Source organism: Somniosus microcephalus, chromosome 3, assembly GCF_052327205.1.
Source record: "Somniosus microcephalus isolate GS21.2 chromosome 3, FLI_Smic_1.0, whole genome shotgun sequence".
Taxonomy (NCBI): Eukaryota; Metazoa; Chordata; class Chondrichthyes; order Squaliformes; family Somniosidae; genus Somniosus; species Somniosus microcephalus.
In genome coordinates, this window is record NC_140989.1 from 369,031,081 (window position 1) to 369,175,259 (window position 144,179).

At 50.8% G+C, this 144,179-nt stretch overlaps 1 protein-coding gene across 1 annotated transcript; it reads left to right on the forward strand.

The window, feature by feature from the left end:
- Positions 1-5,284: 5,284 nt before the first annotated feature.
- On the forward strand, positions 5,285-119,371 carry erich3 (glutamate-rich 3). The gene is made up of 12 exons (XM_085978364.1): positions 5,285-5,373; positions 17,873-17,966; positions 20,139-20,264; positions 49,628-49,699; positions 50,836-50,964; positions 64,270-64,458; positions 66,205-66,402; positions 80,972-81,152; positions 88,483-88,669; positions 90,163-90,452; positions 101,569-101,775; positions 116,779-119,371. The coding sequence occupies exons 1-12, from the start codon at positions 5,285-5,287 to the stop codon at positions 117,345-117,347; spliced, it is 2,331 nt and encodes a 776-aa protein (XP_085834490.1). The 3' UTR covers positions 117,348-119,371.
- Positions 119,372-144,179: the final 24,808 nt, after the last annotated feature.

Here is a 144,179-nt window from a genome sequence, read left to right on the forward strand (position 1 = left end):
TAAGGGCTGGGGAGCAGTCACCTTTATACTAGGACCTGTGGGAGGAGTCAGCCGAGGCATGTACACAGTGGAATACAAACAGGACAAACAGGAATACAAACAGTGGTTTACCACAGACGGGTAAGGGTTAATTTATGGGAACAGGTTGCACAGACTAGTCTTGTATTCCCTTGAATATAGAGGATTAAGAGGTGATCTGATCGAAGTGTTTAAGATGATTAAAGGAGTTGATCGGGTCGATAGAAAGAATCTATTTCCTCTGGTGGGGGGAGTCCAGAACAAGGGGGCAGAACCTTAAAATTAGAGCCAGGCCGTTCAGGGGTGATGTCAGGAAGCACTTCTTCACACAAAGGGCAGTGGGAATCTGGAACTCTCTCCCTCAGAGAGCTGTTGAGTCTGGGGGGTCAATTGAAATAGTCAAAACTGAGATTGATAGATTTTCGTTCGGTAAGGGTATCGAGGGTTACGGAATCAAGGCGGGACGCTGGAGTTAAGATGCAGATGAGCCACGGTTTAACTGAATGGTAGAACAGGCTCGAGGGGCTGAATGGCCTCCTCCTGTTCCTATGTTCCTAACATTTTAATCTGAGAGTGTGAAGAGGTATATTATCAGTGCTGTGTGTCATAACCCTTGCAGCTTACTTGCTGGACTTAAAAAATCAGGCAAGATATTGGTGGAAATGATTTTGAAACAAATGATTTTACCATCGGCTTGTCGAGTTATTATTAACGCTTTGATACAAGTTGCGAATTGAAACTGCAGTGTTATACCCTTACATAATTGGCCTGTTTTCCTGGCAACAAGATAATGTACCGGGCGAGCTGATTGGTTATCAATTCTCACTGACTCATCAAATGTAAGTGTGTCACCGGCTGCATTCTATACCTGGGCAGCGAATCTGCTCAGATCTCTCTATACTGAGCCCGCGCTGCAGTTTGTTCAAGGCATTGACGTCCACGCGCCTGGCAAATGCCTGTGCAAAGTGCCAGACAGCAACATCGACAGCAACTTGCATTTCTATAGTGCCTTCAACGTAGGAAAAACCACCCCACGGCGCTTCACAGGAGCGATTATCAAAAACAAAATTTTAACACTGAGCCGCAGAATACTAGGACAGGTGACCAAAAGCTTGGTCAAAGGGGTTGGTTTTAAGGAGCCTCCTGAAGGAGGAGAAAGAGAGGCGGAGAGGTTTAGGGAGGGAATTCCAGAGCTGGGGGCCCGGGCGGCTGAAGGCACGGCCGCCAATGGTGGGGCGATTAAAATCGGGGATGCACAAGAGGCCAGAATTGGAGGAATGCAGAGATCACGGAGGTTGTGGGACTGGAGGAGGTCACAGAGATAGGGAGGGGCGAGGCCATGGAGGGATTTGAACACCACGATGAGAATTTTAAAATCGAGGTGTTATCTGCTGCATTCGTGTCTGCTTTAGGCTCAGCAGTCACATTGATGGCGTGTCGTGAGTTTCACTCTATCTATGGCCAGCAAGCTCATTACAGAGACTCTGATCTTAAGGATGAGATGCCAAATAACAGTTATCTCAGTTAAGGAAAGAAAGGGTTTGTTCTTCTATAGTGCCATTTAATGACCTCAGGATGTCTCGAATTGTTTCACAGCCAAGGAAGTACTTCTTTTGAAGTGTAGTCACTGTTGTAATGTAAGAAATGCAAAAGCCAATTTCTGCATAGCAAGCTCCCACAGACAGTAATGTGATAATGACCAGATCATCTGTTTTAGTGATGTTGATTGAGGGATAAATATTGGCCCAGGGCACTGGGAGAACTCCCCCAGCTCTTCTTCAAATAGTGCCATGGGATCTTTTACACCCACCTGAGAGGCCAGACGGGCCCTCGGGTTAAAGTCTTATCCAAAAGACAGGACCTCCGACAGTGCAGCACTCCCTCAGTACCGCCCCTCCGACAGTGCAGCGCTCCCTCAGTACCGCCCCTCCAACAGTGCAGCACTCCCTCAGTACCGCCTCTCCGACAGTGCAGCGCTCCCTCAGTACTGCCCCTCCGACAGTGCAGCGCTCCCTCAGTACTGCCCCTCCGATAGTGCAGCACTCCCTCAGTACCGCCCCTCCGACAGTGCGGCGCTCCCTCAGTACTGCTCCTCTGGCAGTGCAGCGCTCCCTCAGTACTGCCCCTCCGACAGTGCAGCACTCCCTCAGTACCGCCTCTCCGACAGTGCGGCGCTCCCTCAGTACTGCCCCTCCGACAGTGCGGCGCTCCCTCAGTACTGCCCCTCCGACAGTGCGGCGCTCCCTCAGTACTGCCCCTCCGACAGTGCGGCGCTCCCTCAGTACTGCTCCTCCGGCAGTGCAGCGCTCCCTCAGTACTGCCCCTCCGATAGTGCGGCACTCCCTCAGTACTGCCCCTCCGACAGTGCGGCGCTCCCTCAGTACTGCCCCTCCGACAGTGCGGCGCTCCCTCAGTACCGCCTCTCTGACAGTGCAGCACTCCCTCAGTACTGCCCCTCCGACAGTGCGGCGCTCCCTCAGTACTGCCCCTCCGACAGTGCGGCGCTCCCTCAGTACCGCCTCTCTGACAGTGCAGCACTCCCTCAGTACTGCCCCTCCGACAGTGCGGCGCTCCCTCAGTACAGCAGCTGCTCATAAGCAGTGTCACAGTCCTGGTGACCCCCCACCAGCCCTTGCAAATACTGACAGGATCCTCGGGACTCCCTGCAAATACCAAACACTCACAGGGACCACTGATAAGTATTGATACACATTCCGGGATCCATTATCAGTATCCATACAGCACTGAGGAGCCCTGCAAATCTCAACACACTCCCTGGGGACCCCTGTAAATATTGACATACACCCGAGTGCCTCTATAAATAGTGACATACTCCCGAGGAAGAATCTTTCAAGACTGAGATTGATAGATTTTTGTTGGGTAAGGGGTATCCAGTGATATAGAACAAAGGTGGGTAAGTGCAGTTGAAGTACAGATCAGCCATGATCTAACTGAATGACTGAACAATCTCGAGGGGCTGAATGACCTCCTCCACACCCATTCAGCCCCTCGAGCCTGCTCCACCATTCAATGAGATCATGGCTGATCTGCGACCTAACCCCATATACCCGCCTTTGGCCCATATCCCTTAATACCTTTAGTTAACAAAAATCTATCAATCTCCGATTTTAAAATTAACAATTGATCTAGCATCAATTGCTGTTTGCGGAAGAGAGTTCCAAACTTCTCCCACCCTTTGTGTGTCGAAGTGTTTCCTAATTTCACTCCTGAATAGCCTGGCTCTAATTTTTAGACGATGCCCCCTTAGTCCTAGAATCCCCAACCAGCGGAAATAGTTTCTCTCTCTCTACCCTGTCTGTTCTCCTTAATATCCTGAAAACTTCGATCAGATCACCCCTTAACCTTCTAAATTCTAGGGAATACAACCCTAGTCTGTGTAATCTCTCCTCGTAACTTAACCCTTGAAGTCCGGGTGTTCTGGTAAACCTACGCTGCACTCCCTCCAAGGTCGGTATATCCTTCCTAAGGTGTGGTGCCCAGAACTGCTCACAGTGCTCCAGGTGTGGTCTAACCAGGGTTTTGTACAGCTGCAGCATAACCTCTAACCCCTTGTATTCTAGTCCTCTAGATATAAAGGCCAGCATTCCATTAGTCTTTTTGATTATTTTCTGTACCTGTTCATGACATTTTAATGATCGATGTACCCGGACCCCCAAGTCTCTTTGGACCTCCACTGTTTTCAGCTTTTCACCATTTAGAAAGTACCCTGTTCTACCCTTTTTAGGTCCAAAGTGGATGACCTCACATTTGCTTACACTGAAATCCATTTGCCACAGTTTTGCCCATTCACTTAATCCATCAATGGGCCAGAAATTCGGGTCGGGGGCTTCCCACGGGTGCAAGCCCCCGACCTGCACTTACCTAGCGCGTCGGCCGTTGAGCTGTGGGCCCGCGTGGGATTCCGATCCTGGGCCTCCTCCAGCTGCCGGCGCGCAGTGCTTGCGTATCCCAGGGGCGCAGTTAGTTCGCAGCATCCCCTGGGATCACGTGGGCCATGGAGAGCCAATCGGAGCAGGGAATCTGTATTCATAGGTTTGACAGGAAGTCAAACTTCAAATAAAACTTCAAATAAATCAAATTTTTAAAATGACTATAAATTACATAAATTAACTTAAACAAAAATTAAAATTTTTGAAAAAATTAATTAAAGTTTTTAACGGGGCTAAAAATAAACTTACGTTTCTTTAAAGTATTTAAAAATGATAAACCTGTTGAAAAATGTTTTAATTTTACTTAATTAACCTCTTGCCTTGTTAAAAGCAGGCCTTGCGACTGCTTTTTTTCATGCGTAGCTCCTGCAGACTTGCCCTCCCGGAGAAACCTGCAAAAAAATCGGAAGTTCCAGGCGAACGCGCTGCCTCTCCGGCGCACGCGTTCGACCTGTGAACCCCTTCCTTCAAGGGAACGGAAGTTCCAGTTTCCAGCGCATGCGCAGTGCATGCACGAAACCGGCACTTTCGTTGGGCCTATGCGTGAGTACCCAGCGCGTACTCACCCGTGGAGACCCGAAGTTCTGGCCCCATAACCCCTCATAATTTGATGCTTTCATCACAGAAAGTCTACGCTTAACCATTATCAAATAATTCCCTTTGTGGGCAATCAACAAATCAATGTGCGGGAGTCTTGGTTACAATATTATGATGACAAATATTTGTTGGATAATCTTTGTACCCATCATGAAAGAGTCCCTTACACAGTTAGAATGGAAACATCCTCCATGACTGTGTTTTGATGGAGACAGTCAGCTTTTTCACATATTTCCTCCTCTGGCCCAGAAGGGATTTTTAGGCTGATTTCACATTTTGATGTTGCTACGTGGTTAAATTCGTGCCACAAAGGGTTAACTCCCAGAAAAACACAAGCTATCCGTGGATGAAGTCCATTAACTTGTATTTCTGTCGCCCCTTTCGCAATCTCCGGACGCCCCAGAGCGCCTTGCAGCAAGGGAAGTGCTTTTTTTTTTTTGAAGTGTAGTCACTGTTGTAATGTCGGAAACGCGGCAGCCAAATCTGCGCACAGCAAGATCCCACAACAGTGGCGGCATTTCAGAAAGCACTTCACTGGCGGTGAGGCCGTGGAAGGCGCCGGGTGCATGCAATTACTTTCTTTATTTTCTTTCATATCCGTCCATGTAAATTGCCCAGTGGAAAATGCATTTAAGTGCGCAGTCCCCTGTGCAGAAGTGAGTGTGTCCTCGTGAGCCATTGTGTTGTTGTGTAAATAAGGAATGGGTACAGCTTAGAGAATGAATTACCTGTGCCAGCACAGGCGCACTCGACCTGACGCTATGGGTTATGTACGGGCTGTCAAATGCAAAGCTGCAAAAGTGGTCAGGTACCTCATTTAAAAAGCCAGTCAGTGGTTTGTGAAGCATTAGGTCATTAGGAGTGTGAGGTTCCAATGGGATTGTTGCCCAATCAGGTAGTTAATTGAAATAAACAAACCACTAATTAAAATACTGAACCAAATTGTTATCCTTCTCGGTGTTTTTATGGAATTACCGTTCAGTGGGAGTCCACAGAAAGCAGGAGAAATCCAATCCGGCCAATTACCGCCCCATCAGTCTACTCTCAATCATCAGCAAAGTGATGGAAGGTGTCGTCAACAGTGCTATCAAGCGGCACTTACTCACCAATAGTCTGCTCACTGATGCTCAGTTTGGGTTCCGCCAAGACCACTCAGCTCCCGACCTCATTACAGCCTCTGTCCAAACATGGACAAAAGAGCTGAACTCAAGAGGTGAGGTGAGAGTGACTGCCCTTGACATCAAGGCAGCATTTGACCGAGTGTGGCATCAAGGAGCCCTAGTAAAACTGAAGTCATTGGGAATCAGGGGGAAAATGCTCCACTGGCTGGAGTCATACCTAGCACAAAGGAAGATGGTTGTGGTGGTTGAAGGTCAATCATCACCACCCCAGACATCGCTGCAGGAGTTCTTCAGGGCAGTGTCCTAGGCCCAACCATCTTCAGCTGCTTCATCAATGACCTTCCCTCCATCATAATCTTCAGCACCATTCACAACTCCTCAAATAATGAAGCAGTCCATGCCCGCATGCGACAAGACCTGGACGACGTTCAGGCTTGGACTGATAAGTGGCGGGTAACATTGGTGCCACAGAAGTTCCAGGCAAAGACTATCTCCAACAAGCCAGAGTCTAACCACCTCCCCTTGACATTCAACGACATTACCATTGGCGAATCCCCACCATCAACATCCTGGGGGTCACCATTGACGAGAAAATTACTGGACCAGCCACATAAATACTGTGGCTACAAGAGCAGGCCAGAGGCTAGGTATTCTGTGACGAGTGTCTCACCTCCTGACTCCCCAAAGCCTTTCCACCATCTACAAGGCACAAGTAAGGAGTGTGATGGAATACTCTCCACCTCCCTGGATGAGTGCAGCTCCAACAACACTCAAGAAGCTCGACACCATCCAGGACAAAGCAACCCGCTTGATTGGCACCCCATCCACCACCTCAAACATTCACTCCCTCCACCACCGGCGCACCGTGGCTGCAGTGTGTACCATCTACAAGATGCACTGCAGCAACTCGCCATCCCAGAAACGAATATAAAAAAACATTCTTGTCCTCATAGGGACAGGAGGAGACCATTCAACCCCTCGAGCCTATTCCGCCATTCAATTAGATTATGGCTGATTTGTATTTTAATTCCATCTACCCGCCTTGGTTCCGTAATCCTTAATACCCTTACCCAACAAAAACCTTTCAAACTCAGTTTTGAAATTTTCAGTTGACCCTCAGCCTCGACAGCTTTTTGGGGGAGAGAGTTCCAGATTTCCACTACCCTTTGTGTGAAGAAGCTTCCTGACATCACCCCTGAACGGCCTGGCTCTAATTTTAAGGTTATGTCCCCTTGTTATGGAGGTTTTAGGTTTGAACTGTCGGAGGGGCAGTACTGAAGGAGCGCCGCACTGTCGGAGGGTCAGTACTGAGGGAGTGCTGCACTGTCGGAGGGGCAGTACTGAGGGTGCGCTGCACTGTCGGAGGGGCAGTACTGAGGGAGTGCTGCACTGTCGGAGGGGCAGTACTGAGGGAGTGCTGCACTGTCGGAGGGGCAGTACTGAGGGAGTGCTGCACTGTCGGAGGGGCAGTACTGAGGGAGCGCCGCACTGTCGGAGGGGCAGTACTGAGGGAGCGCTGCATTGTCGGGGAGCAGTACTGAGGGAGCGCTGCATTGTCGGAGGGGCAGTACTGAGGGAGCGCTGCACTGTCGGAGAGGCAGTACTGAGGGAGCGCTGCACTGTCGGAGGGGCAGTACTGAGGGAGCGCTGCACTGTCGGAGGGGCAGTACTGAGGGAGCGCTGCACTGTCGGAGGGGCAGTACTGAGGGAGCGCTGCACTGTCGGAGGGGCAGTACTGAGGGAGCGCTGCACTGTCGGAGGGGCAGTACTGAGGGAGTGCTGCACTGTCGGAGGGGCAGTACTGAGGGAGCGCTGCACTGTCGGAGGGGCAGTACTGAGGGAGTGCTGCACTGTCGGAGGGGCAGTACTGAGGGAGCGCTGCACTGTCGGAGGGGCAGTACTGAGGGAGCGCCGCACTGTCGGAGAGGCAGTGCTGAGGGAGCGCTGCACTGTCGGAGAGGCAGTACTGAGGGAGTGCTGCACTGTCGGAGGGGCAGTACTGAGGGAGCGCTGCACTGTCGGAGGGGCAGTACTGAGGGAGCGCCGCACTGTCGGAGAGGCAGTACTGAGGGAGTGCTGCACTGTCGGAGGGGCAGTACTGAGGGAGCGCTGCACTGTCGGAGGGGCAGTTTTTCAAAAGTAACTCATTGGTTGTAAAGCGCTTTGGGTCCTGAGGTGATAACTTGATCTTTCATTCTTGTCATTTCTCACATGACCAGACGTAACATTAACGACATCTCAACTGTAATTAATTGTCTGCGACGGGCTTTGAAGAAAGGAGCTTTATCAAAATTCAATTTGTTCTTTTTGCAACTAACTTTCTTCTTGAATCCTTTGTGATTTTAAGCTGCTCAGTTACATACCTCCTTAGCCCCAGCTGTACCATTACGCTCTGGTATTTTGGGATAATGAGGGCCAAGAGGCTGAAAGGCACATTTCACCTGAACTGAGCTTGCAATCTAAAATTGCATCTTGACATAGAATCGACAACAACCTGCATTTATAGAGCGCCTTTAACATAGTAAAACCTCCCAAGGTGCTTCAGAGGAACGTAAATCAGACAAACTGACACCGAGACACATGAGATATTAGGGCAGGTGACTAAAGGCTGGGTCAAAGAGGGCGGTTTTAAGGAGCGTCTTAAAGGAGGAGAGAGAGAGGCGGAGAGGTTTAGGGAGGGAATTCCAGAGCTTAGGGCCCAGGCAGCTGAAGGCACGGCCGCCAATGGTGGAGCGATTATAATCAGGGATGCGCAAGAAACCAGAATTCGAGGAGTGCGGAGATCTCGGGGGGTTGTAGGGCTGGTGGTGGTTACAGAGATAGGGAGGGGCAAGGCCATGGAGGGATTTGAACACGGATAAGAATTTTTAAATTAAGACGTTGCCGGACCGGGAGCCAATCTAGGTCAGCGAGCACAGGGGGTGATGGGTGAACGGGACTGGGTGTGAGTTAGGACGCGGGGCAGTGAGTACAGGGGTGAGGGGTGAAAGGGACTCGGCGCGAGTTAGGACGCGGGGCAGTGAGCACAGGGGGTGATGGGTGAACGGGACTCGGCGCGAGTTAGGACACGGGGCAGTGAGCACAGGGGGTGATGGGTGAACGGGACTGGGTGTGAGTTAGGACACGGGGCAGTGAGCACGGGGTGATGGGTGAACGGGACTGGGTGTGAGTTAGGACACGGGGCAGTGAGCACAGGGGGTGATGGGTGAACGGGACTGGGTGTGAGTTAGGACACGGGGCAGTGAGCACAGGGGGTGATGGGTGAAAGGGACTCGGCGCGAGTTAGGACGCGGGGCAGCAGAGTTTTGGATGAGCTGAAGTTTACAGAGAATCTATGGCACTGACGGAGGCCATTCAGCCCATCATGCCTGTGCTGGCTCTCTGAAGGGAGTTAGGTTAATCAGAGCGCTCCATTAATGGGCAGTGTTTGCCAACACTCCAAGGAGGTTGGTGGTATTATCTAGGTATCTTGGCTGCCAGTAATGTAGGTCAGATTATACATGTAGCAACTTGTACAGAATGTAGTGTAATAAATCACCAACTGAGACTATTGCCAATGCCCTTGTGTTGTGCATATTATGCAGCACTCTACTTCTCTTCCTCTTGTTCTGCCTCAGCTCCACAAATGATATCCTACATCTTGGCACTCTCGCCTCTGAGTTAGGAGGTCGAGTGTACAAGTCCCACTCCAGAGACTTGAGCACAAAATCTAAACTGACACTCCCAGCGCAGTACTGAGGGAGCCCCGCACTGTCGGAGGGGCGGTACTGAGGGAGCCCCGCACTGTCGGAGGGGCAGTACTGAGGGAGCCCCGCACTGTCGGAGGGGCAGTACTGAGGGATCGCTGCACTGTCGGAGGGGCAGTACTGAGGGAGCGCTGCACTGTCGGAGGGGCAGTACTGAGGGAGTGCTGCACGGTCGGAGGGACAGTACTGAGGGAGCCCCGCACTGTCGGAGGGGCAGTACTGAGGGAGTGCTGCACTGTCGGCGTTGCCGTCTTTCAGATGAGATGTTAAACCGAGGCCCCCGTCTGCTCACTCAGGTGAATATAAGAGATCCCATGGCGCTATTTTCAAGAAAAGCAGGGGAGTTCTCCCTGGTTTCCTGACCAATATCTATCATTAAAACAGATGATCTGGTCATTATCACATTGCTGTTTGTGGGAGCTTGCTGTGCGCAAATTGGCTGTCGCGTTTCCTACATTCCAACAGTGACTACACTTCAATAAGTACTTCATTGGCTGGGACGTCGTAAGGTGGTGAAAGGTGCTGTGTAAATGCAAGGCTTTCTTTCTTCACCAGAGTTGACTGCGTTTATTAGAACACAGAATGTACCTGGTATTATTTAAAACAGATTGTTTTCAAATCCCTCCGTGGCCTCGCCCCTCTCTATCTCTATAATCTCCTCCAGCTCTACAACCCTCTGAGATCTCTGTGTTCCACCAATTCAGGCCTCTTGAGCATCCCCGTTTTTAATCGCTCCACCATTGGCGGCCGTGCCTTCAGTTGCCTGGGCCCCAAGCTCTGGAATTCCCTCCCTAAACCTCTCCGCCTCTCTCTCCTCCTTTAAGATGCTCCTTTAAACCTACATCTTTGACCAAGCTTTGCAGTTACCCCTTCTAAGAACATAAGAAATAAGAGGAGTCGGCCATTCGGCCCCTCGAGCCTGCTCCGCCATTCAGTGTGATCATGGCTGAACTTTTACATCAACTCCACTTTCCCGCACTCTCCTCCTATCCCTTGATTCCCTTCGAGCCCAAAAATCTATTGATCTCAGCCTTGAATATAGAATCATAGAATGGTTACAGCACAGAAGGAGGCCATTCGGCCCGTCGAGCACGTGCTGGCTCTCTGCAAGAGCACTTCAGCTAGTCCCACTCCGCCGCCCTTTCCTCGTAGCCCTGCAATTGTATTTCCCCTTAAGGTATTTATCCAATTCCCTTTTGGAAGCCTTGATTGAATCTGCCTCCACCACTCTTTCAGGCAGTGCATTCCAGATCATAACCACTCGTTGTGTAAAAAAGTTTTTCCTCATGTCACCTTGAAGGGATAATTACTAGTCCTAGCCCTTTTCGGGCTACCCCAGATCAGGCGTATTCCCCAGACGTTCACCGTCAACTAAAGTTAGAGATAGCCGAATTCTATAAGAGGGTTAATTGGGTCTAAAGGTCCTGGCTATCACTCTCTAAAGGAAAGGAATGACTTGAATATGTTACCCTCTTCTAGATAGCACTTTTAATAAGTTTAACCAGACTGTAACCTTCCAAATATTATGAGGGTCCGGAAACCACCCCCCCCCCCCAAAAAAAAATTCTGCAACTCCTCACAAAATGAATGTAGAGAAATTGAGTTTGCGAGTTTGATACAGAAATACTATTTGAGACAATTCTAAAAATATATAGATTTATTTAAGAGCCGACATACAGTTAACAGCTTGTGAGTCAATCGCAACTTTAACAGTTCAAAATACAAATAGCTTACATTTCTTATTCTCAGAGATCCTTATTCTCAAATCTTAACTTCGTACATTTTTACATTTCTTATTATTTATAATCCATAATATCCACCAAAATCAAATAAGAGTACCTCTTGATCCCCGAGACTCAGAGTTTAAAAACTTACAGAGACTGCCTCTGAAGTTGCGAATCGCTTGCCCTTTCCAGTGACTTCTGACTATCCATCTGAAAAGCTCTATTTTTATACCTTTTTTTAGTGGTTTATTCTTTGAAGTTTTCTGCTGATGTAAGCTAATTATCTCTAGTCATTCTTTGTTGAATTCTTTTCTATTCTTACTGTCATTTCAGCTGCCAACTCTCAGAATCCTGTCTGTTGTTTAGGTGTTCAAAACGTATCATAAAAAACAGTTATAACTTATGTATCTATTTGATGCCATTTTCATTGAAGGCCTTCCATTCAATTCTAAAATCACCTAGCTGTTTGGAAGCAGACGTCGTGACTCCTATGTGTTCCAAGTTCAACACAAACACAATGTGATTGCTTGGTGTCATCTATTGATGTAATATTTTCAAAGTCTTCTGTAGGTACTTTTTACAATATGTAAATCAAAAACACTTCAACGAGGGTGTTTGTTTTCGTAGCCATCTTAGTTGGTTATATTACAGACTTATGTTTCCTGTCTTTCATTTGATGTTACTTTTATCAAAGGCACATGGTTTTTTAATATTCTGTGTTACTGTTCGAAGTGTAGTTTTTAAAGAAATGGGCATTGCTATTGTGTTGGTTCCGAACTGCAGACTCCTCGGAAGCAAGCCTTTGCTTCTTCAATAGGGCCTTTGTCTCAGTATTAACAATCAATTCCCATTTCAAAAGCTTGTGTGGTGTTTACAACTTTTGTGTTAACACTTCATCTTATCTCAGAAGCCTGTATTTCTGTTTACAGCTTGTGTCGTTGAAGCTTTTAGATTTTTAAACCCAGTTTTCATGAAGTCAAAATTCCTTTCATAGGATGGTGTATCTCTTGGAATATGGCTATTTCCTTTACAGCCTTTGGTTCTTTTGCCAATAACGTTAAATCTGTGTCCTCTGGTTCTCAACCCTTCCGCCAATGGGAACAGTTTCTCTCTATCTACTCTGTCCAGACCCCTCATGATTTTGAACACCTCTATCAAATCTCCACTCAACCTTCTCTGCCCTAAGGAGAACAACCCCAGCTTCTCCAGTCTATCCACATAATAGAAGTCCCTCATCTCTGGAATCATTCTCGTAAATCTTTTCTGCACCCTCCCTAAGGCATTCCCATCCTTCCTATTCTCAACGATTGAGCCTCCACAGCCCTCTGGGGTAGAGAATTCCAAAGATTCACCAGCCTCTGAGTGAAGAAATTTCTCCTCATCTCAGTTCTAAATGGCCGACCCCTTATTCTGAGACTGTGACCCCTGGTTCTAGACTCCCCAGCCAGGGGAAACATCATCCAGCATCTACCCTGCCATGCCCTGTAAGAATTTTACACGTTTCAATGAGATCACCTCTCATTCTTCTAAACTCCGGAGAGTATCGGCCCATTCTACTTAATCTCGCCTCATATGACAGCCCTCTCATCCCAGGAACCAGTCTGGTGAACTTTTGTTTCACCGCCTCTAAGGATACCAAGGGTAAGGAAACCAAAACTGCGCACAATGCTCCAGGTGTGGTCTCACCAAGGCCCTGTACAATTGTAGCAAGACTTCCTTACTCTTATACTCCAACCCCCTTGCAATAAAGGCCAACATACCATTTGCCTTCCTAATTGCTTGCTGTTAACTTTCTGTGAACCATGTACAAGGACACCCAAATCTCTCTGAATACCAACATTTACTAGTCTCTCACTGTATAAAAAATATTCTGCTTTTCCATTCTTGCTACCAAAGTGGATGTCTCCTCCTTTGCCTCGACCTCTGGCTTCTGTCTACGCTAAACATAAGAACATAAGAAATAGGAGCAGGAGTAGGCCAATCGGCCCCTCGAGCCTGCTCCGCCATTCAATAAGATCATGGCTGATCTGATCCTAACCGCCAATCCACTATCACAGAACCACCTCCTGAATCTAACAGAATTAGACACACGAAATAGGAGCAGGATCAGGCTACACGGCCCCTGGGCCCACTCCGCTACCCACAGGGCCATGACCGATCCGAACCTAGACTCCTGTCCAAATTCCTGCCCGCTCCCCGTAACCCTTAATTCCCTTTACTTCTAGGAAACTGTCTATTTCTGTTTTAAATTTATGTAATGATGTAGCTTCTACAGCTTTTTGGGGCTGCATATTCCATGGACCTACCACCCTCTGAGTGAAGTAGTTCCTCCTCATCTCAGTTTTGAAAGAGCAGCCCCTTATTCTAAGACTATGCCCCCTAGTTCTAGTTTCACCCATCATCGGGAACATCTTCCCCGCATCCACCCGATCCAACCCCTTCACAATCTTATATGTTTCAATAAGATCGCCTCTCATTCTTCTGAACTCCAATGAGTAGAGTCCCAATCTACTCAACCTCTCCTCATATGTCCATCCCCGGGATTAACCGAGTGAACCTTCTTTGTACTGACTCGAGAGCAAGTATGTCCTTTCTTAAGTATGGGCACCAAAACTGTACGCAGTATTCCAGGTGCGGTCTCACCAATACCTTGTACAACTGAAGCAATACCTCCCTATTTTTATATTCTATCCCCCTAGCAATGAAAGCCAACATTCCATTGGCCTTCTTAATCACTTGCTGCACCTGCATACTAACCTTTTGAGTTTCGTGCACCAGGACCCCCAGATCCCTTTGTACTTCAGTACTTTCCAGTTTCTTGCCATTAAGATAATAACTTGCTCTACTATTTTTCCTGCCAAAGTGCATAACCTCACACTTTCCAGTATTGTATTCCATCTGCCAAATCTCTGCCCACTTACTTAGCCTGTCTATGTCCCCTTGCAGGTTTTTTATGTCCTCCTCACTCACTACTTTCTCTCCCATCTTAGTATCATCTGCAAACTTTGATATGTTACACTCGGTCCCCTCCTCCAAATCGTTAATATAGATTGTAAAGAGTTGGGGACCCAGCACTGACCCCTGCGGAACACCACTAGTTACTGATTGCCAGTCTGAGAATGAACCATTTATCCCAACTCTCTGCTTCTGTTAGATAGCCAATCCTCTATCCATGCCAGAATATTACCCCCAATCCCGTGATTTTTTATCTTAAGCAATAATCTTTTGTGTGGCACCTTGTCAAATGCCTTTTGGAAGTCTAAATACACTACGTCCACTGGTTCCCCTTTATCCACCCTATATGTTACTTCCTCAAAGAACTCCAGCAAATTTGTCAAACATGACTTCCCCTTCATAAAACCATGCTGAATTTGTCCTATTAAATTATGATTATGCAAATGTCCTGTTACTGTCTCCTTAATAATGGACTCCAAAATTTTACCTACCACAGATGTTAGGCTAACCGGTCTATAGTTTCCAGCCTTCTGTCTACTGCCCTTTTTAAATAAGGGTGTTACATTAGCAGTTTTCCAGTCTGCCGGGACCTTTGCCGAGTCCAGGGAGTTTTGGAAAATTATTACCAATGCATCCACAATCCCTACCGCCACTTCCCTCAAGACCCTAGGATGTAAGCCATCAGGTCCAGGTGATTTATCCGCCTTGAGTCCCATTATTTTACCGAGTACCACTTCCTTAGTGATTTTGATCGTGTTTAGCTCCCCCCCCCCTGTTTGTCCAGTGTTGGGATATTCTTAGTGTCTTCTACTGTAAAGACTGATATAAAATATTCATTCAGTGTTTTTGCCATCTCCATATTTCCCACCATTAATTTCCCGGTCTCATCCTCTAAGGGACCAACATTTACTTTAGCCACCCTTTTTCTTTTTATATAACTATAAAAACTCTTACTATCTGTTTTTATATTTTTTGCTAATTTACTTTCATAATCTATCTTCCCTTTCTTAATCAATCTTTTTGTTATTTTTTGCTGTCTTTTAAAGTTTTCCCAATCTTCTATCCTCCCACTAGATTTGGCTACCTTATATGCCCTTGTTTTTAGTCGAATACTATCCTTAATTTCTTTACTTAGCCACGGATGGCTGTCTTTTCTTTTACACCCTTTTCTTCTCAGTGGAATATATATTTTTTGGAAGTTGTAAAATAACTCCTTAAATGTGCACCACTGATCATGTATCGTCTTACCCTTTAATCTATTTTCCCAATCCACTCTACTCAATTCCGCTCTCATACATTCATAGTCTCCTTTATTCAAGCTTAGCATGCTTGTTTGAGATCCAACCTTCTCACCCTCTAATTGAATATGGAATTCAACCATGTTATGGTCACTCATTCCAAGGGGATCCTTTACTAGGACATTTTTAATTAATCCCGTCTCGTTACACAGGACGAGATCTAAGGTTGCTTGCCCCCTGGTCGGTTCAGTTACATACTGCTCAAGAAACCCATCCCTAATACACTCAATGAACTCATCCTCAAGGCAGCCCTGCCCAATTTGATTTGTCCAATTAATATGATAGTTAAAATCCCCCATAATTATAGATGTTCCCTTATTACAAGCCTCAACTATTTCCTGATTGATACTCCGTCCAACAGAGTTGCCACTGTTCGGAGGCCTATAGACTACGCCCACTAGTGTTTTTTTCCCCTTATTATTCCTTACCTCCACCCAAACTGTTTCATTATCCTGATCTTTTGACCCAATATCATTTCTCTGTATTACAGTGATTCCTTCCTTTATTAACATAGCCACCCCACCTCCCCTTCCTTCCTGCCTGTCCTTCCTGATCGTTAAATAACCTGGTATGTTTAATTCCCAGGCATTGTCACCCTGCAGCCATGGTTCTGTAATGGCCACAAGATCATACCCATATGTAGTTATTTGTGCCATTAACTTGTCTATTTTGTTACAAATGCTACGTGCATTCAGATAGAGAGCTTTCAAATATGTTTTGTGACACTTAGTTCCTGCTTTTGCCCTTTTTTTATTACTTTACCTTTTACTCCATACCTTCTGCCCCTTCCTGACACGCTCTGGTTTTTAATTTCCCCACTGCTACCTAAGTCTATGACCTTCTCTGTTGTCATTTTTATTATTTGCTCTCTAGGAACCTCCCCCCCCACTAGTTAGTTTAAAGCCCTCTCTACAGCCCTAGTTATATGATCTGCCAGGACTCTAGTCCCAGCACTGGCCAAGTGAAGCCCGTCCCAACAGAACAGCTCCCTCCTGCCCCAGTACTGGTGCCAGTGTCCCAGGAAGCAAAACCCATTTCTCCCACACCAGTCTTTGAGCCACGCATTTAACTCTCTAATTTTATTTGTCCTAGCCAAATTCACTCGTGGCTCAGGTAATAATCCATTATTACCCTTGTGGTTCTGCTTTTTAATTTGGCCCCTAGCTGCTCAAACTCCCTCAGCAGAACCTCCTTCCTTGTCCTATCTATGTCGTTGGTACCAACATGGACCACGACAACTGGATCCTCCCCCTCCCACTCCAAGTTTCTCTCCAGTCCAGAGGAGATGTCCTTAACCCTGGCACCGGGCAGGCAACACAGCCTTCGGGACTCTTGCTCTCGGCTGCAAAGAACTCTATCTATCCCCCTAACGATACTATCCCCTGCCACTACAACATTTCTTTTAACTCCCCCCACTTGAATGGCCCCCCGCTCCATGGTGCTGTGGCCAATTTGCTCATCCTCCCCGCAGTCTCTGTTCCCATCCTCACAGGGAGTAAGAGCCTCGAACCTGTTGGACAAGTGCAAGGGCTGCGGCTCCTCCAACACTACCTCCTGGATCCCCGTACCTGCCTCACTTCTAGTCGCACCATCCTGACCCTGGCCACGGACTACATCTGAATTAATTAATCTAATTGGTGTGAATACCTCGTGATACACAGAGTCCAGGTAACTCTCCCCCTCCCTGATGTGTCTCAGTGTTTGAAGCTCGGACTCCAGCTCTTCAACACGGAGCCGGAGTTCCTCGAGCAGCCAACACTTACTGCAAATGTGATCACCGTGAGCATCAATGGTGTCCACCAGCTCCCACATATTGCAGCAGCAACACATCACCTGATCTCCCATTCTATGTAATTAATTAAATTTATTAATATTACTCTTAAATACCCTCTGCCCCGATTCTAGATGGTGAATATCACACCTTAGAAACTATAAACCAAAGAGATTGTAAAGTTGTTTATTTTGTACCTTTTTGTTCAAATAAAATTTAAATATGATTAAACGGGACTTGGTGCGAGTTCGGATACGGGCAGCAGAGTTTTGGATGAGCTAACTTTATGGAGGATAGAAATCATAAAAATTTATGGCACAGAAGGAGGCCGTTCGGCCCACTATGTCTGTCGGCTGAGCTTTAGAGCAGTCAGGTCTATAACTACAACAATGGAACAGTGAAGTTAATGTTGGGTGATATTAGTGGATGGGCACTGAAGGTGTTCATTCAACTTCCTTCCCTCTACCGCCTTAACCCCGGGCGCTAACCCGCCTTAACCCCGGGCGCTAACCCGCCTTAACCCCGGGCGCTAACCCGCCTTAACCCCGGGCATTAACCTGTTTAAAGTAAATGGATGAACTCCTCCCTTGTGAAGCGGTAGAGAGGGCAGTTGGACGAGCCGTTTGCTGTAGTCCGAACGGGATACTGACTGGTTTCAAAGGCCTGACGCTCCAATACATTGTGTCTTACAGACCACTCGCCACCTACAACAGCCTGACAGACAAGCACTTGACAGGATATTTCAACAATACCAGGATCCGGAGGCACCTGCAGCGAGCAGGATTGGTAGGTGCACAAGACTGTCGCAGTCCACCGATTGGTTCACGATCCTCGCTGCACTGCATGGTCCGAGATTATCAACAATAGGATCGTAGTGATTGCCAGACGGACAAAGACTAAGGCTCATCTCAGTCAGGCAGCATCTGTGGAGAGAGAGAAACAGAGTTAACATTCCGAGTCGATGACCAGTTCTGATGAAGGGTCATCGACCTGAAACATTAACTCTGTTTCTCTCTTCACAGATGCTGCCTGACCCGCTGAGTATCTCCAGCATTTTCTGTTTTTATTTCAGATTTCCAGCATCCGCAGTATTTTGCTTTTATGCCAGTTTCCATCGAGTTCACCCTCGACCATCCTGGTAGTCACATGATACAACGTTAATTGAGTTATTGACCAATCGCAGCGATCAATCCCGATCAATGAGTCTACAACAGACCCAGACATGAGGTGAGCTAAACCCCAGTGGGGGAGAGCTTTGGGAAGCAGAGGTCCAAACTCACCTGTTCCTCCCGAGCTCGCTACACTCACCACACCTCATATCTCCAATTACTCAGATACTGAAGCACAAAATGTTATTTTCTGGGGGAAATCGATCTATTTCACCTTTGGATGGATCAACGCTAACTGCTTCCACCGTCCCCTCGGGAGCCTGTTCCATAGATTGACCACTCGCTCACTGAAATATTGTTTCCACAGAGGAGTTTTGAACTTGCCCTTCAAGCGCAGGCCGTGTCCTCTGGTTCTGCTGTTCTGGACAGGGTGAGACCGCTGGTCACGGTGGACATTATCCAGTCCCTTTAGAATGCTAAAAACAGCAGCAATCCTATCGCCGCTCAACCTTCTCTCTTTTCCAGTGAGAAGCAGGGTGGGAGGAGGCTGGCGTGGAGCGTAAACACCGGCATGGACCAGTTGGGCCGAATGGCCTCTTTCTGTGCTGTGACACGCCCAATGCATTTTGACCAAGAGATGTTTGGTGAATAATGCTGGTAAACACTCGCTCATTATTGATAGGTTTCTAAGTAGTTAACACATCCTGAAGTTAGACTTACCTTTCCATTAACGAAATGGCGATTCCAGCGGTAGCTCGACATCACGCGGGTCAGGCCGTATGGGTGAGCAAGCATGAATGCAACCGCCACCTTGTAGAGCCTGCGGAGAGTCGCAATGAGAGCGGAACGGAGCGGTTAGAACTCTCGGGAAAGGCCGAACAGGCTGGGGCTCTTTTGTCTAGCAATGAGAAGGCTGAGGGCTGACCTGATGGAGGCCTTTTAAAATGATGAAGGGGTTCGATAGGGTTAGAGGTAGAGAGGCATGTGCCCACAGGGAAAAGTTTCCCCATAATCGGCACTCTCAATCGAGGGGTGCGGGCTGGTTCGTGTGGAGAACATTAAAAAAAAATGGCAGTGGAGGATGGGCTTGGGATAAAGGGAAGGGAATGATGTACATAAGAACATAAGGAATAGGAGCAGGAGTCGGCCATTCGGCCCCTCGAGCCTGCTCCGCCATTTAAGGAGATCATGGCTGATCCGATTTTGGCCTCAACTCCACTTTCCTGCCCGCTCCCCGTAACCCTTGACTCCTCTGTCGCTCAAAAATCTGTCTATCTTAACCTTGAATATATTCAATGACTCAGTTTCCACAGCTCTCCGGGGTAAAGAATTCCAAAGATTCACCACCCTCTGAGTGAAGAAATTCCTCCTCATCTCCTTGACGCTGATTCTGGCCGTTCAAAATGGAAAACCGCCCAGTCTCCGAGCTTTAGCCTCCCTCACTGTGATGAGGATCTGTGAGTGCAACAGAAAGGTCTTCTTTACCCAGAGAGTGGTGAGAATGTGGGACTCGCTCCCACAGCGAGTGGTTGAGGTGAATAGCACAGATACACTTCAGGGGAAACTAGATAAACACATGAGGGAGAAAGGAATAGAAGGATATGTTGATGGGGTGAGAAGAAGAGGGGTGGGAGGAGGCTGGTGTGGAGCATAAACACCGGCACGGACAAGCTGGGCCCAATGGCCTCTTTCTGTGCTGCACATTCTGTGTAAGTCTTAATAGATTTAATATTATCGCTCCAGAACTCAACACAACTCCGATCACGTAAACCGCTTCTAAAGCCATCGATTGGAATCGAATGGTTCAACATACGATGGGGGTTTTTTTAATCAATGTTTTCCTGTCTAGGTCACAAGGAATGGAAGGATTGTGTCCGAGAAAGAATATCGCCTCAACACAGTTCGAAAGGATCACCAGAAGTATGTGCGGGAGAGCCTGGCGCAGGCAATATTCCACAAGGTCCTCGATATCGAGGTACAATATAACCAGACTGGTGATAGTGCTCAGTACACTGTCCCCCTCACCCATCACTCCTGTGTTCAGGAAACACTCCCCTCACCCATCACTCCTGTGTTCAGTATACACTCCCCTCACCCATCACTCCTGTGTTCAGTATACACTCCCCTCACCCATCACTCCTGTGTTCAGTATACACTCCCCTGGCCCATCACTCCTGTGTTCAGTATACACTCCCCTCACCCATCACTCCTGTGTTCAGTATACTGTCCCCCTCACCCATCACTCCTGTGTTCAGAAAACACTGTCCCCCTCACCCATCACTCCAGTGCTCAGTACAGTCCCCCTCACCCATCACTCCTGTGTTCAGCATACACTCCCCTCACCCATCACTCCTGTGTTCAGTATACTGTCCCCTCGCCCATCACTCCCGTGTTCAGTATACACTCCCCTCACCCATCACTCCTGTGTTCAGTATACACTCCCCTCGCCCATCACTCCCGTGTTCAGTATACACTCCCCTCACCCATCACTCCAGTGTTCAGTATACACTCCCCTCACCCATCACTCCCGTGTTCAGTATACACTCCCCTCACCCATCACTCCTGTGTTCAGTATACACTCCCCTCGCCCATCACTCCCGTGTTCAGTATACACTCCCCTCACCCATCACTCCAGTGTTCAGTATACATTCCCCTCACCCATCACTCCCGTGTTCAGTATACACTCCCCTCACCCATCACTCCCGTGTTCAGCATACACTCCCCTCACCCATCACTCCCGTGTTCAGTATACACTCCCCTCACCCATCACTCCCGTGTTCAGTATACACTCCCCTCACCCATCACTCCTGTGTTCAGTATACACTCCCCTCACCCATCACTCCTGTGTTCAGTATACACTCCCCTGGCCCATCACTCCTGTGTTCAGTATACACTCCCCTCATCCATCACTCCTGTGTTCAGTATACACTCCCCTCGCCCATCACTCCTGTGTTCAGTATACACTCCCCTGGCCCATCACTCCTGTGTTCAGTATACACTCCCCTCACCCATCACTCCTGTGTTCAGTATACTGTCCCCCTCACCCATCACTCCTGTGTTCAGAAAACACTCCCCCTCACCCATCACTCCAGTGCTCAGTACAGTCCCCCTCACCCATCACTCCTGTGTTCAGTATACTGTCCCCTCGCCCATCACTCCTGTGTTCAGTATACTGTCCCCCTCACCCATCACTCCTGTGTTCAGTATACATTCCCCTCACCCATCACTCCTGTGTTCAGTATACTGTCCCCTCACCCATCACTCCTGTGTTCAGTATACTGTCCCCTCACCCATCACTCCTGTGTTCAGTATACACTCCCCTCACCCATCACTCCAGTGTTCAGTATACACTCCCCCCGCCCATCACTCCAGTGTTCAGTATACACTCCCCTCACCCATCACTCCAGTGTTCAGTATACTGTCCCCTCACCCATCACTCCTGTGTTCAGTATACTGTCCCCTCACCCATCACTCCAGTGTTCAGTATACACTCCCCTCACCCATCACTCCAGTGTTCAGTATACACTCCCCCCGCCCATCACTCCAGTGTTCAGTATACACTCCCCTCGCCCATCACTCCAGTGTTCAGTATACACTCCCCTCACCCATCACTCCAGTGTTCAGTATACACTCCCCTCACCCATCACTCCAGTGTTCAGTACACTGTGCCCTCGCCCGTCACTCCTGTGTTCAGTATACACTCCCCTCACCCATCACTCCCGTGTTCAGTATACACTCCCCTTGCCCATCACTCCTGTGTTCAGTATACACTCCCCTCACCCATCACTCCTGTGTTCAGTATACACTCCCCTCACCCCTCACTCCTGTGTTCAGTACACTGTCCCCCTCACCCCTCACTCCTGTGTTCAGTACACTGTCCCCCTCACCCATCACTCCAGTGTTCAGTATACACTCCCCTCACCCATCACTCCTGTGTTCAGTATACACTCCCCTCACCCCTCACTCCTGTGTTCAGTACACTGTCCCCCTCACCCCTCACTCCTGTGTTCAGTACACTGTCCCCCTCACCCATCACTCCTGTGTTCAGTACACACTCCCCTCACCCATCACTCCCGTGTTCAGTATACACTCCCCTCACCACTCACTCCTGTGTTCAGTATACACTCCCCTCACCCATCACTCCAGTGTTCAGAAAACACTCCCCTCACCCATCACTCCTGTGTTCAGTATACACTCCCCTCGCCCATCACTCCTGTGTTCAGTATACACTCCCCTCACCCATCACTCCAGTGTTCAGTATACACTCCCCTCACCCATCACTCCTGTGTTCAGTATACACTCCCCTCACCCATCACTCCCGTGTTCAGTATACACTCCCCTCACCCATCACTCCTGTGTTCAATATACACTCCCCTCACCCATCACTCCAGTGTTCAGTATACACTCCCCTCGCCCATCACTCCTGTGTTCAGTATACACTCCCCTCACCCATCACTCCTGTGTTCAGTATACACTCCCCTCGCCCCTCACTCCTGTGTTCAGTATACACGCCCCCCACCCATCACTCCTGTGTTCAGTATACTGTCCCCTCACCCATCACTCCAGTGTTCAGTATACACTCCCCCCTCACCCATCACTCCTGTGTTCAGTATACACTCCCCTCACCCATCACTCGTGTTCAGTATACTGTCCCCTCGCCCATCACTCCTGTGTTCAGTATACACTCCCCTCACCCATCACTCCCGTGTTCAGTATACACTCCCCTCACCCATCACTCCTGTGTTCAGTATACACTCCCCTCACCCATCACTCCAGTGTTCAGTATACACTCCCCTCACCCATCACTCCAGTGTTCAGTATACACTCCCCTCACCCATCACTCCAGTGTTCAGTATACACTCCCCTCACCCATCACTCCAGTGTTCAGTATACACTCCCCTCACCCATCACTCCTGTGTTCAGTATACATTCCCCTCACCCATCACTCCAGTGTTCAGTATACACTCCCCTCACCCATCACTCCAGTGTTCAGTATACTGTCCCCTCGCCCATCACTCCTGTGTTCAGTATACACTCCCCCCTCACCCATCACTCCTGTGTTCAGTATACACTCCCCCCACCCATCACTCCTGCGTTCAGTATACTGTCCCCTCACCCATCACTCCTGTGTTCAGTATACACTCCCCTCACCCATCACTCCTGTGTTCAGTGTACACTCCCCTCACCCATCACTCCAGTGTTCAGTATACACTCCCCCCTCACCCATCACTCCTGTGTTCAGTATACACTCCCCTCACCCATCACTCCTGTGTTCAGTATACTGTGCCCTCACCCATCACTCCTGTGTTCAGTATACTGTCCCCTCACCCATCACTCCAGTGTTCAGTATACACTCCCCTCGCGCATCACTCCTGTGTTCAGTATACACTCCCCTCACCCATCACTCCAGTGTTCAGTATACACTCCCCTCACCCATCACTCCACTGTTCAGTATACACTCCCCTTGCCCATCACTCCTGTGTTCAGTATACACTCCCCTCACCCATCACTCCTGTGTTCAGTATACATTCCCCTCACCCATCACTCCAGTGTTCAGTATACACTCCCCTCACCCATCACTCCCGTGTTCAGTATACACTCCCCTCGCCCATCACTCCTGTGTTCAGTATACACTCCCCCCTCACCCATCACTCCTGTGTTCAGTATACACTCCCCTCACCCATCACTCCAGTGTTCAGTATACACTCCCCCCCCCCTTGCCCATCACTCCTGTGTTCAGTATACACTCCCCTCACCCATCACTCCTGTGTTCAGTATACACTCCCCCCTTGCCCATCACTCCTGTGTTCAGTATACACTCCTCACCCATCACTCCTGTGTTCAGTATACACTCCCCTCGCCCATCACTCCAGTGTTCAGTATACACTCCCCTCACCCATCACTCCTGTGTTCAGTATACACTCCCCTCGCCCATCACTCCTGTGTTCAGTATACACTCCCCTCACCCATCACTCCAGTGTTCAGTATACACTCCCCTCGCCCATCACTCCTGTGTTCAGTATACACTCCCCTCGCCCATCACTCCTGTGTTCAGTATACACTCCCCTCGCCCATCACTCCTGTGTTCAGTATACACTCCCCTCACCCATCACTCCTGTGTTCAGTATACACTCCCCCCTTGCCCATCACTCGTGTTCAGTATACACTCCCCTCGCCCATCACTCCTGTGTTCAGTATACACTCCCCTCACCCCTCACTCCTGTGTTCAGTATACACTCCCCTCACCCATCACTCCAGTGTTCAGTATACACTCCCCTCACCCATCACTCCTGTGTTCAGTATACACTCCCCTCACCCATCACTCCTGTGTTCAGTATACACTCCCCTCACCCGTCACTCCAGTGTTCAGTATACACTCCCCTCACCCATCACTCCAGTGTTCAGTATACACTCCCCTCACCCATCACTCCTGTGTTCAGTATACACTCCCCTCGCCCATCACTCCCGTGTTCAGTATACACTGTCCCCTCACCCATCATTCCTGTGTTCAGTATACACTGTCCCCTCACCCATCACTCCTGTGTTCAGTATACACTCCCCTCACCCCTCACTCCTGTGTTCAGTATACACTCCCCTCACCCCTCACTCCTGTGTTCAGTATACACTCCCCTCACCCATCACTCCTGTGTTCAGTATACACTCCCCTCGCCCATCACTCCTGTGTTCAGTATACACTCCCCTCACCCATCACTCCTGTGTTCAGTATACACTCCCCTCACCCATCACTCCTGTGTTCAGTATACACTCCCCCCTTGCCCATCACTCCTGTGTTCAGTATACACTCCCCCCGCCCATCACTCCAGTGTTCAGTATACACTCCACTCGCCCATCACTCCTGTGTTCAGTATACACTCCCCCCTTGCCCATCACTCCTGTGTTCAGTATACACTCCCCTCGCCCATCACTCCTGTGTTCAGTATACACTCCCCCCTTGCCTATCACTCGTGTTCAGTATACACTCCCCTCACCCATCACTCCTGTGTTCAGCATACACTCCCCTCGCCCATCACTCCTGTGTTCAGTATACACTCCCCTCACCCATCACTCCTGTGTTCAGTATACACTCCCCTCACCCATCACTCCAGTGTTCAGTATACACTCCCCCCTTGCCCATCACTCCAGTGTTCAGCATACACTCCCCTCGCCCATCACTCCTGTGTTCAGTATACACTCCCCTCGCCCATCACTCCTGTGTTCAGTATACACTCCCCTCACCCATCACTCCTGTGTTCAGTATACACTCCCCTCACCCATCACTCCAGTGTTCAGTGTACACTCCCCTCGCCCATCACTCCTGTGTTCAGTATACACTGTCCCCCTCACCCATCACTCCTGTGTTTAGTATACACTCCCCTCACCCATCACTCCTGTGTTCAGTATACACTCCCTCGCCCATCACTCCAGTGTTCAGTATACACTCCCCTCACCCATCACTCCAGTGTTCAGTATACACTCCCCTCACCCCTCACTCCTGTGTTCAGTATACACTCCCCTCACCCATCACTCCCGTGTTCAGTATACACTCCCCTCGCCCATCACTCCAGTGTTCAGTATACACTCCCCTCACCCCTCACTCCTGTGTTCAGTATACACTCCCCTCACCCATCACTCCAGTGTTCAGTATACACTCCCCTCACCCCTCACTCCAGTGTTCAGTATACACTCCCCTCACACCTCACTCCTGTGTTCAGTATACACTCCCCTCGCCCATCACTCCAGTGTTCAGTATACACTCCCCTCACCCCTCACTCCTGTGTTCAGTATACACTCCCCTCACCCATCACTCCTGTGTTCAGTATACACTCCCCTCGCCCATCACTCCTGTGTTCAGTATACACTCCCCTCACCCATCGCTCCAGTGTTCAGTATACACTCCCCTCACCCCTGTGTTCAGTATACACTCCCCTCACCCATCACTCCTGTGTTCAGTATACACTCCCCTCACCCCTCACTCCTGTGTTCAGTATACACTCCCCTCGCCCATCACTCCTGTGTTCAGTATACACTCCCCCCACCCCTCACTCCTGTGTTCAGTATACACTCCCCTCGCCCATCACTCCAGTGTTCAGTATACACTCCCCTCACCCATCACTCCAGTGTTCAGTATACACTCCCCTCACCCATCACTCCAGTGTTCAGTATACACTCCCCCCGCCCATCACTCCAGTGTTCAGTATACACTCCCCTCACCCATCACTCCTGTGTTCAGTATACACTCCCCCCTTGCCCATCACTCCTATGTTCAGTATACACTCCCCCCTTGCCCATCACTCCTGTGTTCAGTATACACTCCCCTCGCCCATCACTCCTGTGTTCAGTATACACTCCCCTCACCCATCACTCCAGTGTTCAGTATACACTCCCCTCACCCATCACTCCAGTGTTCAGTATACACTCCCCTCACCCCTCACTCCAGTGTTCAGTATACACTCCCCTCACCCATCACTCCAGTGTTCAGTATACACTCCCCTCACCCATCACTCCCGTGTTCAGTATACACTCCCCTCGCCCATCACTCCAGTGTTCAGTATACACTCCCCTCACCCCTCCTGTGTTCAGTATACACTCCCCTCACCCATCACTCCTGTGTTCAGGATACACTCCCCTCACCCATCGCTCCAGTGTTCAGTATACACTCCCCTCACCCCTGTGTTCAGTATACACTCCCCTCACCCATCACTCCTGTGTTCAGTATACACTCCCCTCACCCATCACTCCTGTGTTCAGTAGACACTCCCCTCACCCCTCACTCCTGTGTTCAGTATACACTCCCCTCACCACTCACTCCTGTGTTCAGTATACACTCCCCTCGCCCATCACTCCAGTGTTCAGTATACACTCCCCTCACCCATCATTCCTGTGTTCAGTATACTGTCCCCTCACCCCTCACTCCTGTGTTCAGTATACACTCCCCTCGCCCATCACTCCTGTGTTCAGTATACACTCCCCCCACCCCTCACTCCTGTGTTCAGTATACACTCCCCTCGCCCATCACTCCAGTGTTCAGTATACACTCCCCTCGCCCATCACTCCAGTGTTCAGTATACACTCCCCTCACCCATCACTCCAGTGTTCAGTATACACTCCCCCCGCCCATCAGTCCAGTGTTCAGTATACACTCCCCTCACCCCTCACTCCCGTGTTCAGTATACACTCCCCTCGCCCATCACTCCCGTGTTCAGTATACACTCCCCTCGCCCATCACTCCAGTGTTCAGTATACACTCCCCTCACCCCTCACTTCCGTGTTCAGTATACACTCCCCTCGCCCATCACTCCAGTGTTCAGTATACACTCCCCTCACCCATCACTCCAGTGTTCAGTATACACTCCCCTCGCCCATCACTCCAGTGTTCAGTGTACACTCCCCTCACCCATCACTCCTGTGTTCAGTATACACTCCCCTCGCCCATCACTCCTGTGTTCAGTATACACTCCCCTCACCCCTCACTCCTGTGTTCAGTATACACTCCCCTCACGCATCACTCCTGTGTTCAGTATACACTCCCCTCGCCCATCACTCCTGTGTTCAGTATACACTCCCCCCTTGCCCATCACTCCTGTGTTCAGTATACACTCCCCTCGCCCATCACTCCTGTGTTCAGTGTACACTCCCCCCTTGCTCATCACTCCAGTGTTCAGCATACACTCCCCTCGCCCATCACTCCTGTGTTCAGTATACACTCCCCTCGCCCATCACTCCTGTGTTCAGTATACACTCCTCTCACCCATCACTCCTGTGTTCAGTATACACTCCCCTCACCCATCACTCCAGTGTTCAGTGTACACTCCCCTCGCCCATCACTCCTGTGTTCAGTATACACTGTCCCCCTCACCCATCACTCCTGTGTTTAGTATACACTCCCCTCACCCATCACTCATGTGTTCAGTATACACTCCCCTCGCCCATCACTCCAGTGTTCAGTATACACTCCCCTCACCCATCACTCCAGTGTTCAGTATACACTCCCCTCACCCCTCACTCCTGTGTTCAGTATACACTCCCCTCACCCATCACTCCCGTGTTCAGTATACACTCCCCTCGCCCATCACTCCAGTGTTCAGTATACACTCCCCTCACCCCTCACTCCTGTGTTCAGTATACACTCCCCTCACCCATCACTCCTGTGTTCAGTATACACTCCCCTCACCCATCACTCCAGTGTTCAGTATACACTCCCCTCACCCCTCACTCCAGTGTTCAGTATACACTCCCCTCACCCCTCACTCCTGTGTTCAGTATACACTCCCCTCGCCCATCACTCCCGTGTTCAGTATACACTCCCCTCACCCATCACTCCAGTGTTCAGTCTACACTCCCCTCACCCCTCACTCCTGTGTTCAGTATACACTCCCCTCACCCATCACTCCTGTGTTCAGTATACACTCCCCTCACCCATCACTCCTGTGTTCAGTATACACTCCCCTCACCCATCACTCCTGTGTTCAGTATACACTCCCCTCACTCCTGTGTTCAGTATACACTCCCCTCACCACTCACTCCAGTGTTCAGGATACACTCCCCTCACCCCTCACTCCAGTGTTCAGTATACACTCCCCTCACCCGTCACTCCTGTGTTCAGTATACACTCCCCTCACCCATCACTCCTGTGTTCAGTATACACTCCCCTCACCCATCGCTCCAGTGTTCAGTATACACTCCCCTCACCCCTGTGTTCAGTATACACTCCCCTCACCCATCACTCCTGTGTTCAGTATACACTCCCCTCACCCATCACTCCTGTGTTCAGTATACACTGTCCCCCTCACCCATCACTCCAGTGTTCAGTATACACTCCCCTCACCCATCACTCCTGTGTTCAGTATACACTCCCCTCACCCATCACTCCTGTGTTCAGTATACACTCCCCTCACCCCTCACTCCTGTGTTCAGTATACACTCCCCTCACCACTCACTCCTGTGTTCAGTATACACTCCCCTCGCCCATCACTCCAGTGTTCAGTATACACTCCCCTCACCCATCATTCCTGTGTTCAGTATACTGTCCCCTCACCCCTCACTCCTGTGTTCAGTATACACTTCCCTCGCCCATCACTCCTGTGTTCATTATACACTCCCCCCACCCCTCCTGTGTTCAGTATACACTCCCCTCGCCCATCACTCCAGTGTTCAGTATACACTCCCCTCACCCATCACTCCAGTGTTCAGTATACACTCCCCCCGCCCATCACTCCAGTGTTCAGTATACTGTCCCCTCACCCCTCACTCCTGTGTTCAGTTTCCACTCCCCCCTTGCCCATCACTCCAGTGTTCAGTATACACTCCCCTCACCCATCACTCCTGTGTTCAGTATACACTGTCCCCCTCATCCATCATTCCTGTGTTCAGTGTACACTCCCCTCGCCCATCACTCCCGTGTTCAGTATACACTGTCCCCTCACCCATCACTCCTGTGTTCAGCATACACTCCCCTCGCCCATCACTCCTGTGTTCAGTATACACTCCCCTCACCCCTCACTCCTGTGTTCAGTATACACTCCCCTCACCCATCACTCCTGTGTTCAGTATACACTCCCCTCGCCCATCACTCCTGTGTTCAGTATACACTCCCCTCACCCATCACTCCTGTGTTCAGTATACACTCCCCTCACCCATCACTCCTGTGTTCAGTATACACTCCCCTCACCCATCACTCCTGTGTTCTGTATACACTCCCCTCACCCATCACTCCAGTGTTCAGTATACACTCCCCCTGCCCATCACTCCAGTGTTCAGTATACACTCCCCTCACCCATCACTCCTGTGTTCAGTATACACTCCCCCCTTGCCCATCACTCCTATGTTCAGTATACACTCCCCCCTTGCCCATCACTCCTGTGTTCAGTATACACTCCCCCCTTGCCCATCACTCCTGTGTTCAGTATACACTCCCCTCGCCCATCACTCCTGTGTTCAGTATACACTCCCCCCGCCCATCACTCAGTGTTCAGTATGCACTCCCCTCACCCATCACTCCCGTGTTCAGTATACACTCCCCTCGCCCATCACTCCTGTGTTCAGTATACACTCCCCTCGCCCATCACTCCAGTGTTCAGTATACACTCCCTCACCCCTGTGTTCAGTATACACTCCCCTCACCATCACTCCTGTGTTCAGTATACACTCCCCTCACCCATCACTCCTGTGTTCAGTATACACTCCCCTCACTCCTGTGTTCAGTATACACTCCCTCACCACTCACTCCAGTGTTCAGTATACACTCCCCTCACCCCTCACTCCAGTGTTCAGTATACACTCCCCTCACCCGTCACTCCTGTGTTCAGTATACACTCCCCCCACCCCTCACCCTCACTCCTGTGTTCAGTATACACTCCCCCTCGCCCATCACTCCAGTGTTCAGTATACACTCCCCTCGCCCATCACTCCAGTGTTCAGTATACACTCCCCTCACCCATCACTCCAGTGTTCAGTATACACTCCCCCCGCCCATCAGTCCAGTGTTCAGTATACACTCCCCTCACCCCTCACTCCCGTGTTCAGTATACACTCCCCTCGCCCATCACTCCCGTGTTCAGTATACACTCCCCTCGCCCATCACTCCAGTGTTCAGTATACACTCCCCTCACCCCTCACTTCCGTGTTCAGTATACACTCCCCTCGCCCATCACTCCAGTGTTCAGTATACACTCCCCTCACCCATCACTCCAGTGTTCAGTATACACTCCCCTCGCCCATCACTCCAGTGTTCAGTGTACACTCCCCCTCACCCATCACTCCTGTGTTCAGTATACACTCCCCTCGCCCATCACTCCTGTGTTCAGTATACACTCCCCTCACCCCTCACTCCTGTGTTCAGTATACACTCCCCTCACGCATCACTCCTGTGTTCAGTATACACTCCCCCTCGCCCATCACTCCTGTGTTCAGTATACACTCCCCCCTTGCCCATCACTCCTGTGTTCAGTATACACTCCCCTCGCCCATCACTCCTGTGTTCAGTGTACACTCCCCCCCTTGCTCATCACTCCAGTGTTCAGCATACACTCCCTCGCCCATCACTCCTGTGTTCAGTATACACTCCCCCTCGCCCATCACTCCTGTGTTCAGTATACACTCCTCTCACCCATCACTCCTGTGTTCAGTATACACTCCCCTCACCCATCACTCCAGTGTTCAGTGTACACTCCCCTCGCCCATCACTCCTGTGTTCAGTATACACTGTCCCCCTCACCCATCACTCCTGTGTTTAGTATACACTCCCTCACCCATCACTCATGTGTTCAGTATACACTCCCCTCGCCCATCACTCCAGTGTTCAGTATACACTCCCCCTCACCCATCACTCCAGTGTTCAGTATACACTCCCCCTCACCCCTCACTCCTGTGTTCAGTATACACTCCCCTCACCCATCACTCCCGTGTTCAGTATACACTCCCCTCGCCCATCACTCCAGTGTTCAGTATACACTCCCCTCACCCCTCACTCCTGTGTTCAGTATACACTCCCCTCACCCATCACTCCAGTGTTCAGTATACACTCCCCTCACCCCTTCACTCCAGTGTTCAGTATACACTCCCCTCACCCCTCACTCCTGTGTTCAGTATACACTCCCCTCGCCCATCACTCCCGTGTTCAGTATACACTCCCCTCACCCATCACTCCAGTGTTCAGTATACACTCCCCTCACCCCTCACTCCTGTGTTCAGTATACACTCCCCTCACCCATCACTCCTGTGTTCAGTATACACTCCCCTCACCCATCGCTCCAGTGTTCAGTATACACTCCCCTCACCCCTGTGTTCAGTATACACTCCCCTCACCCATCACTCCTGTGTTCAGTATACACTCCCCTCACCCATCACTCCTGTGTTCAGTATACACTCCCCTCACTCCTGTGTTCAGTATACACTCCCCTCACCACTCACTCCAGTGTTCAGTATACACTCCCCTCACCCCTCACTCCAGTGTTCAGTATACACTCCCTCACCCGTCACTCCTGTGTTCAGTATACACTCCCCTCACCCATCACTCCTGTGTTCAGTATACACTCCCCCTCACCCATCGCTCCAGTGTTCAGTATACACTCCCCTCACCCCTGTGTTCAGTATACACTCCCCTCACCCATCACTCCTGTGTTCAGTATACACTCCCCTCACCACTCACTCCTGTGTTCAGTATACACTCCCCTCGCCCATCACTCCAGTGTTCAGTATACACTCCCCTCACCCATCATTCCTGTGTTCAGTATACTGTCCCCTCACCCCTCACTCCTGTGTTCAGTATACACTTCCCTCGCCCATCACTCCTGTGTTCATTATACACTCCCCCCACCCCTCCTGTGTTCAGTATACACTCCCCTCGCCCATCACTCCAGTGTTCAGTATACACTCCCCTCACCCATCACTCCAGTGTTCAGTATACACTCCCCCCGCCCATCACTCCAGTGTTCAGTATACACTCCCCTCACCCCTCACTCCTGTGTTCAGTTTCCACTCCCCCCTTGCCCATCACTCCAGTGTTCAGTATACACTCCCCTCACCCATCACTCCAGTGTTCAGTATACTGTCCCCTCACCCCTCACTCCTGTGTTCAGTATACACTCCCTTCACCCATCACTCCAGTGTTCAGTATGCACTCCCCTCACCCCTCACTCCTGTGTTCAGTATACACTGTCCCCCTCATCCATCATTCCTGTGTTCAGTGTACACTCCCCTCGCCCATCACTCCCGTGTTCAGTATACACTGTCCCCTCACCCATCACTCCTGTGTTCAGTATACACTCCCCTCGCCCATCACTCCTGTGTTCAGTATACACTCCCCTCACCCCTCACTCCTGTGTTCAGTATACACTCCCCTCACCCATCACTCCTGTGTTCAGTATACACTCCCCTCGCCCATCACTCCTGTGTTCAGTATACACTCCCCTCACCCATCACTCCTGTGTTCAGTATACACTCCCCTCACCCATCACTCCTGTGTTCAGTATACACTCCCCTCACCCATCACTCCTGTGTTCTGTATACACTCCCCTCACCCATCACTCCAGTGTTCAGTATACACTCCCCCTGCCCATCACTCCAGTGTTCAGTATACACTCCCCTCACCCATCACTCCTGTGTTCAGTATACACTCCCCCCTTGCCCATCACTCCTATGTTCAGTATACACTCCCCCCTTGCCCATCACTCCTGTGTTCAGTATACACTCCCCCCTTGCCCATCACTCCTGTGTTCAGTATACACTCCCCTCGCCCATCACTCCTGTGTTCAGTATACACTCCCCCCCTGCCCATCACTCCAGTGTTCAGTATGCACTCCCCTCACCCATCACTCCCGTGTTCAGTATACACTCCCCTCGCCCATCACTCCTGTGTTCAGTATACACTCCCCTCGCCCATCACTCCTGTGTTCAGTATACACTCCCCTCACCCATCACTCCAGTGTTCAGTATACACTCCCCTCGCCCATCACTCCTGTGTTCAGTATACACTGTCTCCCTCACCCATCACTCCTGTGTTTAGTATACACTCCCCTCACCCATCACTCCTGTGTTCAGTATACACTCCCCTCGCCCATCACTCCAGTGTTCAGTATACACTCCCCTCACCCATCACTCCAGTGTTCAGTATACACTCCCCTCACTCCTGTGTTCAGTATACACTCCCCTCACCCATCACTCCTGTGTTCAGTATACACTCCCCTCACCCATCACTCCAGTGTTCAGTGTACACTCCCCTCGCCCATCACTCCTGTGTTCAGTATACACTGTCCCCCTCACCCATCACTCCTGTGTTTAGTATACACTCCCCTCACCCATCACTCCTGTGTTCAGTATACACTCCCCTCGCCCATCACTCGTGTTCAGTATACACTCCCCTCACCCATCACTCCAGTGTTCAGTATACACTCCCCTCACCCCTCACTCCTGTGTTCAGTATACACTCCCCTCACCCATCACTCCCGTGTTCAGTATACACTCCCCTCGCCCATCACTCCAGTGTTCAGTATACACTCCCCTCACCCCTCACTCCTGTGTTCAGTATACACTCCCCTCACCCATCACTCCTGTGTTCAGTATACACTCCCCTCACCCATCACTCCAGTGTTCAGTATACACTCCCCTCACCCCTCACTCCAGTGTTCAGTATACACTCCCCTCACCCCTCACTCCTGTGTTCAGTATACACTCCCCTCGCCCATCACTCCCGTGTTCAGCATACACTCCCCTCACCCATCACTCCAGTGTTCAGTATACACTCCCCTCACCCCTCACTCCTGTGTTCAGTATACACTCCCCTCACCCATCACTCCTGTGTTCAGTATACACTCCCCTCGCCCATCACTCCAGTGTTCAGTATACACTCCCCCCGCCCATCACTCCTGTGTTCAGTATACACTCCCCTCACCCATCACTCCTGTGTTCAGTATACACTCCCCTCACCCATCGCTCCAGTGTTCAGTATACACTCCCCTCACCCCTGTGTTCAGTATACACTCCCCTCACCACTCACTCCAGTGTTCAGTATACACTCCCCTCACCCCTCACTCCAGTGTTCAGTATACACTCCCCTCACCCCTCACTCCTGTGTTCAGTATACACTCCCCTCACCCATCACTCCTGTGTTCAGTATACACTCCCCTCACCCATCGCTCCAGTGTTCAGTATACACTCCCCTCACCCATCACTCCTGTGTTCAGTATACACTCCCCTCACCCATCACTCCTGTGTTCAGTATACACTCCCCTCACCCCTCACTCCTGTGTTCAGTATACACTCCCCTCACCACTCACTCCTGTGTTCAGTATACACTCCCCTCGCCCATCACTCCAGTGTTCAGTATACACTCCCCTCACCCATCATTCCTGTGTTCAGTATACTGTCCCCTCACCCATCACTCCTGTGTTCAGTATACACTCCCCTCACCCATCACTCCTGTGTTCAGTATACACTCCCCTCACCCCTCACTCCTGTGTTCAGTATACACTCCCCTCACCACTCACTCCTGTGTTCAGTATACACTCCCCTCGCCCATCACTCGTGTTCAGTATACACTCCCCTCACCCATCACTCCAGTGTTCAGTATACACTCCCCTCACCCCTCACTCCTGTGTTCAGTATACACTCCCCTCACCCATCACTCCCGTGTTCAGTATACACTCCCCTCGCCCATCACTCCAGTGTTCAGTATACACTCCCCTCACCCCTCACTCCTGTGTTCAGTATACACTCCCCTCACCCATCACTCCTGTGTTCAGTATACACTCCCCTCACCCATCACTCCAGTGTTCAGTATACACTCCCCTCACCCCTCACTCCAGTGTTCAGTATACACTCCCCTCACCCCTCACTCCTGTGTTCAGTATACACTCCCCTCGCCCATCACTCCCGTGTTCAGCATACACTCCCCTCACCCATCACTCCAGTGTTCAGTATACACTCCCCTCACCCCTCACTCCTGTGTTCAGTATACACTCCCCTCACCCATCACTCCTGTGTTCAGTATACACTCCCCTCGCCCATCACTCCAGTGTTCAGTATACACTCCCCCCGCCCATCACTCCTGTGTTCAGTATACACTCCCCTCACCCATCACTCCTGTGTTCAGTATACACTCCCCTCACCCATCGCTCCAGTGTTCAGTATACACTCCCCTCACCCCTGTGTTCAGTATACACTCCCCTCACCACTCACTCCAGTGTTCAGTATACACTCCCCTCACCCCTCACTCCAGTGTTCAGTATACACTCCCCTCACCCCTCACTCCTGTGTTCAGTATACACTCCCCTCACCCATCACTCCTGTGTTCAGTATACACTCCCCTCACCCATCGCTCCAGTGTTCAGTATACACTCCCCTCACCCATCACTCCTGTGTTCAGTATACACTCCCCTCACCCATCACTCCTGTGTTCAGTATACACTCCCCTCACCCCTCACTCCTGTGTTCAGTATACACTCCCCTCACCACTCACTCCTGTGTTCAGTATACACTCCCCTCGCCCATCACTCCAGTGTTCAGTATACACTCCCCTCACCCATCATTCCTGTGTTCAGTATACTGTCCCCTCACCCCTCACTCCTGTGTTCAGTATACACTCCCCTCGCCCATCACTCCTGTGTTCAGTATACACTCCCCCCACCCCTCCTGTGTTCAGTATACTCTCCCCTCGCCCATCACTCCAGTGTTCAGTATACACTCCCCTCACCCATCACTCCAGTGTTCAGTATACACTCCCCCCGCCCATCACTCCAGTGTTCAGTATACACTCCCCTCACCCCTCACTCCTGTGTTCAGTATACACTCCCCTCACGCATCACTCCTGTGTTCAGTATACACTCCCCTCGCCCATCACTCCTGTGTTCAGTATACACTCCCCTCACCCCTCACTCCTGTGTTCAGTATACACTCCCCTCACGCATCACTCCTGTGTTCAGTATACACTCCCCTCGCCCATCACTCCTGTGTTCAGTATACACTCCCCTCGCCCATCACTCCTGTGTTCAGTATACACTCCCCTCGCCCATCACTCCTGTGTTCAGTATACACTCCCCTCACCCATCACTCCTGTGTTCAGTTTCCACTCCCCCCTTGCCCATCACTCGTGTTCAGTATACACTCCCCTCGCCCATCACTCCTGTGTTCAGTATACACTCCCCTCACCCATCACTCCTGTGTTCAGTACACACTCCCCTCACCCGTCACTCCAGTGTTCAGTATACACTCCCCTCACCCATCACTCCAGTGTTCAGTATACACTCCCCTCACCCATCACTCCAGTGTTCAGTATACTGTCCCCTCACCCCTCACTCCTGTGTTCAGTATACACTCCCTTCACCCATCACTCCAGTGTTCAGTATGCACTCCCCTCACCCCTCACTCCTGTGTTCAGTATACACTGTCCCCCTCATCCATCATTCCTGTGTTCAGTATACACTCCCCTCACCCATCACTCCTGTGTTCAGTATACACTCCCCTCACCCATCACTCCTGTGTTCAGTATACACTCCCCTCACCCCTCACTCCTGTGTTCAGTATACACTCCCCTCACCACTCACTCCTGTGTTCAGTATACACTCCCCTCGCCCATCACTCCAGTGTTCAGTATACACTCCCCTCACCCATCATTCCTGTGTTCAGTATACTGTCCCCTCACCCCTCACTCCTGTGTTCAGTATACACTTCCCTCGCCCATCACTCCTGTGTTCATTATACACTCCCCCCACCCCTCCTGTGTTCAGTATACACTCCCCTCGCCCATCACTCCAGTGTTCAGTATACACTCCCCTCACCCATCACTCCAGTGTTCAGTATACACTCCCCCCGCCCATCACTCCAGTGTTCAGTATACACTCCCCTCACCCCTCACTCCTGTGTTCAGTTTCCACTCCCCCCTTGCCCATCACTCCAGTGTTCAGTATACACTCCCCTCACCCATCACTCCAGTGTTCAGTATACTGTCCCCTCACCCCTCACTCCTGTGTTCAGTATACACTCCCTTCACCCATCACTCCAGTGTTCAGTATGCACTCCCCTCACCCCTCACTCCTGTGTTCAGTATACACTGTCCCCCTCATCCATCATTCCTGTGTTCAGTGTACACTCCCCTCGCCCATCACTCCCGTGTTCAGTATACACTGTCCCCTCACCCATCACTCCTGTGTTCAGTATACACTCCCCTCGCCCATCACTCCTGTGTTCAGTATACACTCCCCTCACCCCTCACTCCTGTGTTCAGTATACACTCCCCTCACCCATCACTCCTGTGTTCAGTATACACTCCCCTCGCCCATCACTCCTGTGTTCAGTATACACTCCCCTCACCCATCACTCCTGTGTTCAGTATACACTCCCCTCACCCATCACTCCTGTGTTCAGTATACACTCCCCTCACCCATCACTCCTGTGTTCTGTATACACTCCCCTCACCCATCACTCCAGTGTTCAGTATACACTCCCCCTGCCCATCACTCCAGTGTTCAGTATACACTCCCCTCACCCATCACTCCTGTGTTCAGTATACACTCCCCCCTTGCCCATCACTCCTATGTTCAGTATACACTCCCCCCTTGCCCATCACTCCTGTGTTCAGTATACACTCCCCCCTTGCCCATCACTCCTGTGTTCAGTATACACTCCCCTCGCCCATCACTCCTGTGTTCAGTATACACTCCCCCCCTGCCCATCACTCCAGTGTTCAGTATGCACTCCCCTCACCCATCACTCCCGTGTTCAGTATACACTCCCCTCGCCCATCACTCCTGTGTTCAGTATACACTCCCCTCGCCCATCACTCCAGTGTTCAGTATACACTCCCCTCACCCCTGTGTTCAGTATACACTCCCCTCACCCATCACTCCTGTGTTCAGTATACACTCCCCTCACCCATCACTCCTGTGTTCAGTATACACTCCCCTCACTCCTGTGTTCAGTATACACTCCCCTCACCACTCACTCCAGTGTTCAGTATACACTCCCCTCACCCCTCACTCCAGTGTTCAGTATACACTCCCCTCACCCGTCACTCCTGTGTTCAGTATACACTCCCCTCACCCATCACTCCTGTGTTCAGTATACACTCCCCTCACCCATCGCTCCAGTGTTCAGTATACACTCCCCTCACCCCTGTGTTCAGTATACACTCCCCTCACCCATCACTCCTGTGTTCAGTATACACTCCCCTCACCCATCACTCCTGTGTTCAGTATACACTCCCCTCACCCCTCACTCCTGTGTTCAGTATACACTCCCCTCACCACTCACTCCTGTGTTCAGTATACACTCCCCTCGCCCATCACTCCAGTGTTCAGTATACACTCCCCTCACCCATCATTCCTGTGTTCAGTATACTGTCCCCTCACCCCTCACTCCTGTGTTCAGTATACACTTCCCTCGCCCATCACTCCTGTGTTCATTATACACTCCCCCCACCCCTCCTGTGTTCAGTATACACTCCCCTCGCCCATCACTCCAGTGTTCAGTATACACTCCCCTCACCCATCACTCCAGTGTTCAGTATACACTCCCCCCGCCCATCACTCCAGTGTTCAGTATACACTCCCCTCACCCCTCACTCCTGTGTTCAGTTTCCACTCCCCCCTTGCCCATCACTCCAGTGTTCAGTATACACTCCCCTCACCCATCACTCCAGTGTTCAGTATACTGTCCCCTCACCCCTCACTCCTGTGTTCAGTATACACTCCCTTCACCCATCACTCCAGTGTTCAGTATGCACTCCCCTCACCCCTCACTCCTGTGTTCAGTATACACTGTCCCCCTCATCCATCATTCCTGTGTTCAGTGTACACTCCCCTCGCCCATCACTCCCGTGTTCAGTATACACTGTCCCCTCACCCATCACTCCTGTGTTCAGTATACACTCCCCTCGCCCATCACTCCTGTGTTCAGTATACACTCCCCTCACCCCTCACTCCTGTGTTCAGTATACACTCCCCTCACCCATCACTCCTGTGTTCAGTATACACTCCCCTCGCCCATCACTCCTGTGTTCAGTATACACTCCCCTCACCCATCACTCCTGTGTTCAGTATACACTCCCCTCACCCATCACTCCTGTGTTCAGTATACACTCCCCTCACCCATCACTCCTGTGTTCTGTATACACTCCCCTCACCCATCACTCCAGTGTTCAGTATACACTCCCCCTGCCCATCACTCCAGTGTTCAGTATACACTCCCCTCACCCATCACTCCTGTGTTCAGTATACACTCCCCCCTTGCCCATCACTCCTATGTTCAGTATACACTCCCCCCTTGCCCATCACTCCTGTGTTCAGTATACACTCCCCCCTTGCCCATCACTCCTGTGTTCAGTATACACTCCCCTCGCCCATCACTCCTGTGTTCAGTATACACTCCCCCCCTGCCCATCACTCCAGTGTTCAGTATGCACTCCCCTCACCCATCACTCCCGTGTTCAGTATACACTCCCCTCGCCCATCACTCCTGTGTTCAGTATACACTCCCCTCGCCCATCACTCCTGTGTTCAGTATACACTCCCCTCACCCATCACTCCAGTGTTCAGTATACACTCCCCTCGCCCATCACTCCTGTGTTCAGTATACACTGTCTCCCTCATCCATCACTCCTGTGTTTAGTATACACTCCCCTCACCCATCACTCCTGTGTTCAGTATACACTCCCCTCGCCCATCACTCCAGTGTTCAGTATACACTCCCCTCACCCATCACTCCAGTGTTCAGTATACACTCCCCTCACTCCTGTGTTCAGTATACACTCCCCTCACCCATCACTCCTGTGTTCAGTATACACTCCCCTCACCCATCACTCCAGTGTTCAGTGTACACTCCCCTCGCCCATCACTCCTGTGTTCAGTATACACTGTCCCCCTCACCCATCACTCCTGTGTTTAGTATACACTCCCCTCACCCATCACTCCTGTGTTCAGTATACACTCCCCTCGCCCATCACTCGTGTTCAGTATACACTCCCCTCACCCATCACTCCAGTGTTCAGTATACACTCCCCTCACCCCTCACTCCTGTGTTCAGTATACACTCCCCTCACCCATCACTCCCGTGTTCAGTATACACTCCCCTCGCCCATCACTCCAGTGTTCAGTATACACTCCCCTCACCCCTCACTCCTGTGTTCAGTATACACTCCCCTCACCCATCACTCCTGTGTTCAGTATACACTCCCCTCACCCATCACTCCAGTGTTCAGTATACACTCCCCTCACCCCTCACTCCAGTGTTCAGTATACACTCCCCTCACCCCTCACTCCTGTGTTCAGTATACACTCCCCTCGCCCATCACTCCCGTGTTCAGCATACACTCCCCTCACCCATCACTCCAGTGTTCAGTATACACTCCCCTCACCCCTCACTCCTGTGTTCAGTATACACTCCCCTCACCCATCACTCCTGTGTTCAGTATACACTCCCCTCACCCATCGCTCCAGTGTTCAGTATACACTCCCCTCACCCCTGTGTTCAGTATACACTCCCCTCACCACTCACTCCAGTGTTCAGTATACACTCCCCTCACCCCTCACTCCAGTGTTCAGTATACACTCCCCTCACCCCTCACTCCTGTGTTCAGTATACACTCCCCTCACCCATCACTCCTGTGTTCAGTATACACTCCCCTCACCCATCGCTCCAGTGTTCAGTATACACTCCCCTCACCCATCACTCCTGTGTTCAGTATACACTCCCCTCACCCATCACTCCTGTGTTCAGTATACACTCCCCTCACCCCTCACTCCTGTGTTCAGTATACACTCCCCTCACCACTCACTCCTGTGTTCAGTATACACTCCCCTCGCCCATCACTCCAGTGTTCAGTATACACTCCCCTCACCCATCATTCCTGTGTTCAGTATACTGTCCCCTCACCCCTCACTCCTGTGTTCAGTATACACTCCCCTCGCCCATCACTCCTGTGTTCAGTATACACTCCCCCCACCCCTCCTGTGTTCAGTATACACTCCCCTCGCCCATCACTCCAGTGTTCAGTATACACTCCCCTCACCCATCACTCCAGTGTTCAGTATACACTCCCCCCGCCCATCACTCCAGTGTTCAGTATACACTCCCCTCACCCCTCACTCCTGTGTTCAGTATACACTCCCCTCACGCATCACTCCTGTGTTCAGTATACACTCCCCTCGCCCATCACTCCTGTGTTCAGTATACACTCCCCTCACCCCTCACTCCTGTGTTCAGTATACACTCCCCTCACGCATCACTCCTGTGTTCAGTATACACTCCCCTCGCCCATCACTCCTGTGTTCAGTATACACTCCCCTCGCCCATCACTCCTGTGTTCAGTATACACTCCCCTCGCCCATCACTCCTGTGTTCAGTATACACTCCCCTCACCCATCACTCCTGTGTTCAGTTTCCACTCCCCCCTTGCCCATCACTCGTGTTCAGTATACACTCCCCTCGCCCATCACTCCTGTGTTCAGTATACACTCCCCTCACCCATCACTCCTGTGTTCAGTACACACTCCCCTCACCCGTCACTCCAGTGTTCAGTATACACTCCCCTCACCCATCACTCCAGTGTTCAGTATACACTCCCCTCACCCATCACTCCAGTGTTCAGTATACTGTCCCCTCACCCCTCACTCCTGTGTTCAGTATACACTCCCTTCACCCATCACTCCAGTGTTCAGTATGCACTCCCCTCACCCCTCACTCCTGTGTTCAGTATACACTGTCCCCCTCATCCATCATTCCTGTGTTCAGTATACACTCCCCTCACCCATCACTCCTGTGTTCAGTATACACTCCCCTCACCCCTCACTCCTGTGTTCAGTATACACTCCCCTCACCCATCACTCCTGTGTTCAGTATACACTCCCCTCGCCCATCACTCCTGTGTTCAGTATACACTCCCCTCGCCCATCACTCCCGTGTTCAGTATACACTGTCCCCTCACCCATCACTCCTGTGTTCAGTATACACTCCCCTCGCCCATCACTCCTGTGTTCAGTATACACTCCCCTCACCCCTCACTCCTGTGTTCAGTATACACTCCCCTCACCCATCACTCCTGTGTTCAGTATACACTCCCCTCGCCCATCACTCCTGTGTTCAGTGTACACTCCCCTCACCCATCACTCCTGTGTTCAGTATACACTCCCCTCACCCATCACTCCTGTGTTCAGTATACACTCCCCTCACCCATCACTCCTGTGTTCTGTATACACTCCCCTCACCCATCACTCCAGTGTTCAGTATACACTCCCCCCGCCCATCACTCCAGTGTTCAGTATACACTCCCCTCACCCATCACTCCTGTGTTCAGTATACACTCCCCCCTTGCCCATCACTCCTATGTTCAGTATACACTCCCCCCTTGCCCATCACTCCTGTGTTCAGTATACACTCCCCCCTTGCCCATCACTCCTGTGTTCAGTATACACTCCCCTCGCCCATCACTCCTGTGTTCAGTATACACTCCCCCCTTGCCCATCACTCCTGTGTTCAGTATACACTCCCCCCTTGCCCATCACTCCTGTGTTCAGTATACACTCCCCTCGCCCATCACTCCAGTGTTCAGTATACACTCCCCTCACCCATCACTCCCGTGTTCAGTATACACTCCCCTCGCCCATCACTCCTGTGTTCAGTATACACTCCCCTCGCCCATCACTCCTGTGTTCAGTATACACTGTCCCCCTCACCCATCACTCCTGTGTTTAGTATACACTCCCCTCACCCATCACTCCTGTGTTCAGTATGCACTCCCCTCGCCCATCACTCCAGTGTTCAGTATACACTCCCCTCACCCATCACTCCAGTGTTCAGTATACACTCCCCTCACTCCTGTGTTCAGTATACACTCCCCTCACCCATCACTCCCGTGTTCAGTATACACTCCCCTCGCCCATCACTCCAGTGTTCAGTATACACTCCCCTCACCCCTGTGTTCAGTATACACTCCCCTCACCCATCACTCCTGTGTTCAGTATACACTCCCCTCACCCATCACTCCCGTGTTCAGTATACACTCCCCTCGCCCATCACTCCAGTGTTCAGTATACACTCCCCTCACTCCTGTGTTCAGTATACACTCCCCTCACCCATCACTCCTGTGTTCAGTATACACTCCCCTCACCCATCACTCCAGTGTTCAGTATACACTCCCCTCACCCATCACTCCTGTGTTCAGTATACACTCCCCTCACCCATCGCTCCAGTGTTCAGTATACACTCCCCTCACCCCTGTGTTCAGTATACACTCCCCTCACCCATCACTCCTGTGTTCAGTATACACTCCCCTCACCCATCACTCCTGTGTTCAGTATACACTCCCCTCACCCCTCACTCCTGTGTTCAGTATACACTCCCCTCGCCCATCACTCCAGTGTTCAGTATACACTCCCCTCACCCATCATTCCTGTGTTCAGTATACTGTCCCCTCACCCCTCACTCCTGTGTTCAGTATACACTCCCCTCACCCCTCACTCCTGTGTTCAGTATACACTCACCTCGCCCATCACTCCAGTGTTCAGCATACACTCCCCTCACCCATCACTCCAGTGTTCAGTATACACTCCCCCCGCCCATCACTCCAGTGTTCAGTATACACTCCCCTCACCCCTCACTCCTGTGTTCAGTATACACTCCCCTCGCCCATCACTCCCGTGTTCAGTATACACTCCCCTCGCCCATCACTCCAGTGTTCAGTATACACTCCCCTCACCCCTCACTCCTGTGTTCAGTATACACTCCCCTCGCCCATCACTCGTGTTCAGTATACACTCCCCTCACCCATCACTCCAGTGTTCAGTATACACTCCCCTCGCCCATCACTCCAGTGTTCAGTGTACACTCCCCTCACCCATCACTCCAGTGTTCAGTATACACTCCCCTCGCCCATCACTCCTGTGTTCAGTATACACTCCTCTCACCCATCACTCCTGTGTTCAGTATACACTCCCCTCACGCATCACTCCTGTGTTCAGTATACACTCCCCCCGCCCATCACTCCTGTGTTCAGTATACACTCCCCTCGCCCATCACTCCTGTGTTCAGTATACACTCCTCTCACCCATCACTCCTGTGTTCAGTATACACTCCCCTCGCCCATCACTCCTGTGTTCAGTATACACTCCCCTCACCCCTCACTCCTGTGTTCAGTATACACTCCCCTCACGCATCACTCCTGTGTTCAGTATACACTCCCCTCACCCCTCACTCCTGTGTTCAGTATACACTGTCCCCCTCACCCATCACTCCTGTGTTCAGTATACACTCCCCTCACTCCTGTGTTCAGTATACACTCCCCTCACCCATCACTCCAGTGTTCAGTATACACTCCCGTCGCCCGTCACTCCCGTGTTCAGTATACACTCCCCTCACCCATCACTCCTGTGTTCAGTATACACTCCCCTCGCCCATCACTCCAGTGTTCAGTATACACTCCCCTCACCCATCACTCCTGTGTTCAGTATACTGTCCCCTCGCCCATCACTCCTGTGTTCAGTATACACTCCCCTCACCCATCACTCCTGCTACTGGCCCAACGAGGAAGGAGGCATTGCTTGATCTGGTTCTGGGGAATGAGGTAGATCAAGTGGAGCAAGTGTCAGTAGGTGAACATTTACAGAACAGTGATCATAGTATCATAAGGTTTAGATTAGCTATGGAAAAGGACAGGGAGCGATCTAGAGTAAAAATGTTTCACTGGGGGAAGGCCAATTTCAGTGGGATGAGAATGGATCTGGCCCGGGTAAACTGGAATCAAAGATTGGCCGGCAAAACTGGAATGGAACAATGGGCTGCCTTTAACGAGGAGATAGTTGAGGTTCAGTTCAGATACATTCCCACTCGGGGGAAAGGCAGGGCAACTATAGTCAGAGCTCCCTGGATGGTGAAAGAGATAGAGAGGAAGATGAAGCAGAAAAAGAGCGTGTGACATGTCAGGTTGCAAATACATCTGAGAATCAGGCTATATACAGAAAGGTCAGAGGAGGTGAAAAAAGAAAATAAGAGGGGCAAAGAGAGGGTATGAGAATAGAATGGTTGCCAACATAAAAGGTAATCCAAAAGTCTTCTAATGGCATATAAATAATAAACGGGTAGTAAGAGGAGGGAAGGGGCCGATTATGGACCAACTAGGAGACCTACACATGGAGGCAGAAGGCATGGCTGAGGTACTAAACGAATAGTTTGCATCAGTCTTCACCAAGGAAGAGGATGCTGCCATTGACATAGTGAAGGAGGAGTTAGAGGAGATATTGGATGGGATAAGAATTGATAAAGAGGAGGTATTAGAAAGGCTGACTGTACTTTTAAGTAGATAAGTCACCAGGAGCGAATGGGATGCATCCTAGGATGCTGAGGGAATTGAAGGAGGAAATCGCGGAGGTACTGGCCATAATATTCCAATCCTCCTTAGATACGGGGTGGTGCCAGAGGACTGGAGAATTGCAAATGTTACACCCTTGTTCAAAAAAGGGTGTAAAGATAAACCCAGCAACTACAGGCCAGTCAGTTTAACTTCGGTAGTGGGGAAGCTTTTAGAAACAGTAATCAGGGACAAAATTAACAGTCACTTGGACAAGTGTGGATTAATTAAGGGAAGCCAGCACGGATTTGCTAAAGGCAAATTGTGTTTAACTAACTTGATCGAGTTTTTTGATGAGGTAACAGAGAGGGTTGATGAGGGCAATGCGGTTGACGTGGTGTACATGGATTTCCAGAAGGCGTTTGACAAAGTGCCACGTAATAGGCTTCCAGCAAAGTTGAAGCCCATGGATACGGACTTGGCTCAGTGACAGGAAACAGAGAGCAGTGGTGAACGGTTGTTTATTGGACTGGAGGAAGGTTTACAGTGGTGTTCCCCAGGGGTCGGTTCTAGGACCACTGCTTTTCTTGATATATATTAATGACGTATTAATTTTAATGGCACATTTTCAAAATTTGCAGATGACACATAACTTGGAAGTATAGTGAACAGTGAGGAGGAGAGTGATAGACTTCAGGAAGACATAGACAGGCTGGTGAAACATAGAAACATAGAAGATAGGAGCAGGAGTCGGCCATTCGGCCCCTCGAGCCTGCTCCGCCATTCAATGAGATCATGGCTGATCATCCAAATTCAGTACCCTGTCCCTGCCTTCTCCCCATATCCCTTGATCCCTTTAGCCTTAAGAAATATATCTAACTCCTTCTTGAATATATTTAATGAATTGGCCTCTACTGCCTTCTGTGGTAGAGAATTCCACAGGTTCACCACTCTCTGGGTGAAGAAATTCCTCCTCATCTCTCTCCTAAATGGCTTACCCCTTATCCTTAGGCTGTGACCCCTGGTTCTGGACTCCCTGACCATCGGGAACATCCTTCCTGCATCTAGTTTGTCCAGTCCTGTCAGAATTTTATAAGTTTCAATGAGATCCCCTCTCATTCTTCTAGACTCCAGCAAGTATAAGCCCAATCGACCCAATCTCTCCTCATACATCATTCCTGCCATCCCAGGCATCAGCCTGGTGAATCTTCGCTGAACTCCCTCCATGGCAAGAACATCTTTCCACAGATAAGGCGACCAAAACTGCACACAATACTCAAGGTGTGGTCTCACCAAGGCCCTGTACAACTGCAGCAAGACATCCTTGTTCCTGTACTCGAATCCTCTCGCTACGAAGGCCAACATACCATTTCCCTTCTTAACCACCTGCTGCACCTGCATGCTTACCTTCAGCGACTGGTGCACAAGGACACCCAGGTCTCGTTGCACTTCCCCTTCTCCCAATCTATTGCCATTCAGATAATCTGCCTTCCTGTTTTTACCACCAAAGTGGATAACCTTGCATTTATCCACGTTATATTGCATCTGCCATGCTTCTGCCCAATCACCCAACCTGTCCAAATCATCCTGGAGTTTCTCTGCATCCTCCTCACAGCACACACGCCCACCCAGCTTTGTGTCGTCTGCAAACTTGGAGATATTACATCTAGTTCCCTTGTCTAGATCATTAATATATATTGTGAATAGCTGGGGTCCAAGGACCGATCCCTGCGGTACCCCACTAGTTACTGCCTGCCACTCGGAAAAAGACCCGTTTATTCCAACTCTTTGCTTTCTGTCTGCCAACCAGTTCTCTATCGAAGTCAATACCTTGCCCCCAATCCCATGTGCCTTAACTTTGCACGCTAATCTCTTATGCGGGACCTTATCGAAAGCCTTTTGAAAGTCCAAATACACCACATCCACTGGTTCTCCCGTATCTATTTTACCAGTTACATCCTCAAAAAATTCCAGTAGATTAGTCAAGCACGATTTACCTTTTGTAAATCCATGTTGACTTTGTCAGATCCTGTCACTGTTTTCCAAATGCTCTGCTATTACATCTTTTACAATGGACTCTAGCATTTTCCCCACTACCGATGTCAGGCTTACCGGTCTATAATTCCCCATTTTCTCTCTACCACCTTTTTTAAATAGTGGGGTAACATTAGCTACCCTCCAATCCATGGGTACTGTTCCAGATTCCATCGAATGTTGGAAGATGATCAGCAATGCATCTATTATTTCTAGGGCCACTTCCTTAAGTACCCTAGGAATGGGCGGACACGTGGCAGATGAAATTTAACACAGAAAAGTGTGAAGTGATACATTTTGGTTGAAAGAATGAGGAGAGGAAATATAAACTAAATGGTCCAATCCTGAAAGTGGGGCATGAACAGAGAGACCTGGGGGGGGGGGGGGGGGGGTGGTGTTGAAGATGGCAGGGCAGGTTGAGAAAGCAGTTAAAAAGGCTTACGGGATCCTGGGCTTCATAAATAGAGGGATAGAGAACAAAAGTGTGGAAATTATGATGAACCTTTATAAAACACTGGTTCGGCCCCAACTGGAGTATTGTGTCCAATTCTGGGCACCACACTTTAGGAAGGATGTGAAGGCCTTAGAGAGGGTGCAGAAAAGATTTATGAGAATGATTCCTGGAATGAGGGACTTCAGTAAGGTTGATAGACTGGAGAAGCTGGGGTTGTTCTCCTTAGAGCAGAGAAGATTGAGAGGAGATTTGATAGAGGTGTTCAAAATCATGAGGGGTCCAGACAGAGTAGATAGAGAGAAACTGTTCCCATTGGCGGAAGGGTCGAGAACCAGAGGACACAGATTTAAGGTGATTGGCAGAAGGACCAAAGGCGACGTAAGAAAAAACTTTTTTACTCAGCGAGTGGTTAAGATCTGGAATGCACTGCCTGAAAGGGTGGTGGAGGCAGATTCAATCACGGCTTTCAAAGGGGAATTGGATAAGTATCTGATGGAAAGTAATTTGCAGAGCTCCAGGGAAAGGGCGGGGGAGTGGGACTAGCTGAAGTGCTCTTGTAGAGAGCCGGCACGGGCTCGATATGCTGGAACCATTCTATGATTCTACATGACCTCCCGCCTGGTTCCGCCCGCTCCCAACACTCCCGCCATTGTCCGATCCTCCAGGCGCTCTGCCTTCCCAACCAATTGGAAATTGAACAGGCTCTTTGTTACCCGATTGGATTACTCTTGACTGTGAGTCAAACATAGAATCATAGAAAGGTTACAGCTCGGAAGGAGGCCATTTGGGCCAATATTTATCCCTCAACCAACATCACCAAAACAGATGATCTGGTCATTGTCACATCGCTGACTGTGGGAGCTTGCTGTGCGCAAATTGGCTGCCGCGTTTCCCACATTACAGCAGTGACTACACTTCAAAAAGTACCTCATTGGCTGAAAAGTGCTCTGGGACCTGAGGTTGTGAAAGGCGTCTATGGAAATGCAAGTTTTATATTTGATGTTTAAGGCCTGAGAAAGCAGCGAGGGATAAATCTTTCTGTCAACTCTTCTAACCGATTTCCTCTTCTCTCTGTCCCTAGCGCCACCACCAGCTCGAAATCAAAAAGAGGTTGGAAGATTTTGCCAAGAGGGAACGCATCCAAAGGATTAAGGTTCCTTTTTTTTTTCCTTAGTACTTCTTTGTTTTTGAAACCTGGTAATTTTTGTTTTTACGTCCGTGAGGAGGATCCCAAGAATGTTTCGGATAACGAAGGTTCCCCTCAGTCGATTTGATCTCAACCCCACCGTCTCCACTTTGCAGCTTCTCCCTCGATCTTGCAGTGGAGTCCTGGCCTCCACCTCCCGTCTAACTGTTGACCCCACTGTGTGTAGAAAAGAACAAATACTTTGTGCTAAGTTTTCTAAGTACCCTCTGGTCCTGCTGCCCTAGGGTACCTAGAAACATAACAGCACAGGAGGAGGCCATTCGGCCCATCGTGCCTGTGCCGGCTCTTTGAAAGAGCTCTCCAATTAGTCCCACTCCCTGCTCTTTCCCCACAGCCCTGCAAATTCTTTTCCTTTTCAAGTATTTCCCCAATTCCCTTTTGAAAGTTACTATTGAACCTGCTTCCACCGCCCTTTCAGGCAGCGCATTCCAGATCACAACAACTGGCTGTAAAAACATTCTCCTCATCTCCCCTCTGGTTCTTTTGCCAATTCCCTTCACTCTGTGTCCTCTGGTTACCGACCCTCCTGCCACTGGAAACAGTTTCTCCTTATTTACTCATCAAAATCCCTCATTGACAGTATTGTTTTAGGATTATTTAATCTCATTAAGTATCATACACTCTTCTCTGAGACATCTCTTCTCAAGGCATTTTCAACTCGTTCCTTGTAGACCATCCCTCTGACACTAGGTATCATGCCGGCCTTGTTAGAGACCCCCATATTCCGAGAAAGAAGGAACATTCTTCCCGCCCCTGCCTGTGGCCCCTTATTAAAGTCCTAAACATATAATCACATTCACCGTAACCACATTCACGTTAACCTGTGAATTTCCCACCATTGGTGGCCGTGCCTTCACCTGCCTGGGCCCTAAGCTCTGGAATTCCCTCTCTAAACCTCTCCGCCTCTCTCTCCTTTAAGATGCTCCTTAAAACCTGCCTCGTTGACCCAGCCTTTGGTCACCTGCCCTAATATGTGGCTCGGTGTCAAATTATGTTTGGTAACACTCCTGTGCAGCGCCTTGGTACGTTTTACTACGTTAAAGTCACTATATAAATTCAAGTTGTTGTTGTTGTTGATGAAGGTTGAACGAGCACGGAGATCCGATGAAGATATCGTCCCTTTCCTCTCGCCTCGCCCCCCAATTGGTCCTCGTAATTGCCACAGGAGTCTCTCGGGGCCAGATGTGGATCAGTCCGATTCCTCGACATCTGTAAGTATTGATACGCAGGTTCCTGATGGCAGAAACGAGAGGGTCGTGACCAATCAATAGGACTTTTTCAATACCTCAGAATATTGGGCCAGAAATTCGGGTCGGAGGCTTCCCGCGGGTGCAAGCCCCTGACCTGCACTTACCTAGCGCGCCGGCCGTTGAGCTGTGGGCCCGCGTGGGATTCCGATCCTGGGCCTGCTCCAACTGCCGGCGCGCAGTGCTTGCGTATCCCAGGGGCGCAGTTAGTTCGATGCGTCCCCTGGGATCACGTGGGCCATGGAGAGCCAATGGTAGCAGGGAATCTGTATTCATAGATTTGACAGGAAGAGCTGTCAAATCTATGAAGAGAGTTCAGCCCCAAAACATCACTAAAACTTCAAATAATTTTTTTTTAAAAATCACATTTTTAAAATAACTATAAATTACGTAAAATAACTATTTTAAACAATGATTTAAATTTTTGAAAAAATTAATTACAGTTTTTAACAGGACTAAAAATAAACTTACCTTTCTTTAAAGTATTTAAAAATAATAAACCTGTGGAAAAAATGTTTTAATTTAACTTAATTCACCACTTACCTTGTTAAAAGCAGGCCTTGCGACTGCTTTTTAAAAGCGTAGCTCCTGGAGACTTACCCTCCTGGGAAAACCCTCACGTGTTCGACCTGTGAACCCCTTCCTTTAAGGGAACGGAAGTTCCGGTTTCCCGCGCATGCGCAGTGCATGCACAAAACCGGCACTTTCGTTGGGGCCTACGTGTGAGTACCCAGCACGTACTCACCCGTGGAGACCCGAAGTTCTGGCCCATTAAGTATGGCCAATGGCACCCATACATCTGGACTGAACAGGCGAGCTCTCTGGTCGTCCATCTCAGGGCCCTACCCAAGATGGACGGCGGCTGGAGCAGTAGAATGACCCCAACCCATTCCCAGGCCATTAATGCTAAAACTGGCCCTAACTGAGTCTCTGACTTGTTACTGTTTCGTATGGTTGATGTAAAGCAACAAATATAACATTACATTTAGGTGTTAATCCAGATAATTGCGTCAGGAGTAGTGGACTGTTTTTTAAAAAATATTCATTTATGGGATCAGGGCGTCGCTGGCAAGGCCAGCATTTATTGCCCATCCCTAGCTGCCCTTGAGAAGGTGGTGGTGAGCCGCCTTCTTGAACCGCTGCAGTCCGTGTGGTGAAGGTACTCCCACAGTGCTGTTAGGGAGGGAGTTCCAGGATTTTGACCCAGCGACGATGAAGGAACGGCCGATATATTTCCAAGTCAGGATGGTGTGTGACTCGGAGGGGAACTTGGAGGTGGTGGTGTTCCCATGGACCTGCTGCCCTTGTCCTTCTAGGTGGAAGAGGTCGCGGGTTTGGGAGATGCTGCCGAAGAAACCTTGGCGTGTTGCTGCAGTGCATCTTGTAGATGGTACACACTGCAGCCACGGTGCGCCGGTGGTGGAGGGAGTGAATGTTTAAAGTGGTGGATACGGTGCCAATCAAGCGGGCTGCTTTGTCCTGGATGGTGTCGAGTTTCTTGAGTGTTGTTGGAGCTGCACTCATCCAGGCAAGTGGAGATTATTCCATCACACTCTTTACCTGTGCCTTGTAGATGGTGGAAAGGCTTTGGGGAGTCAGGAGGTGAGACAATTGCCGCAGAATACCCAGCCTCTGACCTGCTCTTGTTGCCACAGTATTTATCAGTGTGTCGCTGTTATGCCTCCTTTTGTGTTTGTGAATCGGGCACCGAGTCGTTCTACCTTACATGGTCCATTCTGGGTGACCACAGTCGCTCACTGGAGCGTTTTCAATTCTCCGTTTGTGCATCTAGTACCTGTGCCTGCCGTGGTTTGTGCGGATGCGCTTTAGGGTTTGCCCATAAGCTTTGCGGAAGATAGAAGCCGGGGGTCTTCCGCATCGGGTCTTTCGCGAGGTATTTGTTTGTGACTTCTTGTGGACGCCATTTGGTTTTCCGAGCATGGTCAGGGTTGAAGTCGCGTTGTCGAAGGTTAAGCACGTGGGTCCAGAAGGGCTTGCGGGATTTCGAGCGGTCGTGAGGGGCGGTGTTGAGATCCTGGTGGACAGGGAGAGGTTCGTTTTCCACGATTCGCGGGACTTCCCGGAGGGTTGAGGCACGGCGGCGACTGGACGGGGGAGCGACGTGCGCCAGCACGGGCAGCCAGGGCTTTGGGCTGGACTTGAGCGTTCCAGCGATTCACCACATCGCAGTGTTCAGTTGGACATCAACAAGCCGAGTGTGGCCACTTCTGCTCCAGTACTCGGCTATGGGGTACAATAGGGTCTCCGACTGAACCTGCACAAGTTGGCCTTCAGTTCACGAGACTCCTCCCAACTGTGTTCATTCAACATTCAGCCAATGAGAAGCCAACCAATGGCAGAGAATGGGCCTTGATGGGCCGAATGGCCTCCTTCTGGCCTGTACTATCCTAGGAATGCAGAGACCCTGTCTCTTTAGCTCTTGTCTGTAGGGTGTTGACCTCCCTCTGATCTAACAGTCCACTTTGCCCCCAATTGACCTGATTTGCCCTCAGACAGTTCTATGCGGGGGGCGGTGGCGGGTGAGGCTATTCGAGTCTAGCTCCTAATTACATCACAGGAACAGGAGGAGGCCGTTCTGCCCATCCAGCATTTTATGCCGTTCAATTAGATCAGGGCCTAGAAATTCAGTTGGGCGCGCCAGCCGTTAGCGCCTTAGGAGGAGTAGATCTCGAGCGCTAGGCGCTTAGCGCCCGGGCGCAGCGCGATCTGCGCCTCGCCCCAACTTCAGTACACATTTAGCGCCGGCGCAAAGTCTTAGCGCGCGCAGATCATGACGTAATTTACTAGTGCAACGCCCTTTGTGCGCCCCGAACCGGAACTTCACTCACGCCGGGCCATTGTGCGCCGGGCGGCCCTAACGACTGTGAAGTGGAACGGTACACAGCCGAGGCGGGCCGCGGGGAGCGCTAATTAAAGGGCACTTACCCAGCACTATAAAGGCCAGCCATTTTGCAGCATTCACTCTTGTGCAACGGTTTTTTGGAGAGAGACCAAGGAGGAGAGCTTACTGGTTTGGACCAACACTTGGACAGGTATTTTTGGCTCAGGCCAGAGCTTAGCAATTATCTTTGCCTTCATTGAGAGCTCAGTGTTTGCCAGCATATAATGGGGGCTGCATTGGGTGCCAACGCTGACTTTCAGCCTTATGCCAGAAGGGCTTACAGACGCCGTGAGAGAGTGGCAGCCCTGGCTAGACGCAGAGGGGGCAACAGGCGTCGCCAACTGAGGCCTTACCCACCCAGGGTATACCGCCAGCAGTCCTCCTATCTGACCATGTCTACCGCGATGTGTGTTAGGAGGCTGCGATTCAGAAGGGAGGTGGTTGCAGACATCTGCCAGCTGCTTTAGAGATCTGCAGCCACAGCTGATGCGCAGGACGTCTCTGTCGGTGGCAGTGAAGGTGACGGTGGCTCTCAACTTCTATGCCACCGGCTCCTTCCAATCCGCTGCTGGGGACATCGCCAACATCTCCCAGTTCGCCGTGCATTGCTGCATCCGCCAGGTGACCGAAGCCCTTTTCAGAAGGAGACATCAATTCATCTCCTTCCCCATGACCCTGGACAAGCAGCAGCAGCGTGCAGTGGGATTTGCAAGAATAGCGGGCTTCCCCGTGGTGCAGGGCGCCATTGACTGCACGCATGTGGCTTTGCGGGCACCTCTGGAGCACGCCGAGGATTACCGCAACCGGAAGGGCTACCATTCCCTCAACGTACAGCTGGTGTGTGACCACAGGCAGCGCATCCTAGCTGTCAATGCCCACTTTCCAGGCAGCAGCCACGATGCCTTTATCCTGCGACAGACAACTGTGGCTGACATGTTCCAGGCACAGCCTCACCCAAGAGGATGGCTTATCGGAGACAAAGGCTATCCTTTGTGTACCTGGCTGATGACCCCGCTCCGCGCGCCCACGACCCCTGCTGAAGAGGCATACAACGAGAGCCATCAAGCGACTAGGAACATCATAGAACAAACAATCGGCGTCCTCAAGCAACGGTTCCGCTGTCTCGATCGCTCCGGGGGAGCCCTCCAGTATTCGCAGGAGCGAGTCTCCCAATTCGTCATCGTTTGCTGCATGCTGCACAACCTGGCTATCCGCAGGACTCAGGCACTGCCACCTCATGTTGGACCCCCACCTCAGGAGGAGGAGCATGAGGAGCAGGAGGACGAGGAGTACCAGCCCAGGAGGGAGGCAGAAGGTCCAAGGGCCGCCCGTCGGCGGCTGATTGAACGTCACTTCTAGGCCCCCGTCAGGGAATGGCTTGTGCCAATGAAAGAACATGATTGCAGCCGCTCCGCAAGCCCTCAGCCGGTTAAGGCAACAAACACTTCAAAGATCAAACATGGACAATGTTAATAAATAAAATGCTTTATTGTACAAACTCAGGGCCCTTCCCACATGAAAAACAAAAACAGACGAAACCCCCAAAAAACACTCAAACACATTACTCGCTCCCACAACCTGGAGAGGATTAACAAAACAGTGCAACTAAAATGGCCGTCATCCTCGGCCTTCGTAAAAAACAAACATCACATCCTCGGCCTTTAAAAAACAAACATCCAATTCTCGGCCTCAAAAAACAAACACAACTGGCCACACATTCGACTTTTTGGCCCGCTAGGGCGATGCCTTGGCCATCTTTGTGTGGCCCCTGCCCGCCCTGCTGCTCCTCAAAGTAAGGCCATTGGCTGCTGCAAGGCTGGGGGCAGGCTCCAGAGGGGCACATGTCGTGACGGCAGATGCCCTTGGGGGTCGGCCTAGTCGAGGTCTGGCCGTCGAGCAGGCGGCTGTTGAATGCTGCAGCTGTGGCTGGCCAGCATCAGTCGCTGCAGCAGCTCCTGGCAGCTCCACTGGGGGAGTGGCAGTGGCGGCTGGAGGAATGGGTGCAAGCTGGCGGATGGCAGGCGCTCGCTGGTCGCCTGAGACACTGGCACTCGCCCGGGCCAGCACTGCAGCATGCGCAGCAATCTGCCGAGGGACAGACCGCTGTGCTGCTGCAGCGCGCCGGGTGCCCTGGCGATGCCTGGCTAACACAGCGAGTGTGGCAGCAGTGAGTGCCCGTGTTGACCTGTTCAGTGACCTCATCAGAGCACCCAGTGACTGCACGGCACCACTGATCAGCTGCCCACTCGCTGCCTGAGCTGCCCCGAATGCCGCCCGACTCGCTGCCAGCTCTGCCCCGAATTCCGCCAAACTGATGGCCTGTGAGGCCCCGATGTCGGTGACACTCCGAGAGAGGGACTCGATGGCCTCAGGCAACCGTGCCACTACCCCCATGAGCTCCGTGTGCCGGCGCTCCGAGTCCGCGGACAAGTCCTCGAGGCGTTCCATCTCCTCGGCGAAGACCATCTCCAGACTGGAGGCCGGACTCTCTCCCTCTGGGGAGAAGGCCGCCGAGCTGGCCGACCCTTCCTGCGTTGCTGGAGGCCGCTGGGCCAAGCAATTGGACTCCCCTCCGACCCTTCCCCCCTCTGGGGAGAAGGCCGCCGAGCTGGCACCCCCCTCCCGCGTTTCTGCAGGCCGCAGGTCCCATGAGCTCCCCTCCCCTCCGACACTTCCGCCACGCTCCCCTCCAGGGAAGACGTGTCCCCTACATTCGCATGGGTTGCCGCGGCTGAGGGTTCCCCTGATGGGCCGCCTTCCTCTTGCTCCTCCTCCTCTTCTGAGGGGCTGTCACTGGCAACTTCAGGGACCTCCTCCTCACCATCTGAAAGCAGGAAGGCACAAGAGTAGCTTTAGAGTGAGGAGAGGGCGTCAGCGAGGGATGCATGAGTGGTGGCATTCAGCGCATTGGTCGGACAGTGGCAAAGGATGTAGATCTGATGCGCAAGTGGGACGAGAGAGGTCCAAACGTTGATGTCCTTACCATTGGTGCCCAGAACCGGGTCGGCATCTCCACATGCAACGGGGCCAATCACCCGGCCACCCATGATGCGCTCCACGCGATGTTGCAGCTCGGTGAGCGGCTGGATCTGGGGTCGGCCTCCCCCGGTCGCAGTCCGGATCTTCCTATTATTGGCCAGCTTGGCCTGCAAGAGAAAGGACGGCCTCTAAGTGCAGTGTGTAGCCCTGATCTTGTGTGCACTGCCTCCCATGGTGGAATAGCCTGGCCAGTGTGTCGCCCTGATCTTGTGTGCACTGCCTCCCATGGTGGAATAGCCTGGCCAGTGTGTTAAGTGCAGAATGTGCAATTGATGTTCATGCCTGTCCCATAGCTGCTGGATGAGGGCTGGCCATTAGGGCTTTCAGGTCCCTTTGCCCATAATGTGAGGTGCACATGCAAGGATGAGGAGGACACTAGAAAGGGTACTCACCCTGACAATCCGAGTGAGGTCATTAAACTTTTGCGGCATTGGACACCGGTCCTGGGGACCTCGCTGTTGGCTGACACCTTGCTGGCGATATGCCTCCAGGCTCTCCGGTAGACGCGGACCGGCGCCTTCCTGCCATTGTCCGGGTACAAAAGATGGCGCCTCTTCTCCACACCACCAACCAGCACACTCAGATCACGCTCTGAGAAGCGCTGCGCTCGTTCACGGCCCTTCTGCATGGCTTCAGGCGCTATTTGGGTCCAGCAGCAGTGTTCAGGCCTAGCTGCAGGGCTCCACTATCCAGGGCGTGGCAGCAGACCAAGTCGACCCTTCCCCCTTAAGAGCTGGCCGGCGCCAGGGTGTCTGCTGTCAATCACAAGATGGCCGCACCTGCGCTGCGCCCGGCCTCGGCGCTCTCGCTCAGCACCTCCGGCTTAGCGCCTAAAGAGAGGCGTCCAGCGCCAGTTTTAGTGCTCGAGCAAACTCTTAGGGCGAAGCTAATGAATATCGGAGAAGTGGCCTCGATTTGGCGGCGGGCGCAAACTTTAGCGGCCGCCCGACTTTACCGCCCCAAAAGTGGCTACAATGAATTTCTAGGCCCATGTCTGTTCTGTATCATAACTCCATTATCCCGCCTTGGTTGTGTTAGGGACTGAACTCGCTCCCTAACAGCACTGTGGGAGCACCTTCACCACACGGACTGCAGCGGTTCAAGGTGGCGGCTCACCACCACCTTCTCAAGGGCAATTAGGGGTGGACAATAAATGCCGGCCTTGCCAGCGACGCCCACATCCCGAGAATTAATTAAAAAAAAAAAAATAACAATACCCTTGCCCAAAAAAATCCATCAATCTCAGTTTTGAAATTTCCAATTGACGCCCAGCCTCAACAGCTCTCTGGGGGAGAGAGTTCCAGATTCCCACTGCCCTTTGTGTGAAGAAGTGCTTCCTGACATCACCCCTGAACGGCCTGGCTCTAATTTTAAGGTTCTGCCCCCTTGTTCTGGACTCCCCCCCACCAGAGGAAATAGTTTCTCTCTCTCGACCCGATCAACTCCTTTAATCATCTTAAACACCTCGATTAGATCACCCTTTAACTCAGGGGAATACAAGCCCAGTCTGTGCAGCCTGGCCTCAGAATTTAACCCTTTTAGCCCCGGTGTCAGTCTGGTGAATCTGGGCCGCTCCCCCTCCAGGGCCAGTCTATCCTTCCTGAGGGTCGGGGCCCTGAACTGAACGCAGGGTCCAGATGGGGGTACAGTGCTGGGCACCGCACATTAGGAAGGATATATTGGCCTTGGAAGGAGAGCAGCGCAGACGCACCAGAATGATACCAGGGCTCCAAGCGATGCTGAGGATGTTGTGGATAGCACATTCAGTGAGTTGGTCACACCGCAGGTAAAGGCTAGCTCAGACAGTAAATGGGTGACCAAAAGGCAGGGTAAAGGCAGGAAGGTAGTGCAGGAGTCACCTGCGGTCATCTCCCTCCAAAACAGGTTTACCGTTTTGGGTACTGTTGGGGGAGATGACTTATCAGGGGAAGGCACCAGCAGCCAGGTTCAGGGCACCATGACTGGCTCTGCTGCACAGAAGGGCGGGAAAAAGAGGGATAGGGCTATAGTGATAGGGGATTCAATTGTAAGGGGGATAGATAGGAGTTTCTGTGGCCGAGACCGAGACTCCAAGATGGTATGTTGCCTCCCTGGTGCAAGGGTCAAGGATGTCTCGGAGCGGGTGCAGAGCATTCTGAAGGGGGAGGGGGATCAGCCAGTTGTCGTGGTACATGTAGGTACCAACGATGTAGGTAAAAAGAGGGAGGAGGTCCTACAAGCTGAATTTAGGGAGTTAGGAGCTAAATTGAAAAGTAGGACCTCAAAGGTAGTAATCTCTGGATTGCTACCAGTGCCACGAGCTAATAAGTTTAGAGAGAGTAAGATAGATAAGCTAAATACGTGGCTTGAGCAGTGGTGCAAGGGAGAGGGATTTAAATTCCTGAGGCATTGGAACCAGTTCTTGGGGAGGAGTGACCTGTACCAAGGGGACGGTCTACACCTGAACTGTGAGGGAGCCGATGTCCTCGGGGTAATATTTTCTAGGGCGGTTCGGGAGGATTTAAACTAATTTGGCAGGGGGATGGGAACCTAGGTAGTGGAAAAGAGGGAAGTCATATGAAGTCAGAAATAGATGGTAGAAAGGTGAGAAGCAATAAGCAAAGGAGAGAAACACAAAGGGCCAAACTAATTCATAATGAGAGTGTGAAAAAAGCAAGCCTGAAGGCTTTGTATCTTAATGCTAGAAGCATTAGGAACAAGGTGGATGAATTAGTTGTGGAAATAGAGGTAAACAAGTATGATTTGATTGGGATTACAGAAACGTGGCTGCAGGGTGGGCAAGGCTGGGAACTTAACATCCAGGGATATACAATATTTAGGAAGGATCGGCAAAAAGGTAGGGGAGGTGGGGTAGCATTGCTGGTAAAGGAGGGGATTAATGCAAAGGAAAGGAAGGATATTAACTCGGATGAAACGGAATCTGTATGGGTAGAAATGAGAAATAGCAAGGGGAGGAAAACGTTAGTGGGTGTGATATATAGGCCTCCAAATAGTAATATGGAGGTGAGGGAAGGCATAAAAAGGGAAATTAGAGAAGCGTGCGATAAGAGCACAGCTGTCATCATGGGTGACTTTAATTTACATATTGATTGGACTACCCAAATTAGTAAAAATTCTGAGGAGGAGGAATTCCTGGAATGTTTTCGGGACGGTTATCTGGACCAATATGTCGAGGAGCCGACTCGAGATCAGGCCATTTTAGACTGGGTATTGTGCAATGAGAAGGGACTTATCAGCAATCTTCTTGTACGAGGCCCCTTGGGTCAGAGCGATCATAATATGATCGAGCTCTCAGTCGAGATGGAGAGTGAGGAAATTGAATCAGAGACTAAGGTCCAGAACTTAAATAAAGGGAATTACGAGGGTATGAGACGGGAATTGGGTAAGATTGATTGGGTGGTGTTTCTGGGGGGATTGACAGTGGATAGACAATGGCAAGCATTCAAAGATAGAATGGAAGAATTCCAGAACATGTTTATACCGGTTTGGCATAAAAATAAACCTAAAAAGGTGACTCAACCGTGGATAACGAGGGAAATTAGGGACAGCATAAAATCAAAAAAAAGGGCATATCAACTGGCAAAAAAAAGCACCAGACCGGAAGATTGGGGGCAGTACAGGATACAGCAAAAGAGGACAAAGGGATTAATCAGGAAGGGGAAAATAGAATACGAAAGTAAACTTGCAGCAAACATAAAGACAGACTGCAAAAGCTTTTATCGGTATATCAGGAGGAAAAGACTGGTAAAATCCCAAGTCGGTCCCTTGCAGTCCGATTCGGGAGAATATATAATGGAGAATAAGGAAATGGCAGACCAATTAAACTCATACTTTGGTTCTGTATTCACAAAGGAGGACACAAATAACCTCCCAGGAATATCGGCAAACATAGGGACTAATGAGAGGGAGGAGCTGACAGAAATTAGTATCTCTAGGGATATGGTGTTGGGTAAGTTGAGGGGACTGAAGGCCGACAAATCCCCGGGGCCTGATAAACTACATCCTAGGGTACTTAAGGAGGTGGCCCTGGAGATAGCAGATGCTCTAAGGATCATCTTCCGGAACTCCATTGACTCGGGAACAGTACCCGTGGATTGGAGGGTAGCTAATGTTACCCCAATATTTAAAAAGGGGGGTAGAGAGAAAGCAGGGAATTATAGACCAGTAAGCCTTACATCGGTTGTGGGCAAAATGCTAGAGTCCATTATTAAGGATAAAATAGCGGAGCACTTGACAAATGGGGAAAGGATCGGACAGAGTCAACATGGATTTACAAAGGGTAAATCGTGTTTGACTAATCTGCTGGAATTTTTTGAGGAAGTAACTGGTAAAATAGATGGGGGAGAGCCAGTGGATGTGGTGTACCTTGACTTCCAGAAAGCCTTCGATAAGGTTCCACACAAAAGATTATCATGCAAAATTAAGGCTCATGGGATTGGGGGCAAAGTATTAACGTGGATAGAGAACTGGCTGGCGGATAGAAAACAGAGAGTTGGAATAAACGGCTCGTTTTCGGAGTGGCAGGCAGTGACCAGCGGGGTGCCGCAAGGATCTGTCCTGGGACCCCAGCTGTTCACAATATATATAAATGATCTGGATCAGGGAATTGGATGCAATATTTCCAAATTCGCTGACGACACTAAACTAGGAGGAGGGGTGGGCTCTGATGAGGATGTCAGGAGGCTACAGTGCGATTTGGACAGGTTGGGGGAATGGGCGGATACGTGGCAGATGCACTATAATGTGGATAAATGCGAGGTTATCCACTTTGGGGGTAAAAACAGGAGGGTAGATTATTATCTAAATGGCAATAGATTGGGAGATGGGGAAGTGCAGAGGGACCTGGGTGTTCTTGTGCACCAGTCACTGAAGGAGAGCATGCAGGTGCAACAGGCGATTAAGAAGGCAAATGGTATGTTGGCCTTCATATCAAGGGGGTTCGAGTATAGGAATAGGGATACCTTACTACAGCTGTACAAGGTGCTGGTGAGACCGCATCTGGAGTATTGTGTACAGTTTTGGTCGCCCCATCTGCAGAAGGATGTTCTTGCCATGGAAAGAGTGCAACGGCGATTCACCAGGCTGATACCTGGAATGGCGGGAATGACCTACGAAGAGAGATTAAATAGTTTGGGCTTGTACTCACTGGAGTTTAGAAGATTGAGAGGGGATCTCATCGAAACATATAAAATTATGGCAGGCCTGGACAGGCTGAATTCAGAGAGAATGTTTCCAATGGCCGGGGAGCACAGAACCAGGGGCCACAGTCTAAAAATAGCGGGCAAATCATTTAAAACAGAGATGAGGAAGAATTTCTTCACTCAAAGAGTGGTGAGCCTGTGGAATTCCCTGCCACAGAGGGCTGTGAAGGCTAATTCAATAAATATTTTCAAGAGAGAATTGGATATATTTCTGAAGGCGAAGGGGATTAAGGGTTACGGAGAAAAGGCGGGGACGGGGTACTGAACTGGTAAGATCAGCTATGATCTCAGACGAAGATCAGCCATGATCTCATTGAATGGCGGAGCAGGCTCGAAGGGCCGAATGGCCTACTCCTGTTCCTATTTCTATGTTAGATTATGAGGAGAGATTACATAAACCAGGCTTGTATTCCCTGGAATATAGACAGTTAAGGGTTGATTTGATTGAGGTTTTTAGGATTTTGAAAGGAACTGAGAGGGTCGATGGAGAGAAACTTTTTCCGCTGGTGGGTGAGTCTAGGACAAGGGGACAGAACCTTAAAATCAGAGCCAGGCCATTCAGGAGAGAAGTTAGGAAACACTTCTTCACACACAGGGTGGTGGAAGTGTGGAACTCCCTCCCACACAAAGCAGATGATGCCGGGGCTCAATTAATAACTTTAGATCGGAGATGGATGGATTGGATGGAGTCAAGATAGGTTGGCCATGAACTCATTGAATGGTGGAACAGGATCGAGGGGCTGAATGGCCTCCTCCTGCTCCTGTGCCCAGAGCTCTGTACAATTGTAACATCACTTCTTCTCCTTTGTATTCCACAGGACCCTGAGTTGTTCAAACAGAGTCAGCTGGGCGTTAGGATTAGTTCGAGAGACCCTCTCTCGGTAGTTAATTTAGTCAACAAGCGGGTTATTGTAACCACGTTCCACAGACTGCTGGGTGGAGGCACCGGAGGTTGATGGGTTTGGGGGGGAGCGGGGGAAGGGTTGGAGGGGCAGGGGAGGGGGGGGTGAATGGACAAGTGTGGGGGGATGGGGGAAGGGTTGGGGGAGAGGGGGAAGGGAGGGTGAATGGAGAAGTGTTTGTGGGGGGGGAAGGGTTGAGGGAGAGGGGGGTGGAAGGGAGGGTGAATGGACAAGTGTGGGGGGATGGGGGAAGGGGCGGGGGAATGGAGGGCAAAAGAAGTTTGCGGGGGAAGGGTGGGGGAAAGGTTGGGAGGAGAGGGGGAAGGGAGGGGGAAGGAGAGGGGGAAGGGTGGGAGGAGAGGGGGAAGGGTGGGAGGAGAGGGGGAAGGGTGGGGGGGTCGGGGGAAGGGTTGTGGGGGGGTCGGGGGAAGGGTTGTGGGGGGGTCGGGGGAAGGGGGGGGGTCGGGGGTGGTCGGGGGAAGGGTGGGTGGGGGGGGGTCGGGGTGGGGGGGTCGGGGGAAGGGTGGGGGGGGTCGGGGGAAGGGTGGGGGCGAGGAAAGGGGTCGGGGGAAGGGTAGGGGGGTCGGGGGAAGGGTAGGGGGGTCGGGGGAAGGGGGGGGAGGAGAGGGAAGGGGGGTGTCGGGGGAAGGGGGGGCGAGGGAAGGATGCGGGGGGTCGGGGGAAGGGTGGGGGGGGAGCAGAGGGGGAAAGGGTGGGGGGGAGGAGAGGGGGAAAGGGTGGGGGGTTCGGGGGAAGGGTGGGGGGTGCTGGGGAAGGTGGTGGGTGGGCTGGGGAAGGTGGGGGGGGTGCTGGGGAAGGTGGGGGGGGGTCGGGGGAAGGGCAGTGAAGGAGGGTGGGGGAAGGGTTGGGGGTGGGGTGGGGTGGGGCGGGGCGTCGGGGGAAGGGCGGGGCGGGGAGTGGGGGCGGGGAAGGGGGGCAGGGGAAGGATGTGGGTGGGGGAAGGTGGGGGTCGCGGGGGCAGGGTGGCGGGAGCGGGGGCAGGTTGGCGGGAGCGGGGGCAGGGTGGCGGGAGCGGGGGCAGGGTGGCGGGAGCGGGGGCAGGGTGGCGGGAGCGGGGGCAGGGTGGCGGGAGCGGGGGCAGGGTGGCGGGAGCGGGGTAAGGGTGGGTGAATGGAGAAGTGTGTCGGGGGGGCTGGGTTAACGATGCTCCCAGTTGTGTTTTGTGGGATCGCACTCACTGTTCTCTTTTCTCTCCGGCTCCAAGCCCTCGTCCCCGCGCCCCAGCACCGCTCCTGGGAAGATGCAGCGTCCGGTGAGACTCCTCCCCCTTCAAAGTAACGGAGCAGTGGCCGCGGCGGCAACAGCGATCACAGCGCAGTCCTCGCCGCACCTCCGGTACAAGGAGCAACACCTGGATCCACCCGAGGATACCGACCCTCAGTATCTTCACGGGGTATTTACGCTGCTTTTTAATAATCGTTAAGAGATGCCGGTCGCGGTTTACAATATCTGGAGAACAGAGGCATGCTGACACTCTACTGAGCATTCAATTCATTCAGAGCAGACATCGTCTCAGCCGTGGCTCAGTGGGCAGCTCCCTCACCTCTGAGTCAGAAGGTTGTGGGTTCAAGTCCCACTCCAGAGACTTGAGCACAAAATCCCGGCTGACACCAGTGCAGTTCTGAGGGAGCGCTGCACTGTCGGAGGGGCAGTACTGAGGGAGCGCCGCACTGTCGGAGGGTCAGTACTGAGGGAGCACTACACTGTCGGAGGGGCAGTACCGATGGAGCGCTGCACTGTCGGAGGGTCAGTACTGAGGGAGCGCTGCACTGTCGGAGGGGCAGTACTGAGGGAGCGCTGCACTGTCGGAGGGGCAGTACTGAGGGAGCGCTGCACTGTCGGAGGGGCAGTACTGAGAAAGCTCTGCACTGTCGGAGGGGCAGTACTGAGAGAGTGCTGCACTGTCTGAGGGGCAGTACTGAGGGAGTGCTGCACTGTCGGACGGCAGTACTGAGGGAGTGCTGCACTGTCGGAGGGACAGTACTGAGGGAGTGCTGCACTGTCTGAGGGGCAGTACTGAGGGAGTGCTGCACTGTCGGACGGCAGTACTGAGGGAGTGCTGCATTCTCGGTGGGGCAGTACTGAGGGAGTGCTGCATTCTCGGTGGGGCAGTACTGAGGGAGTGCTGCATTCTCGGTGGGGCAGTACTGAGGGAGTGCTGCACTGTCGGACGGCAGTACTGAGGGAGTGCTGCACTGTTGGAGATGCCGTCTTTCAGATAAGATGTTAAACCGAGGCGCCGCCTGCCCTCTTGGATGGATGTAAAAGATTCCATGGCACTATTTCGAAGAAGTGCAGGGTTATCCCCGGTGTCCCTCAACCAACATCAGTAAAATGTGTTATCTGGTCATTATCACATTGCTCTTTTTGGCTTCTTGCTGCCTGCGATTGGCTCTCGTGTTTCCTACATTACAAGGGTGACTACAATTCGAAGGTACTTCATTGGCTCTAAAACACTTTGGAACGTTGTGAAAGACGCTATAGAAACGCAGCTCGCTCTTTTTTAACCTTCTCTGCTCTAAGGAGAACAATCCCAGCTTCTCCAGTCTCTCCACGTAACTGAAGTCCCTCATCCCTGGCACCATTCTAGTAAATCTCCTCTGCACCCTCTCCAAGACCTTGACATCCTTCCTAAAGTGCGGTGCCCAGAATTGGACACAATACTCCAGCTGGGGCCTAACCAGTGTTTTTCAGAGGTTTAGTGTAATTTCTTTGCTCTATGCCTCGATTGATCCCACCAGCTTTTTTAACAGCCTTATCGATTTGTGTGTGTATACGTGCACCCACAGGTCTCTCTGTCCCTGCACTCCTTTTAAAATTGTCCCATTTAGTTTATTTTGCCTCTCCTCGTTCTTCCTTCTGAAATGTATCACTTCACACCTCTCTGCGTTTAAACTGTAGCTGCCATGTGCCTGCCCATTTTTACCAGGCTGTCATTTCCTCCTGAAGTCTGTTGCTCTCCTCCTCATTGTTTACCAGACTACCAAGTTTCGTGGATTCAGCGATGAGAAAAAGTTACTGGAATTATCAGACGATGTGAACAAAGTGACTGAATGAAGACGGGGTTCCCGGTCGTGGTTTGCTGCCTTTCTTCAGTGAAAAATTATGTCCCTGAGTGAGTTTGCGTTTTTCCTCCTAGCTGGACCGAGAATCGATCAGGAACTGGCACGCCCTCAATTTTCCCACCGGGATGTCGCCCTACCGTCTCCCAGTGATCAATAACTACGTGACTCCAGTCCCACCGCCCCCCAGGAAACGGGAGAAGAACGGATCTACCAGAGGCAGGAGGCTGCGGCCTACTACAGCTCCCGACGGCCTTGCGAACCTGTCAGCAAAGGTAAGGTTAAGAGAATCATTGCACGGGATGTCCAGCACAGAAACAGGCCATTCGGCCAAGGGGTCCAGGCCGGTGTTAATGCTCCACTCGAGCCTCCTCCCACCCCTCTTTATCTCCCCCTATCAACATATCCTTCTATTCCCTTCTCCCTCGTGTGTTTATCCAGCTTCCCCTTCAATGTATCTGTGCTATTCGCCTCAACCACTCCCTGTGGGAGCGAGTTCCACATTCTCACCACTCAAGTGAAAACATCTTGGCTATGTCTACCCTATCAAACCCCTTAATAACTTTAAAAGACCTCTATCAGGTTCATTATCCTCAACATCGCCTCCTCCTCCAACACTGAGAAATACTTGTGTGCAGCATAAGAACAGAACATAAGAACAAAAGAAATAGGAGCAGGAGTCGGCCATTCGGCCCCTCGAGCCTGCTCCGCCATTCAATGAGACCATGGCTGATCTTCTACCTCATCTCCACTTTCCCGCCCGATCTCCATATCCCTTGATTCCCTTAATATCCAAAAATCTATCGATCTCCTTCTTGAATATACTCAACGACTGAGCCTCCACAGCCCTCTGGGGTAGAGAATTCCAAAGATTCACCACCCGCTGAGTGAAGAAATTTCTCCTCATCTCAGTCCTAAATGGCCGACCCCTTATTCTGAGACTGTGGGGGAGAAATTCAGTGGAGCTGCAAATGGGGCGCCAAGCTCGCCTGGGCGCCGGATTTAGCGCAGCGTTTGGAGCAGTAGCGACCGCCGGAAATTCAGCTTGAGCGCCCCAAGAGGGAGACGGGGCGAGGCTCGAGGCGCTCTGCGTCCCTCTTAGGGCACTGAAACTGAATATCACAGCGCCACACGCTGCGGCACGGCGCGCTGCGGTACTGCAGGCCTTCCTCCCATTCTTAAGGGGGAGGGGCCTGCACCAGCGCGATCGGAGATCGCGAGTGCCGGTAAAAGAGCCCGGCACCGAGGAGAAGTGCCGGGCTCTCGGAAAACAGCCGGCACTGCCGCGGGGGGCGATCAGGAGGTCGGGGACGGAGGTGCTGGTAGGCGGCCGCCGAAAAAAACGGCCGCCCCGCACCTCCACCTTAATTTGCGCCACTGCCGCCACAGGTAGGCCCCGTGAACCGGGCGCCATTTGCGAACGGCGCTACAGAGGCGGGTGCTGCCAAATATTGCGATCGGGGCGGTAGCGGGGCGCTGCGCACACCGATTACGTCATCGGAGGTGGCGCAGCGCAACAGGTTAACGCCGCCATTAGCGCCCCAGCTAAATATCGCGGGAGGCGTGGCCAGTGGCACTAAAGCCACTGAGTGCCCTCTTTAGGCGCTAACTGGTGGCGCAGCCCACTAAATTTCTAGGCCTGTGACTCCTGATTCTAGACTCCCCAGCCAGGGGAAACATCCTCCCTGCATCTACCCTGTCGAGCCCTGTAAGAATTTTGTATGTTTCAATGCGATCACCTCTCATTCTTCTAAACTCTAGAGAATATAGTCCTAGTTTCCTCAATCTCTCCTCACAGGACAATCCCCCCATCCCAGGAACCAGTCTGGTGAACCTTTGTTGCACTCCCTCTATGGCAAGTATATCCTTCCTTAGGTAAGGAGACTAAAACTGTTCACAATACTCCAGGTGTGGTCTCACCAGGGCCCTATATAATTGCAGCAAGACGTCTTTACTCTTATACTCAAATCCTCTTGTAATAAAGGCCAACATACCATTTGCTTGCCGTACCTGCATGTTAACTTTCAGTGATTCGTGTACAAGGACACCCAGGTCCCTCTGAACACCAACATTTCCCAGTCTCGCACCATTAAAAAAAATACTCTGATTCTCTATTTTTCCTACCAAAGTGGATAACTTCACAATACTCCACACTATATTCCATTTGCCATGTTCTTGCCCACTCACTTAGCCTGTCTATATCCCCTTGCAGCCTTTTACATAAGAACATAAGAAATAGGAGCAGGAGTCGGCCATTCGGCCCCTCGAGCCTGCTCCGCCATTCAATAAGATCATGGCTGATCTGATCTTGGCCTCAACTCCACTTTCCCGCTCTCTCCCCATAACCCTCGACTTCCCTGTAGTTCAAATATCTGTCTATCTCAGCCCTGAATATATTCACACTCCGCCTCCACAGCTCTGAGGGTGGTGAATCTGTGGAATTCTCTACCCCGGAGAGCTGTGGAGGCGGAGCCATCGAATATATTCAAGGCGGAGATTGACAGACATTTGAACTACACAGGAGTCAAGGGGTGTGGGGAGAGAGTGGGAAAGTGGTGTTAAGGCCAAGATTGGATCAGCCATGATCTTATTGAATGGAGGAGCGGGCTCGAGGGGCCAATTGGCCGACTCCTGCTCCTGTTTCTTATGTTCTATGACCCTCAGAGAAGAAATTCCTCCTCATTTCCATCTTAAATGGGCGACCCCTTATTCTGAAACTGTGCCCCCTAGTTCTAGATACCCCAGGAGGGGAAACATCCTCTCCATAAGATCACCACTCATTCTTCTAAACTCCAATGAGTATAGGCCCAACCTGGACAACCCCTTCATCTCCGGAATCAACCTAGTGAACCTTCTCTGAACTGCCTCCAATGCAAATATATCCCTCCTTAAATAAGGAGACCAAAACTGTACGCATTACGTAGACGATAGGAGCAGGAGTAGGCCATTCGGCCCCTCAAGCCTGCTCCGCCATTCAATGCGATCATGGCTGATCATCCAAATTCAGTACCCTGTCCCTGCCTTCTCCCCATACCCCTTGATCCCTTTAGCCTTAAGAAATATATCCAACTCCTTCTTGAATATATTTAATGTATTGGCCTCTGCTGCCTTCTGTGGTAGAGAATTTCACAGGTTCACCACTCTGGGTGAAGAAATTCCTCCTCATCTCTGTCCTAAATGGCCTACCCCTTATCCTTAGACTGTGACCCCTGGTTCTGGACTCCCCGACCATCCTTCCTGCATCTAGTCTGTCCAGTCCTGTCAGAATTTTATAAGTTTCAATGAGATCCTCTCTCATTCTTCTAAACTCCAGCTAGTACAAGCCCAATCGACCAAATCTCTCCTCATACGTCATTCCTGCCATCCCAGGTATCAGCCTGGTGAATCTTCGCTGAACTCCTTCCATGGCAAGAACATCCTTCCTCAGATAAGGCGACCAAAACTGCACACAATACTCGATGTGGTTTCACCAATGCCCTGTACAACTGCAGCAAGACATCCTTGTTCCTGTACTCAAACCCTCTCGCTACGAAGGCCAACATACCATTTGCCTTCTTAACCGCCTGCTGCACCTACATGCTTACCTTCAGCGACTGGTGCACAAGGACACCCAGGTCTCGTTGCACTTCCCCTTCTCCCAATCTATTGCCATTCAGATAATAATCTGTCTCCTGTTTTTGACACCAAAGTGGATAACCTCGCATTTATCCACGTTATATTGCATCTGCCATGCTTCTGCCCAATCACCCAACCTGTCCAAATCATCCTGGAGTTTCTCAGCATCCTCCTCACCGCAGACACGCCCACCCAGCTTTGTGTCGTCTGCAAATTTGGAGATAATACATCTAGTTCCCTCGTCTAGATCATTAATATATATTGTGAATAGCTGGGGTCCAAGGACCGATCCCTGCGGTACCCCACTAGTCACTGCTTGCCACTTGGAAAAAGACCTGTTTATTCCAACTCTTTGCTTTCTGTCTGCCAACCAGTTCTCTACCCAAGTCAATACCTTGCCCCCAATCCCATGTGCCTTAACTTTACACGCTAATCTCTTATGCGGGACCTTATCAAAAGCCTTCTGAAAGTCCAAATACACCACATCCACTGGTTCTCCCTTATCTATTTTACCAGTTACATCCTCAAAAGATTCCAGTAGATTAGTCAAGCACGATTTACCTTTTGTAAATCCATGTTGACTTTGTCCGATCCTGTCACTGCTTTCCAAGTGCTCAGCTATTACATCTTTTATAATGGACTCTAGCATTTTCCCCACTACCGATGTCAGGCTTACCGGTCTGTAATTCCCCGTTTTCTCTCTACCACCTTTTTTGAATAGTGGGGTAACATTAGCTACCCTCCAATCCATGGGTACTGTTCCAGATTCCATCGAATGTTGGAAGATGATCAGCAATGCATCTACTATTTCTAGGGCCACTTCCTTAAGTACCCTAGGATGTAGATTATCAGGCCCTGGGGATTTATCGGCCTTCAATCCCATCAATTTCCCTAACACCATTTCCCTACAAATACTGATTTCTTTCAGTTCCTCCCTTTCATCAGACCCTATGTTCCCCGACATCTCTGGGAGGTTATTTGTGTCCTCCTTTGTGAAGACAGAACCAAAATATGTATTTAATTGGTCTGCCATTTCTTTGTTCCCCATTATAAATTCCCCTGATTCTGACTGCAAGGGACCTATGCTTGACTTCACCAATCTTTTTCTCTTCACATATCTATAAAAGCTTTTACAGTCAGTTTTTATGTTACCTGCAAGCTTACTCTCATATTCTATTTTCCCTATCTTTGTATTGTCAGCAAACTTGGCTACCGTGTACTCGGTCCCTTCATCCAATTCATTAATATACATTGTAAATAGTTGCGGCCCCAGCACTGATCCCTGTGGCACCCCACTAGTTACAGTTTGCCAACCTGAAAATGACCCATTTATCCCGACTCTCTGTTTTCTGTTAGTTAGCCAGCCCTCTATCCATGCTAATATGTTACCGCCAACCCCATGAGCTCTTATCTTGTGCAGTAACCTTTTATGTGGCACCTTGTTGAATGCCTTCTGGAAATCCAAATACACTACATCTACTGGTTCCCCTTGATCCACCCTGCTCATTACATCCTCAAACAACTCTAATAAATTTGTCAAACATGATTTCCCTTTCATAAAACCATGTTGACTCTGCTTGACTATATTATGATTTTCTAAATGTCCTGCTATCACTTCCTTAATGAAGGACTCCAGCACTTTCCCAATGACAGATGTTAAGGTAACTGGTCTATAGTTTCCTGCTTTCTGTCTCCCTCCTTTCTTAAATAGGGGCGTTACATTTGCGGTTTTCCAATCCACTGGGACCTCTCCAGAATCCAGGGAATTTTTGTAGATTACAACCAATGTATCCACTATCTCTGCAGCCACTTCTTTTAAGACTCTAGGATGCAGGCCATCGGGTCCAGGGAACTTGTCAGCCTTTAGTCCCATTAGTTTGCCTAGTACTTTTTCTCTAGTGATAGTGATTGTTTTAAGTTCCTCCCTCCCTATAGCCCCTTGATTATCCATTATTAGGATGCTTCTAGTGTCTTCTACCGTGAAAACTGATAATAAATGTGTAGCCTGGCGAAATGGAGCAGCACAGGACACAGAGCTTTCTTTTTTCTGGGGTTTTTTATTCTGAATTAATAACTTGGGTTCTAGGCTTAGGATGTAGTTGTAAATACATAAAACCACATTTAATTGTATAAAAGACGGAAATACGGCAAATACAAGAAAACACAGTCGATAAAATACGGCGGTGGCTTGCTGTAGAACAGAACACGAGGCAAACCACAGGTGCAGTTAGTTAGTTAGCTAACACTCATTATACAAAACAAAACCAATAGTACAATACATTCTTATGCCCCGTTATCACTTGTTACATCTTACAAGAAAACACAGAATAAGTTCATTTCAAAAGTCATATTCACCCCAGCTCCCTCAAGAAATCTCTCACGCTGGATGTAGAAAATGGAGGCTGTGAAGAAAGGGGAGGTTCCTTTGGCATCACATGGTCCTACCCATAATCCTTTTCTCCTTGTTCAAATTACTAAAGGGGAAAATGAACCGCGCCATCTAGTGGACTTAAATATTCACTGCATTTTCCCCACTTCTCGAAAAAATGCAGCACCCAGACTAGATAAAACATGAGAGAACACCTCAGGACTGAGTGAGACTGCATTACAGGCTGACTGAGGCAAATGGTACGGGTTAGGGTTTACCCCAGCATTGGCTCTTAGTTCTGCGAGGAGCCGGAATGGGTACCTCAACCTCAGTCCCACACTCAGAAGGATCTGAATGCTCTGGCTCAGAAACAGCCTCTGATTCCTGTACATCTTGGGCGTTACCAACAGGATCATTGTTTACTTTTTCCTCCTGAGTTAACTCTGGATAGGTGACTTCCTCTACCACAACAAACTCAGTATCAGAGGGCTCTGGCAACGATTCTGTCAAAAGAGTGACAGGGGGTACGGTGACAGGGGACTTGGTTCTCGTCCGCCTAGGCTCAGGGACAGGGGTAACACATGGCCTAAGATTAACTCTATGGACCCTTTTTAAAGGACCGCCTTCTAAAGGCTCAACTGCATGTGTAGTGCCCTGTACCTCCACCACTCTGTACACAGTAGGACCACAAGCATCCTGAATTTTGTTCCTACCCAAAGGCCTGTGTCGTAAGTATACCAACTGACCCACCTCAATGGTTGGACAGTACACTTTGTCTTTGTTAAGTTCAATTCTTTGAGCTGATTTCTTTTCAGTGTACTCTCTTGCCCTTGCATGTGCCTCATTCAAACGCTCTTGGTGGACAACCAACCACTCATGTTTCTTGTCTAACACTTGCTCCTGACCTAATAAAGCATCTACAGGAAGGTGTGGATGAACCCCGAAAAGCAGATAGTACGGTGAGTAGCCAGTCGTAGCATGGGGCGTTACATTGTAGGCATACACCAACTCAGATAAGTGCTCAGGCCAGCGGCGCTTCTTTTCTGGAGGCAGTGTACGCAAAAGATCATGTAAAGATCTGTTGAATCTCTCACATTGAGCATTTCCTTCCGGGTGGTGTGGGGTAGTGCGGGTTTTCTTTACACCATAAAGCTTACACAGCTCGGCAATGATTTCACACTCAAAATTTCGACCTCTGTCTGAATGCAATCTTCCTGGGACCCCATACTTCATGAACCACTCTTTGAGAAGGACTTTTGCCGTGGTATCAGCCTTTTGGTCCCGAGTAGGGAAGGCTTGTGTGAATTTAGTGAAAACATCTGTCACCACTAACACATTCTCACGACCATCAGAGGCCGGTTCCAGCATGGTGAAATCTACAGCAACTACTTCAAGGGGCCGGGAGGCTAGAAATGATTTCATAGGGGCATGTATCTTGGGGTGGGGCATTTTTGTCAAAACACACCTCTCGCATTTCTTGACCCACTGTTCCACATCCTCATACATCCCAACCCAAAAACATCTCTGTCTCAAAAGGTTCTGTGTGCGCTCTATTCCCTGATGGCCCATACGATCATGCACACTTTCAAGCACGACTTCTTTCAAACAAGAGGGCAGTAGTAGCTGGTGACATTCACCAACATGGACATCCTCGATTACACGGTACAACAAACCATCTTGCTCACAAATACGGGGCCACTGCTTTAACGTGGATAATACTAGCTTGGATAACTGCGACCTCTCCTTGTAAGTTGGCTTTCGCTGCTCACCCCAAAACTTCCTAAACATGCTGAGGGTGGGGTCTGTGTCCTGAAACTTACGTAGTTCCTCTTTAGAGTAACCGGGAAGTGTTGGTGTGTTACCCTGCGACTCACTACGCTCAGTACTTTCTTCTGCGTCCGAAACATGGATCTGTCTGACTTTACAGCACTTGACTCCTGCTGTCCCTAAGTCTGGTCCTAGAGCTGTTCCCTTGTGAATGACATTACATATGGCCACACAATCATCATAGTCTGCATCCCCACTGTCTGACTCGGGCTCCCCTGCTAACGGCTGCCTAGAGAGGGCATCTGCTGCTGCATTACAGCGGCCTGGGCGGTACTTGACGTCAAAGTCAAAAACAGCTAACTGAGCCACCCATCTTTGCTCAACAGCACCTAACTTAGCTGTAGAAAGGTGACACAGGGGGTTGTTATCTGTTATGACAGTGAACTTGGAACCTAGAAGGTAACCTCGAAATTTCTCTGAAACAGCCCATTTGCGGGCGAGGAGCTCTAGTTTCATACTGCTGTAGTTTCTGTCATTTCTTTCAGCATTACGGAGCCTCCTACTGGCATATGCTATCACTCTCTTCCTATCTCCCTGCTGCTGGTGGAGGATGGCACCTAATCCTAGGTTACTGGCATCCGTCTCCACAATGAAAGGCTGAGTGAAATCTGCGTAACCTAACACTGGAGCACTGATCAGCTTTTCTTTCAACTGTTCGAAAGCAGCTTGGCACTCAGCTGTCCATGAACCTTCAAACAACCGTTTTGCTTTTGCTGGGCTGTCTTCCCTAAGGCATGCATTGACTACGTCATGGAGAGGGCCAGCTCGTTTAGAAAAATCCTCAATGAACCTCCTGTAATAACTACAGAAGCCAAGAAATTACCTCAGATCGTTGACTGTACTGGGGACCTGCCACTTCTTTACGGCGGCAATTTTCTCTGGATCTGTCCCTATACCCTCCCTGAAATTTGATGCCCAAGGAACCTGACTTCCTGCTGCAGGAAGTGACACTTTTCAAGCTTTACTTTCAAGCCTGTCTCTTTCAGTCGTCTTAGAGCTGTCTCAAGCCTCTCTAAATGGTCCGGGAAGGTCTGAGAGAACACAAGGATGTCATCTAAATACACCAATAGGATGTGGAACACTAAGTCGCTCATAGTCGCTTGCATAAGTCGTTGAAAAGTCGCAGGTCCATTACAGACACCAAAAGGCATTCTGAGGTACTCAAAAAGGCCAAAAGGAGTTGTAAAAGCAGTCTTAGGCCTGTCACTTTCACGAACAGCAACCTGGTGGTACCCACTTGCAAGATCAATGGTCGAGAAGAACTTTGCACCATGAAGGGCATCAAAACTCTCGTCAATGCGGGGCAAAGGAAATGCGTCACGTCTGGTTTTTGAGTTTAGTTTCCTAAAGTCAACACATAGTCGTATGTCTCCATCAGTCTTACGAACTACCACTATGGGTGAAGCGTATGAACTATTGCTCTCCTGGATGACACGCTTTCTTAGAAGCTTAGTGATGTGGTCCCTCACCTCTTTGTACAGTGTAGGTGAGACACGACGGTATGGCTCTGTAACTGGTACGTCATCTACCAAGCTAATCTCATGCTCAACTTTATCAGTGTAGCCTAGGTCCTCATCCTTAAAAGCAAATACTTCCGAATACCTGGCTAAAAGTGCACCTAACTCTGCTTGTTGGCCCTGTGTACCACCTATGTGTAGTTTGTCCAAAAGCAACTGAATGTCTTGGTCTGTCATCTGTCCTTCTTTTCTGCCAACAGTTACTTCCTCTGTGTCAGCGGAGATGCGTTGAAATCGCACCTCACAGGAGTCCTTGTCTACACACTCTGCCTGAGTCGGAATACCAAGCCTGGTCCTGGGGCTTAACCACACATCCTCCTCAGAGAAATTTACCACCTGCACTGGAAATAAATGTCCCTTTGATTCAACTAGAGTGGGGACAACTACCAGGCCACCGGGCAATGGTGTGTTACCTGGCTCCAACAGCATTTTAGTGCTGTCACCTGACTGAGTTTTAAGTCCCTTTACATAGACTGTAGCTATGGAAGATGCAGGCATATGTACAGAACCCCTACCAGCTACACGGACAGAAGATGACTTTGGAGTGATGTTACACTGTTGTACTTGCTGAAATGCTTCCCTCCAATCTGAATCTAACTTTCCCCCTAGAGTAGTGTCAAACTCAGCATGAACTAGTTGTCTGCATCGGCTGATGATGTTCATACCAATAAGACCTGGTGCTGCAGGCTGTGACTGCTGATGCTCTTTGACTACCAGGAAACCACACTCGGGTAAGGTTATGCCCATAGTTTCAACGTCTAACTCAAGGTAGCCCAAGTAGGGAATGTCCAACCCGTTGGCGGCAGTGATCTTAAGCCACCCGGTTGTAGACAGCATATCCTCATCCCTCCCAAGTAGGTGCTCTCTGAAAAAACCATCAGTAATAGTGCTGACTTGGCTCCCGGTATCCAGTAAACAGTTAGCAGTAACCCCCCCAATCTTGAGATCTACTACTGGACATTTACCTATTGCACGGTCAAGAAATCTGTCACGAATACAAGTACTGTTCTGAGAGCCTGCAGGTTTTCCTCGCATTGCCCGGCTCATGGCAATCGAGGGAGCTAGTTTTCCTGCACCCCAGCCGGTATCGGCGGATGTCTTTGCTACCTCGTGCTTCTGAGGACACTGTTTGGCAATGTGTCCCGCCCCGTTATACTTAAAGCAAATAGGCTGACCTTCATCAGTGAACTTTGGCTTGGCTCTAGGTTTCCCAACCTTGTCATTACCAGTGTTTTCCTTCTGTAGAGCAAGACCCCGTACTGCCTCTGTTAGTTCCCCGATAGCTTTACCCTGCTCCGCCACCACTTTAAGAACATCCTGTAAAGTGACAGCCTGGCTGCCTGGTACCCCAATGGCGCAACACTGAAGATCCCTCCCCGTACTGTCACACACTACATTCTTGCTCTTTGCAACTTTAGTGCTACAGGGCTGGTCTTCTAAGGACCATAAGACAGCTTCCTCACGTACATCAAACAGGGTAGACTGGGGGTTGCCTCGTACAAACTTGCGCAACTCTCTCCGGAGCGAGGGATCTCTAAGACCATCAACAAATCTGTTTCTGACAACCCGTTTTGTGTTCGGCACAGCATCTGGTGATTGCTTTACCACAGCTCCAATAATCTGAGAGAGTGCATGTGAGTATTCTAGGAAATCTTCACCCTCTTCTTGCTTGCGTCCATAGAAAGTTTCTAACAGCTGGGACTCACTGCGTTTTTCGGTGAAAGCCCCCCTTAGGTAACTGAACAGGTCACTGGGCTGCTTAGACTCTCCACCCAACCGTAACCTAATTTCCTGTAGGGCTGCCCCCCTCAACAAAGATCGAATGAAATCTACCTGCTCTGCAGGAGTCTGATCTCTAGCTCGTAGTACACTTTCAACCTCTTCAATGAACTCATTAACTGAACGACTATCTTTAGATACCTCACCACTGAATGGTTGGATCTGACGCTCTCTGGGTACATACACATATGACTTGGTTGCCCCATTACCTAGAGTGGCAATAATTGCCATTGCTTGGTCATGGTTTTTTTTCAACTCTGAAATCTGTGACTTGAGTTCATCTATCCGTTTGCCCTCACCCACACTAGAGGTATTGTCCTCAACATCCGAAGTGTGAGCTCCAACCTCCTCATCAGGAGACTCTAACATTTTGACTCAGTTCACAAGTCCCTGAAAGCCACTGAATGGGATGGCAGCTGCGACGATTCTTCTCCAATGGTGTCCCTCCTCGGTGCCTTGATGGGTCCTCTCCCAGATTGGTCCTGGCGCCCTCTGGATCCTGTCTGTCTGGTCTGGTCCTCCTTAGCAACCCCAGGCAGCACTCTCCGTCCGTCTCCAGGTCCACTTGGCACCACACCGCTCTTCCCCCACTGCCGTATTTTATGTATTTTTTCTTTACCGAGCCTGAGAAACTCCAAGCTAACAGACCCCACTCCTGGTACCAAAATGTGTAGCCTGGCGAAATGGAGCAGCACAGGACACAGAACTTTCTTTTTTCTGGGGTTTTTTATTCTGAATTAATAACTTGGGTTCTAGGCTTAGGATGTAGTTGTAAATACATAAAACCACATTTAATTGTATAAAATACGGAAAAGACGGAAATACGGCAAATACAAGAAAACACAGTCGATAAAATACGGCAGTGGCTTGCTGTAGAACAGAACACGAGGCAAACCACAGGTGCAGTTAGTTAGTTAGCTAACACTCATTATACAAAACAAAACCAATAGTACAATACATTCTTATGTCCCACTATCACTTGTTACATCTTACAAGAAAACACAGAATAAGTTCATTTCAAAAGTCATATTCACCCCAGCTCCCTCAAGAAATCTCTCACGCTGGATGTAGAAAATGGAGGCTATGAAGAAAGGGGAGGTTCCTTTGGCATCACATGGTCCTACCCATAATCCTTTTCTCCTTGTTCAAATTACTAAAGGGGAAAATGAACCGCGCCATCTAGTGGACTTAAATATTCACTGCATTTTCCTCACTTGGCTACATAAATATTTGTTCAAAGTCTCTGCCATTTCCCTGTTTCCCATTATTAATTCCCCAGTCTCATCCTCTAAGGGACCAACGTTTACTTTAGCTACTCTCTTCCTTTTTATATACCTGTAGAAGCTCTTACTGTCTGTTTTTATATTTTTAGCTAGTTTACTCTCATAATCTATCTTTTTTTATTTTTTTAGTCATCCTTTGCTGGTTTCTATAAATTTTCCAATCCTCTGGCCTACCACTAATCTTCACATCATTGTATGCCTTTGTTTTCAATTTGATACCATCATTAACTTCCTTAGTTAGCCACGGATGGTTCATCCTTCTCATACATTCATTCTTTCTCACTGGAATAAACCTTTGCTGAGAGTTATGAAATATCTCCTTAAATGTCTGCCACTGCTTATCTACCGTCTTACCCTTTAATCTATTTTCCCAGTCCACTTTAGCCAGCTCTGTCCTCATACCTTTGTAATTGCCTTTATTTAAGTTTAGAACACTAGTTTCAGACCCAAGTTTCTCACCCTCAAACTGAATTTGAAATTCAGTCATGCTATGATCACTCTTCCCTAGAGGATCCTTTACAATGAGATCATTAATTAATCCTGTCTCATTACACATTACCAGATCTAAAATAGCCTGCTCCCTGGTTGGTTCCACAATGTATTGTTCTACGAAACCATCCCGAATACATTCTATGAGGTCGTCCTCAAGGCTACCCTTGCCAATTTGATTTGTCCAATCTATATTAAGATTAAAATCGCCCATGATTAGCGCAGTACCTTTCTTACAAGCCCCCATTATTTCTTGATTTATACTCTGTCCTACAGTGTAGCTATTGTTAGGGGGCCTATAGACTACTCCCACCAGTGACTTCTTACTCATACTGTTTCTTATCTCCACCCAAACTGAGTCTACATCTTGATCTTCTGAGCCAATATCATTCCTCACCACTGCAGTGATCTCATCTTTTATTAACAGAGCTACCCCACCTCCTTTTCCTTTCTGTCTATCCTTCCAAAATGTCAAATACCCCTGAATATTCAGTTCCCAGCCTTGGTCACCTTGCAACCACGCCTCTGTAATGGCGATCAGATCATACCCATTTATTTCTATTTGTGCCATCAACTCATCCATCTTGTTACGAATGCTGCGTGCATTCAGATAAAGAGCGTTTAATTTTGTCTTTTTACCATTTTTCTGCACTCCTGACTCTATTTGCTGGTGCACTCTTAAGTATGTACGCTCTGTCTCTTCCTGTCACACTCTGGTTCTCATTACCCCTATCACGACCTTGCACTATTACCTTTTCTTTTCTCTTTGACTTTCTACATTTCCCTCCACCTGAACCCTCCCCCCCCCCCCCCCCCCCCCCGCATTATTTAGTTTAAAGCCCTCTCTACAGCCCTAGTTATTCAATTCGCCAGGACACTGGTCCCAGCATGGTTCAAGTGAAGCCCGTCCCAATGGAACAGCTCCCTCTTTCCCCAGTACTGGTGCCAGTGCCCCATGAATCGAAACCAATTTCTCCCACACCAGTCTTTGAGCCATGCATTCAACTCTCTGATCTTATTTACCCTATGCCAGTTTGCTCGTGGCTCAGGTAGTAATCCAGAGATTATTACCTTTGTGGTTCTGCTTTTTTAATTTGGATCCTAGCTCCTCAAACTCATTCAGCAGAACCTTTTTCTTAGTCTTACCTATGTCATTGGTTCCTACATGGACCACGACAACTGGATCCTCCCCCTCCCACTTCAAGTTCCTTTCCAGCCCCGAGGAGATGTCCTTAAACCTGGCAGGCAACACAGCCATTGGGACTCACGCTCTCGGCTGCAGAGAACAGTATCTATCCCCCTAACTATACTGTCCCCTACCACTACTACATTCCTTTTTGCTCCCCCAACTTGAATGGCCCCCTGTACCACGGTGCTGTGGTCAGTTTGCTCATCCTCCCCGCAGTCCCTGCTCTCGTCCACACCGGCTGCAAGAACCTTGTACCTGTTGGACAAGTGCAAGGGCTGAGGCTCCTCCAATGCTACTGTCTGGATCCCCATACCTGCCTCACTCGTAGTCGCACCCTCCTGTCCCTGACCACGGACCAAATTTGAAGTATTTAACCTAAGGGGTGTGACTGCCTCCTGGAACAAAGTGTCCAGGTAACTTTCTCCCTCGCTGATGTGTCGCAGTGTCCGAAGCTCGGACTCCAGCTCATCAACTCTGAGCCGAAGTTCCTCGAGCTGCAGACACTTACTGCAGATGTGGTCGCTGTGGATCACACTGGGGTCCTCCAGCTCCCAAATCAGACATAAATAGACACTGTTTGCTGCAATTCATCAGTAAATAGACTCTGTTTGCTGTAATTCATCAGTAAATAGACACTGTTTGCTGCAATTCATCAGTAAATAGACTATTTCATGGATAAATTAAAATGACAAATCCCGCCCCGGCTGTAACTCATTGGCTGACACAGCGGTGCCAATCTTCACTCCGCTATATAAGTCCAAGTTGTTGTTGTTGTAGGACGCTCCTAAGTCGCACCGGTCCGCCGCACACAGCAACGCCCTGATCACGATGGTTTACCGCGGTAAGCGCCTGCATCTCTCGTACGACCAGGCGGAGGCCAGGGACGAGGTCAAGGTTCACCAGCAGCACTGCGGCGGTGAGAATCTCTGCGTGTACAAAGGGAAGCTTCTGGAAGCAGGTGGGTGCCATTTAAACAAAGAATAAAAAATAATAAATTCTTATCTCGCGTCCGTTTTCGTTTCTTCTTCCCGCGTTAAAAGTTTGAAAACTGAAAACCTCCATCGACAGGTTAGTGGCAGAGCCAGAGATTGGGACATCAAGGCCTCAGCGAGGGTGTGGAGGAGATTTACTAGAATGGTACCAGGGAGGAGGGACTTCAGTTATGTGGAGAGACTGGAGGAGCTGGGATTGTTCTCCTTAGAGCAGAGAAGGTTAATAAAGAGAGTAGGAATAAAGGGGTTATTTTTGGATTGGCAGGCTGTAACTAGTGGGGTACCGCAAGGATCAGTGCTTGGGCCTCAGCTATTCACAATCTACATCAATGATTTGGATGAGGGGACCAAATTCATGTTTGCTGATGATACAAAGCTGGGTGGGAATGTAAGTTGTGAGGAGGATACAGGGAGGCTTCAAGGGGATATAGACAGGCTAAGTGAGTGGGCAAGAACATGGCAAATGGAATATAATGCGGAGAAATGTGAAGTTATCCACTTTGGTAGGAAAAATAGAAAAGCAGAGTATTTTTTAAATGTTGAGAGATTGGGAAATGTTGGTGTTCAGAGGGACCTGGGTATCCTTGTACACGAATCACTGAAAGTTAACATTCCGGTACAGCAAGCAATTAGGAAAGCAAATGGTATGTGATGTGCCTCAATAAATCCGAGACTCGATGTTAGCGAAACAAAACAAGGCTTTTATTGACTTAGAAGGTAACACACAGAGGAGAATGTATCTTCCATCCAGAGGTCTGCTGTACTGGATGTGCTGCAGGCTGGGCCAGCTTACATAGGAGCCAGGTATGGGCGGAGCCCTACACACAGTACAATACAATGGAAATGAAACTGAAACCAACCACAGTCACAGGCAGAGAAATACTGATGAGTAATGAATGGAATATTTCATCACAGTATGTTGGCCTTTATTACAGGACGATTTGAGTATAAGAGTAAAGTCGTCTTACTGCAATTATATAGGGCCCTGGTGAGACCACACCTGGAGTATTGTGTACAGTTTTGGTCTCCTTACCTAAGGAAGGATATACTTGCCATAGAGGGAGTGTAACGAAGGTTCACCAGACTGATTCCTGGGATGGGGGGATTGTCCTATGAGGAGAGATTGAGTAGACTAGGACTATATTCTCTGGAGTTTAGAAGAATGAGAGGTGATCTCATTGAAACAGACAAAACTCTTACAGGGCTTGACAGGGTAGATGCAGGGAGGATGTTTCCCCTGGCTGGGGAGTCTAGAACCAGGGGTCACAGTCTCAGAATAAGGGGTCGGCCATTTAGGACTGAGATGAGGAGAAATTTCTTCACTCAGAGGGTGGTGAATCTTTGGAATTCTCTACCCCAGAGGGCCGTGGAGGCTCAGTCGTTGAGTATATTCAAGACAGAGATCAATAGATTGTTGGATATTAAGGGAATCAAGGGATATGGGGATAGTGCAGGGGGTTGAGGTAGTGCAGCCTTGATCTCATTGAATGGAGGAGCAGGCTCGAGGGGCCGAATGGCCGACTCCTGCTCCTAATTCTTATATTCTTAAAGACTTGCATTTATATAGCGCCTTTCATGACCTCAGGACGTCCCAAAGCACTTTACAGCCAATGAAGTACTTTTTGAAGTGTAGTCACTGTTGTAATGTAGGAAACGCGGCAGCCAATTTGCGCACAGCAAGCTCCCACAAACAGCAATGTGATAAATTATAATATGTTTTACGGATGTTGGTTGAGGGATAAATTTTGGCCCCAGGACACAGGAGATTTAATAGAGGTGTTCAAAATCATGACGAGTTTTGATCGAGTAAATCAGGAGAAGCTGTTTCCAGTGGCAGGAGGGTCGGTAACCAGAGGACACAGAGTGAAGGGAATTGGCAAAAGAACCAGAGGGGAGATGAGGAGAATGTTTTTACAGCGAGTTGTTGCGATCTGGAATGCGCTACCTGAAAGGGCGGTGGAAGCAGATTCAACAGGAACTTTCAAAAGAATAAATAGTTGAAAAGGAGAAAAATTGCAGGGCTGTGGGGAAAGAGCGGGGAGTGGGACTAATTGGAGAGCTCGACCAAAGAGCCGGCACAGGCACGATGGGCCGAATGGCCTCCTTCTGTGCTGTCAGATTCGAAGAATTTCTTGGATCCATTTTCCTGTTTTCCCTTCTGTGCCTCCTGTTCTTTGTCGATGGAATGCCGGCCTTGGGTGAGATGGTCGACTGAGTTCCTTGCTCCCAGCCACTCGTGAACCTGGGCTGAGAAGGAACAGGAGGAGGCCATTCAGCCCCTCGAGCCTGTTCCGTCATTCAGTTAGATCGTGGCAGATCTGCACCTCAACCCCATTTACCCGCCTTTGATCCATTTCCCTCGATACCCTTACCCAACAGAACGCCATTGGTCCCAGTCTTGAAAGCCCCAATTGACCCCCAACATCCTGGGGGAGTGAGTTCCAGATTTCCTCTACCCTTTGTGTGGGAAAAGTGCTTCCTGATTTCCCTCCTAAATAGCCTAGCTTTAATTTTAAGATTATGTCCCGTATTCTGGACTCCCCCCACCAGAGGAAATAGTTTCTTTCTATCTAACCTATCCAATGCCTTTATCATTTTAAACACCTCGATCAGATCACCCCTCAGCCTTCTAAACTTGGGAGAATACAACCTGTCCTCATAATTTAACCCTTTTAGCCCCGGTGTCAGTCTGGTGAATCTGGGCCGCTCCCCCTCCAAGGCCAGTCTATCCTTCCTGAGGGTCGGGGCCCTGAACTGAATGCAGGGTCCAGATGGGGTCTGACCCAGAGCTCTGAACAACTGAAGCTTCACTTCCTCCCCTTTTGTAATCCGACCCCGAGATAAAGGCCAACGAACCATTTGCCTTTTTGATTACTTTTTGTACCTGTCCACGAGCTTTCAGTGATTTGTGAACCCGGACACTCAGATCCCTTCGCTCTTCCACAGCTCCTGCTCTGTCACCGTGAAGAAAATATTCCAATTTGCTTTTCTCTGGTCCGCAGTGGATGACCTCACACATCCCTACGTTGAACTCCATCTATCGTAGTTTTGTCCACTCAATTATTCTGTCTGTGACCCTTATACAGGAAACTTTGTGCTATCCGGCACCGACGGGACCGAGCTGTTGCCGTCCCATCAAAACCACCAGACAAACCAGCGCTAATGTTGAAACATACGGAGATTTTGAGCTCTGTATCTGGCAACAAACCCTGTTGCTTAGCAACAGCTTCTAAACAGTCGGCCGTACCTTGCAAGCGTCTCTGTAGCTTAGCAACAGCTTCAGCGAGACCTTGCAGAGCCTGACTGGTGGAAAAAAAATCAACAAAAAGAAAAAAAACCTAACGAAATGGCTCCTGATTTTTGCCGGTGGCTCGAGCATTCCGGACAGTTAACCTCCGGATAAACCAAAGTTTCCTGTAACTTCCTGCTCCCATCGTCACAACTTACTGAGCTTCCTAACTTAAGGGGCGACAATACTGTAGAAGAAAGAGTGATTTACTCTTCAATAAGACCTGGTCACATCTCTCAGAAACATCTCAATGGCTGTTGATATGTCAGCAAGCGAGGCAGCCATTTGCACACAGCAAGATCCCACAAACAGCAGTGACATGGTATCGGTCAAGACAGGAATGTCGGGCAGGACACGAGGAGAACCTCCCTCCTCTTCAAACAGGACCATAGTATTTTAAGCACCGATCCGAGCTGCCAGAGAGAGCCTCTGTTTAATTCAAGCACCCTCCGACAGTGCAGCGCTCCCTCAGTACTGCCCCTCCGACAGTGCGGCGCTCCCTCAGTACTGCCCCTCCGACAGTGCGGCGCTCCCTCAGTACTGCCCCTCCGACAGTGCAGCGCTCTCTCAGTACTGCCCCTCCGACAGTGCAGCGCTCCCTCAGTACTGCCCCTCCGACAGTGCAGCGCTCCCTCAGTACTGCCCCTTCGACAGTGCAGCGCTCCCTCAGTACTGCCCCTCCGACAGTGCAGCGCTCTCTCAGTACTGACCCTCCGACAGTGCAGCACTCCCTCAGTACTGCCCCTCCGACAGTGCAGCGCTCCCTCAGTACTGCCCCTCGGACAGTGCGGCGCTCCCTCAGTACTGCCCCTCGGACAGTGCGGCGCTCCCTCAGTACTGCCCCTCGGACAGTGCGGCGCTCCCTCAGTACTGGACTGGGACTGCCAGCCTGGATTATGTTCTTAAGTCTCTGAAGCGGAGCTTGAACTCACAATCTTCTGAGTCAGAGTGCTACCCACTGAGCCAAGCTGCCACATTACTTGACCGCATCATGGTGTATGAAATGGCACTGGATTATCAATGCAGGGTTCATAAAGAAAAGCAGGAACAGAACAGAACTCCATGGCTTTGCTCCACCCTATGTGAGATATCTTCTAGGTCCGTATCTCACCCGGACCCTCCACCACCATAGGAACAGGAGGAGGCCATTCAGCTCCTCGAGCCGGTTCCACCATTCAATGAAATTGTAGCGAATCTGTATTGCGATTCCACCTACCCACATTGGCTCCATATCCATTAACACCATTGCCTGACAAAAACTCTATCAATCTTGGTTTTGAAACTTTCAATTGATCTCCAGCTTTTTTGAGGGAGACAGTTGCAGATTTCCACTGCCCTGGGATGTAGTTCCTTGTGTTACTCCACTTCTGAACCCTGGAGGTCTGTCCCTAAACCACTTTGCCGGTAAACCCCTCCTCCTTCAGTTCTGGGCACCACACCTTAGAGAGGATATACTGGCCTTGGAAGGTGTGCAGCCTAGATTCACCAGAATGTTACCAGGGCTCCAAGGGTTAGATTACGAGGAGAGATTACAGAAATTAGGCTTGTATTCCCTGAAATATAGTGGGTTAAGCGCTGATTTGAGGTTTTTAGGATTTTGTAAGGAATTGATAAGGTAGATGGAGAGAATAATCTTCCGCTGGCGGGGGAGTCTTGGACAAGGAGACATAGCCTTAAAATCAGAGCCAGGCCATTCAGGAGAGAAGATAGAAACATAGAAGATAGGAGCAGGAGTAGGCCATTCGGCCCCTCGAGCCTGCTCCGCCATTCAATGCGATCATGGCTGATCATCCAAATTCAGTACCCGGTCCCTGCTTTCTCCCCATATCCCTTGATCCCTTTAGCCTCAAGAAATATATCCAACTCCTTCTTGAATATATTTAATGAATTGGCCTCTACTGCTTTCTGTGGTAGAGAATTCCACAGGTTCACCACTCTCTGGGTGAAGAAATTCCTCCTCATTTCTGTCCTAAATGGCTTACCCCTTATCCTTAGACTGTGACCCCTGGTTCTGGACTCCCCGACCATCGGGAACATCCTTCCTGCATCTAGTCTGTCCAGTCCTGTCAGAATTTTATAAGCTTCAATGAGATCCCCTCTCATTCTTCTAAACTCCAGCGAGTATAAGCCCAATCGACACAATCTCTCCTCATACGTCATTCCTGCCATCCCAGGTATCAGCCTGGTGAATCTTCGCTGATCTCCTTCCATGGAAAGAACATCCTTCCTCAGACAAGGCGACCAAAACTGCACACAGTACTCAAGATGTGGTCTCACCAAGGCCCTGTACAACTGCAGCAAGACATCCTTGTTCCTGTACTCAAACCCTCTCGCTACGAAGGCCAACATACCATTTGCCTTCTTAACCGCCTGCTGCACCTGCATACTTACTTTCAGCGACTGGTGCCCAAGGACACCCAGGTCTCGTTGCACTTCCCCTTCTCCCAATCTATTGCCATTCAGATAATCTGCCTTCCTGTTTTTGACACCAAAGTGGATAACCTTGCATTTATCCATGTTATATTGCGTCTGCCATGTTTTTGCCCAATCACCCAACATAGGAAACATTTCTTCGCACAAAGGGTGGTGGAAGTGTGGGACTCTTATAAAAAGCAGTCGATTCAAAGCTCAATTGATGGTGTTAAATCTGAGATCGACAGATGTTTGCTCGCCGACGTTATAATGGGATATGGAGCCAAGGCAGGTAATTGGAGTTAGGATACAGATCAGTTATGACCTCATTGAAAGGCGGCACAGGCTCGAGGGGCTGAATGGCCTCCTCCTATTCCTATGAAGACCCACGGGATAACAGAGTGTTCAATGCTGTCCAGACATGGCTCCAAATGCGGTTATCGGTATGGAACAAGAATGTCATGAATAATAACCAGTAACATTTATACAAATCAGCAACTGCAACAGTACTTCACCTTCCATGTTGCTTTCTCTCTTCCCCCTTGCTCCCGGTTAAGCAGCGCCTCGATTTCAAAATTCTCATCCTTGTTTTCAAATCCCCCCATGGCCTCCTCACCCCCTCCCTATCTCTGTAACCTCCTCCAGCCCAACAACCCTCCGAGATCTCTGCGCTCCTCTAATCCTGCCCTCTTGACCATCCCCGATTATAATCGCTCCACCATTGGCGGCCGTGCCTTCAGCTGCCTGGGCCCAAAGCTCTGGAATTCCCTCCCTAAACCTCTTCGCCTCTCTCTCCTTTAAGACGCTCCCTAAAACCTACTTCTTTCACCAAGGTTTTGGTCGCCTGTCCTAATATCTCCTTATGTGGCTCGAGTCAAATGTTCTTTGATCACACTCCTGTGCAGCGCCTTGGGACGGTTTATAACATTAAAGGGGCTATATAAATGCTACTTGTTGTTGATTAAAGGGTTTGATCGGGTCGATAGAGAAACTATTTCCTCTGGTGTGGGGAGTCCAGAACAAGGGGGCAGAACCTTAAAATTAGAGCCAGGCCGTTCAGGGGTGATGTCAGGAAGCACTTCTTCACACAAAGGGCAGTGGAATCTGGAACTCTCTCCCTCAAAGAGCTAGTGAGGCTGGGGGTCAATTGGAGCGTTCAAGACTGAGAAGGATAGATTTTTGTTGGGTAAGGGTATTAAGGTACGGAACCAAGGCGGGTAGATGGAGTTAAAATACAGATCAGCCCCGATCTAATTGAATGGTGGAACAGGCTCGAGGGGCTGAATGGCCTCCTCCTGTTCCTGCGAATGGAGGAACAGGCTCGAGGGGCTGAATGGCCTCCTCCTGTTCCTGCGAATGGTGGAACAGTCTCGAGGGGCTGAATGGCCTCCTGTTCCTGCGAATGGTGGAACAGGCTCGAGGGGCTGAATGGCCTCCTCCTGTTCCTGCGAACGGTGGAACAGGCTCGAGGGGCTGAATGGCCTGTTCCTGTGTTCCGCCTCGTCAAGCACCGTCGGATGTTTTGATTTGTGTGGTGACTGCTGTGTGAATTTTAAGCCGCTTCAATGCTTCTTCTTGGTCCGTTGATTTTCCAGAGAAGTTTCAGTTTGTCTCCAGGCGACACTCGGGATTCCCCTTTAGCCTCACGTTCTTCCTCAACGGGATCCAGGTAGACCGACTCAGCTCCTGCTGCGAGTACAAGCACCGCAGGGGGTCTCGGCTCGGCGGCAAACACGCGTACTTCGGTTTCCTGGACGTGGACGGGGCGTCCCCGTGCTACAGGTAGGGGGAATCCCGTCAGGTTACCGTCTCGGTCGCAGAACTTTCCCCGACCCTCGCGCTTTGCGAGCACCGAGAGAAGGAATGAACGTGCAAAGTTAAAGCTCATGGGATTGGGGGTAAGGTACTGACTTGGATAGAGAACTGGTTGGCAGATAGAAAGCAAAGAGTTGGAATAAACGGGTCTTTTTCTGAGTGACAGGCAGTGACTAGTGGGGTACCGCAGGGATCGGTGCTAGGACCCCAGCTATTCACAATATATATTAATGATCTAGACGAGGGAACTAGATGTAATATCTCCAAGTTTGCAGACGACACAAAGCTGGGTGGGCGTGTGTGCTGTGAGGAGGATGCCGAGAAACTCCAGTATGATTTGGACAGGTTGGGTGATTGGGCAGATGCATGGCAGATGCAGTATAATGTGGATAAATGCGAGGTTATCCACTTTGGTGGCAAAAACAGGAAGGCAGGTGATTATCTGAATGGCAATAGATTGGGAAAAGGGGAAGTGCAACGAGACCTGGGTGTCCTTGTGCACCAGTCGCTGAAGGTAAGCATGCAGGTGCAGCAGGCGGTTAAGAAGGCAAATGGTATGTTGGCCTTCATAGCGAGAGGATTCGAGTACAGGAACAAGGATGTCTTGCTGCAGTTGTACAGGGCCTTGGTGAGACCACACCTTGAGTATTGTGTGCAGTTTTGGTCGCCTTATCTGAGGAAGGATGTTCTTGCCATGGAGGGAGTGCAGCAAAGATTCACCAGACTGATACCTGGGATGGCAGGAATGACGTATGAGGAGAGATTGGGTCGACTGGGCTTATACTCGCTGGAGTTTAGAAGAATGAGAGGGGATCTCATCGAAACTTATAAAATTCTAACAGGACTAGACAGACTAGATGCAGGAAGGAGGTTCCCGATGGTCGGGGAGTCCAGAACCAGAGGTCACAGTCTAAGGATAAGGGGTAAGCCATTTAGGACAGAGATGAGGAGGAATTTCTTCACCCAGAAAGTGGTGAATCTGTGGAATTCTCTACCACAGAAGGCAGTGGAGGCCAATTCATTAAATATATTCAAGAAGGAGTTGGATATATTTCTTAAGGCTAAAGGGATCAAGGGATATGGGGAGAAGGCAGGGACAGGGTACTGAATTTGGATGATCAGCCATGATCTCATTGAATGGCGGAGCAGGCTCGAGGGGCCGAATGGCCTACTCCTGCTCCTATCTTCTATGTTTCTAACGAACTTGGATTTATGTCTGTGCTGTATTAAATCTTTCAGAAATATACGGAAAGTGCTTTACGTGCAACAGATTGCTTTAAAGTGTAGTCACTTGTAATGCTGGCGTGCGCGGCCGCCATTTTGCATGCGGCAGCCATTTTGACACAGTTAAAGAGACGCTGTGGTATAAATTGTCCCCAATTAAAGAGCACGGTCGCTGCGGGTCGCTGCGATTAACAGATGACTGCCTCAATCCGTTCTGTCCAATCCCTCCTCTACAGATGTATTATCGCGATGGGTTTGGATAAGAAACCCACACCGCCTCCAAAAAGGATGAAAGAAGAGGCGGAGAAGGAAACGAGGAAAGTAACGGTGAGATCGACGAGAGACGAAGAAGAGCTAGCGGTAGCGAGAGTACCAGCCCCCGCTGGAGAGGAGACCGGGCGGGAAGACGCAATGTCAGCGGACTCTTCAACTGAAGAGGAGAAAGCGAATGAAGAGGAGAAAATGGATGAAGATAAAGAGGAACGGTCACCAGCGGCTGACACCCAAGGGGGAAATGCCAAGAAAGGTTGGTCACCATTGACGTAAGAAAACTACTAGGCACTTGGTCTAAGCGTTAAACAAAGCTTTAATCAACTGTTTTACAACATGGAGGTCTAGTTGTGTCCTTCACTAGTTCCTGTTAAGAATGATCTGCGCAAGCTGGGCCCGTGCCTGAGTATTTATACTCTCCCTGGACAGCGCCACCCGTAGGCTGCTCAGTATTATTTCATATGTCAACCATGATGTGGTTGTTATCGTAGCTTCACACACTGGTGAAGAACAGTGTGAGTTAGCGGGAGGATTGGGGGGCTGATTAACGGCCGCGACGTGACCGCTCCTTCCACGGCCGTGACCATCTTTAAGGAAGAAAGAAAGAAAGACTAGCATTTATAGCGTGCTTTTCACGACTGAAGTACATTTTGAAGTGTAGTCACTGTAGGCATCGCAGCCAATTAACGCACAGCAAGGTCCCACAAACAGCAATGTGACGATGACCAGATAATCTGTTTCAGTGATGTCGATTGAGTGATAAATATTGGCCCTGAACACCAGGGAGAACTCCTGCTCTTCTGTGAAATAGTGGTCACAGGACCTTTTATGCCCACCTGCAAGAGCAGACGGGTCCTCGGATTAACGTCTCATCCAAAACACAGCACCTCCGACAGTGCAGCGCTCCCTCAGTACTGCCCCTCCAACAGTGCAGCACTCCCTCAGTACTGCCCCTCCGACAGTGCAGCACTCCCTCAGTACTGGCCCTCTGACAGTGCAGCACTCCCTCAGTACTGCCCCTCCGACAGTGCAGCACTCCCTCAGTACTGGCCCTCCGACAGTGCAGCACTCCCTCAGTACTGCCCCTCCGACAGTGCAGCGCTCCCTCAGTACTGCACCTCCGACAGTGCAGCGCTCCCTCAGTACTGCCCCTCCGACAGTGCAGTACTCCCTCAGTACTGCCCCTCCGACAGTGCAGCACTCCCTCAGTACTGCCCCTCCGACAGTGCTGCACTCCCTCAGTACTGGCCCTCTGACAGTGCAGCACTCCCTCAGTACTGTCCCTCCAACAGTGCAGCATTCCCTCAGTACTGCCCCTCCGACAGTGCAGCACTCCCTCAGTACTGCCCCTCCGACAGTGCAGCACTCCCTCAGTACTGCCCCTCCGACAGTGCAGCACTCCCTCAGTACTGCCCCTCCGACAGTGCAGCACTCCCTCAGTACTGGCCCTCCGACAGTGCAGCACTCCCTCAGTACTGGCCCTCCGACAGTGCAGCACTCCCTCAGTACTGCCCCTCCGACAGTACAGCACTCACTCAGTTATGCCCCTCCAACAGTGCGGCGCTCCCTCAGTACTGCCCCTCCGACAGTGCGGTGCCCCCTCAGTACTGCCCCTCCGACAGTGCGGCGCTCCCTCAGTACTGCCCCTCCGACAGTGCGGCGCTCCCTCAGTACTACCCCTCCGACAGTGCGGCGCTCCCTCAGTCTCTGGAGTGAGACTTGAACCCACAACCTTCCGACTCAGAGGCGACAGTGCTACCCACTGAGCCACAGCTAACACCAGCCAATAGGTGGGGTTTAGTCCTATATGGAGGGAGGGTTTTATGGGCTCCCGACATGAGGGGAGGGTCACCCACATCCCGCTGGAGGTCATCCCAGAATTCCAAGCTGGTCTCCACTCACTGGGGGTCTCTAGAGTGGGATTCGGACCCAGGACGCTCTGACTCAGTGGTGGGAATGGCTGCCACTGAGCTAATAATTGATTCCAAGCCGTGCTGACCGTGCTCCAGGAATGTCGGCCATTCAGACCCCACCCAGCAACAGTGCTGTCAGAGACCAGAACCTTGTTCGTTCCCGAGGCACGGGCTGGAATCTCACACCTGTGTCCGATTCTTTGCTGCAGCTGCAGTGAACCTCCTAGTCTGGGACCGTTGGGTGCAAGGTGCCACCAGCAGTTTCCTGAGTTATACCGTGGGCTGCGCATCACACCCTGGGTGCCAGGAGCCCTTGTGCGGAGCTCTGACTGGTCGATTCTATCGAATCATGGAATCACACAGCTTAAAAGGAAGCCATTCGGCCCATCGTGCCTGTGCCGGCTCTTTGAAAGAGCTCTCCAATTAGTCCCACTCCCTGCTCTTTCCCCAGAGCCCTGTAAATCTTTCCTTTTCAAGTATTTCTCCAATTCCCTTTTGAAAGTTATTATTGAATCTGCTTCCACCGCCCTTTCAGGCAGCGCATTCCAGATCACAACAACTCACTGTAAAAACATTCTCCTCATCTCCCCTCTCGTTCTTTTGCCAATTCCCTTCACTCTGTGTCCTCTGGTTACCGACCCTCCTGCCACTGGAAACAGTTTCTCCTTATTTACTCGATCAAAACCCTTCATGATTTTGAACACCTCTATTAAATCACCCCTTAATCTTCTCTGCTCTAAGGAGAACAATCCCAGCTTCTCCATTCTCTCCACATAACTGAAGTCCCTCATCCCTGGCACCATTCTAGTAAATCTCCTCTGCACCCTCTCCAAGGCCTTGACATCCTTCCTAAAGTGTGGTGCCCAGAATTGGACACAATACTCCAGCTGGGGCCTCACCAGTGATTAATAAAGGTTTCGTGTAACTTCCTCTTGTACTCTCTGCCTCTGATTGTAACGCCAAGGATCCCACGTGCCTTTATGATTACAGCTTGTTAGCCCTCCCCAAGTGCACACTTGTCCAGATTGAATTCCATTTGCCACTGTTCTGCCCACCTGACCAGTCCATTGATATCTTCCTGCACGCTACAGCTTTCTTCTTCATTATCAACCACACGGCCAATTTTAGTATCGTCAGCAAACTTCTTAATCATACTTCCTACATTCAAGTCCAAATCATTGATGAATACCACAAAAGCAAAGGACCCACTGGAAACAGCCTTCCAGCCATAAAAACACCCATTAACCATTACCCTCTGCTTCCTGCCTCTGAGCCAGTTTTGAATCCAACTTGACACTTTGCCTTGGACCCCATGGTTTTTACTTTCGTGACCAGTCTGCCATGTGGAACCTTATCAAAAGCCTTGCTAAAATCCATATACACTGCATCAAACACATTACCCTCATCGACCCTCCTTGTTACCTCCTCAAAAAATTCAATCAAGTTCGTCAGACACGACTTTCCCTTAACAAATCCATGCTGACTGTCCTTGATTAATCCGTGTCTTTCTAAATGAAGATTTATCCTGTCCCTCAGAACTTTTTCCAATAATTTTCCCACCACCGAGGTTAGGCTGACTGGCCTGTGATTACTCGGTCTATCCCTTTCTCCCTTTTTAAACAATGGTACAATGTTAGCAGTCCTCCAGTCCTCTGGCACCTCACCTGTAGCCAGAGAGGATTGGAAAATGATGGTCAGAGCCTTCGCTATTTCCTCTCTCGCTTCTCTTAAAAGTCTGGGATACATTTCATCCGGGCCTGGGGATTTATCCACTTTCAAAGATGCTAAACCCCTTAATAGTTCCTCTTTCACTATGTTTATTTCATCTAATATTTCACACTCCTCCTCCCTGATTGCAATTTCTGCTTCGCCCCTCGCCTTTGTGAAAACAGACGCAAAGTATTCATTAAGAACCATACCCATGTCTCCCGCCTCTGCCTTGTGGTCCCTAATAGGCCCTACTCTTACACAAAAGCAAAATACTGTGGATGCTGGAAATCTGAAATAAAAACAAAATGCTGGAAATACTCAGCAGGTCAGGAAGCACCTGTGGAGAGAGAAACAGTTAATGTTTCTTGTCGATGACCCTTCGTCAGAACTGGAAAAAGTTAGAGATATAACAGGTTTTTAAGCAAGTGTAGGGGCGGGGAAAGGGGGGAGGGGAGGAAAGAACAAAAGGGAAGGTCTGTGATAGGGTGGAAGACATAAAAACATAGAAGATAGGAGCAGGAGTAGACCATTCGGCCCCTCGAGCCTGCTCCGCCATTCAATGAGATCATGGCTGATCATCCAAATTCAGTACCCTGTCCCTGCTTTCTCCCCATATCCCTTGATCCCTTTAGCCTTAAGAAATATATCCAACTCCTTCTTGAATATATTTAATGAATTGACCTCTACTGCCTTGTGTGGTAGAGAATTCCACAGGTTCACCACTCTCTGGGTGAAGAAATTCCTCCTCATCTCAGTCCTCAATGGCTTACCCCTTATCCTTAGACTGTGACCCCTGGTTCTGGACTCCCCGACCATCGGGAACATCCTTCCAGCATCTAGTCTATCTAGTCCTGTTAGAATTTTATAAGTTTCGATGAGATCCCCTCTCATTCTTCTAAACTCCAGCAAGTACAAGCTCAGTCGACCCAATCTCTCCTCATACGTCATTCCTGTCATCCCAGGTGTCAGCCTGGTGAATCTTTGCTGCACTCCTTCCATGGCAAGAACATCCTTCCTCAGATAAGGCGACCAAAACTGCACACAGTACTCAAGGTGTGGTCTCACCAAGGCCCTGTACAACTGCAGCAAGACATCCTTGTTCCTGTACTCAAACCCTCTCACTACGAAGGCCAACATACCATTTGCCTTCTTAACTGCCTGCTCCACCTGCATGCTTACCTTCAGCGACTGGTGCACAAGGACGCCCAGGTCTCGTTGCACTCCCCCTTCTCCCAATCTATTGCCATTCAGATAATAATCTGCCGCCTTGTTTTTGACACCAAAGTGGATAACCTCGCATTTATCCACATTATACTGCATCTGCCATGCTTCTGCCCAATCACCCAACCTGTCCAAATCATCCCGGAGTTTCTCGGCATCCTCCTCACAGCACACACGCCCACCCAGCTTTGTGTCATCTGCAAACTTGGAGATATTACATCTAGTTCCCTTGTCTAGATCATTAATATAGGAGAGATTAAATGACAAAAGGGATGATGGTGCAAGGCCGAAAGGAGATGATAATGGGACAAGTTAAGAAACAAAAGATGGCTCTAGATGAAGTGTGAATGGCGATGGCAGAATGATCGACAGCTGCCATGTGAGAGAGAAAAAAACTGATAGGAGCAGAGGTTATGATCTGAAATTGTTAACCTTGATGTCGAGTCCAGAAGACTGTAAAGTGCCTAATTGAAAGATGAGGTGCTGCTCCTCGAGCTTACGCTGAGCTTCATTGGAACAGTGTAAGAGGCCGAGGTCAGAGTGGGAGTGGAGCGGAGAATTAAAGTGACAGGCGACCGGAAGCTCGGGGTCACCCTCACGGACTGAGCGGAGGTGTTCAGCAAAGCGGTCACCCAATCTGCATTTGGTCTCCCCAATGTAGAGGAGACCGTTACTCTTACTTTAGTTATCCTCTTGCTCTTAATGTATTTATAAAACCATCTTTGGGTTTTCCTTGATTTTACTTGCCAATATTTTTTCATGCTCTCTTTGCTTTCCTAATTTCCTTTTTAATTTCACCCCTGCACTTTCTATACTCCTCTAGGGTTTCTGCAGTATTGAGCCTTCGGTATCTGTCAAAAGCTTCCCTTTTTTTCCCTTTATCCTACCCTGTATGCCCCTTGACATCCAGGGAGCTCCAGATTTGTTAGTCCCACCCTTTTTCTTTAAGGGAACATACTTGCTCTGAACCCTCAGGATCTCCTCCTTGAATGCCTCCCATTGCTCTGACACTGATTTACCTTCAAGTTTCTGTCTCCAGTCCACTTTGGCTAAATCACATCTCAGCCTCGTAAAATAAGCTTTTCCCCAATTGAGAACTTTTATTCCTGGTCTATCTTTGTCCTTTTCCATAACTACACTAAATCTAACTGAATTATGATTGCTACCACCAAAATGCTCTCCCACTGATACTGAAGGGATAATTACAGTCCTAGCCCTTTTCAGGCTACCCCAGATCAGGCGTATTCCCCAGACGTTCACCTTCAACTAAAGTTAGAGATAGCCGAATTCTATAAGACGCTTAATTGGTTCTAAAGGTCCAGGCTATCTCTCTGTAAAGGAAAGGAATGACTGAAGATGTTACCGTCCCCCAGATAGCACTTTTAATAAGTTTAACTGGACTGTAACATTCCGGATATTATGAGGGTCCGGAAACCCCCCCCAGTATTCTGCAACTCCTTACAAAAGAGTCTACAGAAATTGAGTTTGCGAGTTTGATACAGAAATACCAATTGAGACAATTCTAAAAATATATGCATCTATTAAAGAACCGACATTCAGTTAATAGCTTGTGAGTCAATCGTGACTTTAACAGTTCAAAATACAAATAGCTTACATTTCTTATTCTCAGAGATCCTTATTCTCAAATCTTAACTTCGTACATTTTTACATTTCTTATTATTTCTTAATCCAGAATATCCACCAAAATCAAATAAGAGTACCTTTTCGATCCCCGAGACTCAAAGAGTTAAAAATTTACAGAGACTGCCTCTGAAGTTGAGAAACGCTTGCCCTTTCCAGCGACTTCTGACTTTCCAGCTGAAAAGCTCTATTTTTATACCTTTTTTTAGTGGTTTATTCTTTGAAGTTTTCTGCTGATATAAGCTAATTATCTCTAGTCATTCTTTGTTGAATTCTTCTCTATTCTCACTGTCATTTCAGCTGCCAGCCCTCAGAATCCTGTCTACTGTATAGGTGTTTCAAAAACTTATCATAAAATGGTTATAACAGATTTATCTCTTTGATGCCATTCTTATCGAAGGGCTTAACTGGCTATTATCAGACGTCGTGACTCCTATTTGTTCCAAGTTCAACACAAACACAATGTAATTGCTTGGTGTATCTATTGAAGTCATATTTTCAAAGTGTTCTGTAGGTATCTTTTACAACATGTAAATCAAAAACACTTCAACTAGGGTGTTTGTTTTCCTAGCCATCTTAGTTGGTTATATTACTGACTTATGTTTCCTGTTTCATTTGATGTTATTTTTACAAAGGCACATGTTTTTTTAATGTTCTATGTTTCTGTTCGAAGTGTTAGTTTTGAACACTTTACTTGGGCATTGCTATTGTGTTTCTCCCAAACTGCAGACATCTCGGAAGCAAGCCTTTGCTGCTTCAATAGGGTCTTTGTCTCAGTATTAACAATCAATTCCCATTTCAAAAGCTTGTGTGGTGTTTATAGCTTGTGTTAACACTTCATTTTATCTCAGAAGCCTGTATTGACACAACTTGTGTCGCCGAGGCTTTCCAGACATTTAGACCCAGTATGTCATGTATTAATAATATCAGAAATCTGTTCATAGGATGGTGTATCTCTTGGAATATGGCTTTTTCCTTTACAATACCCCTTCCACCTGCCTAGCTTCATTCCCTAAAACTAGGTCCAGAACCGTCCCCTCCCTTGTTGGGCTTGCTATGTACTGGCTAAAAAAGTTCTCCTGAATGCATTTTAAGAATTCCACACCCTCTATACCTTTCACACAGATTCTACCCCAGTTTATATTAGGGTAGTTGAAATCCCCTGCTATTGCTGCCCTATTTTTGCACGTCTTAGAAATTTGCCTACATATTTGCTCTTCTATCCCCCTCTGACTGTTCGGAGGTCTATAGTACACTCCCAGCAGTGTGATCGCCCCATATTTGCTTTTCAGTTGAACCCATATGGCCTAATTTGATGATCCTTCTAAGATACCCTCCCTCCTCACAGCTGTAATTGTTTCTTTAATCAATATTACGACTCCCCTCCTTTTTTATCCCTCTCTCTATCTCATCTGAAAACCCTGTAACTAGGAATGTTGAGCTGCCATTCGTACGCTTCTTTCAGCCATGTCTCAGTAATAGCTATAATATCATACTCCCACATGTCTATCTGTGCCCTCAGCTCATCTGCTTTATTCCCTAGACTCCTTGCGTTGAAGTATATCCCATTTAGCACTGCCAAACTCCCTTGTCTATTTTCTAGCCTTTGTTTCCTCTGTCTTCCAAACTCGCTTACTAATTTTCTGCCTTCCATTTCCAGCTTTGCTTCTCTCCCTTCTGAATCTACTCTCAGATTCCCCTCCCCCTGCCAAGCTAGTTTAAACCCTCCCCCACAGCACTAGCAAACCTGCCCGTGAGGATATTGGTCCCGTTCCCATTGAGGTGCAACCCATTCGGCTTGTACAGGTCCCACCTCCCCCAGAAATGGTCCCAACATTAACACGCTCCTGGGGATCCCCGACAACATTAACACGCTCCTGGGGATCCCCGACAACATTAACACACTCCCGGGGATCCCCGACAATATTAACACACTCTCGGGGATCCCCGACAATATTAACACACTCCCGGGGATCCCCGACAACATTAACACGCTCCTGGGGATCCCTGACAACATTAGCACACTCCCGGGGATCCCCGACAACATTAACATACTCCCGGGGAACCCCGACAATATTAACACACTCCCGGGGATCCCCGACAATATTAACACACTCCCGGGGATCCCCGACAATATTAACACACTCCCGGGGAACCCCGACAACATTAACACACTCCCGGGGAACCCCGACAACATTAACACACTCCCGGGGATCCCCGACAACATTAACACACTCCTGGGGATCCCCGACAACAGTAACACGCTCCTGGGGATCCCTGACAACATTAACACACTCCTGGGGATCCCCGACAACATTAACACGCTCCTGGTGATCCCTGACAATATTAACACACTCCTGGGGATCCCCGACAACAGTAACACGCTCCTGGGGATCCCCGACAACATTAACACGCTCCTGGGGATCCCTGACAATATTAACACACTCCTGGGGATCCCCGACAATATTAACACACTCCCGGGGATCCCCGACAATATTAACACACTCCCGGGGAACCCCGACAACATTAACACACTCCCGGGGATCCCCGACAACATTAACACACTCCTGGGGATCCCCGACAACATTAACACACTCCCGGGGATCCCCGACAACATTAACACACTCCTGGGGATCCCCGACAACATTAACACACTCCTGGGGATCCCCGACAATATTAACACACTCCTGGGGATCCCCGACAACATTAACACGCTCCTGGGGATCCCCGACAACATTAACACGCTCCTGGGGATCCCCGACAACATTAACACGCTCCCGGGGATCCCCGACAACATTAACACACTCCCGGGGATCCCCGACAATATTAACACACTCCCGGGGATCCCCGACAATATTAACACACTCCCGGGGAACCCCGACAATATTAACACACTCCCGGGGATCCCCGACAATATTAACACACTCCCGGGGATCCCCGACAATATTAACACACTCCCGGGGAACCCCGACAACATTAACACACTCCCGGGGAACCCCGACAACATTAACACACTCCCGGGGATCCCCGACAACATTAACACACTCCTGGGGATCCCCGACAACAGTAACACGTTCCTGGGGATCCCCGACAACATTAACACACTCCCGGGGATCCCCGACAATATTAACACACTCCCGGGGATCCCCGACAATATTAACACACTCCCGGGGAACCCCGACAACATTAACACACTCCCGGGGAACCCCGACAACATTAACACACTCCCGGGGATCCCCGACAACATTAACACACTCCTGGGGATCCCCGACAACAGTAACACGCTCCTGGGGATCCCCGACAACAGTAACACGCTCCTGGGGATCCCCAACAACATTAACACGCTCCTGGGGATCCCTGACAATATTAACACACTCCTGGGGATCCCCGACAACAGTAACACGCTCCTGGGGATCCCCGACAACATTAACACGCTCCTGGGGATCCCTGACAATATTAACACACTCCTGGGGATCCCCGACAATATTAACACACTCCCGGGGATCCCCGACAATATTAACACACTCCCGGGGATCCCCGACAACATTAACACACTCCCGGGGAACCCCGACAACATTAACACACTCCCGGGGATCCCCGACAACATTAACACACTCCCGGGGAACCCTGACAACATTAACACACTCCCGGGGATCCCCGACAATATTAACACACTCCCGGGGAACCCCGACAATATTAACACACTCCCGGGGATCCCCGACAACATTAACACACTCCCGGGGATCCCCGACAATATTAACACACTCCTGGGGATCCCCGACAACATTAACACACTCCCAGGGAACCCCGACAATATTAACACACTCCCGGGGAACCCCGACAACATTAACACACTCCCGGGGATCCCTGACAATACTAACACACTCCCGGGTACCCCGACAATATTAACACACTCCCGGGGATCCCAGACAATATTAACACACTCCCGGGGATCCCCAACAATATTAACACACTCCTGGGGATCCCCGACAATATTAACACACTCCCGGGGATCCTCGACAATACTAACACACTCCCGGGTACCCCGACAATATTAACACACTCCCAGGGATCCCCGACAATATTAACACACTCCCAGGGATCCCCGACAATATTAACACTCTCCCGGGGAACCCCGACAATATTAACACACTCCTGGGGATCCCCGACAATATTAACACACTCCCGGGGATCCCCGACAATATTAACACACTCCCGGGGATCCCCAACAATATTAACACTCCCGGGGAACCCCGACAATACTAACACACTCCCGGGGATTCCCGACAATATTAACACACTCCCGGGGATCCCCGACAATATTAACACACTCCCGGGGAACCCCGACAATATTAACACACTCCCGGGGATCCCTGACAATATTAACACACTCCCGGGGAACCCCAACAATATTAACACACTCCCGGGGATCCCTGACAATATTAACACACTCCCGGGGAACCCTGACAATATTAACACACTCCCGGGTGCCCCGACAATATTAACACACTCCCGGGGATCCCCGACAACATTAACACACTCCCGGGGATCCCCAACAATACTAACACACTCCCGGGGATCCCCGACAATATTAACACACTCCCGGGGATCCCCAACAATACTAGCACACTCCCGGGGATCCCCGACAATACTAACACACTCCCGGGGATCCCCGACAATACTAACACACTCCCGGGGATCCCCGACAATACTAACACACTCCCGGGGATCCCCGACAATACTAACACACTCCCGGGGAACCCTGACAACATTAACACACTCCTAGGGTTCTCCAGACCCTGCGTTTTATACAATGTGTGTTGAAATATTTTGGCGCCGAACTTCCATCACAAAACTCCTGATTGTAAATCTCAATCCGTTTATCAGAGTACGACGACGATTTTGAAGAGGAGGAAGAGAAGCCAAGTGAGGAGGCGGAACAAAAGGACGAGGGAAGGGACGAGAGACTGAGCTCGGACGGTGAGAAGCGGAGCGAGCAGTCGGTGGTGCGGGAGGAGGAGGAGGAGGGATCGACGAGCGAGGAGGACAGCAGCAGTTCCTCTGACAGTGAATGCGAGAGCGATGGTGAGCCAGGTGTGTTTTTGCAATACTGGGGCACCTTTTCCTGTACTGTTCGGGTTGTCACCTGCCGGAGACGATCACCTCCGAGTTAAAGAACATGGCCCATTTTCGGACGGGATCGACGAGGGCTGAGCGTTCCGCTCCACCGGGGAACCTCCGAGGGGTGAAGGTGAAAACTAACCCACGTTGTTAAAATTCTCATCCCCGCGTTCAAATCCCTCCGTGGCCTCGCCCCTCCCTATCCCTGTAACCTACTCCAACCTCCCGACAACCCTCCAAGATCTCTGCGCTCCTCCACCTCTGGCCTCTTGTCCATCCCCCACTCCCTTCGCTCCACCATCGGCGGCTGTGCCTTCAGCTGCCTGGGCCTGGAATCGAGGCGTTGCTGGACCGGCAGCCAATGTAGGTCAGCGAGCACAGGGGTGAGGGGTGAACGATACTGGGTGTGAGTTAGGACACGGGGCAGTGAGCACAGGGGGTGATGGGTGAACGGGACTGGGTGTGAGTTAGGACACGGGGCAGTGAGCACAGGGGGTGATGGGTGAACGGGACTGGGTGTGAGTTAGGACACGGGGCAGTGAGCACAGGGGGTGAGGGGTGAACGGGACTGGGTGTGAGTTAGGACACGGGGCAGTGAGCACAGGGGTGATGGGTGAATGGGACTGGGTGTGAGTTAGGACACGGGGCAGTGAGCACAGGGGGTGATGGGTGAACGGGACTTGGTGTGAGTTAGGACACGGGGCAGTGAGCACAGGGGAAGATGGGTGAATGGGACTGGGTGTGAGTTAGGACACGGGGCAGTGAGCACAGGGGGTGATGGGTGAACGGGACTGGGTGTGAGTTAGGACACGGGGCAGTGAGCACAGGGGGTGATGGGTGAACGGGACTTGGTGTGAGTTAGGACACGGGGCAGTGAGCACGGGGGGTTATGGGTGAATGGGACTGGGTGTGAGTTAGGACACGGGGCAGTGAGCACAGGGGGTGATGGGTGAACGGGACTGGGTGTGAGTTAGGACACGGGGCAGTGAGCACAGTGGGTGATGGGTGAACGGGACTTGGTGTGAGTTAGGACACGGGGCAGTGAGCACAGGGGGTGATGGGTGAATGGGACTGGGTGTGAGTTAGGACACGGGGCAGTGAGCACAGGGGGTGATGGGTGAACGGGACTTGGTGCGAGTTAGGACACGGGGCAGCAAGCACAGGGGGTGATGGGTGAACGGGACTGGGTGTGAGTTAGGACACGGGGCAGTGAGCACAGGCGGTGATGGGTGAACAGGACTGGGTGTGAGTTAGGACACGGGGCAGTGAGCACAGGGGGTGATGGGTGAACGGGACTGGGTGTGAGTTAGGACACGGGGCAGTGAGCACAGGGGGTGATGGGTGAACGGGACTTGGAGCGAGTTAGGACACGGGGCAGTGAGCACAGGGGGTGATGGGTGAACGGGACTGGGTGTGAGTTAGGACACGGGGCAGTGAGCACAGGGGGTGATGGGTGAACGGGACTTGGTGTGAGTTAGGACACGGGGCAGTGAGCACAGGGGGTGATGGGTGAACGGGACTGGGTGTGAGTTAGGACACGGGGCAGTGAGCACAGGGGGTGATGGGTGAACGGGACTGGGTGTGAGTTAGGACACGGGGCAGTGAGCACAGGGGGTGATGGGTGAACGGGACTTGGTGCGAGTTAGGACACGGGGCAGTGAGCACAGGGGGTGATGGGTGAACGGAACTAGGTGTGAGTTAGGACACGGGGCAGTGAGCACAGGGGGTGATGGGTGAACGGGACTGGGTGTGAGTTAGGACACGGGGCAGTGAGTACAGGGGGTGATGGGTGAACGGGACTTGGTGTGAGTTAGGACACGGGGCAGTGAGCAGAGGGGGTGATGGGTGAACGGGACTGGGTGTGAGTTAGGACACGGGGCAGTGAGCACAGGGGGTGATGGGTGAACGGGACTGGGTGTGAGTTAGGACACAGGGCAGTGAGCACAGGGGGTGATGGGTGAACGGGACTGGGTGTGAGTTAGGACACGGGGCAGTGAGCACAGGGGGTGATGGGTGAACGGGACTTGGTGCGAGTTAGGACACGGGGCAGTGAGCACAGGGGGTGATGGGTGAACGGGACTTGGTGCGAGTTAGGACACGGGGCAGTGAGCACAGGGGTGGTGGGTGAACGGGACTGGGTGTGAGTTAGGACACGGGGCAGTGAGCACAGGGGGTGATGGGTGAACGGGACTTGGTGCGAGTTAGGACACGGGGCAGTGAGCACAGGGGTGGTGGGTGAACGGGACTGGGTGTGAGTTATACACTGGGCAGTGAGCACGGGGTGATGGGTGAACGGGACTGGGTGTGAGTTAGGACACGGGGCAGTGAGCACAGGGGGTGATGGGTGAACGGGACTTGGTGTGAGTTAGGACACGGGGCAGTGAGCACGGGGGTGATGGGTGAACGGGACTGGGTGTGAGTTAGGACACGGGGCAGTGAGCACAGGGGGTGATGGGTGAACGGGACTGGGTGTGAGTTAGGACACGGGGCAGTGAGCACAGGGGGTGATGGGTGAACGGGACTTGGTGCGAGTTAGGACACGGGGCAGTGAGCACAGGGGGTGACGGGTGAACGGGACTAGGTGTGAGTTAGGACACGGGGCAGTGAGCACAGGGGGTGATGGGTGAACGGGACTGGGTGTGAGTTAGGACACGGGGCAGTGAGTACAGGGGGTGATGGGTGAACGGGACTTGGTGTGAGTTAGGACACGGGGCAGTGAGCAGAGGGGGTGATGGGTGAACGGGACTGGGTGTGAGTTAGGACACGGGGCAGTGAGCACAGGGGGTGATGGGTGAACGGGACTGGGTGTGAGTTAGGACACGGGGCAGTGAGCACAGGGGGTGATGGGTGAACGGGACTGGGTGTGAGTTAGGACACGGGGCAGTGAGCACAGGGGGTGATGGGTGAACGGGACTGGGTGTGAGTTAGGACACGGGGCAGTGAGCAGGGGGTGATGGGTGAACGGGACTGGGTGTGAGTTAGGACACGGGGCAGTGAGCACAGGGGGTGATGGGTGAACGGGACTGGGTGTGAGTTAGGACACGGGGCAGTGAGCACAGGGGTGAGGGGTGAACGGGACTTGGTGTGAGTTGGGACACGAGGCAGTGAGCACAGGGGGTGATGGGTGAACGGGACTGGGTGTGAGGTAGGACACGGGGCAGTGAGCACAGGGGTGAGGGGTGAACGGGACTTGGTGTGAGTTAGGACACGGGGCAGTGAGCACGGGTGAACGGGACTTGGTGTGAGTTGGGACACGGGGCAGTGAGCACAGGGGGTGATGGGTGAACGGGACTGGGTGTGAGTTAGGACACGGGGCAGTGAGCACAGGGGGTGATGGGTGAACGGGACTGGGTGTGAGTTAGGACACGGGGTAGTGAGCACAGGGGGTGATGGGTGAACGGGACTTGGTGTGAGTTAGGACACGGGGCAGTGAGCACAGGGGTTGATGGGTGAACGGGACTGGGTGTGAGTTAGGACACGGGGCAGTGAGCACAGGGGGTGATGGGTGAACGGGACTTGGTGTGAGTTAGGACACGGGGCAGTGAGCACAGGGGGCGATGGGTGAACGGGACTTGGTGTGAGTTAGGACACGGGGCAGTGAGCACAGGGGGTGAGGGGTGAACGGGACTTGGTGTGAGTTAGGACACGGGGTAGTGAGCACAGGGGGTGATGGGTGAACGGGACTTGGTGTGAGTTAGGACACGGGGCAGTGAGCACAGGGGGCGATGGGCGAACGGGACTGGGTGTGAGTTAGGACACGGGGCAGTGAGCACAGGGGGTGATGGGTGAACGGGACTGGGTGTGAGTTAGGACACGGGGGCAGTGAGCACAGGGGGTGATGGGTGAACGGGACTTGGTGTGAGTTGGGACACGGGGCAGTGAGCACAGGGGGTGATGGGTGAACGGGACTGGGTGTGAGTTAGGACACGGGGCAGTGAGCACAGGGGGTGATGGGTGAACGGGACTGGGTGTGAGTTAGGACACGGGGCAGTGAGCACAGGGGGTGATGGGTGAATGGGACTGGGTGTGAGTTAGGACACGGGGCACTGAGCACGGGTGAGGGGTGAACGGGACTGGGTGTGAGTTAGGACACGGGGCAGTGAGCACAGGGGGTGATGGGTGAACGGGACTTGGTGCGAGTCAGGACACGGGGCAGTGAGCACAGGGGGTGATGGGTGAACGGGACTGGGTGTGAGTTAGGACACGGGGCAGTGAGCACAGGGGGTGATGGGTGAACGGGACTTGGTGTGAATTAGGACACGGGGCAGTGAGCACAGGGAGTGATGGGTGAACGGGACTTGGTGTGAGTTAGGACACGGGGCAGTGAGCACAGGGGGTGATGGGTGAACGGGACTTGGTGTGAGTTAGGACACGGGGCAGTGAGCACAGGGGGTGATGGGTGAACGGGACTGGGTGTGAGTTAGGACACGGGGCAGTGAGCACAGGGGGTGATGGGTGAACGGGACTGGGTGTGAGTTAGGACACGGGGCAGTGAGCACAGGGGGTGAGGGGTGAACGGGACTTGGTGTGAGTTGGGACACGGGGCACTGAGCACGGGTGAGGGGTGAACGGGACTTGGTGTGAGTTAGGACACGGGGCAGTGAGCACAGGGGGTGATGGGTGAACGGGACTGGGTGTGAGTTAGGACACGGGGCAGTGAGCACAGGGGGTGATGGGTGAACGGGACTGGGTGTGAGTTAGGACACGGGGCAGTGAGCACTGGGGTGATGGGTGAACGGGACTGGGTGTGAGTTAGGACACGGGGCAGTGAGCACGGGGGGTGATGGGTGAACGGGACTGGGTGTGAGTTAGGACACGGGGCAGTGAGCACCGGGGTGATGGGTGAACGGGACTTGGTGTGAGTTAGGACACGGGGCAGTGAGCACAGGGGTGATGGGTGAACGGGACTGGGTGTGAGTTAGGACACGGGGCAGTGAGCACAGGGGGTGATGGGTGAACGGGACTGGGTGTGAGTTAGGACACGGGGCAGTGAGCACAGGGGGTGATGGGTGAACGGGACTGGGTGTGAGTTAGGACACGGGGCAGTGAGCACAGGGGGTGATGGGTGAACGGGACTGGGTGTGAGTTAGGACACGGGGCAGTGAGCACAGGGGGTGATGGGTGAACGGGACTGGGTGTGAGTTAGGACACGGGGCAGTGAGCACAGGGGGTGATGGGTGAATGGGACTGGGTGTGAGTTAGGACACGGGGCAGTGAGCACAGGGGGTGATGGGTGAATGGGACTGGGTGTGAGTTAGGACACGGGGCAGTGAGCACAGGGGGTGATGGGTGAATGGGACTGGGTGTGAGTTAGGACACGGGGCAGTGAGCACAGGGGGTGATGGGTGAACGGGACTGGGTGCGAGTTAGGACATGGGGCAGTGAGCACAGGGGGTGAGGGGTGAATGGGACTGGGTGTGAGTTAGGACACGGGGCAGTGAGCACAGGGGGTGATGGGTGAACGGGACTTGGTGTGAGTTAGGACACGGGGCAGTGAGCACAGGGGGTGATGGGTGAACGGGACTGGGTGTGAGTTAGGACACGGGGCAGTGAGCACAGGGGGTGATGGGTGAACGGGACTGGGTGTGAGTTAGGACACGGGGCAGTGAGCACAGGGGGTGATGGGTGAACGGGACTGGGTGTGAGTTAGGACACGGGGGCAGTGAGCACAGGGGGTGATGGGTGAACGGGACTGGGTGCGAGTTAGGACACGGGGCAGTGAGCACAGGGGGTGAGGGGTGAACGGGACTTGGTGTGAGTTGGGACACGGGGCAGTGAGCACAGGGGGTGATGGGTGAACGGGACTGGGTGTGAGTTAGGACACGGGGCAGTGAGCACAGGGGGTGATGGGTGAACGGGACTGGGTGTGAGTTAGGACACGGGGGCAGTGAGCACAGGGGTGAGGGGGTGAACGGGACTTGGTGTGAGTTAGGACACGGGGCAGTGAGCACAGGGGGTGATGGGTGAACGGGACTGGATGTGAGTTAGGACACGGGGCAGTGAGCACAGGGGGTGATGGGTGAACGGGACTTGGTGTGAGTTAGGACACGGGGCAGTGAGCACAGGGGGTGATGGGTGAACGGGACTGGGTGTGAGTTAGGACACGGGGCAGTGAGCACAGGGGGTGATGGGTGAACGGGACTGGGTGTGGGTTAGGACACGGGGCAGTGAGCACAGGGGGTGATGGGTGAACGGGACTGGGTGTGAGTTAGGACACGGGGCAGTGAGCACAGGGGGGTGATGGGTGAACGGGACTGGGTGTGAGTTAGGACACGGGGCAGTGAGCACAGGGGGTGAGGGGCGAACGGGACTTGGTGTGAGTTAGGACACGGGGCAGTGAGCACAGGGGGTGATGGGCGAACGGGACTTGGTGTGAGTTGGGACACGGGGCAGTGAGCACAGGGGGGTGATGGGTGAACGGGACTTGGTGCGAGTTGGGACACGGGGCAGTGAGCACAGGGGGTGATGGGTGAACGGGACTGGGTGTGAGTTAGGACACGGGGCAGTGAGCACAGGGGGTGATGGGTGAACGGGACTGGGTGTGAGTTAGGACACGGGGCAGTGAGCACAGGGGGTGATGGGTGAACGGGACTGGGTGTGAGTTAGGACACGGGGCAGTGAGCACAGGGGTGATGGGTGTGAACGGGACTGGGTGTGAGTTAGGACACGGGGCAGTGAGCACAGGGGTGATGGGTGAACGGGACTTGGTGTGAGTTGGGACACGGGGCAGTGAGCACAGGGGGTGATGGGTGAACGGGACTGGGTGCGAGTTAGGACACGGGGCAGTGAGCACAGGGGGTGATGGAGTGAACGGGACTGGGTGTGAGTTAGGACACGGGGCAGTGAGCACAGGGGGTGATGGGTGAACGGGACTTGGTGCGAGTTGGGACACGGGGCAGTGAGCACAGGGGGTGATGGGTGAACGGGACTGGGTGTGAGTTAGGACACGAGGCAGTGAGCACAGGGGTGAGGGGTGAACGGGACTGGGTGTGAGTTAGGACACGGGGCAGTGAGCACAGGGGGTGATGGGTGAACGGGACTGGGTGCGAGTTAGGACACGGGGCAGTGAGCACAGGGGGTGATGGGTGAACGGGACTGGGTGTGAGTTAGGACACGGGGCAGTGAGCACAGGGGGTGAGGGGTGAACGGGACTGGGTGTGAGTTAGGACACGGGGCAGTGAGCACAGGGGGTGAGGGGTGAACGGGACTTGGTGTGAGTTAGGACACGGGGCAGTGAGCACAGGGGGTGATGGGTGAACGGGACTGGGTGTGAGTTAGGACACGGGGCAGTGGGCACAGGGGGTGATGGGTGAACGGGACTTGGTGTGAGTTAGGACACGGGGCAGTGAGCACAGGGGGTGATGGGTGAACGGGACTGGGTGCGAGTTAGGACATGGGGCAGTGAGCACAGGGGTGAGGGTGGTGAACGGGACTGGGTGTGAGTTAGGACACGGGGCAGTGAGCACAGGGGGTGATGGGTGAACGGGACTGGGTGCGAGTTAGGACACGGGGCAGTGAGCACAGGGGGTGATGGTGTGAACGGGACTGGGTGTGAGTTAGGACACGGGGCAGTGAGCACAGGGGTGAGGGGTGAACGGGACTGGGTGTGAGTTAGGACACGGGGCAGTGAGCACAGGGGGTGATGGGTGAACGGGACTGGGTGTGAGTTAGGACACGGGGCAGTGAGCACAGGGGGTGATGGGTGAACGGGACTGGGTGTGAGTTAGGACACGGGGCAGTGAGCACAGGGGTGATGGGTGAACGGGACTGGGTGTGAGTTAGGACAAGGGGCAGCGAGCACAGGGGGCGATGGGTGAACGGGACTGGGTGTGAGTTAGGACACGGGGCTGTGAGCACAGGGGGTGATGGGTGAACGAGACTGGGTGTGAGTTAGAACACGGGGCAGTGAGCACAGGGGGTGATGGGTGAACGGGACTGGGTGTGAGTTAGGACACGGGGCAGTGAGCACAGGGGGTGATGGGTGAACGGGACTTGGTGTGAGTTAGGAGACGGGGCAGTGAGCACGGGGTGATGGGTGAACGGGACTGGGTGTGAGTTGGGACACGGGGCAGTGAGCACAGGGGGTGATGGGCGAACGGGACTGGGTGTGAGTTAGGACACGGGGCAGTGAGCACAGGGGGTGATGGGTGAACGGGACTGGGTGAGTTAGGACACGGGGCAGTGAGCACAGGGGGTGAGGGGGTGAACGGGACTGGGTGTGAGTTAGGACACGGGGCAGTGCGGGTGATGGGTGAACGGGACTGGGTGTGAGTTAGGACACGGGGCAGTGAGCACAGGGGGTGATGGGTGAACGGGACTGGGTGTGAGTTAGGACACGGGGCAGTGAGCACAGGGGGTGAGGGGTGAACGGGACTGGGTGTGAGTTAGGACACGGGGCAGTGAGCACAGTGGGTGATGGGTGAACGGGACTTGGTGTGAGTTAGGACACGGGGCAGTGAGCACAGGGGGTGAGGGGTGAACGGGACTTGGTGCGAGTTAGGACACGGGGCAGTGAGCACAGGGGGTGAGGGGTGAACGGGACTTGGTGTGAGTTAGGACACGGGGCAGTGAGCACAGAGGGTGATGGGTGAACGGGACTGGGTGTGAGTTAGGACACAGGGCAGTGAGCACAGGGGGTGATGGGTGAACGGGACTGGGTGTGAGTTAGGACACGGGGCAGTGAGCACAGGGGGCGATGGGTGAACGGGACTGGGTGTGAGTTAGGACACGGGGCAGTGAGCACAGGGGGTGATGGGCGAACGGGACTGGGTGTGAGTTAGGACACGGGGCAGTGAGCACAGGGGGTGATGGGTGAACGGGACTGGGTGTGAGTTAGGACACGGGGCAGTGAGCACAGGGGGCGATGGGTGAACGGGACTGGGTGCGAGTTAGGACACGGGGGCAGTGAGCACAGGGGGTGAGGGGTGAACGGGACTTGGTGTGAGTTGGGACACGGGGCAGTGAGCACAGGTGGTGATGGGTGAACGGGACTGGGTGTGAGTTAGGACACGGGGCAGTGAGCACAGGGGGTGATGGGTGAACGGGACTGGGTGCGAGTTAGGACACGGGGCAGTGAGCACGGGGGGTTATGGGTGAACGGGACTGGGTATGAGTTAGGACACGGGGCAGTGAGCACAGGGGGTGATGGGTGAACGGGACTGGGTGTGAGTTAGGACACGGGGCAGTGAGCACGGGGTGATGGGTGAACGGGACTGGGTGTGAGTTAGGACACGGGGCAGTGAGCACAGGGGGCGATGGGTGAACGGGACTGGGTGTGAGTTAGGACACGGGGCAGTGAGCACAGGGGGTGATGGGCGAACGGGACTGGGTGTGAGTTAGGACACGGGGCAGTGAGCACAGGGGGTGATGGGTGAACGGGACTGGGTGTGAGTTAGGACACGGGGCAGTGAGCACAGGGGGCGATGGGTGAACGGGACTGGGTGCGAGTTAGGACACGGGGCAGTGAGCACAGGGGGTGATGGGTGAACGGGACTGGGTGCGAGTTAGGACACGGGGCAGTGAGCACGGGGGGTTATGGGTGAACGGGACTGGGTATGAGTTAGGACACGGGGCAGTGAGCACAGGGGGTGATGGGTGAACGGGACTGGGTGCGAGTTAGGACACGGGGCAGTGAGCACAGGGAGTGATGGGTGAACGGGACTGGGTGTGAGTTAGGACACGGGGCAGTGAGCACAGGGGGTGATGGGTGAACTGGACTGGGTGTGAGTTAGGACACGGGGCAGTGAGCACAGAGGGTGATGGGTGAACGGGACTGGGTGCGAGTTAGGACACGGGGCAGTGAGCACAGGAGGTGATGGGTGAACGGGACTGGGTGTGAGTTAGGACACGGGGCAGTGAGCACAGGGGGTGATGGGTGAACGGGACTGGGTGTGAGTTAGGACACGGGGCAGTGAGCACAGGGGGTGAGGGGTGAACGGGACTGGGTGTGAGTTAGGACACGGGGCAGTGAGCACAGGGGGTGATGGGTGAATGGGAGTGGGTGTGAGTTAGGACACGGGGCAGTGAGCACAGGGGGTGATGGGTGAACGGGACTGGGTGTGAGTTAGGACACGGGGCAGTGAGCACGGGGTGATGGGTGAACGGGACTGGGTGTGAGTTAGGAGACGGGGCAATGAGCACAGGGGGCGATGGGTGAACGGGACGGTGTGAGTTAGGACACGGGCAGTGAGCACAGGGGGTGATGGGTGAACGGGACTGGGTGCGAGTTAGGACACGGGGCAGTGAGCACAGGGGGTGATGGGTGAACGGGACTGGGTGTGAGTTAGGACACGGGGCAGTGAGCACAGGGGGTGATGGGTGAACGGGACTGGGTGTGAGTTAGGACACGGGGCAGTGAGCACATGGGGTGATGGGTGAACGGGACTGGGTGTGAGTTAGGACACGGGGCAGTGATCACAGGGGGTGATGGGTGAACGGGAATGGGTGCGAGTTAGGACACGGGGCAGTGAGCACAGGGAGTGATGGGTGAACGGGACTGGGTGCGAGTTAGGACACGGGGCAGTGAGCACAGAGGGTGATGGTGTGAACGGGACTGGGTGTGAGTTGGGACACGGGGCAGTGAGCACAGGGGGTGATGGGTGAATGGGAGTGGGTGTGAGTTAGGACACGGGGCAGTGAGCACAGGGGCGATGGGTGAACGGGACTGGGTGCGAGTTAGGACACGGGGCAGTGAGCACAGGGGGTGATGAGTGAACGGGACTGGGTGCGAGTTAGGACACGGGGCAGTGAGCACAGGGGGTGATGGGTGAACGGGACTTGGTGTGAGTTAGGACACGGGGCAGTGAGCACAGGGGGTGATGAGTGAACGGGACTGGGTGCGAGTTAGGACACGGGGCAGTGAGCACAGGGGGTGATGAGTGAACGGGACTGGGTGTGAGTTAGGACACGGGCAGTGAGCACGGGGAGTAGGGTGAACGGGACTGGGTGTGAGTTAGGACATGGGGCAGTGAGCACAGGGGGTGATGGGTGAATGGGACTTGGTGTGAGTTAGGACATGGGGCAGTGAGCACGGGGGGTGATGGGTGAACGGGACTGGGTGTGAGTTAGGACACGGGGCAGTGAGCACAGGGGGTGATGGGTGAACGGGACTGGGTGTGAGTTAGGACACGGGGGCAGTGAGCACAGGGGGTCATGGGTGAACGGGATCTGGGCGTGAGTTAGGACACGGGGCAGTGAGCACAGGGGGTGATAGGTGAACGGGATTGGGTGTGAGTTAGGACACGGGGCAGTGAGCACAGGGGGTGATGGGTGAACGGGACTGGATGTGAGTTAGGACACGGGGCAGTGAGCACAGGGAGTGATGGGTGAACGGGACTGGGTGTGAGTTAGGACACGGGGCAGTGAGCACAGGGGGTGATGGGTGAACGGGACTGGGTGTGAATTAGGACACGGGGCAGTGAGCACAGCGGGTGATGGGTGAACGGGACTGGTTGTGAGTTAGGACACGGGGCAGTGAGCACAGGGGGTGAGGGGTGAACGGGACTGGGTGTGAGTTAGGACACGGGGCATTGAGCACAGGGGTGAGGGGTGAACGGGACTGGGTGCGAGTTAGGACACGGTAGCAGAGAGCACAGGGGGTGATGGGTGAACGGGACTTGGTGTGAGTTAGGACACGGGGCAGTGAGCACAGGGGGTGAGGGGTGAACGGGACTGGGTGTGAGTTAGGACACGGGGCAGTGAGCACAGGGGTGAGGGGTGAACGGGACTGGGTGCGAGTTTAGGACACGGTAGCAGAGAGCACAGGGGGTGATGGGTGAACGGGACTTGGTGTGAGTTAGGACACGGGGCAGCAGAGTTTTGGATGAGTTGAGGTTTAGGGAGAGTGGAAGGTGAGAGGCGGCCAGTAGAGTGTTGGAATAGTCGAGTCTGGAGCGGACACAGGCACAGATGACTAATAAATTAAACTGCTCAAACAAAACGGAAACAACATACAATTTATTTTTAATGCTCGTGTGATCTTGCTCCCTGGGTGTTTGCTCCTGGGGATTAATCTTAATTCCTGGAGACACCAGGGCAGTCCTGGGGGGAATGGCAACCCTAATTACAGCCCGTGGGAAGTTAGGCCTCAGTGGAGCTTTGAGCCTCGTGATCTGAGAGTTGAACCCAAAACACCGCTTCACTTCGCCTCTTCCCTCCATCTACCAACCGATGCCCCAATCCGGGAGCTCTCCGCAAAATAACTGCATGCCCTGCCGACTATCTTATATAGACTGTACCATCTGCCGCTGCTCAATGGGATAGTTGATTGCCACCTTCAGGGATAGCTCAGTTGCTAGGCAACGCATTGCGCCTCGGATCAAAGGCTGCTTTTTAATTTGCTTTGAATTAGCAGGTGGAAGGGAGGAGGGAGCAGTCTGTGCTCCGCAGCCCTCGAACAGACCCCACGGCAGCCCTTCCGACCTCACTTGCACTATTCGTAAGCGTCAGAACCGCCGGCTCTGAGGGACCCTCCCGTGGGACATTGGGCAGCTCTCTCGTCTATGGGGTCAGAGGGGTCGTGGGTTCAGAGTCCCGCTCCAGCGACTCGAGCACAAACTCCGAGCTTGAACCCACGACCTTCTGACGAGAGAGAGAGAGAGAGAGTTCTACCCACTGAGCCGCGGCTGACCCACCGTAAAGGGATGTCCACGATTGCGCTAACGTTCACATGAAGGATAAACACCAGCGCGGGCTGGTTAGGCCAAACACCCTGTTCCCGTGTTGAAAACTCAATGTAATTTACCACTGAAACCCAATCCGTGCCTGTGTCACCTCCAGACTCGACTATTCCAACCTCTCCTGGCCGGCCTCTCACCTTCCACCCTCCCTAAACCTCAACTCATCCAAAACTCTGCTGCCCCGTGTCCTAACTCACACCAAGTCCCGTTCACCTCTCACCCCTGTGCTCACTGCCCCGTGTCCTAACTCACACCAAGTCCCGTTCACCCCTCACCCCTGTGCTCACTGCCCCGTGTCCTAACTCACACCCAGTCCCGTTCACCCATCACCCCCTGTGCTCACTGCCCCGTGTCCTAACTCACACCCAGTCCCGTTCACCCCTCACCCCCTGTGCTCACTGCCCCGTGTCCTAACCCGCACCAAGTCCCGTTCACCCATCACCCTCTGTCCTCACTGCCCCATGTCCTAACTCACACCCAGTCCCGTTCACCCATCACCCCCTGTGCTCACTGCCCCGTGTCCTAACTCGCACCCAGTCCCGTTCACCCCTCACCCCCTGTGCTCACTGCCCCGTGTCCTAACTCACACCCAGTCCCGCTCACCCATTACCCCCTGTGCTCACTGCCCGTGTCCTAACTCACACCCAGTCCCGTTCACCCCTCACCCCTGTGCTCACTGCCCCGTGTCCTAACTCACACCAAGTCCCGTTCACCCATCACTCCCTGTGCTCACTGCCCCGTGTCCTAACTCACACCAAGTCCCGTTCACCCATCACTCCCTGTGCTCACTGCCCCGTGTCCTAACTCACACCAAGTCCCATTCACCCCTCGCCCCTGTGCTCACTGCCCCGTGTCCTAACTCACACCAAGTCCCGTTCACCCATCACCCCCTGTGCTCACTGCCCCGTGTCCTAACTCACACCCAGTCCCATTCACCCATCACCCCCTGTGCTCACTGCCCCGTGTCCTAACTCGTACCCAGTCCCGTTCACCCATCACCCCCTGTGCTCACTGCCCCGTGTCCTAACTCACACCCAGTCCCGTTCACCCATCACCCCCTGTACTCACTGCCCCGTGTCCTAACTCACACCCAGTCCCGTTCACCCATCACCCCCTGTGCTCACTGCCCCGTGTCCTAACTCACACCCAGTCCCGTTCACCCATCACCCCCTGTGCTCACTGCCCCGTGTCCTAACTCGCACCCAGTCCCGTTCACCCATCACCCCCTGTGCTCACTGCCCGTGTCCTAACTCACACCCAGTCCCGTTCACCCATCACCCCTGTGCTCACTGCCCCATGTCCTAACTCACACCAAGTCCCGTTCACCCCCTCACCCCTGTGCTCACTGCCCCGTGTCCTAACTCACACCAAGTCCCGTTCACCCATCACCCCCTGTGCTCACTGCCCCGTGTCCTAACTCACACCCAGTCCCGTTCACCCCTCACCCCTGTGCTCGCTGACCTACATTGACTCCCGGTCCGACAATGCATCGATTAAAAAAAATTCTCATCCTTGTGTTCAAATCCCTCCATGGTCTCACCCCTCCCTATCTCTGTAACCTCCTCCAGCACCTACAATCTCTGGGCTCCTCCAAATCTGGCCTCTTGTCCATTCCTGATTTTAATCGCTCCACCATTGGTGGCCGTGCCTTCTGTTGCCTGGGCCCTAAGCTCTGGAATTCCCTCCCTAAACCTCTGCACCATCTCTACCGAGAGATTGATAGATTTTTGAATATTAAGGGAATCAAGGGATATGGAGATCGGGCGGGAAAGTGGAGATGAGGTAGAAGATCAGCCATGATCTTATTGAATGGTGGAGCAGGCTCGAGTGGCTGAATGGCCGACTCCTGCTCCTATTTCTTATGGTCTTGTGTACCTCTCTCTCCTCCTTTAAGACGCTCCTTAAAACCTCCCTTTTTGACCCAGCTTTTGGCCATCTCTCCCAATATCTCTTTATGTGTCTCGGTGTCACCTCTGTTTGATAATCGCTCCTGCGAAGCGCCTTGGGATGTTTTACTATGTTAAAGGCAAAAGCCAAATACTGCGGATGCTGGAAATCTGAAATAAAAAAATGAAAATGCTGGAAACACTCAGCAGGTCAGGCAGCATCTGTGGGGAGAGAAATGGAGAGTTCTGACGGAAGGTCCCAGACCTGAACCGTTAACGCTGTTCCTCTCGCCACAGATGCTGCCGGACCCGCTGAGTGTTTCCAGCATTTTCGTTTTTTATATGAATGCAAGTTACTGTCTGTATCAACACAGCAGGTGACGTCCGATGCTTTTCTACATTTGCCTCAACAGAGGGACGAGGGTCACGAGCATCATTGCGAAGTTCATCTTGCTCCCCAAGAAGCAGTGAAGAGTCTGATGGTGGAAGAGTGGAGGTAAAGGTCACCGATGAAGAGCCGGAGCAAAAGCGTGGCCTTGCTGAAGACGAGGTGGGCCCCACGACTGCCGAAGAAGCGGGAGCAGCTCCGGGAAAATCCGAGCAGGACGGCCATGAGCTGAAGACTATAAACGAGGAAGAGAGGGAGGACAAAAGAGTCACGGAAGAAGGGGCCTGGCTTGAGGGAGCAGAAGACGCTGAGGAGCAAATCGTGGCGGCGTCAGCGGGAGGGGACCGCTCTGCGCCGGTAACGGGCGAAGACACGGAGGGAAAACCTGGAAGCGATGAAGAGACTGAAGATGGACAGGGTGCGGGCGGCGAGCCAGAGGACGGCGAGGTGGAAGCTGTGGAAACGGGCGGAGAACCTTTAATATCTGTGGAGGTTCATGTCATAAAGTCCGAGGAGAAAGCATTGAAAGGTAGCGAGGCGGACGTTTGTGCTGCGGAACTCTCTGAGTCTGGGAGATCCGTTGGTGGTGAGTAACAGCAGACTCCCGAATCCTGCCTTGCTTCGTGTTTGTGATTTCTCCGCTCTCAGCTCACGGTTAGTGGCAGTGTTCAGCATGGCTGCATTTCCCCAACCAACAAAAAACACACACAGACAGCGTGAAGAGATGTAGTTACAGCCTGTCAATTAAAACTGTGTGTTGCATGGAGTGGTTAATCTTCCCTGTGTGTGTTCATTGATGGGAAAACAGATCATCTGCCTTTGCAAAGATTTGAGCTAATCGTGACCGATTTGTTTTGGTGTGTGTGTTTGTGTGTAAAGAGCTGTGGTGAATCTCATAGAATGTGCATCAGTGCTGAATAAATATTATGTGGAACGTACGGCACAGAAACAGGCCATTGGGTCTGCGGTATCTTGAGGTGGCCATAGATGGAGACGGACACCGGTTAACTCCTTAACCTGGTTTAATCAACACTTGCACATAAAAGCTTCTGCCATGAGGCAGCCAAAACAAAGAGTACAACCAGTACAGATCAGACTTAACTCAGGAGAGCAATTGCCACAGCACCACCTGGTGGATCAGGTTACTCATAACCTCCCAGGTTACTACAGGGTCCAACTGGTCCGTGCCGGTGTTTCGTGTCCCACACCAGCCTCCTCCCACCCCTCTCCATCTCACCCTATCAGCATCTCCCTCTATTCCTTCCTCTCAGTTCTGGTATTATCCGTGTGAATCTTTTTTTTGCACCTTCTCCAGTGCCTCAATATCCTTTTTAGAATATGGAGACCGGAACTGTTCTAACCTTCTATTCTGTTCCCCCTCATGTATTTATCTAACTTCCCCTTGAAATATGAACAAATGGGTTCAAATATTGGATCATGGGAGATGATGGGGTATAAATTAATCTTTGGGGTGGTGTGGAACCTCGCTCCCTCCCTCCTCTCTCGCCCTCCTCTCTCCCTCTCTCCCTCTCTAGCTCCCTCCTTCCTCTCCCTCCCTCGCTCCCTCCTCACTCTCCCTCCTCTCTCTCTCTCTCTCCCTCCTCTCTCTCTCTCTCTCCTCTCTCTCTCCCTCCCTCCTCTCTCTCTCCCTCCCTCCCTCCTCTCTCCCTCCTCTCTCTCTCCCTCCCTCCTCTCTCCCTCCCTCCTCTCTCTCCCTCCTCTCTCTCTCCCTCCTCTCTCCCTCCCTCTCTCTCTCCCTCCCTCCTCTCTCCCTCCTCTCTCTCTCTCTCTCTCCCTCCCTCCCTCCTCTCTCTCTCCCTCCCTCCCCCTCCCTCCTCTCTCTCTCTCTCCCTCCTCTCTCCCTCCCTCCCTCCTCTCTCCCTCCTCTCTCTCTCTCTCCCTCCCTCCTCTCTCCCTCCCTCCTCTCTCTCTCCCCTCCTCTCTCTCTCCCTCCCTCTCTCTCTCCCTCCCTCCTCTCTCCCTCCTCTCTCTCTCTCTCTCCCTCCCTCCTCTCTCCCTCCCTCCTCTCTCTCTCCCTCCCTCCCCCTCCCTCCTCTCTCTCTCTCTCCCTCCTCTCTCCCTCCCTCCCTCCTCTCTCTCTCCCTCCCTCTCTCTCTCTCTCCCTCCTCTCTCTCTCCCTCCCTCCTCTCTCTCTCCCTCCCTCCTCTCTCCCTCCCCCCTCCCTCCCTCCCCCTTCTCTCCCTCCCTCCCTCTTGTGAGGGGGGTTGTGGGGCTGGAGGAGATTACAGAGATAGGGAGGGGCGAGGCCACGGAGGGAACAAGGATGAGGGTTTCAGCAGCAGCTGAGCAGAGGCAGTGTAACCGTTACCAACGTACGCCTTGATCTGTGGAACCCTTGCCTTTAAATTGAAGTGGCCAAGTGCTGGATTTCTATAAGATAACCACAAGCTACCATTCACATTTGCATTGTATTATTTTGTACTGTACCCAAACCCGGCAAATTATGCCATTTGCTTGTTGTATCCTCCTTGATATTTTTGTTTTGCTTTTTCTTTTTATCTGCCCAGTGTGTTGTGTATTGGTGATTTCCTTTTTATGTTTTAGTTTTTGTGTTTATGTAACAAGTATTAAATAGGAAACGCTCGCTCATCGCACGATTATGCAGCCGGACCTCCATTATCCGTGGGATTCGAGGGGATTTCCCATTGTATCAGGGCTTGGTGGTAATCATCGAGTCATAACGGCACAGAAGGAGGCCATTCGGCCCATCGAGTGCGTGCGGGCTCTCTGTAGAGCAATGCAGTCAGTCCCATTCCCCCGCTCTATCCCCGGAGCCCTGCAAGTTTATTTCCCTCAAGTGCCTATCCAGTCTCCCCTTGAAAACATTGAGTGTCTCCACTTCCACCACTTCCGTCGGCAGCGAGTTCCAGGTCCTCACCACTCGCTGCGTAAAAAAGTTTTCCCTCACATCCCCCCTGTATCTCTTGCCCAAAACCTTAAATCTGTGTCCCCTAGTCCTTGTACCATCCATTAGTGGGAACAGCCTTTCCCCGTCTAGCCTATCCAAACCCGTCATAATCTTGTACACCTCGATCAAATCACCCCTCAACCTCCTTTGCTCCAATGAAAACAAATCCAGCTTCTCCAACCTGCTAAGATCCCCCATCCCCGGAACCATTCTGGTAAATCTCCTCTGCACCCTCTCAAGGGCCTTCACATCCTTCCTAAAGTGTGGTGACAAGAACTGGACGCAATACTCCAGTTGTGACCTAACCAACGCTTTATAAAGGTTCAGCATAACTTCTCTACTTTTGTACTCAATACCTCTATTTATGAAGCCCAAGATCCCATATGCTTTGCTAACCACTCGCTCAATGTGTCCTGCCACCTTCAGGGACCTATGCACATTAACTCCCAGGTCCCTCTGTCCCTGCACACTCTTTAAAACTGTGCCATTAAGTGTATATTGCCTCTCCCTGTTCCTTCTGCCAAAATGCATCACCTCACACTTCTCTGTGTGCAGTGGCTATGGTTACCTGACTGGTAACCTAGGGGTGACGAGTTCAAATCCTACCAGGCCAAGTTGCGAATTGACGGCAATAAGATCCGGTAGTTGGTGGGGTAGCGAGCACCAGGACAAGATGACCGTGGAAGCCATTATTTTTGTTGCAAGTTGACCGAACAGGTTGACGAGCGCCCTTCCAGGAAGGGAACTGGCTGCCATTACCTGGTCTGGCCTACTTGTGACTCCAGTCCACGCACCAACTGGTTGACTCTTGACCCTCTGAAATACAAACTCAAGAAGGTGTCCCAACACCACCTTCTCAAGGGGCAACTAGGAGATGGGCAATAAATGCCGGCCTTGCCAACGACGCCCACATCCCCCAGAATGAATAAATACAAAATAAACAAAGTGTTTCCAGAATCTGGTCTTGCACGCACAGATTGGAGTTACTGTAAAACACCAAGACTCGGGAACAAATTGTTCTATTCACTTAGTAAAGGGGAAATGGAACACAAATAAGGAAAGAAGCTTTTGACTACATGAGGCGATTTAAAGGCCCCGATTTTAACCCCGGGTGGATTCCCCACTCAGGCCTGAGTTAAAATTACAGGCGGGTCTCAATGATGTCATCGGGCTGCAACACGCAGGTAAAGAAGGACCCCTGTTGGCTCTGGGCGTGTCTCCTTGCTGCCTGCTCGGGAGAGCAGGTTAAAGTTGCAGATGTTGAGATCATGGCGGCTCTCGGACAGGTAAGAGCCGGGGCGAGCAGGGTTAAAATCACCCCCAATTTCTCACGCAAGACTTGATCCTGGGGAAGATCTGACAGATAATTGGAATGTGGATAATGGGGGTTCTGCGGTATATATATAGATATATGGATATAGCTATTACCTATCTTCTCCTGTAAGTTAATGATGTAGATTTACTGTCTTATTCAAGGTTGATTGTACTTGATTATTTCTGATGCAGCAATAAATGCAAATTGTGGGCAGATATGTATGAAGCTACAGCCTTTTGAATATCTAAGCACTCTCATTATTGAGTGACATATAAACATGAGAACATACTCGTGTTCGACGGGTACGTGATGCAAATAACATGACTGAAAAACTGTAAGGGTTGGGGAAGTACTTTTGATGCAAAGTATTCCTCCAGACTAGCTTGGGTACATTTCCACCCCACCCCCCCTCCCGCCAACTAGTTATCTCTGGGACTATTAGGAACAGGAGGAGGCCATTCAGCCCCTTGATACCAAGCTGGGTGGGAATGTAAGTTGTGAGGAGGATGCAAAGAGGCTTCAAGGGGATGTAGACAAGCTAAGTGAGTGGGCAAGAACATGGCAAATGGAATATAATGTGGAGAAATGTGAAGTTATCCACTTTGGTAGGAAAAATAGAAAAGCAGAGTATTTTTTAAATGGTGAGAGATTGGGAAATGTTGGTGTTCGGAGGGACCTGGGTGTCCTTGTGCACGAATCACTGAAAGTCAACATGCAGGTACAGCAAGTAATTAGGAAAGCAAATGGTATGTTGGCCTTTATTACAAGAGGATTTGAGTATAAGAGTAAAGACGTCTTACTGCAATTATATAGGGCCCTGGTGAGACCACACCTGGAGTATTGTGGACAGTTTTGGTCTCCTTACCTAAGGAAGGATATACTTGCCATAGAGGGAGTGCAACGAAGGTTCACCAGACTGGTTCCTGGGATGGGGGGATTGTCCTATGAGGAGAGATTGAGTAGACTAGGCCTATATTCTCTAGAGTTTAGAAGAATGAGAGGTGATCTCATTGAAACATATAAAATTCTTACAGGGCTTGACAGGGTAGATGCAGGGAGGACGTTTCCCCAGGCTGGGGAGTCTAGAACCGGGGTCACAGTCTCAGAATAAGGGGTCGGCCATTTAGGACTGAGATGAGGAGAAATTTCTTCACTCAGAGGGTGGTTGTCTTTGGAATTCTCTACCCCAGAGGGCTGTGGAGGCTCAGTCGTTGAGTATATTCAAGACTGAGATCGATAGATTGTTGAATATTAAGGGAATCAAGGGATATGGGGATAGTGCAGGAAAGTGGAGATGAGGTAGAAGATCAGCCATGATCTTATTGAATGGCGGAGCAGGCTCGAGGGGCTGAATGGCCTACTCCTGCTCTTATTTCTTATGATCTTATGGGGTTTCCCCTGCTCTACTGGTGGTGCTGATTCCTTGCGGGTACCAGTGAGTCTCTGGTCCCTCACTGATGTGGACGCCCTCGAGCATTAATCAGACATTGAGTGACAGCAGGTTACTTGAGAGTGGGGGGGGGAGTGAGTGAGATGGGGGAAGGGTGGGTAAACAGAGCTGAGCTGAATCTGCCCCTCACCCGACGACCACACTGTGCTGTCCAGATGTGAATAGTGGTCAGGAAGCAAGGAAGTTCTGCTAAACCTTCATAAATCACTGGTGAGGCCCCAGCTGGAGTATTGTGTCCAATTCTGGGCACCGCACTTTAGGAATGGTGTCAAGGCCTTGGAGAGGGTGCAGAGGAGATTTACTAGAATGGTGCCAGGGATGAGGGACTTCAGTGATGTGGAGCGACTGGAGAAGCTGGGATTGTTCTCTTTAGAGCAGAGAAGGTTAAGGGGAGATTTAATAGAGGTGTTCAAAATCATGAAGGGTTTTGATGGAGTAAATAAGGAGAAACTGTTTCCAGTGGCAGGAGGGTCGGTAACCAGAGGACACAGAGTGAAGGGAATTGGCAAAAGAACCAGAGGGGAGATGAGGAGAATGTTTTTACAGCGAGGTGTTGTGATCGGGAATGCGCTGCCTGAAAGGGCGGTGGAAGCAGATTCAATAGGAACTTTCAAAAGGGAATTGGATAAATACGTGAAAAGGGAAATTGTCAGGCTCTGGGGAAAGAGCAGGGAGTGGGACTAATTGGAGAGCTCCTTCAAAGAGCCGGCACAGGCACGATGGGCCGAATGGCCTCCTCCTGTGCCATGTCATTCTATGATTCTAATTTACATCGAAAGTACTTGACCCTTTATTCACCCTGTAAATTAGTTTTCTCATAATTCCCGCGTGTTGGGAGACTGAGAAAATGTGCGGAAATCAGTGGATCGATTTGCCGACCGTTTCCTGTTATTGCTGCATGTGTTGCTGCTGTAAGGTGCACAGCCGTTATTTACTGATTGTGTCAGTGTTGTCGTGTATCACTTCAGTGGAGCATGAGCCATGTGACATTGTTTGACTTTGCGGGAGAAAGGTTTGCTTTCCCGTTCAAACTCGTGCAAACCACGATAAGCTTTGGCCGCAATTTCTAATCCCCGCCTTTGCCTCTGTTTTTGCGATTCTCTTCTGCGATTTCCACCCACTCCCCCGCCCCCTCCCCCCCCCACCACCACCACCCTCGTCGACTCTGATCGGCTTATGCTCCGTCTGCGATTGACTTCCTTCCGCATCGCAGGGGAACGCAAGTCCATGCTGGAGAAAATCGCAGACGCCATTAAAGAGGAGCGGCGTTGCAATTCTGAGCCCGAGCCCAGCGACTCCAGCACGGATGAGGAGGATGAGCTGGCAAGCGAAGACGACACGGAAAAAGGATCCGCACAAAATCAGGAGAGTAAGTTACACACTTTCCCTTACACTCGTCTGAGCATCACATTGCACTAAATTATTAAGCAAAGTGATGAATGAGCAACAGAAGGAATTTGCATTTATACAGCGACATTTCACAACCTCAGAACATCCCGAAGCGCTTTACAGCCAATGAAGTACTTTTTTTTGGAAGTGTAGTCGCTGTTGTGATGTCGGGAAACGGGACAACCAATTTGCACACAGCAAAATCCCGCTAACCACATGTGACAATGACCAGATCATCTGCTTTTTTTAACAATGTTGGTTGAGGAACAAATATTAGCCCCAGGCAACTGGGGAGAAACATAGAAACATAGAAGATAGGAGCAGGAGTAGGCCATTCGGCCCCTCGAGCCTGCTCCGCCATTCAATGAGATCATGGCTGATCATCCAAATTCAGTACCCGGTCCCTGCTTTCTCCCCATATCCCTTGATCCCTTTAGCCTTAAGAAATATATCCAACTCCTTCTTGAATATATTTAATGAATTGGCATCAACTGCCTTCTGTGGTAGAGAATTCCACAGGTTCACCACTCTCTGGGTGAAGAAATTCCTCCTCATTTCAGTCCTAAATGGCTTACCCCTTATCTTTAGACTGTGACCCCTGGTTCTGGACTCCCCTGCCATCGGGAACATCCTTCCTGCATCTAGTCTGTCTAGTCCTGTTAGAATTTTATAAGTTTCAATGAGATCCCCTCTCATTCTTCTAAACTCCAGTGAGTACAAGCCCAATCGACCCAATCTCTCCTCATACGTCATTCCTGCCATCCCAGGTATCAGTCTGGTGAATCTTCGCTGCACTCCTTCCATGGCAAGAACATCCTTCCTCAGATAAGGCGACCAAAACTACACACAACTTCCCAGCTCTTCTTCAAAGTAGTGCAGAGGGATCTTTTATGTCCACCTGAGAGGGCGGATGGAGCCTTGTAAGAACATTTGAATCTGATAACCAAATTTATGGTCTGCAACTCAATACTTTTATAGTGTTTGATCAGGTCTTTGACACAAACAATGTCTTTAAACAGTAGACATAATGCTCTGGGTAGAAACGTAACCTCCCTTGCTCATTTTGATCCTGACACACTCTACAAATTGTCATGGAAAGCTCAAGGTCTTTATAGGTCTCTAGTCACACACATTGTTGTTGCTGATTCATTATGCCATGACAAGCATTGTTGTGAACAAGACACCCCAGAAATGAGAGCATTCCTGCAACTAGTTCCTAGGTTCGGGAGGACCAGGGGTAACAAGTTGTGTAAGGCCAGATCTAGGTTAGATGTCAGGAGGTGGTTCTTTTCCCAGAGAATAGTGGACCTCTGGAATAGGCTGGCCTCTCGTGCAGTGGACGCAGACTTGCTGAATTCCTTCAAGCGAGAGCTGGACCTGTTTTTGGCTGGGGCGAGGATCACCTCTTACATGTAGCTTTCAAAAGCTCTTTATAATAATGTGTCCGTGACTACACAAAGCACTCTGGGTACAGGTATATTGTGTATCAGTAACACAGGTTTATTAAGCATTAAACATCCCGTACAAAGAAGTAATACTTAACAAGAAGATAGTCGCAGTCTGTTCATCGAACCCCGGCGTTCCTTCCGAGTGACTGGCGCCGTCTCTTTATTCCCTTGCTATGTTCTGTTGACTGAAGCTTCTCATCCTCTGGTTTCGCGCTGCTTCCAGTGTTCAATAGCTGTTCCTTTATACCTTTTTTCCCCTCTTTAAAATACATAGCAACTTACAGCTGCTTGGGCTATCTCACCATTCTGACCTTCACAAGTACGGCCTATGATTCCCTCCCCTTTTCTTGTCAATCATCTTATGACCTCGTTCGTTCTGCTAAGCCTATTTCTGTGCATAACAAAATGCCCTTATCTAAGAACTTCACTTTTCAGAACATCCTTGAGGTGTTTTACAAACAGTTTGTTCTGCTGTTTCTAAAATGAAGGCTCCAACTCCTATCTCTTTTCCACAGCATTACTGAATTCCATGTCCCCGACAGTCTCCGTATTTACTTAGGACCACGTTCCATTACTTCAATAATTTAAAACAGAGGTTTTTAGTCAGGTTGGCATCATTTTCCCATCCTGCTTTGGTCTCAGCCAATCGCCATTTTAGATTTTTAACATACAATTTCACATTTATAGTTGTATAAAAATGGTTATAGAATCTTAATAATGTTTACTAAATCCTACAGCTACACTCCATCCTACAGATAGAAGGTGGGCACTGCCGGGAGTTCAGAGCCAGAGTGAGCTCCTGGACTAGTTTCGATTGCCTAGATGGGTCGGAGAGGAATTCCCAAGATGTTTTTCCCCAAATTTGCCTGGGGTTTTTACCTGTTTTTTTTGCCTCTGCCAGGGGATCACATGGTTTGGGGTGGGGTGGGGAGTGTATATATTGTGATACACGAGGTATCGCGATTGCGTGGGTCAGGCTGGATGGACCAGAGGGTCTTTACCTGCCCGTCACTGTTCGTAGGTTCGTAAAACATCCAGATGGTCATTTTGCTTACCATTAATCATGTCACTAACCATCCTGAGCTCACTGTCCCGTCTCCAGAACTCGATAGACTCTGGAACGGTACCCATGGATTGGAGGGTAGCTAATGTTACCCCACTATTCAAAAAAGGTGGTCGAGAAAAAGTGGGGAATTATAGACCGGTAAGCCTGACATCGGTAGTGGGGAAAATGCTAGAGTCAATTATAAAAGATGTAATAGCAGAGCACTTGGTAAGCAGTGACAGGATCGGACAAAGTCAACATGGATTTACAAAAGGTAAATCATGCTTGACTAATCTACTGGAATTTTTTGAGGATGTAACTGGTAAAATAGATAAGGGAGAACCAGTGGATGTGGTGTATTTGGACTTTCAGAAGGCTTTTGATAAGGTCCCACATAAGAGATTAGCGTGCAAAATTAAGGCACATGGGATTGGGGGCAAGGTATTGACTTGGATAGAGAACTGGTTGGCGGACAGAAAGCAAAGAGTTGGAATAAACGGGTCGTTTTCCGAGTGGCAGGCAGTGACTAGTGGGGTACCACAAGGATCGGTCCTAGGACCCCAGCTGTTCACAATATATATTAATGATCTGGACGAGGGAATTGGATGTAATATCTCCAAATTTGCAGACGACACAAAGCTGGGCGGGAGGGTAAGCTGTGAGGAGGATGTCGTGAAACTCCAGTACGATTTGGACAGATTGGGTGATTGGGCAGAAACATGGCAAATGCACTATAATGTGGATAAATGTGAGGTTATCCACTTTGGTGGCAAAAACAGGAAGGCAGATTATTATTTGAATGGCAATAGATTGGGAGAAGGGTGTAAAGTCTGTGGGTTGTGCAGTTAATAAATACACAGACTTCAGAAGTAACAAACAAACAGGTCTTTACTATTCGAAGGTCCGGGCGAATCTGCCCCAGCAATCCTGCTACAACACTTATATACTGGTGTGGTCACTATCGGTATTACAGTATACAGAAGCCAAACAAATAGTGCCACATCTAAAGTAGTTCCCTTAAAGGTGAACGGTTACATTCAATAGTTCCCTTAAAGATAGACGGGTACATACACTACAATCCTCCTTTTTTAGCTTATTACTTACAGAGTCCCCGTTAAACATACATATCTTCAACTTCCTATAAAACAAATTACAGATATAATCTCGGTGGAGTCAATGTCATATAAAACAATTTACAAATATAATCTCGGTGGAAACAGTTCTCAGGTTCAGTCTCTGATCTTGACTCGTTCCGAACAACATTTCTTTGGTGTAGCCGGTTCACCTGGCTAGCGTGACTCCTCCATAGCCTTTTTCTTGACGTAACAGCTTGAACTTTCGTCCTGTTGAACCAGCAGTGCGGACTTTTACAACCAACTGGCTGTCTTGACATTTTCCAGTTTTCCAACTGATTTAGCTACTTTCGTAATGTCCCGCCTGGAATGGTAGAAGTGCTAATATTTTAGACAGTTATTATCTTCTGCTTCTTCTTTTTCTTTTCTGCCTTTTTGAAACTCTCGGAGCTCCTTTCTCGGCTGCCAGCTGTAGCGCCACCAATTCTCTATGTTCCTTAGACCTTAAGTGCTTCATCCGGATTTCAGCACTTTGAGAGTTTTCATCACAAGCTGGGCAGACCACATCCTCGTACTATTCAGTGTCACTCAACAGGTCATGGTAATATTCGGGTTCATCCTGAGTTAGGCCCGCTAGAGAGACTTCTTCTTCCTCCTCACCCGTCTGGACGTTAGCTGACGGTGGTTCCTTCCCTAAACATCTTTCTTGAAAAGCCTTCTTCATGCATTCATATTCATCCCGCTCTTCCTGGGTTATCTGCCATTCCTTCACGACGGACCTCATTTGTGAGTTCAATACCTTCCTTTCCATCGGTAATTGCGTTATCAGGCTATTTAACCCTTCTACTGCAGTAACGGTTTCCACATTCTTCTGTTCACCTTGACGTGATTCAACGTACTTTTGGCATGCTTGTAAAATTTGTGTTGCCACCTCAGCTATCTCCGTGACTTTTGAGAGCTCCGAACTCGTTCCCCCTGAAGATTGAAGCTCGTGTTCAGATTGTTCCCCTTGCAAAGTCTTGTCCTGCAGCATATGAAGGAGTTGGCTGACCGTTAACTCTTCCCTGGGAACACAGTGGATCAGAGTCTTCTCCATTTCAACCACCTCTTTCTCCAATACTTCCACCTTACGTTCCTCTTGAACTTTGGCTTTCAGCGCTCGGAGAAGTTGCGCCCTGATGCTCTCTAGTTCATGTTCAGGGACCATTCTTACAGTGGCCTGTTCTTCCACTGAAAGGATTCCCAGTTGAATCTGTTCTTCAAGTTGTTGAACCTCGGTCATTGCCGCCTCATATTTGTCTTGGGTGTCCTTCAATGTTTTCATAAGTTCTTGGACATCCTGTCTTTCATGCTCTGCCATGATTTTCACCTCTAATTTCTCATCTATGGATGGAGCTTCTATCGATGAGTCTGTCTTGGCCTTGAGCTCATCAAGAATTTCCTGCAGCCTTTGGACTTCTTGCTCATGTTCAACCTTTAGTTGTTCATAAGCTTCTACTGAAACTAGCTTTTCGGAGGCTGCCGAGTTAACCCCCTCCAGAATTGTAGCCTGGGCCTGTTCATACTGTTCTTTCAACTTCTCACACTCTGCTTATAAGGAGTCGTAGAGAAGAACTGGAATAAAATCCTGGCTCCCTGAAGATTCCTCTTCCTTTGGTTCATTCTGTAAATATTCTAGTTCCTGAACAGCATCAGGGGAATGTGATTGGTATTTGACCACGATGGCTCTATGGTCGCTCTCTGCTTGAGCTAGCTGTCTCTGTAGTCTTTCCAGGTTCTCCCATTCAGTGTCCCAGAACTTTTCCATATTTTTCATCTCTTGTACGAGACGGTCACTCAACTGCTCTAATTGTTGTCGTACTTTGACATAAGTTTGCGTCCGAGCTCGGTGTTCTTCCGTCCTGGATGAATCCTTTGCTTGAACAGGCTCAGAATTCTCTGTCAACCTGGAGTTCTGCTCTGCAGCTTTATTCTTCTTGGTACCATAAGTCCTTCTGCATGTGTTCGTTTTCTTTCCCATCGTCGGCAAGTCCCTTTTTGCCTTGTCTTCCATATTCGACTTGGTCTTATCATCATCCATTTCAGAATCTGAGCTAATAGCTTGCACCGAGTCCTCCCTCATTATGGCTTTTAGGTAATGCCATTCCATGTCTATTTTCTTAATCCACTCCCGTCCTAGAAGTGGTGGTCCTCCCTCAGGTAATACGTACAAGTTCATTCTTGGGTGTTCTTTACCCCTATCTCTCACCTTGACTCTTATTTTCCCCACGGGGTATACGTTATGCCCCGTGTATGTCTGTAATACGAACTTGGTATTTCTTAAAGGTATGTGAGAGAATAGCCGGTGGTAGTCCCTTCGGTTGATGACTGATAGAGCTGATCCAGTGTCCAGCTCCATTCTTACTCGGACTCCAGCTATTTTTAGTATGACCCAGGTGGCCTGTAGATCCGTTTCTTTACCCACATTGTGGATTCTCAGACTACCCAGCTCCTGGTTGTTTGGGTCTGAGTCTGAATTCTGTTCGTCTGAACTCTTCTCAGCCACCTTGTGTACCTTGTTGTACTTTTCTTGTGGTGGCTTCCTTTGATTATTGGTCTTTTTCCCGGACCGGCATACCTTCGCGATGTGACCCAGTTTGCCACATTTCCTACACTCTTGGTTCTTAAACCAGCATTGATTCTGGTCATGCGTTGTCGTCCCACAACGGTAGCATTTTGTTGTGCTTGACGTAATTTGGTCCACCCCGAGTGCCGCCGCCTTTAGTTGCATTTCCGCCGTTCCTTTCGCTGCGGCTTCGTGCGATGCAGCTATAAGGACAGCCCTGTCCAGTGTGAGGTCGTTCTCTTCCAGTAGTCGCTTCTGCGTCCCTTCTTTGGACAATCCGCATACGAACTTGTCCCGCAGCGCTTCTGTCAGATTCCCTCCGAACTGGCAGTATTTCGCTAGCCTACGCAGTTCGACCAAGTATTCCGCATTGCTTTCGTCTTTCTTCTGCGTTCTTGCGTAGAATTTGAATCGTTCAGCCAGCATCAGCGGTGTGGGGTTCAAGTGGTCCTTCAGCACAGCCACAATCTCTTCGAAGGTCTGATCCGCTGGTTTATTTGGTGCTATTAGATGCTTCAAGAGCCCGTATGTTTTTGCCCCCATCGAGTTTAGCAATGTTATCGCCTTGTCGTCTTCCTCTATTTTGTTGGCTTCGCAATAGATCTCTATGCGTTCCACGTACGTGGCCCAGTCTTCTATTTCAGAATTAAAGTCGTTAATATTCCCTCGCTTAGGCATCTTTCTTCCCTTGGGAGCAGCACCAGTATTTCTTTAAGTATTCTTATTTACTTGTTTGTTTCTAAGATGGCGGTTTTCCTGCGAAATCGGCGGTTTCCCGCTCTTTCCTTCTCTCCCCGCCCACTTCAATGGCGGTATGTCAATCAAGATGGCGGTTTTCCCGCGAAAATGGCGGTTTCCCGCTCTTCCTTTCTCGCCCCGCCCACTTCAATGGCGGTTTCCCGCTTCTGGCGTCTTCTCCGCCTAATGGCGGCTTCCCGCGTTTCTTCCCGGTGGAAGGGGTACGCTTCCCCCACAGCGGACAGGTTCAGCCGCTGGCTGGCTACCGCACAGCTCCCCTTACTCGGCTATGTCTTTTCCTCCCGCCCGCACGGCTCTACCGGCGCTGGGTACACCCCGTTAATGGAGGACAGTTCAGCCGCTGGACTGGCTCTCGCGCAGTCTCTCTCTCCGTACCCGGCTCTGTCGCTCTCTCACCCGCACGTTCGGTGTTACCGGCCCTGGGTACCCCGTTGGTGGAGAACAGCTCAGCCGCTGGACTGGCTCTCGCGCAGTGTCTCACCCCGTTTTCGGCTGTGTCTCTCACCCACTCCCGCACGTTCGGTTTTGCCGGCTCTGAGTACCCCGTCGGTGGAGAACAGCTCAGCCGCTGGACTGGCTCCTCGCAGTCTCTCTCTCCGCACCCGGCTCTCACCCGCACGGTTCCCGTTCGCCTCCCCAGCCCTCTCGCAGACCGGTGTTTCCCTCCCCGGCTGCGGCTGGGTTTCTCTTCCCGCGCCTACTTGCAGGCTCAGCGCTTCGTGGCTGCGGTCGCTGCCCGGATTTTTCCCGTCGATCGCGGTCCGGCTGTCACCCGACGCCGTTGGACCCGACTTTTGGCCGGCACAGCTCCCCCTCGACCGAGGTCGAATGCTCTGCCCTTATCCTCCGGATACTTCTACACCTTCCCCTACTCACAGTCTCTTCGGCCGCCTTGTTTCTTGCTGGTCGGCTCACTCCACATCGTGGCAGAAGGGTAGTCAGTGCCTGTTGCTGATACAGCTTTTGTTGTTAGCCTTCCTGCTTTCTGTTGTTGCAGCCTCGTGTTTTCTTTTGGTAGCACGACGAGGGCGGTTGTCTCTCTTCGACGCTCTTCTTTCTTTGGTAATCTTGCCGCAGGGTACGATCGGACTCGTCGCCACTGTAAAGTCTGTGGGTTGTGCAGTTAATAAATACACAGACTTCAGAAGTAACAAACAAACAGGTCTTTACTATTCGAAGGTCCGGGCGAATCTGCCCCAGCAATCCTGCTACAACACTTATATACTGGTGTGGTCACCATCGGTATTACAGTATACAGAAGCCAAACAAATAGTGCCACACCTAAAGTAGTTCCCTTAAAGGTGAACGGTTACATTCAATAGTTCCCTTAAAGATAGACGGGTACATACACTACAAAGGAGAAGTGCAACGAGACCTGGGTGTTCTTGTGCACCAGTCGCTGAAGGTAAGCACGCAGGTGCAGCAGGCGGTTAAGAAGGCAAATGGTATGTTGGCCTCCGTAGCAAGAGGGTTCGAGTACAGGAACAAGGATGTCTTGCTACAGTTGTACAGGGCCTTGGTGAGACCGCACCTTGAGTACTGTGTGCAGTTTTGGTCGTCTTACCTGAGGAAGGACGTTCTTGCCATGGAAGGAGTGCAGCGAAGATTCACCAGGCTGATACCTGGGATGGCAGGAATGACGTATGAGGTGAGATTGGGTCGATTGGGCTTATACTCACTGGAGTTTAGAAGATTGAGAGGGGATCTCATCGAAACTTATAAAATTCTGTCAGGCCTGGACAGACTAGATGCAAGAAGGATGTTTATGATGGCCGGGGAGTCCAGAACCAGGGGTCATAGTCTAAGGATAAGGGGTAAGCCATTTAGGACTGAAATGAGGAGGAATTTCTTCACCCAGAGAGTGGTGAACCTGTGGAATTCTCTGCCACAGAGGGCGGTGGAGGCCAGTTCATTAAATATATTCATGAAAGAGTTGGATATATTTCTTAAGGCTAAAGGGATCAAGGGATATGGGGAGAAGGCAGGGACAGGGTACTGAATTTGGATGATCAGCCATGATCTCATTGAATGGCGGAGCAGGCTCGAAGGGCCGAATGGCCTACTCCTGCTCCTATCTTCTATGTTTCTATGTTATGTCAAGACTGTCTTGGCTATCTCGTTTCACAATGTGGTAACAGAATGATGTAAACAGGCACAAATCGCACATCCTGCACCTCAGCAGATGCTAAACAGCACAGTCAACTAAATTGTACCCTGACACATTAAACCTGAAAGCATCCTAAGAATGAACAACTTCAACCATTTCATTATTTCTAGGTTAAAAAAAGAGGCAAAAACCGACATGAGATTAAACCAAATCTTAATCCTGGGAATATATGTATACACAACTAGGGTATCTTACAGCCTCGGTTTAACATCTCATCAGAAAGACAGCACCTCCAACAGTGCGGTGCTCCCTCAGTACTGCCCCTCCAACAGTGCAGCGCTCCCTCAGTATTGCCCCTCCGACAGTGCAGCGCTCCCTCAGTACTGCCCCTCCGACAGTGCAGCGCTCCCTCAGTACTGCCCCTCCGACAGTGCAGCGCTCCCTCAGTACTGCCCCTCCGACAGTGCAGCGCTCCCTCAGTACTGCCCCTCCGACAGTGCGGCGCTCCCTCAGTACTGCCCCTCCGACAGTGCGGTGCTCCCTCAGTACTGCCCCTCCAACAGTGCGGCGCTCCCTCAGTACTGTCCCTCCGACAGTGCAGCGCTCCCTCAGTACTGCCCCTCCGACAGTGCAGCGCTCCCTCAGTACTGCCCCTCCGACAGTGCAGCGCTCCCTCAGTACTGCCCCTCCGACAGTGCGCCGCTCCCTCAGTACTGCCCCTCTGACAGTGCGGCGCTCCCTCAGTACTGTCCCTCCGACAGTGCAGCGCTCCCTCAGTACTGCCCCTCCGACAGTGCAGCACTCCCTCAGTACTGCCCCTCCGACAGTGCGCCGCTCCCTCAGTACTGCCCCTCTGACAGTGCGCCGCTCCCTCAGTACTGCCCCTCCGACAGTGCGGCGCTCCCTCAGTACTGCCCCTCCGACAGTGCGGCGCTCCCTCAGTACTGCCCCTCCGACAGTGCGGCATTCCCTCAGTACTGCACTGGGAGTGTCAACCTGGATTATGTGGTTCAGGTCTCTGGAGTGGGACTTGAACCACAACCTTATGAGCCGGAAGCGACAGTGCTACCCACTGAGCATGACTGACATCTTGACATCTAGGGGGAGAAATTCGGCACCTTAGCGCCTCCCATCAGCACCTGCGGAAGTGCTAATGGGGCGCTACCGGCTTTGTTACTGTGCGCAGCGATTGTACCAATGACCACGAAATTGAGGTGGAGGTTTGCGGCGACGCTAACCACCAACATAGAAAAATAGGAGCAGGAGTCGGCCATTCGGCCCTTCGAGCCTGCTCCGCCATTCAATATGATCATGGCTGATCCTCTATCTCAATACCATATTCCCGCTCTCTCCCCATACCCCTTGGTGCATTTTGTGTCTTATCTCTCTCCTTAAACATATTCAGTGACTTGGCCTCCACAGCCTCCTGTGGTAGTTCACCACCCCCTGAGTGAAGACATTTCTCCTCATCTCAGTCCTAAATGTCCTACCCCATATCCTGAGACTGTGACCCCTGGTTCTAGACCCCCCAGCCAGGGGAAACATCCTCCCTGCATACAGCCTGTCTAGCCCTATTATACATTTCAATGACATCCCCTCTCATTCTTCTAAACTCTGGTGAATACAGGCCTAGTCGACCCAATCTCTCCTCATACGACAGTCCTGCCATCCCAGGAATCAGTCTGGTGAACCTTCGCTGCACTCCCTCTATGGCAAGTATATCCTTTCTTAGGTGAGACCAAAACTGCACACAGTACTCCAGGTGTGGTCTCACCAAGGCCCTGTATAACTGTAGTAAGACATCCTTGCTCCTGTACTCAAATCCTCTTGCAATGAAGGCCAACATACCATTTGCCTTCCTAACTGCTTGCTGCACCTGCATGTTTGCTTTTAGTGACTGGTGTACAAGGACACCCAGGTCCCTTTGTACATCAACATTTCCCAATCTATCACCATTTAAATAATACTTTCTGTTTTTCCTACCGAAGTGGATAACTTCACATTTATCCACGTTATACTGCATCTACCATGTATTTGCCCACTCGCTCAACTTGTCTAAATTGCCTTGAAGCCTATTTGCATCCTCCTCACAACTCACAATCCCAAGCACTAATCCCTGCGGTACCCCACTAGTCACCACCTGCCACTCCGCAGAAGATCCGTTTATTCCTAGCGCCACACTCTCCTGCGCCCGGAGATCGTGACCTCATCCGGCTGCGCCATGCCCTGGCTCTGGAATTCACTCTCGCTCCCTGCCCGAGGGCCTGCCGTTAGCAGTGGCAGGTAGAGGAGGCGGAATGTAGTGGGATGAGCACCGGAGGAGCGCGATATAAAGGCGTCAACTTCCATTTTGTTTTTAGTCAGCAAACAATGCTGCCTTGTCAGTTTGACAGAAGCAGGCAGGCGGTTTCAGCGATTCAAGTGTTTTCAACTTGAAGGATGCGGTCATAGAGTTCTGCCACCTCCTGCAGCCAGACCTCGAGCCTCACATCAGGAGCACCACGTCCCTCTCAGTGGCAGTCAAGGTCACCATCGCCCTGTGGGTCCTTCCAGTGTACATCAGGAGACATATCTAACATATCGCAGTTCGCCATCCATTGCTGCATCCACGAAGTCACAGATGCTCTGTACAGAAGGAGGAGGGACTACATTTCCTTCCCCATGACCAGAGCGAAGCAGCGCGAGCCTGCATGTGGCTTTGCCAGGCTAGCGGGCTTCCCCATGGTGCAAGGCACCATTGACTGCACCCACATCGCCTTGCGGGCACCTCATAACAATCCTGCGGTATTCCGTAACCGCAGTGGCTACCACTCACTAAATGTGCAGTTGGTGTGCGACCACACACTGCGCATCCTCACCCTCAATGCCTGCTATCCTGGCAGCAGCCACGATGCCTTCATCCTGCGGCAGACCGGTGTGCCAGCTCTTTTCCAGCCACCACATCATAAACATCCGCTGCTGGGCGACAAGGGCTATCCGCTCTCCACCTGGCTCATGACTCCCCTCCGCAACCCCAGCACCCGTGCCCAACACTCACAATGAGGGAAATGCTGCCACCAGGAACATCAGTGAGCAGACTATCGGAGTGCTCAAGCAACGGTTCCGCTGCCTTGACCATTTGGGAGCATCCCTCCAGTACTCGGCTGAGCGGGTGTCCCTTTTCGTTATCGTCTGCTGCATGCTGCACAACTTGGCCATCATGAGGGCACAGCCATTGTCACCAGGCATAGCCACACCACCTCAGGAAGAGGAGGATGAGGAGGAACAGGAGCATGAACAGCAGCGATAGAGGCCTCAGCCACCCCATCGGCCGTGTTGAAGGGCATTCCGTGACCGCCTCATCAGACTGCGGTTCCAATGAATTTGAGGGCACTTCCCGGTTGCTCATCCAGTCCCCATCATTGCATCAATTTCTCATTCCATACCACACCCCAAAGCTGAAATGAGACACAGCACCATTTCTGCAACATTCCAATAATAAATTTATACACAATCAGTAACCACATATATACAATATTAACTAATGACCCTTGTGCAAACCCTTACTTGCCCACTTTACAGTCCCCTTTGCCTACTCTAGTGCTCCTACGAAGTGTTGGCCCAGTGGCTGCAGTTGGGTTGGTGGAAGGCTGCTGAGTGTCGGTGCCAGAGACTTCAGATGGCCTTGCAGGATGCCCGCGACCAGCTCTGGACCTGCACCACCTCAGGATGGGTGGCAGAAGTCTGGGCTGGCTAGATGACAGGCAGCGGCAAGGGCAATGGTGGAGTGGCAGTGGTGGGAGCAGGAATGCTGTCATCCTGAGAGAGGACAGCAGGTTCCTGCTCCACTGCCACTCCCCCGGGGCAGCACCTCAGTATCCCTAGCAATCTGCTGGCACACAGATTGCTGGCCTACTGTGACACTGTGAGATCCCCGGTGGACTGTGGTGGACCCAGTGACGATGGCAGCAGTCAGAGCTTTCGTGGCATCAAGCTGAGACTGCATGAGCGCAGTCTGAGACTGGATGGCAGCAACCATTGACTGCATTACAGCACTAGGACGTTGCGTAGCTTCTGCCTGTGCTGCAATAGAAGCTGCCACATCACCCATGACACGTGGCATCAGGTCTGAGTCCCCCACGGTCTCTCAGGGAGTCCACCATCCTTTGCAGACTGCCAAGGATGAGCTCCATGGTGTGCGCAGAGCTCTGTGCAGTGTTGGAGGCGGACTCCTCCATGCTCCTCGCAATTGCCGACAGGCTCTCGGGCACCCTTGCCATTGCACCTATCATCTCGGTGAGCATGCCCATCACCCTTCTTGTGAATGCCTCCCCATCGAGGTCCAGCTCTTTCCAGGAGAGCTAACAGCCAATTTAGGGGAACCTCAGATTCATTAGCGCCTGGTGCTAATTTTTCAAGATTTCGAAATTTAGCACCCCAAATGGGGTGATAACTAATTTCTCCCCCTGGACTTTTGACAAAGTACTACGTGAATGGCTCAAAGATCGGGATTCAGGTTAAGTCTTGAGAATGGATAAGAAACTGGCTGAAAGTTAGGAAGTAGTGAGTATTCGTTAGAGGGCTTGAGCCAGAGTGTGGGTATAGGCAGCATTGTAGGCAGTGTAGATGAAAGCATAAAATTACAAAAGAGATATTCTAGATTAATTGAATGGGCAAAACTGTGGCAAATGGATTTCTTTGTGGGAAAATGTCCACTTTGGACCTAAAAAGGATAGAACAGTGTACTTTCTAAATGGTGAAAAGCTGGAAACAGTGGATGTCCAAAGAGACTTGAGGGTCCAGGTACATCGATCATTAAAATGTCATGAACAGGTACAGAAAATAATCAAAAAGGCTAATGGAATGCTGGCCTTTATATCTAGAGGACTAGAACACAAGGGGGTAGAAGTTATGCTGCAGCTGTACAAAACCCTGGTCAGACCACACCTGGAGCACTGTGAGCAGTTCTGGGCACCACACCTTAGGAAGGATATACCGGCCTTGGAGGGAGTGCAGCGTAGGTTTACCAGAATGATACCTGGACTCCAAGGGTTAAGTTACAAGGAGAGATGACACAAACTAGGGTTGTATTCCCTAGAATTTAGAAGGTTAAGGGGTGATCTGATCAAAGTTTTCAGGATATTAAGGAGAACAGACAGGGTAGAGAGAGAGAAACTATTTCTGCTGTTTGGGGATTCTAGGACTAGGGGGCAGAGTCTAAAAATTAGAGCCAGGCCTTTCAGGAGTGAAATTAGGAAACACTTCTACACACAAAGGGTGGTAGAAGTTTGGAACTCTCTCGCAGTTGATGCTAGATCAATTGTTAATTTTAAATCGGAGATTGATAGATTTTTGTTAAGCAAAGGTATTAATGGATATGGGCCAAAGGTGGGTGTATGGAGTTAGGTCGCAGATCAGCCATGATCTCATTGAATGGCGGAGTAGGCTCGAGGGGCTGAATGGCCTCCTCCTGTTCCTATGTTCTTATCTGAGGGACCACTGCTGTGTCCAATTTATACAAATGACTTGGATTCAGAAACTCGAGGCAAATTTGCAGGTGATGCCATACTAGGAGAGTCAGTAGAATCGGAAGAGGCAGCTTGGAAATTACAGAGCAAGTCACACTCACAGAATCATACCTATTGGCTAACATCCCAGACTCCTCCATCACCATCCCTGGGTATGACCTGTCCTACCAGGAGGACAGACCCACCAGGGGTGGCGGCACCGTGGTATACAGATGGGAAGGAGTGGCCCTGGTAGTCCTCAACAATGACTCTGGACCCCATGAAGTCTCATGACTTCAGGTCAAGCATGGGCAAGGAAACCTCCTGCTGATTGCCACCTACCACCCTCCCTCAGCTGATGAATCAGTACTCCTCCATGTTGAACACCACTTGGAAGAAGCACTGAGAGTAGCAAGGGCACAGAATGCACTTTGGGTGGGGGACTTCAATGTCCATCACCAAGAGTGGCTCAGTAGCACCACTACTGACTGAGCTGGCCAAGTCCTGAAGGACATAGTTGCCAGACTGGGACTGCGGCAGGTGGTGAGTGAGCTAACACAAGGGAAAAACCTACTTGACCTTATCCTCGTCAATCCTCCTGTCGCAGATGCATCTATCGATGACAGTATTGGTAGGAGTGACCACTGCACAGTCCTTGTGGAGATGAATTCCTGTCTTCACACTGAGGACACCCTCCATCATGTTGTGTGGCACTACCACCAAACTAAATCAAAACAGATTTAGCAGCTCAAAACTGGACATCCATGAGGCGCTGTGGGCCATCAGCAGCAGCAGAATTGTATTCCACCACAATCTGGAACCTCATGGCCCAGCATATCCCTCACTCTACCATTACCATCAAGGCAGGCGACCAACCCTAGTTCAATAAGGAGTGCAGAAGAGCATGCCAGCAGCAGCACCAGGCATAACTGAAACTGAGGTTACATATTGATTGGACTACCCAAATTAGTAAAAATTCTGAGGAGGAGGAATTCCTGGAATGTTTTCGGGACGGTTATCTGGACCAATATGTCGAGGAGCCGACTCGAGATCAGGCCATTTTAGACTGGGTATTGTGCAATGAGAAGGGACTTATCACCAATCTTCTTGTACGAGGCCCCTTGGGTCAGAGCGATCATAATATGATCGAGCTCTCAGTCGAGATGGAGAGTGAGGAAATTGAATCAGAGACTAAGGTCCAGAACTTAAATAAAGGGAATTACGAGGGTATGAGACGGGAATTGGGTAAGATTGATTGGGTGGTGTTTCTGGGGGGATTGACAGTGGATAGACAATGGCAAGCATTCAAAGATAGAATGGAAGAATTCCAGAACATGTTTATACCGGTTTGGCATAAAAATAAACCTAAAAAGGTGACTCAACCGTGGATAACGAGGGAAATTAGGGACAGCATAAAATCAAAAAAAAGGGCATATCAACTGGCAAAAAAAAGCACCAGACCGGAAGATTGGGGGCAGTACAGGATACAGCAGAAGAGGACAAAGGGATTAATCAGGAAGGGGAAAATAGAATACGAAAGTAAACTTGCAGCAAAAATAAAGACAGACTGCAAAAGCTTTTATCGGTATATCAGGAGGAAAAGACTGGTAAAATCCCAAGTCGGTCCCCTGCAGTCCGATTCGGGAGAATATATAATGGAGAATAAGGAAATGGCAGACCAATTAAACTCATACTTTGGTTCTGTATTCACAAAGGAGGACACAAATAACCTCCCAGGAATATCGGCAAACATAGGGACTAATGAGAGGGAGGAGCTGACAGAAATTAGTATCTCTAGGGATATGGTGTTGGGTAAGTTGAGGGGACTGAAGGCCGACAAATCCCCGGGGCCTGATAAACTACATCCTAGGGTACTTAAGGAGGTGGCCCTGGAGATAGCAGATGCTCTAAGGATCATCTTCCGGAACTCCATTGACTCGGGAACAGTACCCGTGGATTGGAGGGTAGCTAATGTTACCCCAATATTTAAAAAGGGGGGTAGAGAGAAAGCAGGGAATTATAGACCAGTAAGCCTTACATCGGTTGTGGGCAAAATGCTAGAGTCCATTATTAAGGATAAAATAGCGGAGCACTTGACAAATGGGGAAAGGATCGGACAGAGTCAACATGGATTTACAAAGGGTAAATCGTGTTTGACTAATCTGCTGGAATTTTTTGAGGAAGTAACTGGTAAAATAGATGGGGGAGAGCCAGTGGATGTGGTGTACCTTGACTTCCAGAAAGCCTTCGATAAGGTTCCACACAAAAGATTGTCATGCAAAATTAAGGCTCATGGGATTGGGGGCAAAGTATTAACGTGGATAGAGAACTGGCTGGCGGATAGAAAACAGAGAGTTGGAATAAACGGCTCGTTTTCAGAGTGGCAGGCAGTGACCAGCGGGGTGCCGCAAGGATCTGTCCTGGGACCCCAGCTGTTCACAATATATATAAATGATCTGGATCAGGGAATTGGATGCAATATTTCCAAATTCGCTGACGACACTAAACTAGGAGGAGGGGTGGGCTCTGATGAGGATGTCAGGAGGCTACAGTGCGATTTGGACAGGTTGGGGGAATGGGCGGATACGTGGCAGATGCACTATAATGTGGATAAATGCGAGGTTATCCACTTTGGGGGTAAAAACAGGAGGGTAGATTATTATCTAAATGGCAATAGATTGGGAGATGGGGAAGTGCAGAGGGACCTGGGTGTTCTTGTGCACCAGTCACTGAAGGAGAGCATGCAGGTGCAACAGGCGATTAAGAAGGCAAATGGTATGTTGGCCTTCATATCAAGGGGGTTCGAGTATAGGAATAGGGATACCTTACTACAGCTGTACAAGGTGCTGGTGAGACCGCATCTGGAGTATTGTGTACAGTTTTGGTCGCCCCATCTGCGGAAGGATGTTCTTGCCATGGAAAGAGTGCAACGGCGATTCACCAGGCTGATACCTGGAATGGCGGGAATGACCTACGAAGAGAGATTAAATAGTTTGGGCTTGTACTCACTGGAGTTTAGAAGATTGAGAGGGGATCTCATCGAAACATATAAAATTATGGCAGGCCTGGACAGGCTGAATTCAGAGAGAATGTTTCCAATGGCCGGGGAGCACAGAACCAGGGGCCACAGTCTAAAAATAGCGGGCAAATCATTTAAAACAGAGATGAGGAAGAATTTCTTCACTCAAAGAGTGGTGAGCCTGTGGAATTCCCTGCCACAGAGGGCTGTGAAGGCTAATTCAATAAATATTTTCAAGAGAGAATTGGATATATTTCTGAAGGCTAAGGGGATTAAGGGTTACGGAGAAAAGGCGGGGACGGGGTACTGAACTGGTAAGATCAGCTATGATCTCAGACGAGGATCAGCCATGATCTCATTGAATGGCGGAGCAGGCTCGAAGGGCCGAATGGCCTACTCCTGTTCCTATCTCTATGTTACTATGTGCCAACCTAGGGAAGCTGCAGCACAGGACTACATGCATGCTAAACAGCAGAAGCAGCATGCTATAGAGAGAGCTAAGCGATCCCACAACCAACAGATCAGATCAAAGCTCTGCAGTCCTGCCACATCCAGTTGTGAATGGTGGTGGACCATTAAACAATGATGGGAGGAGGAGGCTCCATGAACATCCTCATCCTCAACAATGGCCGAGTCCAGCACGTGAGTGCAAAAGACAAAGCTGAACCGTTTGCAACCATCTTCAGCCAGAAGTGCCGAGTGGTTGCTCCATCACAGCCTCCTCCTGAGGTCCCCACCATCACAGAAGCCAGTCTTCAGCCAATTTGATTCACTCCACCTGATATCAGGAACAGCTGAGTGCACTGGATACAGCAAAGGCTGTGGGCCCCGACAACATCCCGGCTGTCGTGCTGAAGACTTGTGCTCCAGAACTAGCCGCGCCTCTAGCCAAGTTGTTCCTGTATAGTTGCAACACTGGCATCTACCCGACAAAGTGGAAAATTGCCCAGGTATGTCCTATCCATAAAAAGCAGGACAAATCCAATATGTCCAATTACCGCCCCATCAGTCTACTCTCAATTATCAGCAAAGTGATGGAAGGTGTCGTCAACAGTGCTATCAAGCGGCACTTACTCACCAATAACTAGCTCACTGATGCCCAGTTTGGGTTCTGCCAGGACCACTTGGCTCCTGACTGTAAAGTCTGTGGGTTGTTTAGTTAATTAATACACAGACTACCAGAGTAACTTAAAACAGGACTTTACTATTCGAAGGTCAGGGCGAATCTGCCCAATAAATCCTGACACAGCACTTATATACCGGTGTGGTCACCGTCGGTATTACAGTATACAGAAGCCAACAAAGTAGTGCAACACCTAAAGTAGTTCTCTTAAAGGTGGACGGTTACATACAATAGTTCTCTTAAAGGTAGACGGGTACATACACTACAATCCTCCCTTTTTAGCTTACAACATACTGATTCCCCATTAAACATACATTATAACATATATACAACTTTATGCAAGACAGTTCACAGATTCAGTCTCTCTGGAGGTTTCCGGACTCTGTCCGGATAACGCCTCGGTGGTGTCGTAACTCCCGGCGGGGTAGTAGGTGCTTCTGGCAAGGTCGATTCGGCTTGAAGGACAGTGTCAGGTTCATCTGATTCCAGTATTACCAGATCGGAGGTAGGTGTTCTGGGTATCTCTGTCTCAACATTAACCGTGTAAGGTGGTGGAGTAGGTTGGCCATTTGTGGCTGACCCTATGATCTGGTCAACATGGCACCTTATTATACTGTCCCCAATGTCCACCGTATACATCAACGGCCCTAGCCTTTTTCCAATAGTTCCAGGCTGCCATTTCTCGGTACGGTAGTCCCGGGCCAAAACTTGTTGACCTATCTGAAAAGATCTAGTTGGCCTTTCATTCATGCCCTGGAATTGCCGGTTCTCTACGTCCCTTCTGACGTTTGGCTTAAGCAAATCCAGCCGGCATCTTAGTCGTCTATTAAAAAACATCATGGCGGGAGTTTGATTTGTGACCGCATGTGTTGCATTCCTGTACGCCAACAAGAAGCTATCCACCTTATGTTGTAAGTTAATGGCTTCATTACCCATGGCCTTTATGGCCTTCTTGAAGGTCTGGACAAACCTTTCAGCCAATCCATTGGAGGCGGGATGGTATGGGGCTGACGTGTAGTGCTTAACCCCATTGCTCTTTAAGAATTTCTTGAATTCTTCGGACACAAATTGCGGTCCATTATCAGAACAGATCTGTTCCGGCAGCCCATTCCTAGCAAACATGGTCCTTAACACTGTGATGGTTTTTTCCGTGGTGGTGGTGGACATCTTTATTACCTCCGGCCACTTGGAGTGTGCATCCACCGCTATTAGAAACATTGAGTCCATAAATGGACCAGCAAAGTCGATGTGTACCCTTTGCCAAGGAGATGAGGGCCACTCCCATGGATGCAGAGGAGCCTGTGGTGGCGCGTTTTGGACCTTCTGGCATCCTAGACAGCTCTTAGTGATTTCTTCGATGTCCCCATCAATGCCTGGCCACCACACAAACGCTCTTGCTAGGTTCTTCATTTTCACTCCACCCAGATGTCCCTCGTGCAGCTCCTTTAACACCTTCTGTTGAAGTTTGGGTGGAATCACCACTCTAGATCCACACATCAGGGTTCCTCGACACACTGACAGCTGTTCTTTTCTCTGCGAAAATGCTGGCAGCGTTGGTTCGCCCTGTGCTGGCCATCCCTCCACCGTTAAATCATAGACTCGTGAGAGAGTCGGGTCATTTCTTGTTTCGTTTTCGATCATCGAATTTGTTACTGGTAGACATTCCACTATGGATGAG

What these genes read in the sequence shown, in the direction of transcription:
- erich3 (XM_085978364.1), top strand. Translation starts at nt 5,285, where the DNA reads ATGAATTACCTGTGCCAGCACAGGCGCACTCGACCTGACGCTATGGGT. An exon ending in AACGCATCCAAAGGATTAAG is followed by an intron (nt 49,700 to 50,835) that starts GTTCCTTTTTTT and finishes TTGTTGATGAAG; the next exon opens with GTTGAACGAGCACGGAGATC. An exon ending in AGTCCGATTCCTCGACATCT is followed by an intron (nt 50,965 to 64,269) that starts GTAAGTATTGAT and finishes TCCGGCTCCAAG; the next exon opens with CCCTCGTCCCCGCGCCCCAG.